Source organism: Callospermophilus lateralis, unplaced genomic scaffold (genome assembly GCF_048772815.1).
Source record: "Callospermophilus lateralis isolate mCalLat2 unplaced genomic scaffold, mCalLat2.hap1 Scaffold_1062, whole genome shotgun sequence".
Lineage (NCBI taxonomy): Eukaryota > Metazoa > Chordata > Mammalia > Rodentia > Sciuridae > Callospermophilus > Callospermophilus lateralis.
The window spans coordinates 398,717-542,895 of record NW_027510832.1 but is presented as its reverse complement, the minus strand read 5'-3'; the positions used below and the strand labels follow the sequence as shown (position 1 = coordinate 542,895).

At 38.6% G+C, this 144,179-nt stretch overlaps 1 pseudogene; it reads left to right on the top strand.

The window, feature by feature from the left end:
- Window positions 1–26,264: 26,264 nt before the first annotated feature.
- Window positions 26,265–115,702, top strand: LOC143386193 (contactin-3-like; annotated as a pseudogene).
- The last annotated feature ends 28,477 nt before the right edge of the window (window positions 115,703–144,179 follow it).

Below are 144,179 nucleotides of genomic sequence, written 5' to 3'. Positions count from 1 at the left end.
AGAGTATATCCAGAGGCCCAGAAATATCCTGTTTTCAAACAGGCTCCTGTTTTCCTTTAACCATTTTATAATGGTAAATACTCTATAAAATTACAGATTGGAAATTTTAAATATTGAGCATAGACTGCTTCCCAGGTTTCATATATTGCAAATGAAATCCCAGGCTAGGTCAGGCTGGGATTGAATCATTCCTCAAAAAAAGAAACCTAAGGTGATAAATTTGCTTCATATGGTTTGTGGGTTTAACCACTTGGTGCTTCCTGACCTTTCCCAGGTGTCTTGATATGTAATATCACATCTGAGGTGTGTTCTTCTCTTCCAGTTTCTCCTCACGTTCTTCCCACAGTTCTTAATTAAATGTTGCTCATCTTTACAACTCACTAAGGCTCCTTGAAACCATCAGTCTTGGTCACTGGAGGTGGCTCCTGTCTGGTTATCTGTTTCCTCTGTAGCCTCCTCCTGCAGCAGCTGTCCACATCATCAGAACCTGCCTCATTGCTCTCTTGCCTACAACACTTGAGCAGCTGCTTATCAGAGAAAAGTCAAATACAAATTTCTTATTTGCCCATAAAGCCTAAAACAACTAGTCTCCATCTAGTGCCTGCTAGCCACTGTATAAGTAAGTTTTTGAGTTGCTGTGACTTAAATACCTCACAAGAACAACTTAGTGGAGGAGAAGTTTATTTGGGGTCCATGGTTTCTGAGTTTCAGTCCAAGGTTGGCCGGCTCCATTGCTCTAGATCTGAGATGAGGCAGAATATCATAGTAGAAGAGTGTGGGGTAGGAAAGCTTTCATTTCATGACAGCTGGGCAGCAGAGAGAGCTTGACTACAAGGTGACAGGGATAATGTAATAATTCCCCAAGGGCAGATGGCCAGTGACATACTTCTAGTTATGCTCTGCCTGCTTGTAGTTAACCCCATTAAGCCATTCAGATTAATAGTCCAACAATGGGTTAATCCACCAGTTAGGTTGCAGCTGTCATCATCTGATTATTTCACGTCTGAACATTCCTGCATTATCTCCCACATGAGCTTCCTGGGAACACCTCATATCTAAACCATAACAATGTCCTTTCTTCATTATCCCCTTCTATAGGTTACCCAGGCTCATGCCCTTTTGTTCCTTCTAGAAATCAGGCTAAGGACTCTGTGTTGGCTTTCCTTCTGCCTCAGAGATCCACCTCCTCACTCCTTGCCTTTCAGGCTTAACAGAGATGGCCCCTTCCCTGAGCATTGCATCTAAAGCACCCTCTCCTCCCAATCTCTCAGATACAGCACATCACCTGGGGTGGTTTATTTTCTTTGTAGTATTTTTCATTTTCTTTCATTTCATTGCTTATTCATTTTGAAGATGTTAAAAATTGCCATCCTTTACCACAGCAATGAGAATCTATCTCTGCTTGAGTTAGGGCTTTGCTACGTTTTTCAGCTCTGTGTCCTTAGGTATGGGAATAACACTTAGTTTATAGAAGGTGCTCAATAAAGAGATGCCAGGATCCCACTGGATTCTTGTGATGCTTTTGGCTCCCCACTTGGTTCAAGGTAATGTACTAGAGTAGGTTTTTGTCATAAAGATAAATTTCAGGTATAGTTCGTAATGTAATAGGAAAATAAAAAGGGATGCTTCTAAATAAAACAGAAGGAACATGCTCAGTTCTGAAGATTGAAACTGCTCTGGGCTCAGGTGAGATTTCATTTGGAGGGCCATTAATAGGGGAAAATAACCTGTTATTAAAGGCTCCAGCTAGATTATCAGAAACCTCACCTGTTCATGACATAGTCCCATACCCAGGCCTTGATCAGTGTTTCTGTATCTTTCGTTAAGAGGAGGAAGAGAACAACAGACCTTAGGGAATGTGGAACATACCCGCAGGACAGCAACCATAAACCTGAGTTTCCTTTGAAGCCTCCTCCCTTACTTTGAAGATTCGTACAGCTTTTGCATTTTACCCTTTAATGTCTCCACATGGTGATATGGATGCCCCAGGAAGATGTGCTGTGTGAACCCCAGGGCTCAGGTCTCCCAGGCTCTGCTCTTCGGGAGCTCACCCTCCAGTCTGAGCAACATGAAAGACCCTGGATCCTTTGCAGAATTGACTCTGAGAATGTGGGCTTTGTGCTTTAGTGTTTCCCAGCCAGAGTTACTGCCTAAAACTCAGCTTCAAATGCCTGCAGAGGTAAAAATTTGATTGCTATGGAAAGATGAGAATGGTTGGAAAAATGTCTGCTCTGGAAAAATGGCTTGCTGAGTAGCAGAGAGTTAGGGGTTTGGGGACAGGAGAGAATGGGGGACAGGAGAGGGTGGGGAAGCAGCCACACAGCTCTCCAACACCAGAGCTTCTGTCAGCACTCCTGACATCAGTTTCCCCCATCACACCAGAATGCTTAAGGCTAATGCAACAGGAGTTTAGTCACATTCCCAGACTCGGTTTACTAAGAAAAGAGTCTTGTACATTTTAGAGCAATTCTCAGTAATACTATTTTTAATGTTTATGTGGACCCTTGATTACTTAGTTTCAATAACTCTGGGTGGAGGGCCCAGGTATAGGGAGAAAGATGAATCAATGAGAATATGAGTATACAGTATGCAAATTTGAACAGAGGAGGGCTGTCTTCTAATTCTTTTCATATTGTACCCTTACTTTTATGAAAAATAGTTTAGTTACAGTAAGAATAGTTTGAAATGGCATTGAGTATGAACAATTAATATGTTTTGGTTAAAGAAACACTCATCTTGTGAGTATTTGTGTCTCAAGGGTAAATTTGAATTGGAACTTGTTAAGTCCTGGAACCCAAAAGCATTAGACCTCTCTTTGGACATTTTCATTAATTAATAACAAGTTTTTTTTTTTCCTAGAAGCCAGGCACATGTCACATATCTGTTCAGAAGCATTTCTCTACTCCAAGGTCACAGTGTCTTCCTCTTCGGTTTTTCTTCCTTCTTTTCTTACACAGGCATTAATATCTTTAATAAAACAAGTGAAAATCATGATTATGCTCTTTATTTTGAAACTCAAATACAGGGACAGTCTTGCCTTTGGTTTCTGTTTAACTGATGTTGAACACTGATTCACACATTTAAGCAAACAAAAATGCTATGGTAAATGGTCCTTTTGTGTGCAAATTAATCCATAAAGCATCCTAGTTATTGCCAGGCTCTTGTTTCCCAAGAGCAGAAATGTTCATATATGACTACATAACCCAAGGAAATTACTAGCACTAATTTACAAAGCTACATATTCAGAATTTTTATTTTCTCATTTGTAAAATTCACTTTATGCAATGTTATAGTAACCTTAATCCATAAATAATTCTATAGTACCTTAAAAGTAAACAGCTAGAGGTGTCTTGTTGCCATAGTTGCTGGGAATTGTTGATCACAAAGACACCTTTAAACCCAAGGAGCACAGTGTTTTCACCATGGCCTGTGATTTCAAGTTCATACAAAATCTGCCAAAATAAGTCTTTCTTAGGTGGAAATTTCCCACTCTGGAACGCTACAAAGGAGGCTTATTTTTCAGGCTAAAACAAATGTGTTAATGACTCGCAAGCAGATTCTAATTGAAAGAGTAATGGAAGATGGGAGACTTCTACCCTGACCCTACTGGGATGCTGCCGTTTCCTGAGAAAGCAATTTATTAGCAGCTCTGAACTTCAGTGTTCCCATCTGTTAAATGGAGATTATAATGAACACCTCCTGTTTGAAGATAAACGAATGAGGAAGTTAAAAGAAAAAGTAATTGGATCTTTGAAGAAGAAGAAAGAGCCTCCTGTTTATCTAGAGAATCTTTCCTTTGCATAAAGTTTACTGACAAATTTTAATTAGACACATCATTCAGAAATTTACTTTTAATGATTTTAAGACCCAGTTATAAATCTCCATCCAAAATTGGATCACCATTTTATTTGTAGAATACAGCCAGGCATAAGCAGATGGATCATGACTTTTTTTTTTAATCCCTTTAGCATAAGTAGTTCATTTAATTAAGCAAGCCTGACTTTACATGAATTCTGTGTTGCCATAAGGATACAATAATGGGTTAGGCCTAGCTTTGCCTTCATGTTGCTCATTGTATAGTGAGGGCCAGAGGCTTCCAGGAGATACCTCTCAGCCCCGTGATAAGTGATGGATCCAGATGTGTACAAAGGACACTGGGTGTTAACAGTTCTCACCCTTAGCTAATGTCTTCACTGCCATTCTGACTGTGGGACTTCCATTTTTAAGATAGTTTATAATACTAAAAGTAAACTAAGAACAAAATTTGAGATACTCATTTAAATAGTGTAATTGAATTAATACAGAAACAATGGGGCAAAAGTTGTATTTTTTTGAAAACCTGCATGCTGAATACTTCTTTGATCAATTTCACATTTTACCCCTGGGGGGAAAAATCATGTGGAGTAAGAAGATTGTTGATAAGGAGATCCAGTTTCACAATATTAAAATAACTTGTCAAAAGGTTGGCATTTTAATAGCTAGGAAGGCCCAGATGGCTGGACTCTAAGTTTTTAAAAAGCACTAATATAATTACCTTGCTTAGTGCTAGGTACTAAAATGAATGCTTTATTAATATATAATTATTGGAAGCTACATTCTAATCTATGTTTCTGTCTTGTGGTGGTCTTGGTGTCTCTTTGGGGTGTGCATATGTGTCCATGTGCACGCGCACACACAGCAGTAACAGGCAGCTGCTGGCTGGGTAAGGACAGCTTGATTGCTGAATCCTGCATTCTGAGCTCCTATTCCAGCACCCTTTGATGACACAGAGATAGAGTTGTTCTGGTCCAGTGAGGCTTAGGGTCTGGCAGATGATATAGAAAATAATGGAAACACTGGGCAAGGAACTAAATAAATACTCCTGGCCTATACACGCAAATTTCTAATCAGGACTTCTCAGGGCATCCAGTTAATTACATCTTTAAAATATCATTGTATCAATTTATATTATTTGATTTTGTTTTAATGTGTTGTGTATTTCATTTTCCTTGCACATTTTACATTTTCTGTATATTTATTTATGTGAAAAAAAACAAGCTTACTGTATTTGTACAATCTTCTTTTCTATGAGTTCAAAGCAATTCCATGCTCATAAAATTATTATCTTCATGGCTGCCCAACAAAGAGCAATGAAAAAAATTCATCTTCTTTTAAAATTAAGAGCCACTGATAGTCAAAAGAAGTTAGTGGTTTTCTTTTTTGTAATGGTTGTTTCAACATTTATCACAAAGGCTTTAAAACTAGCCTTTGTTTAGCTTTGTTATTTCCTCACAGGCTTCTTAAAATCCAGCAAATTTACAAAGTGGGATTAATTTTCCTTTAATATTTACAAATTTTCATTTATATTCAGAAAAATATAAATATACTTTCCTTAGTTTTTTTTGTCCTTTGTATCTTTCTTTTCATGGAAAATTCTGATGGCCGCCACCACTATCATCTTCATAATAACTTTTAACGGTTAACCACAGACAAATGGAGAATGTCACATGTCCCAATAAAGAGTGCATCCTTCATGCCATCTGAACAACAGACAGATTCTCTGCCATGATGGGATTTAAAATTAAGTATTCTACTGGATTTAAAATTAAATCTTCTATTTTTGTTTTTTCTAATAGCCTTATAACATAGTGTTTCAAAATCACATCTTTCTGTTGCTATATGCTTAATTAACATCTTGGAAGTGTTTGTATTTTACTGAGACTTACTATATAATAGTTTCAGTAATCAAATGTAGTCTTTATTTCTCCTTCAATTTTATAGCTATTAACTTACTACCCTTTGAGTTTTTGACTTAATAATTGAGAAGAACACTTTTGTCCATAAATTTAAATCTCAAAATCCCTCATCTTGTATTGGCTCATTTCTATATTAAATTGAGATGAGCATCTCCACAGACTGCTCTAATTAGATAAGTTTATTATTATCATTCTTTTAAGACTTTCCTATGAGGAATAAGCAGTTTTCTGAGGTCTCTCAGCCAAGTGTCTTGCTCTGCTGCATAATATCCCCTCTGCTTAATATCTGCATCGGCTACTTTTTTGTTATTGAGATTTTTGTAGAATGTACTCTTATGACACTCCAAGTACTCTGAGTCACAATCATTGATCTACTTTATTGCTGTTAAGTTCTCAGATGTATATCAGCTGCTGTTGTGCTTGTCATTGTTGATCCATTGATGGATGGTAAATGGTCAGATTCAACAGTAGCAAATACTGCAAATGAAACAGGAAAACCTTACACTGTCTGGCAGATTTTGAATCATGGAGCTTTTTCTGGCTTTTTCTTGCTCTCTGACCTCATGTGTAACCCTTTCCACATTTTGTACCAAGTTCCAGTCACACTGTCTCTGTTGACTCTTCCTCCCCTGGGCAGACTCTGTCCTGCCTGAGGACCTTTGTCCTAGCTGTTCCACAGCTTAGAACTCCCAGATTTTGGAGAATTTATTCTTTCTTGATAATCACATCTCCGTTTCAGTGTTACTTCTGATAACATCCCTTTGCAAATCATTAAGAAAGGGAGAGGCACACATTTTGGAAAATATGTCAAGGAAGGAACACTAAATTTAAGAGAAGGAAATCAAGCTGGGCTACATGGATTATGCCTATAATCCCAGTGGCTCCTGAGGCTGAAGCAGAAGGATCAAAGTTCAAAGCTGGCCTCAGCAATTTAGTGAGGCACTAAGCAACTTAGCAAGACCCTGTTTAAAAAAAAATGTTGGGGAGGTTGCTTAGTGGTTAAGCACTCCTGGGTTCAATCCCTGGTACCAAAAAAAAAAAGAAGAAGAAAATCAAAAGTTTTAAAAGAATGTAAGTTGATTTCTTTTTGTTTTTTTTTCCTTTTTAATTAAATTATGGAATGGCAAAGCATACAAATTTTAACTACTACAATCAGATCTGCACTGCTGGTGGGGAATACTTAGGGATGTGAGGGATGTGCATTGTGGAATACACACTGGCATTGGTTTGTGAGATGTTCTGCTGATGGTCCTACATTAGAACAAGCAAGCTTTCACATAGTTGGGTAAAGATTCATGTTTGAAGATATTCCTTTCAGTGTTTGAACTGTTGGGATTTTGGAAATAAATTTGGAGTCTACTGGTAGGATGGAGGAGAAGTCAATTGGTTGTGGTTGATGTACATAATAGATCCCAGTGATTAGAAGCCACAGATCAAAGGTACAGCCTGGCTAGATCTTCACCTGGTTTTTAAAAATCACAATAGAGCATAAGATATATAATACAATTCCAAAATACAGGAACCAAATTGCTAGGCTCTTGATCTCAGTGATGGTCTCATGGGTGCTACTATGTAAAAACCCACCACTCTGTCCATTTAACACAGAGAAATGCTAAAACTCCATTCAGAAGTTTAAAAGATGAGTCCTGTGCCAGACTACCCTGCCCAAGTCTGTTTCTGTAGACTCTTAATAGCACCGATGTCATTTGGTACATTTCGAATATAACTACGTGTGCCACTGTCCATCAACACGCCACCTCCAGATGCTGGAAGAGAGCTCCTCCGTTTTTGCTCATCTTTTGTGCGCATGCATAACTCGCACTGTGCGTGCTCTGTTTTTGTTCTGCTATACAATATCCTTTCTCCCTAAGGTCCAATCTTTTGAACTTTTGTCATTGAGATTTTTATAGACATTCTTTTAAAGGTGATCTAATGGTTTCACGGCTCCTGAACAAATGTTTGCTGGTAGAATGAAAGGAAGAAGGGAAAGGAGAGGAGGGGAGGAGAGGGAGGAGGGGGAGGAGGGGGAGGACGGGAGGAAGTGTGAGGGGACCTGAGCCTGCCCTCATCCTGCCACCTCCAATTATCAGGACCCCTCTTTGCCTAAGTGTGCCCCTTTGTCTTCGCAGAAGCACTTGACATTCAGCACTTGACCTTCCTCGAGTCTGGTTTACATGCTCTCCCATCTTTCCTTTGAGTTTTCCAACCCCCTCTGCAGCCTTCATTTCCACTTCCTCCTGATTCTTCCTTCTTTCCTTTTCCCATTCCTTTTCATCCAAGAGCCTTTCTCTGCACAAGAGTAAAGTCACGTATCAATTCTGGTAGAATTGAGACGACAGTGTCTCAATTCATGAAAATCAAAGGGAGATCAACAGAGGAAAGGGACCAGGGGTAGAAGGTGGGGAGGGAGGGGGGAAGTACTAGAGAGTGATATTGGCCAATGCATATTGTCACATCATGTGCATGTACGAATATGTTAACGGCAAATGGCATCTTTATGTAAAACTATGATGCACCAATGAACATGTGGGAAAAAAGAAAAAAATTCAATTCCCAAACTAGAAAAAAATATGAAAGTATGAAAGAATAATTATAATAATGACACTTGGCATTTATTGAGCATTTAGTACCTGCTACAGTAATACCCTTTGCATGGATTACATATTTAATGGTCACAGGGGCCCCATGATTCTTTCCATTTTACATTTGGGGAACCAGCTCAGTATTAGTACCCAGCTCCAGGTCACAGAGCTGATAAACCAGAGCCAGAGCAAAGCCCACGCTCCTGAGTAGTGCTTGTTGCTATCTCCTCACATGATAAGCAAGTATTTACAGTGTCCACATGGTCAGCCATTGTATGTCCATAGTATCTCTTATCTTCTTTAATCTGAAAAATTGGCATTTTAGGAAGGAACCATATAGGCAAAGCACAGATATTCATGTGGAGCTTATTCCCATTGAGCAAGGTGGCTAACTTCCCTATAAATCTCAAGGTGATCATAATGTTTTACTGTGCTGCCAAATTCAAAACTATTAAAACGCCTTTATTCACATTACGGGCTGTTAGGCATGTAATTCCTCTGGTGAAACACCTCTCTGGTAATTCATAGCCAGAAATGAGTTCCTTTTACACCTTGATGAATAGAGTAGTGGAAGAGAAACTAATAAATGTAAAAGAAAAGACTTTCGGAGTTACGTAATGCCTTATTAATTGTACCTTTTCACCTAAATTAACCTTCATATCATAATCCTGCTTGCCTGGTTCCATATGCCCATTCGTCTGAGCACTGCTGAATCTGACTTTTCTTGCAGTTCCATTGCCACCCTTACAATGGTGGAGTTTGTGTTGAGAAAGCTGAGTGTAAAGCAGGTATTTGACAAACTTATGGTGGGTGGATGCTGTCAGCTAGGGAGGATGTGGGGCCAGCCCCATTTGCCTGGCAGGCTGTGGCTGTTTTGCCAGCAAGATGACAAGGCACACTTCTCCAGGGAAGGAGTGCTTTCTGTCCCTGATTCTTTCTGCTTTTCTGCTTGCTCTCCGATGCCTATCTTTGAGACTGTGTTGTGGAGCTTCCAAATGGTTTATGTCTATTTCTTGATTTTTTTTCCCCCAGTACAGCTCAAAGCTTTCTGGGGTGTATAGATGGAGGAACATTGACATAGAGAACTGTGGAATTGCAGCGAATTATTCTGTCATGAAATAGGCTTTTCTTCAAAAAAAAGCAGACTCTCAGCAGAGATGAAGTATAAAATGGCATGCGGTTAGAATTGTTTAACATTCCTCTTCTGTACATATAGTCAAACCCTTTAACAAAAGCTCACATTTTGTGCCCCAGTTCCACCCCAGGTCAAGTGCTGCAGGTCTTGGGAATCCGGGTCTATTAGAGCTGGGAATCAACTGTTGGAGTCAGGCTCCTTAATGAGATTACTTGACTAATAAATGCCATTTTTGTTCTCTATAGTTCACACAATACTTTTTGAAGATCATTGCATGTAATTCCCTGTAACTTTTAACTACAATGAGAGGTGAAGGAGGCATGTGAGTAGGGGATCAATTTAAAAAAAGGACATCTAAAGAAAGGCAAAGGTTTAGTGTTGACTCCTGCAAATGATTATTGTGCATGTTCCCAGGAATCTTAATTATGTCTTTCAGGAGCTCATTATTTATTTCAGAGAGAATAAGGAAGCTTGCTTTCAATGCATTGGGTTTGGTATCAGAATATTCAGACTGTTTTTCTTTGGCATATGGAAAAGATCTTGGGTTTAAGCAAGAAAAGGAAACACAACAGCAAGACTGGGTCAGTAGGAACAGAACTGTGTAGCTGTGAAGAGCAGGACTTAGAAATCTGCCTGGGTGCAGACTTTTCTTCCCTTACTTGAATTAGTGAGGTCTTACTTACTCTTTATAGGCTCCTGTCTGTAGTATGGAGTTGACACAAAGTAGAGATATCGTACCCTGTGTCATAGGAGGCTGGGAAGTAACCTTAATAATGTAGCAGATGAACTGTGAACTGTTGCTGTACCTACTTCAACTATTATTGTTGTCATTTTTACTACTATTGAATAGTCTTCCCAGTATATGTAAAAGCAAGCATGTAAAGCACAAAAATCACATCCCTTTGCAAGTTATTTTTATTTATCATGTTAGTTTATATAAAATAATTTTTATTAGGTCTTTATACGAATCGGGCATGACCTAGCCAGGAGAAAGCAGGAACACCTGATTTCTTTCATGGAAGCAGAAAAACTTCCTGGTTATTGATCCCTGTGTTAAAATAGCTTCCAAAATTAATCCAACTTGTTAAATTTACTGATGCTATCAGCGAGATTTAATTTGATTTAGTCTTTTGACAAATGCAGAAGCAGTTTCATAAAGCTGTCTATAAATGTCTACCGAAATCTATAGTATTTGAGAGACAAGTGAGTCGTTTCTAAAAATTAAAGTTTTATTTAAAATATTAGACTCCATTTCTCCCATCAGTAATTTTCACACAAAGTCAGTTAAAGCTGCATGTTGACAGTGTGCATCCAAACTGAAAAATTAATCAGTCTTGTCGGACAAATTCCAAGAGTACACATATTGATCTCTAATACACAAAACAGCAGGAATTTGCTTCAATAATTAAAGTAAAATGTGGTAACTAATGTAGAGATAAAAAAAGGAAAGTCCAGTGAGCTGGCTGGCTGAGCCCTTATCAAATCTGAGTTCTCTGACTGTATCCAGGACAACCCACCATGTGGACCACCAGCACTTTCTTTGCTGAGATTGTAAAGGGCCAGTCAATTTTCGCTTGTCTGAGTACCTGATGGCAATTTTGTGGGATGCTCTCCAGACAAAGAAAGGACAGATTGTGTGTTCAAGGACTCTTTCTTAGCTGACCCTTGGAATCTCACCTATCCAGAAACCTTATTAAAAATAAATGTAATTGCCAGAGTTCATTTTATGTTTTAACTGCTAGTGAGGGTTTTCTTTTCTTCTTCTTCTTCTTCTTTTTAATAAGAATAAAAACATTACTCATTTCCCAGAACTATTTTATCTATATCTTAGGGTGTTTTTTCATATTGAGCAGTCATAAAAGTCTTTGAGTATTCATATGCTGTAATTTGCTTTATAGCTAGTTTTAGACTCATATTTTAAAATAGTTGGATTCTAAAATAAATGATTTGACAGCCTCTCAATTGGTATCATAAGAATTTTTTAATTAATATTTGAGGATGTTTTATGAACCCCCAAAGCATCTAACATATTAGATTCTCAGCATTTACAATGAGGACACTTATTTAAATTAATGTCCCTTTGAAATGTATCAGGGTTAACTTTGAATTCTTTTCACTGCCTGTTAGGCACCCACCTTTTGAGAAGGAGTCAGGTGATTTTGTCTGAGTGACTTTTTCAGAAGTCCTCCTGGCACTGCTATGGGCTCTGGGGTTCCACAGAGAGGCCCCATTAGACCATCCAGCCTCTACCGTTAGCCATGGGACTCCCAGGGACCCAACACCCACCTTTCCACATCTCCCATTAACCCCAGACTGAGAGTTCATCAAACAAAAGTAAAGCAAAGGACATTTCTAATTATCAGGGTCCCATTTTATACGTATGATGCCAGAATGTTAAATACAAATTAAGTCTCTTATCCTTCCTCATGCCATGTGTCATCTTCAAGGTTCAGAAGTTAAGTGGAACTGGGACCTTTTTTTCATTCTCACTGAATATCTGAATCCTACCAAAAAACAAAGAGCTCAGGGATGAGCATTTAATGAGCAGCTGTTCTGATTTCAGAGGCAAAGCCAGTGCCCCCTGTCCTCTCAGGGGTGTGACGAGGTGCTTCCACGATTTAAGATTAGAGACAGTCAACTGACATTTAGAAATGATTGCTCCCATTTGGAAATCTTTCCAAAAGCGAGTTCAAAATAGAATCCTGATCACTGCTGGGTCCACCACCGTGCAGAGAGGCAGACCCACTCCCTGCTCCCGCTCTGCCACCTGTACTGTGAACCCTGCCTGTGCTACTCACGCCACACTGTCACTCTAATTTAGCAGAAAGGATGCTGTGTTTTGTCATCCCTGCATTTTTAATATCTCTCAATATCAAAGTTCAGCCCTTTTCACTTTCTATTCAGGGTAGAGAAGATTTTTTTTTCCAGAAAAAAATCTTGGCTTCTGTTCTCCTGAGAAGAAAAATTTTAGTTCTGTTTTTCCCCCCTTGCAAAATTCTTTTATTTTGACCTATCTGTGCACATCTGTTTGGTTAGTTGTTTTGATGAAAGTCTATTCTGACAATAGCCACCTTCAGCTATTTTACATATAATCGTTGTTATGCATCCAATAGTGTTTATCTGAGTGAAACCAAAATACTGTTAGAAAACAACACCCCATGCCTCGCCCTGCTTGGTCTTGAGAGTCAGGAGTTTCCACACCTCATCACTGTGGAGCATCTCACTGCCAACAGAGCACAGAAAGCCACCTTGATGCCAGCATCCTGAAGTCCCTGGTGGTTGCCTGCCCTCTTGCCTGCAGGATCTGCTCTGGTGGGATTGGGAGGATTGGTTACTGCCCTTGTGTGTTATTCCGCCCTGCCTCCCTGCTTGTCCCACGACATCTGCAGGTGCAATGCTTGACTTCCTCTTAGGATTCTGGTTGAGGAAGTTAAACAGGACAGACACGCAAGCAAAGCCATAACCCTGGAACATCTGTTTAACACCATTTTTCTTAAGTGTGTCTGAATGGACACTGCAGGGAAAGGTAGCCCTCTGCACCCCAAAGTTCTACTTCTGGAAGAGTCAACTGACGATGGATCAGATACATTCCTAAAAAAATGTCTGTACTGAACATTGCAGGTGTTTTTGTTATTATCCCCTAAACAATGCAGACGGTCTCTGATGCACTGATGGATAGTTTCACATACAGTTTTTTGAGCCATATGCCCTCCGAAGAAACTGTCCTTCGAATTTTGAATTTTGCTATTACCTTGGATGAGTGAATGCACCTATGTAGTACAATCCTCTCTCAGTGCTGGGCAGTGGCAGCCAGGTGCAGCTCTCAGTCAGCAACTCAATCACGAGAGTAAACTACCAAGACTTGACCCTGTACCCTGTTGCTAATGTCCAGGAGGTTATCAGAATTTTGACCTATGATATTTCTAGTTGTTGATTTTTTATAGTGACATAACCCCATCTTAGGCATGGAGTACCCATATATTATTGCAATTATTTAGAAGACATTTACATTATATTAGATATCATAAATATAGATGATTTCATTTAAGGGATAGAATAGAGTATGCAAAGGTCATATGCAAATGCCACACCCTTTTATATAAGGATCTTCAGCATTTGCTCATTTTGGTATCTGCAGGGATCCTGGAAACAGTCCCTGAACATCTTGAGGGACAATCATAATGTATTATTTAATCCATACAATAAGCCAGTCTGACAGGTATTTTTACTATTATCTTGACTTTGCAAACAAGGAAACTGGAGCATAAAGTGGAAGAGACACTTGCCCTGACCTGCCCACCTAGCAGGTCCCAGAACCAAAGTTGGATTCTAGTCATGATTTTTATGATTGTTTTAAATTTTAGTTTTTATATGACCAATAGCTGTACTTTTACCATGACTCTAGAATATTTTATAAGAAGTAATACATTTAAAGTAATACATTTAAACATTTAGCCCAAAATAAGCAGGGGGAAGAATAGAAGTGCCATGGATCAGACAATGGGGAATGGAGGGAAGGAAGGGGGAAGGAAATAGGCAAAGGAAAGGCAGTGGAATGACTCCGACATAGTTTTCCCATGTACATGCATGAAAACAACACAGCGAATCCCACCATCATGTACATCCATAAGAAAGGGACTCTAACTAGAATAAGAAAGTTTCCATGCTTGTAGAATTATATCAAAGTGGATTCCGCTGGCATGTATAACTAAAAAGAACCAATAAATAAAAAATAATAAAGGAAATTGAATCTTTGAAGGAGTAGATATAGAAGATCTTAAACACCAGTTGTCACCAAACTTTCTGAATTAATGAATTCATTTGAAGTGTCAAAATTTTATTATTGTTCACATGAATGTGTGACTATGTGGAGAAATCAGCTCTGGGCAGGGTTCATGGTCTGACCCAGGCTTCCTAGGTTTAAATCCTCTACTATGTTGCATGGCCATCCACCATTATATTAGTTACCTCATTTGTGAAGTGGGGTGATAATACACGCACTTTGGTGAGTAATGTGAGTAATAAGAAGTTAATATGTATAAATTAAAAATTTTATCATCTGGATCACAATTGGTACTCAGTGCTAGTTATTTTTCTTTTTAATTTTTTTTATTGTTGCTATTGATTGACTGGGGATCAAGCTGAGTAACTCACACAGTGGAATGACTCCGACATATTAAGCATGTTTTCCCACTGAGCTAAACCCCTAGTCATGGATGTTTTGTATTTTTTCAGAGAGAACATATATGGTTTACAAAAGATATGCTGGATTTAGTACCTTTTAACTGATGGCATGGTTTTGCTATTTTTAGTACAATTCACACATTTTAAATAGCAAGTGCTCAGTGTATATTACAGGACATATGAGTGTTCCATCATTCCATCAGCTACAGCTTGTATATGGATCCTCCATACACTGGATTTCCAGTCTTTTGGCAGTTCCACAGTTCCCAGTGAATGCACACCATGCATGTTGGCCCCCAGGACTAGCTCTTCCAATCCTCTCTCTCTTTCTCACAATATTTGTACCCTCTGGATTTCTCTTACCTGGCATTATCTTTGCTGGTTTTCCTGGTTAAGTTATGGAGCACTTCCTTTTATGTCTTACAGGATCCCAAAGGAGACTTGGAGAGACGTCTCCTGTTCTTTCTCCCTGCCTCCATTCATGGTCATCTGGCCACCTCGGGTTGATGACCAAATCCTTGTTGCTGAGACTATTCCCATTACCTTTGTGCATATTTCCTCTGAAGAACAAATTGGTGCAATAACAGTTTCATTAATTTAAGTTTGAAAATCTTTCTCTGAAGAGAAGCAATACATTTATTATTGTTAGCAAAGCCCAAGCACGACATGTGTCAATGAGCATTAGAGATGATACATAGCTATGAGGTCACTAGATGAGAAACATTGTAGTCTAAATATTTAACACACTCAAGGTGAAGTTATGAAGTTCATTGCCTGCCAGATGAGGGTCAGCTAATTGAATTAATAAAATAAAGAGGTGAAAGAAATTAACTTGCTCATAAATTGCCCAGAAGATATGTTGTTGAAATAAAATACAATACAAAACCAGTGTGGCAGTTAAAATTCTCAGGGTCCTAAACAACAGGATCTGTAGAAGATGGGAAAACTCTGTAGCAGAGGATTTGAGTGTGACAGTACAACTAAAATAGAGGCAATGCTGTCACATGCTGTATACCAGCGACTGCCTGACTGTAATTGGCAAAAACAAACAAACAAACAAAAAAAACAGAGATATTTATGTCACCTGACATCATATTAAAGAAAACAATGAAAGGAAACAAGGGAAATCAGCAGAACAACTTATTTCTTATGAATTTATGGAAAAGAGAAATACAGTTTCATTAGGGAAAATATATTGAAGGTGCACTATTGAATTAGTAGTTGATGAAATGAAGTTTACTATTCCTCATGGGGAAGAGGAACAGTGAACATTTATGTCAAACTGTTCAGAATACCTAGGTAACTGATTCTTTACTTTGATCAAGGTGGAGCCCTTTGCTCTTCAACTGCAGGTCTACTTTTTTTTTTCTTGATAGAAAAACTTTGCATCTTGTTGGTTGAAAATTACTTGCATGATGGTTTTTCTTTTCATAAATGGGCCTGTTTCCTTTATTAGAATTGCCTTATAGAGAAATGTCTGAAAGAAGGAGCAGGTGGTTACATTGATTTTCTTTTCTTTGTTCTTTTTTTTTCTTTCTTTCTTTCTTCGTATTGTTTCAGGTAAATATATTTGGAGTCGACAAAAATTTTTTTAAAGAAAAGCACAGGTGTTTTTACATTCTATTTTAAGTTGTTTCTTTTTTGGGGGGGATGCAAATGACAGGAATTAATTGAATTACTAAATATAAACTACTTTAATTTAGGGTCAACTGTAAATAGAACCACAATACTTAGATTATATTAAATATTTGGGTCACTTTAAAAGGCCATTCCCTTTTTAACAATTGAGAGTTATGGCATGAATTTTGAAACCTTTTTGCCTGGGACAAAATGAGCTTAGCTGCCTATTTTAAGTTGAATTCTTTTCTTTTTATTTCTTCCTTTCTTTTTTTTTTTTAACTCTACCTACCTCAATGGACACTTGCTCTACAGTTTGCAAATCACACTGAAGCTGAAGCATTATATTTTCTTTTTCTCTTTTTCTCTTCTTCTTCTTTCTTCTTTTTTTTTTTTTTTTTTTTTTTGCATTAGAGCATGAGTCAGAATAGTTTTCTCCTTGAGAATTGAGTAGAAAGGTCACTAATCCATTAGCCGGAAAAAGTCACCTGAGATTTGTGCAATGCAGGGACCCAGCATTAGAGAATCCCATGGTCACAATGTGGCCTTATACAGAACCATGTAGTTACAATGTTGCTTGGTCACAGCAGACCTCCAAATCCCACCCATTCTTACTTATATGCCTTTATTGGCTAACACAGCATATTGGTCTGTTACTGAAAATGGCATATTAGTAAACTATAAGGGGGAATTTTGATAAATAAGAGATAAGGAAAGTCCTTTTAACTTCAAGAGTAGACACCTACTAGTAGAAATCAATTTTAGATCAGAAAAACATTAAAGAATCTCATGTGATATAAACAGCCGTCATTTTCAAGAGGCTCATAAGTAAAAGGTGTGGATAGAATAAAAGCAACATATTATTCTAGCTAAGTTTCATCTAACTGTTCCTTGTTCCTGATCAATGCAAATAGTGGAAGAGAGACTGGGTTACTCTCAATTGTTAGAAAGTAGCTCTCAGTGGTTAGAAAGGAGAATACTCTTTTAAACCAATCCAAATATTTAATTAAGTATGATGGTTCTATTTACAGTTGTCCCTGAACTATAGCAACATTTGTATTTACTAATTGAATTAATTTCTTTCATTTTTCTTTTTTCCCCAAAAGAAAATAGAAGTTGTGAGTATGCTACAAAGGTTCATTCCTTTAGTCATGAATCTTTCCTTGTCCAGAAACTATTCTTTACATTGATTATGGTGTATGATAAAGAGGGAGAGATTAATAAAAAGGCATCTAATGTAAAGTAATAGCAGTATGAGGATTTGATCAATATGCTGGTTGGTCAATGTAGTAAATGGTTGCAATCAAAGATGAGAATGAAATCATTTTTGGAGACAGAGGCACCTTCCCATGTCCATCTTTCACAAGGACCAGGATGTGGAATCCACCCTTCAACTGGTAGAGGGACCAGAAAATGTGGTATGTATACACAAAGGAATGACATTTCATCTTTAAGAAGAAGTGAATTCTGTCATTTGCAACTGAATGTTCGGAACTGGAGGACCTTATGCTAAGTGAAATAAGCCATGCACAGATAGACAAAGACTGCATGATCTCAGTAATATGTAGAATCTAAAAAATAGAAATTATAGGAGCAGAGAGTAGAATGGTGGGTTACCACGTGTGAAATAGGGGAATGGGCAGGTTGGTCGAAGGGAGAGAAGTTTCATTTCATTAGACAGAGGATTATGATTTTGAGATCTATTGCATTGTTAAAAATAAGGTATCTTATAATTCAGAGTTGCCCAAAGAGTAGATTTTAAGTGTTCTCACAATGAAATATTTAGTATATGGTACTTTTACTAATGATAACTATGATACTTATAAATTATGATAAGTATGATAGTGATCTAATAGATACCATATTCAGCTTGATTTAACCATTTCATATTATATACCTCTATGGAAAATCATGTCATATCTCATTTAAAAATATATAGTTATTGTCAACTAAAATTAAAGAGCTGAAAAGTTCGCATAAGGTTCAAACACAATACAAATAAGACATTTCTGAGAAATTTGAAATTGAGTGGTCACACACATGCACACATATCCTGTTTAACACAAGCAGCCTTTTCTTAGGGCTGAATTATTAAAACTGCAGAAACTGCTGCTGTCATTGTTTCCCAGACTTTGCAAGGAATTTCTACAGTGCAATGGTGAGATAGATATAGATCTTTCCTTATATCTCTGCATAGCAGAGACAGTGGAGGCCTAGAAACTGTTGGGGCAACGAACCAACGAGTGTGTAAGAGTACATATTTATTACTTTGCATAAGAAGCAGCGACCTTGAGGTAGCACAAATGCTGATTTTCCAACTCTGTTTTCTACCACTTTCCTCAGAGCCTGTTAAGTGCCTTCTGTATCTGACTTGAACTCGATGCTGTGTAAAATCTCCAACCTATCCTTTGAGTCCAAAGAAATTAGCATTTACAGAGCCCTCCTAAGTAGGAGGACACACAGGAATTACTTTTGATTATTGATTTATTTGGGCATCACTTTTCCTCATTTCCATGTTTATTTCAGATTCAGGCTTAATTGCTTGCCCTTTTCTAATCAAATATTAAATAGCCACTATTTCTTAAAAGTCAGGTACTTTTACACCGTTTCCATAGTGTAATTGACAATGAAACCATCACCTTTTATTTATCTAGTCATTTGGAAAATTTAGATCAGAAAAGATGGAGCTTCCTTTTAAAATGGTGCTAAATGTGCTTTGATGAAATGTTTGATGTGCAACTGATAGTGAGGGCCAGTGCTCCATGTGGGTGTATACATGGGTGTAAGCAAGACAGGAATAAAGCATAAATTTCTCCAAAGTCCTAAGGGGTCATTAATTATTCCTGGTAAGAAAACAATGTGGCAAGGTGACTTCATCTTCTGCTAATGACCTCATTTCTATTTACTGCTGAAAATGGACATTTTATTCTGCCTTTAAAAAATCAGCCACACAGCAAGAGAACAGTTGAGCCCCATGACATTTCTTAAAAAGAGTTTAAATTTTCATAAAAGAAAATGAGATCTAATGAGGAATGGACAGTTATTGTGATGCTGTTCCTTTATTCCCTAGTCCTTAATTACTTCAGTTATTTTATTGCACATTTTCCCCATCTACAGGGTTCTTTTGTATCATTTGCAGCCCTCTATAGCCCCTCTCCAGAATTAGCTTGTGAGGGTTGATGTGGGAATTATAGCCCAAAAACCACATCTGGATTCATTAAAGGGTGGGCTTCCTCTCGTTAGGTTGTTCTGAAGAAAATTTCCATTTTGCAAGGGCAGTGTAAATTTTGCATATCATTTTAATAGCAAGGCAGGTCAATCAAATTATAATTGGCTCCAATTAGCACTCCCATGAGCTGTAAGATTCTTTCTTTCTCCTGGACTCTACTTAAAAAGAAAATGTTATTTACTGTCACTGAAGTTATAAAAAGTCATCCATTGTTCACTATAAGTACAGAAGAAAGTATAGGTGCCAGCCATACAGCGCTCTAGTGAATATGTGAGATGTGCATACCAACATGCATGTCAGATGGCGCATGCCAGGTGCACCATGTGCCACCGCAGAATGCTTCATTTGAGTGTTCAGGCAGCTATTGGCAACAAAACTTCTAGTCTCCTGCATTGTGTTGGTTTGGAGCTCCTCTCAGATTGATTTAACCCATTTTTCACTGAATCTGAATTCTTTGGAAAAGGTGCATTTTCATAACAAAGGTGAGGAAGCATAGGAAAAAATACAAAGTATATTCTATGTTAAATGCCTCTATTATCATTTGGGATTCTCTTCTGAAGTCCCCTCCCTCTACACCAAGTCCATCTATGTATAGCCTGGGGATTGCGGTAATTGTTGGGTCTGTGACCTGAGGGAATTGCCAGGTCTTTATAAAGCATCACAGTAACTCTGTGTTGATCTGGTCAGCTCTCATTTTTCCCTATGAACAATTAAAGTCTCTTCTTTGTCAATTGCTATATTTCTTTGGCAGCTTCTGGAAGGAACTAAATGCCTTGCAGTGGTTTTGCTTGTCTTCCTCATTTATTCCAAGCCGTTGTTGAACATCATGCTTTGAGAGTCACTGAGTATGGCCCAAACTTCCAACACCTCATCTTGAGATCTCCTTGGAGAAAGAGGGAAGGGCAGGCTCAATCCTACCCTGGTGATTAGAAAAGGAAAGTTAATTTAAAATAAATAAATCCTTTATGAGAAAAAGAATTCATATATGCACACAAATACATAAAATGGTTTTAGATGTGCTCTCTGTGATTCCACACTAACAAATATGGAGGAAAGAGCTTCACTTGATCATCCCAAAGATGCTGCTAGATCCTTATGGGACCAGGAAAGCGATGGGTCACTTGTTAAGAGAAAAGCCTCCTGCAGGAAGCATTTAAAAGAAAGACAAGGGATGGCAGTACCTTGGAGAGTCAGAGGAGGATGGATGAGGCTGGCACCCACAGAAAACACTACAATCCTAAAAGACAAGGGTGGGACTAAAAATGGTGGTGACAGAGTGTGTCAGAATACTGCGTCCTCTACTGGATGGGTCTGTGACCTTGTAAAATGGCCCACGTGTGCTCAGTAAGGCTGTCACTAAAAAAAGAGACAGAGACTGGAGTTGTGGAGTACTCCCATGTCAGGGGACCTGCAGGAGCTCCCTGAGGGAGTCAGGACAACATGATCACCAACAAAAAGAGCTGGTATGGTAACAGAGGACAGCAAGGACATTGCCAGGCTCTAACTTGGTCTTTAGATAACACTGACCTGGAGTAAGGTCAGAAAACGTTCTTGAAAGGTCAGATAAATATTGAAAGCTTTACCCACCATGTCGTCTGTGCCGCAGCTGCTCAATTCTGCAGTCACAGCATGCAAGGAGCCACAGGCAGACCAGAGTGATTGAACGCATGTGAGTTTGCTTCAAAATGCTTTGTTTACAAAGGAGCAAGAGTCTAGTCTTGACCCCTGGCCATACCAGTGCACACCTGCCATGAGGAAGAAGGAAGAAAGGAAATCCGGTTCCTTTCATGGTTCTCTTTATTGGACACATGTCCGACTTAGAGGCAGTCCAGTTCAGAATGGATTTGGTAGCTGTTTATAGTCTGAACTAGCAACCCATTCTCTATGGTCATCTTGCCCCCAAAGTAACCATTTATGAAACAGGTTTTGAAAGGACCCCCTGGCATGTTAGCAGGCCAGCTACATTTCACCCTTCAGTATAGACGTCTTCCTGACCACTGGCCATTTGTCCTTCAAACCTTCAGTCATCTCCCATTTTCCATCATGGTGTTTTAGCTTGTTGAATATGTACTGCAACAGACCTTCTGCCCAGGAAGTGTCATCTGTAAGCACTGGAGCAGAATTCTCTTCCCAGACAAGAATCTTGACTGACATCAGGCAGACTTGCACACACTTTTAAATGTGTCTTGTTTTAAAGTAGGTCAGACTTCCCAGTTGGCACCACAGAAGATGGCCCAAGTGACTTTTACAATTTTGCCAAACTGCAATTTTGTTTGACAGAATTTCTTCTAGAAAATGCCTGGGCAAAGGATTAAATCTCCCTCATAATGGAATTTTATAATGGAACTAGAAATAAACCCTTAAGTGCCAGCAGCATGTGTATTAATATTTCTGCAGGTAAACACTAGAGTGACATATTTCATGTTAAACTGACTGGTTTTATATTTGAGTGACCTGGGTAGGAGTGTGGCCAGAGAACTGAAATCATTCATCACATATTACTTTTACAAAATAGATTGTCAGTACTTCATTTTCCTAATTTATGACTTTGATCGGTAAATCCTCTTAGCTAATAAAAAATATTTCAGATTACTAATATTCACATAGTATTGTTAATAGAGAGCCCACTGGCCATGTTGTTTTGGCATAATGTGTTTACGATTTACTCAAGAGGTTGTGAAAGGTTCTGTAAAGTCTAGCTCATTTGAGTATATAAAATTACCATTTTTATTACAGCTTTTTATTTATCATAGTACATAAAATGATTCTGAAAAACCTCCAAAGAATGCTGAAGTGATATATATTTTCCATTGCAGTATACAATTAACATTTATTGCAAATGCAGATTTTTATGATAAGTAAACTCTGATAGTATTATAACAGATACTTTTTACTTTATTCAGAATGCAATATATCACACAGTTCTCAACTGCTTTTAGAGTGAGGCCCTATATATTTTAACATTGTCATGCAGGCAATAAATGAAAAGTTATTGCAGATCTAAGACATAAAAGTTATGTTTCATTCCATCTCAAAGAGAAAGTCTATAAACAAAGGTAGGTGCTACAAATTTCTGCAGACCTCTCATGACACAAAACCATATTAAATGCAGATTTGATTCTCTTCCATGAGTCTTTAAGGGTCTGAAGTTCTGTAAAAAAATAATCACTAATTCATTTGGTTTGAGCTGCTGTAGTTTGACATCTATCTGCCTCTGCCTCTTTTTGAATACTCTGATACTCCCTCCCTGGATTACATTGATCTTGCCTGCTTCTGCGTTGGCTTTCCCAATACAGGCTTCCTCCAGTTTTTTGTCTCTGCTCATTTGTTTTCCTTTGTAACTTTTATCTAGAGCATTTAGCGTGGTATGTTGCACATTATAAATTTCCAATTGTTATTAGCTGGTCTTATTTATGTTAGTTTCCTGTCATTACTGTAACCAATTACTGTAAACTTAGTCACTTATAAAAACTCACATTTATTGTGTTACAGTTTTGGAGAACAGAGGTCCAACAGGGGTGAGTGGCCACTGACATCGAGGTGTCTCTCCTTTTGAAGATTCAGATCCTGGTCTTTTCTGGCTTCCATAGGCCACTTTCAGTTTTTCACTGGTGGCTTTTCCCATTGTCTTCAATCCCAGGTCACAACGTTTGAGATGCCTCTCTGACTCCCTTGCCTACTTCTTTCTGTACATCCTTTCTTCTTTGGCCTTAAACACCCTGCCTTTCTCTTTAAGGACCCTTAGTATCACATTTCACCTTCCCATGAAGTCCAAGACAATCTTCCCATCTCAACCTCTTTATTTTAATTTGATTTGCAATGTCCCTCTTGCCGTGCCAGGTTACAGGTTCCCCGGTTTCAGGGATAGGATGTGGACTTCTGGGGCAGTTACTGTGTTTGCCACACCAGCATTAGGCCCAAACTCTCTCTCAAACGTTTACCTCATTGTTCCCAGCACTCCAAGGACATTTACTTCTGCTTTCCTGCCTCCATCTCAGATTCGAATTTCAGCATGACTGCTTCTAGCCCCAGTGCTCCTCTCCTCTTCCTGTTTCTACTGTTTCTTCTCCTGATCTTTCCTGAAAATCACGTTAGTTTTTCATCATCCCAGCTGAGGATCTTTACTGCCTTGGTTTTCTGAGGCTGTTGCAGCGGAAGACCATTTTATTATTCAGCATCTCTTTCAAGATATGTCATAGGTTTGGGGCCTCATCATAGAGGTGAGGGCCCCATAAATGGAGAATTGTTTTCTTCTTCCTGTGGTGGAGCATCCGGACAGGGTCAGTGGATGCTACTGTGGACTGGGATGCCCATGACCCTCCCTTGTCGGGAGGGCAGGGTCTATCTGTCAGTCAGCTCAGGCTGTGCATATTTGGAGAGCCTAGGGTGTGCACAGGGGATCAATTTGGTGAAAGTGAAGAGAGGAGGTGATCCCTAGGAAAGAAAGTCATTGTAGATGGACGTTTTCTGCAGATTCAAAGGGAGGGACATTCCAAATACAGAAGAGTCTGTGACTCAATTTCAGCAACCTTTATATCCTCAGTTCCCTAAAATCAGAAGTCATAATGCAGTTAAAGGATCAGACTTGAAGAAAAAAAAATAAGATACTGGAGAAGTACCTGTGAAGGGTGAGGGCGACAGCACAGAAACAGGCTGAGTTCACAGATACTGGGTTCCCATATCTGTGTACAAAAAAAGAGGAGGAAAACCTTACAGGAAGAAAGAGTGCTGCCCAGCTCTGATAACACCATGGCCATGGTGATGGGGGTGCTCAAGCCACAGCTGCCAGTTGGAGAAAGCTCTGCGCTACCCTGGGGGGTGTAGCCAACCCCCACAGGACTGCAGGCAAAGGCTGGGGTCAACTGTGTTCTATGTGGTGGGTTCTACTAAAATGACACCTGAGTGGAACATCTCTGTCTGCCAGAGTCATCTCCTGGATTTTTTCCATATTTATGTATTCATGCACACTTAGGAAACAACTCAAAATGATTTTAATGTGATTTCTTCATTTTATTTTTCCTAACAACCATTCCTATGTCATATAGACAAAAATCATCATAATCTCTAGAATAATAGAACACTTTAACAACATTTAAATGTTACCAATATTAATTTTAGAATTAAAAGAAAGCTTATAAATATAGTCTTACATATATTGTTTTATGTTGAATATTTTCAGCTAAAATTACATTTGGGTTATTTGTTGCACAAAGCTATTGTCCCTGTATTCTCGTTGCTCTCTGATGTTCTCTTGTATGCATTTACCAGACTGTAGGTTTTTTGCTGCAGATTGTGAGTTCTCTCCATCATCTGTTCTCATTTTAACATAAATTAGTTTAATAAGTTGACTTCTTAATTCAAATGCCCAGTAAAAGTGTTGCATGTTGGGGAGCTGTAGAAGTTTCTGGCTGCCTCAGGAAAGAGAGAGGGCAGCCATATTGATTTCACATATAGAACACTTTGGAAAGAAGAGCAAAGTCCCTTGCCTCCCTTCAAGCATGGTAAGTCTGTGGGCATTGGGGATGTTACATAGGTCTGGATACTGAGAGCAGCAGAAAGACCCCAGAGGGCTATAGATAACAATAGCTGCTAGTTTTAACAGTTACAGAATAAATTCAGCCTACTCTATCAGCATTATTTGTCTTTATAGTTCATTCAGTACTGTTGTAATGGTGGTTAAATAGGAATCAGTTTAGGCATGAGAGTAACTGCTGAGACTCGCAACACATTTTATTTTCATACAACTCAGTAGACAGCTTCATATTTCACAACCTAGCGCCTGACTCATTAGACCTTCATGAAACATGCTCTACTAACATGACTGAAAAATCAGTTCAACCTTAAAACTAGATTTCTGAGCGTTCCTTTCGCGGTTCATTGGCTGATCTTGGGAGACACTGAGCATTTGTGTTTGCCTTGGGAGTGGAAGTCAGTCATCAGGCTTCATTTCCAAGTTCTTGGCAAGCTTTCTCCATTTTGGCCTTTCACATGCCCTAGGCTGTACCTGAAGTGCTTTTATTCCTTTTTTTTGCTGAGAGTTCTCTTGTCCTTCCATGTTTGTTCTTTAGTCATGCAAGACTGTCACCTGTCACTCTGCTTCGACCTATTCTAGTTCTCCTCCAAATCACACACATTGGCCCAGTCTGATCTGTATGATGGTTTCCTGTCCCTAACCCTACCACATTCAAAGATCTTTAACCATCAAAATGATACATTAAATGCCTTTGAACTTGTCACCTAGTAGTTATTTTTATTTGTACCTATTTTCCAAAAGTTCTTTCAGGAAAACATTACATTATTTAACCACTACGGTAAGGTCAATACAACTGTAAAAAAAAAAAATGAGCAGAGAAGTAGGAGTCCAGGAGCCACCCACAGCCACTGTGCTTCAATACCCACTGGCATCTGAACCATCTCAGCCAACTAGAACCAAGCAGTATGGTATTATTTAGCCCCTGTTATTGCAGAGAACAAGAGCTCTTCTGCATAAAGTTGTTTTCCATAGGCCCTGAAGTTCATGGACACACTCATAGCAGACTTTACTTACATAGTCAGTAGCATGAATTCATTCTTAATTAACAAGTGTTGATCAAGGACTTATTAAATGGCTTTGGATGCTTCAAGAACTTGGAAATGAAGCCTGATGACTGACTTCCACTCCTAATTTGAGGAGAAAGAGGAACAGTTGGAGTAAAATTAGCATTACTTGTTTATCACATGATAGGAAGACAGATAAGTAAATAGATCATGACTTCTCCGGTGATAAATGCATTCCCTGAAAGATGCCTTGGGTTGCCCTATGTAGGGGCCCAACCGAGATAAAGACCTTTAAGGAAATCTTCCTTGAGGAGTTGATTCCTGATGTTGGAGAGAAATTTTTGCAGACTCTGTGGAAGTCAGCAGAATGCGGTTTGGTGTTTGTTAATCAGGTGTCTGTCACTGTGATCAAAATATCTGACAAGAACAACTTAGAGGAGGGAAAGTTAATTTTGACTCAAAGTTCTAGAGGCTGCTCTGATCCTGAGATTGGCAGAACTTGGTGGAGAGGTACTGCTCTTTTCATGGTAGCCAGGAAGCTGAGAGAAGGCAGGGGGAAGCTACTGCAAGAAGATATACTCTTCTACAACATACCCCCAGGGACTCACCTCCTCTAGCCCTCCCCTACCTGCCTAGTGACCACCCAGTCAGTCCATCAAAAGTAAGATGGATGGTTAAGGTTGCAGCTCGGACAATCTAGTCATTTTACCTCTGAATATTTCTGCATTAAGTTAGGAGCTTTGGGAGGGCACTGCACATCCAAACAATAACAATGTTGAAAGTGAAGGAAACAAAAAGAGAGGCTTTGAGAGACTTTGAGCAGGGACTTGGCCCTGAAGGGACTCCTACTGAGTTTAAGCAATTATGCATTATTCCTAAGAAGATAGAAAGTTGTGCAAAGATTGATGTCAGAATTGCCTTGATTCTGTTGGTAATTTTGAAATAGCATAGAATGCACAGTACAAAAGTACAGGCTAAAAGGGAGGAAGACCCAGGCCAGAGGCTGTTAGGAGGCCTGTGGAGTATAGGTGGTCCTGAGAGCAATATCATGGGTCCCAGAGGGTGCTGATCAACTGTTTCCATCATAGCAGAGAAGGAATGCAGAATCATTTCATCTCTTTCTCTTCTAGAACCACAGCAAAACCACCCAGCATGCCTTTGAAGCGAAGGTAATTTTGTATATTTCAGGTCTCCTGTGAGAAACTGACTTTAATCATGGAATTTATTTCTCTCTCCCCAACTTTTGTTAGAACTATCCTATGCTTGGATCTTCAATGAATATCCATCATTTGTTGAAGAAGATAGTCAGAGATTTGTCTCTCAAGAGACAGGGCACCTCTACATTGCCAAGGTGGAGCCATCTGATGTGGGGAATTACACCTGCATAGTGACAAATATGGTGACACATGCCAGAGTGCTGGGCTCCCCCACTCCCCTGATGCTGCACTCTGATGGTAGGAAATGTTTCGGTGTCCTCTGACTGCAAATAGGGTCCTGACTACAGGCAGAAGCGAGCTAGGAAAAGTGAGAAATATATCTGGAAAAATTATCACTCAGAGGGGCAAAGATTATTGATGAGTAGGTGACAGAATTAATTACATAAACCCTAGGTCCTTTACATAATCCTTACTCAGGACCTCCTCCATAGCTTTCATAGACCACTTTCAAATGGAACAGGGGTTCCTCATTTAAAGATCATGAAGAATTTCAAGATGGCAGCAGGGGAGCACTGAAGCAGGCCTGAGGACCCAGAGCTGGGACCCAGGTTTTGTTCCCATCAAGCCCAGGAAGTCACCTGCTCTGACTTGCCCGCTGGAGATTCCTAAAGTGCTGAGTATTTTGTTAGAGATTAAAAGGCATCACTGAAAAACAAAATTAAAAATCTGCTTCATCAACACCTCCATGGCTGCTGTTTTAAGAGTCTGTGAAGCAGCAGTGGGAACAGATTTGCTGCCCCTTAGCTAGGGACCCATTTTAACTAAGTCACATCTAATAGGGCACAATGCCAGAACACACAGTATGGAAACACCTTCCAGGCCCTTAAAATTGAGTTTGACCTCTCCTGTTTATTAAGTCACCATTTCTTGACTCCAGGGAGCCATTTAATAAGTTTAAGGTTGGTGTCTATGCTACTGGGGTATCATGAAGTAAATTTTCCACTATAATTTTGGTTCCTAAGGAAGTTTCAGTAAGTCTCAATGCATTCATTGTTTATTTCAGTTTGACTACAAATGTCCACATTGAATACAGAGTGACAGAAGCCTCCCATTTTCTACAGTATAAAATGTACGGTGTTCCCTGTAGTGGGACAACTTGTAAATACTTATGAATCTGAGAATTCCAAGTTCTTAAGTGCTTATTAATGTTGCATGTTTGAGCCAGGTTAGCACCAGTGAGTAACTTAAATCACTGCAAAAAGTTAGTTCCCCATGGAGCAAAATAAAGTTTTATTTAAGAAAAAAAGGCAATTTCAAAGGCAGGACTATCAACTTAATATTCTGCATTCACAGGTGTGATGGGTGAATAGGAGCTCAAAATTGAAGTTCAGTTTCCGGAAACTCTCCCGGCAGCTAAAGGTTCAACTGTGAAATTGGAATGTTTTGCCCTTGGAAAGTAAATTTTGTTATGTTCATTCTGTGTGCTCTTCCACTGGGTTGCTGTAAGAGATTGGGGTGGATTGTGACAGGCTACCCTTTACTTCTAAAATTTACTTACATTTAGAAGGAAGGAAATAATGCAGGAGAAAAATATGCATATATAGTATACATATATAATGTAATTTGAAATTTTCAAGATGATTTGGAGAAAATTACTATGCCTGTCTAATTTCATGAACTAAAATGGTGTTCTTTCTCATGTCCGTTTGTTGTATTATATATTTTAGGCTTTATTTTTTTGTTTTTCCTGTAAATCATGAATTTAGTCAAGAAAACTGCAGTTTATTTTTGTTAAAATATCAACTTCAAGGGTTAAATCTTTTGGCCTCATGTGTGTAAGTGAAAACTGGAATGTTATACATTTGAAACCCACCACTTTGGATCTATCTTAACCAAAGCTTTCTTTTTTCAAGTCCAAAAGGCTTCCAGACAATAGCAAACCAATTGATGGTTTTCTTCTTAGCCCTGTACCCCAGATTAAGTGGAGAAGAAGTGATGGGATGCCTTTCCCCAGCAAAATCAAATTGAGGAAGTTCAATGGTGTGCTTGAAATCCCTACCTTCCAGCAGGAAGATGCAGGCTCCTATGAATGCATCGCTGAGAATTCACGAGGAAAGAATGTGGCCAGAGGGCGTCTCACCTACTATGGTGAGCATCCCTGGCTTTGGCAAATTGGATTTGCAAATTGTGGGGAGATTGTAGCAGAATCTCCTTTTTTAACTTGTTCTGCATTTTATTCTTTCTTATTCTGCTCAGTGAGGATGGACATCTGTCATAGCAGGAAGGAATTAAAAAGAAATAAAAATATGCAATAGGTTGGATATTTATTTCCTTTGCATTTTAAAATAAATCATATGGTAATGAAGTATTTTATACTTTTTTAAGAATGACCTTTTATACCCTTAATACATTAGAGAGAGATCTCCTTTCTGTCTGCTCTCTTCTCTATGAAAGGAGGTTTTATATCTTTCTTTCTTGTCTTTTTCTAAGCAGAAAAAATTGCCTACTGGGAAGAATTACAATTACTGTGTCAAAGAATCCAAATAAACTCAGAATCTTGTTGAGTTTATCAGTATTATTTGGTCCTGTACAATAAAGTATTTGTACTCTATTTGCTGCCTTTAATTTGTAATCACATTTATTTGATGTACTGCTCAATTTGGATAAGGAAAGAATAATAATGTTACCCTTATTTAGAGTCTCTTTGGAGGAAAATTAGATTGTCTTTTTCTTTTCAAAATTCATTTCCAATTTCCTTTTGTTTTAAAAAAATTCAAGCCCCTTGGTTTTGATGAAAATATGATTTAGAAAGTATAAATACATGGTTTTACAAATTGCATCTGTAAAATACATATAAATGTAAGCTCATTGAATACAAATTTGCAATTTAATCATTAGAGACATTGTAAAAACTAGTGTGCATTCACCAATTTTGTGAAAGGCAAATTGGATAATGGTCTATTTGTTTTGGAAACTGAGAACTGAAGCAGTGTGCAGTGCCCACCTGGTTAGCACACGGGGATGTTACAGGGACAAGCGGGGTACACAGACAGTTACTGAAATGGTAGGACTTCTCAGGTCCCCATCAAAAATCTGAAGTCTGTGAAAGCAAAAGCTCTGACAAGATCCATACTTGTTATGTTACCTTGAGCTTTTATGATCTGTCAGAGATGAAACACAGACCTGAACTAGTAGCGCAAGTCCTTCTGTCTTCTGATTGTCTCTTCTTTGACATAAGGAGTTGGGTATGGAGGGAAGCATCTTGGGTGTCCAGGTCTCAGTTGGTGGGACAATGTGGAAATGGTGGAAGTGGTGAGAAGATGAGCACTTAACTTACATGGCTGTACAGCTCAAAGCCCCCACAAAGGAAGTCACCTTTGTTCCTACGTAGGCTAGTGTCTTTTTTTGCTCCCTCCCAGGAAAACAAGTGACCGTGGAGAGAGTGCACAGCAAAGTCCAGCTGTCTTCATGTTTCAGCAGTGTCTTTACCTCTCTGTAGCAGAATCCCTGCCTCAATCATAAAGCACTATATGTCTCAGATGATGGGAAACAGGAATTTGTTATCAGACTGTGGCTCAGTCTCTTATTTTTACTTTTCTTTCCTCATTTGTCCTTTTCCTTTTTCCACAAGTTGGCATCTGCTATAATCCAAAATGGCCACAAACAGTGAGGAGCAGACCAGGGGCAGGAGGGATGAGGTGTCTAGCCACCTGCTCCTCAGATCTCTTTGGCTGCATGTTTACCCATAAAACAACCACTGTAACGGAAACTGAATTAGACAATGTAAGATCCTCCTTCTGGAACACAGTGAAAGGTGAAGTTTCCTTGGGGTTTATGGGAAAGGTGAGCAGAGAGAGAATGAAAACACGAGGTTATTTTAGAAATAAGAAAAAGAAGAAAACAATTCACAATAGAAAACCAATATCATCTGCTGTACTTCATAAAGAAGGTAGACTCTTGCTTTAGTCTGTTTTATAGATAATATGATATGTACCTAAGAAATAAATCAGAAATTAAATACATAGAGTTTCACGGAAGTTTCCATTTTAGAAGACTAAGATTGTGCATTCAATAAATGCCATGTAGTTCTCTGTCTGTTCTAATATTTCATGTAAAACGTGATCTGATAAAATATTTGGATCTCATGTGATGGATAAAGGAGGAAACTGTGATTAATGTGACAGTTATAATCCCAGGGTTGGCTTGGTCCAGCAAATGATCCTCCCATTTGGAGAAGAAGAATACTAATATGTACATTGCTTGGAAATTTTTGCTGGCAACTCAAATCTCCGTCAAAATCTTACCCATGAGTTTATTTGAGATCTCATTCCATTTCAGCATGGTAATTCCTGAAAAAGGAAAACGTGTTGTAATATAAAGTGGAGAGCAGTGATTTTGGACTGAACTATACTTCATATTGGGCAAGTAGTTTTATATAAAACAGATAAAAAACAAAAACAAAACAACAAAAAATAAACAAGAAAAAACTTAGGGTGGTACATTTTTGGTAAAAGCTAAATAGCCTGAGTTTCATTTCAATTTCATTTACAAAAAAGCAATTTTATGAGATAGAAATGGAGAGACAAATCTTCCCATGGTCGCAATTAAATAGAAATAGATAAACTGTTCCTCCATATGGGGAATGCAAATACGACTCCACAGTTCACATCGCATGCATAATGCAACGTGAAACCAGTAAGACATCTCACCTCCCAGTTTGGGATCTAGATTGCAAGCTGAGACTTGGCGGAATACACTGTGTATATTGAGTGGCTTCCATGGCAAGTGGCACATTGCTTTTATCTGTAAAAAGAATTTCCAAATACCTTGTAAAACATAAATGGAAATGATTAATCTACTCGATCCAACTGATTTGCATACATAATTTAAAGTTGCATCAGTTTCTTCTCTTTCCGGTAAAAATATCATATGATTCAAGTGAAACCAATTTATCCATCTTTTGCTGTTTCATTTTAATTCACTCAGAGGTTCCTGAGACGTTCACTGGTTTGTATTTAATTATGAGTTATTTGTAACTTGATGGAAATTGTTTTACTCAGTTATAGAAATTTCTTTCCTATGAAAATTAATATTTAGTTCCTAATGAAGACCAGCATTTTACAGTCAATCACTTATTAAGTTGTCTTCACTTGTGATCTCATGATTCAGAAATACACTTGAAAAAAATCAACTTTGTGTACCTGCATTACTCTCTATTAATAGAAGCCTGAAGAATATCATACAGATCGCAGAGTTTGGAAAACTGAATTAGAAGCTTAATGAATTTGGCTTAGGGAATGAGAGATTGCAGCATCCATCTTCAAATTTTATACGTCCACTCAGTAGATACTTAGTGGATTAAATATGATTCTGTCTTCCTGGTCACTTTAATCTGTTACCTGGAGCCTAATATTCATTTGTATTTACCTGGATAAGGCTTTTACTTTTTATTTGCTGTTTGCTTTACAGCAAAGCCTCATTTGGTTCAGCTCATAAAAGATGTGGAAATGGTTGTGGAGGAGAGTCTTTACTGGGAATGTCGGGCAAGTGGAAAGCCCAAGCCCTCCTACCAGTGGTTGAAGAATGGAGATGCCCTGGTGCTTGAGGTAAGACAGCCTGCCTGTCATTCTGCCCTCAGCCTGCTCTGTGTTACCTGAATGCTTTCTCTAGTTCCCACTACCAAAAGTGACTCGTGGTTTTCACTCTTTTCCTTTATATCTCAGGAGTGGAATGAATGGAGAATAATAACCCAGTCAAGTACCCAGTCTGCCAATGAGAAGATATTTGCAACTTTTCATATTTTCATTGGCTAAGGGTGATTTGTGGTTTTGTGAACTTAGTCTATAAAATAATACACTATGCTTTTGGTATTGAAACCAGAGAAGGTATTCTTTTATCAAATATAGAAAGTTTTTCTGTTTTTCAACTTGTATGGCCTCTGGAGAATAATTGTATCTATTACTCGGTTGCCCTGTTACCTGAGCACTGATTTTCTGATTCACCTTCACTCTCTAGCTATGTAATCTTGGCTCTTTTTTTTTTACTAAGCCAATTATGTTCCTTTGCATTTCTAGACATAATTATCCATACTTCTTTAAAAAACCCTGGTAAATATGTGTGTTTTCAAGAACACTTTTTATACAATAAATTTATAATTTTCCAACTCACACGGTTTTTAAAAACTGTAGTGAAAGTCTTTTCAGTTGATACAATGGAACATCCTTTAAAGTATGAAACTTTAACATGGGTTAAAAATAAAAGGACTTCCATATTTTACTTCTGGATTTATTATTTATTTTACTAATGTACTTTGGGGCTGTATGATGCTTATTCATATTTCCAGTGTGTCTCTCATCTTTCAAAGAAGGAAAAGGTTCAATTTCAGGTGAGCCCGCTTAATACACTGAGGAAAAGGTAGACATGTTGTGTCTGATTCAAATGGTAGTGAGTAGTGCTCATTTTTTCTTCTAAAATTTTGCTCATGCGCAAGACATTTTTGTTATTGTCTAGGAGAGAATACAGATAGAAAACAGTGCCCTTACAATATCAAACTTATATGTGACTGATTCTGGCATGTTCCAGTGTATCGCAGAAAACAAACATGGACTCGTCTATTCCAGTGCTGAACTCAAGGTTGTCGGTAAGACCAATTTTCTCTGCTCTTCATTGTTCTTGAATCCTTCCTTCTTGCCAGAAACTGAAGTATGTGCTTTACATATTGGATTCCTGCATCTAGTAACACTTAGAGTGTCAAACATGATTATTCAGGGTTTCTAACCAAAGCATGCATTTGAATGATTTCTAAGGAAAAGTAGTGATGAGGGACAAAATTAGAAACCAAAAGTTGAAGTAAATCCACAGAAGGAAGAAAGTGTTGGCCTGACCCATCTCTGTCCAGCTCCAGGTTTGTGGTGAAGGAATGCTTCTTAACGCAAAAGTGATCTTGGCCTTTCCTGCTGATGGGCCATCAAAGCAAATACCAAAATTGAAATCAATACCATTTGATTGCAAAGGGGTTGCTTTTGTCTTTATTCTCGTCCAACACTGGACATACTGAAGCCTTAATTAGCCAAGGTTTCACTAACTGAATTATGAATTCTTTTCTTCTTGTTGCACCAGATGTAAGAGGAGAAATTATATGTTTTATCATGTTTAGGGCAATTTTCCCAAAGGATACTTACATTACAAATGATGGAAAAATCAACATTTTATCCTGTTTTGGCATAGCATAAAATAGGCAAAGAAAGAAGAAAGGGAGGTAGAGGGAGGGAATGAAAGGGGGAGGAAGGAAGGAGTTCATCAGTCTATGCAATTTAAATGGAGACTGCAGATTTCAGCCTAACTTGATCTAGGGTGCAAATACCATCATGGGTATTAGGTTCCATGTGAAGTTTCCCAAGAAATTGAGTTTATTATCATAGTCAATCCATGGGGAAAAAATGATGGCTTTCTTAATAGCTTAAGCTCAAGCCATAGCCCTGCGATCAGTGGCCTCAGGTAGCCTGATTTGAGTCATTATGCATCTATCTGCTTATCACTGACCAATCCTTATGGCCAGAGGGCAATAAGGCCCTGATGGGGTAGCTCATCGGCTTTCAACAGAACACAGTCTTGCTTCAAAGTGTATTTGGAAATGCCTGCAGATAGTATTGGTGGTTGTAAGTAGGGGGAGGGATGGGGCCCTTGTGTGATATTAGCATTTGGTGGATGGAGGACAGAGAGGCTGCCAGCACTTGTACAGGGCACAAGACTGCCTCTGCACAAATGGTTATCCAAGTGCTGTGCTCTGGTAGTCAGCAGAGGTAAGTCCTAACCTGTCTTCATGGGATGAGCTTTTAAAAGTTTTCTGTACTAAGTGATCTCCTTTAGTTCAGTGAGCTATTTTAAAGCATTTACAGTCAACATTAAAAATTCCTACATAAAGTAATTGTTTCAAGATTTAGGGCCTGCCCCAAACACCATAGCACACATTTCTTTTTTAACAGTGAAACCCCATGAGTGGTGCACCATAAATCAAATAAATCTGGTGCCAACATCATGCCTGTCACCTTAAATCTAAACACGGCTGTACTGTCAACCTTTCAGATTTACAGGAAGTTAAAAACATGATCCAGTGCTCATTAAATCGATGATCTCTCATTCTCTCTCCTTTCATTCTTTTCAGCCTCTGCTCCGGATTTTTCAAAGAATCCCATGAAGAGGTTGGTTCAGGCCCAGGTGTGCAGTCTGGTGAGCCTGGATTGTAAACCCAGGTCCTCCCCCAGGGCGCTGTCTTTCTGGAAGAAGGGGGACACAGTGGTGCAAGAGCGAGAAAGGTATTCTCTTGTCCACACAAGTGGCCGCCGACTTCCTTTTCATATTCCGTAAGGTCACAGCAGGTCTTCCACATGAGCCTCAGTACCGTAGCATCTCAGTGGGCCAGGAGGTGTTCAAGAATCAGCACAGTACTAGTTTTGTTCTCTGATACTCTCATGGTGACAGTCGCATGTTGGTGGAGTCTGAAAACAGACAACCCCTCATCGAATCTCTACCCATATAGAAGCCTGTCTTGTAGCAAGGGGTTTCTTCCCCAGTCCTCTGGGGAGAACCAACCAGAATGGTAAAGGAGTGCCAGCCCCAGAAGCAAGGCAGCATCATGCAGAACAAAGAGCAGATGAAAACACAACAGCCCATGCAGAGATCTATACACACACACGCACACACACGCTGCTGGCCCCTGTGCTGAATCATACACAACACGGATGTTTCCTTTCAGCCAAGGCTTACTGGTTTGTATAATAGCATTGAAATGAAGAGGTAGAATGACCTGAGTGAAAAGCACAATTCAAGAGCCCCTGGGCCTGGCCTCGCATTTTCCTTCTGCCTTTTACTAGCTCAGTGAAGTGACCCCATCTTTCTGGGCCTCATTTGTTAGTGGAAATGATGACAGTTTATGCCTCATGTTGAGAAGATTATATGGACAAACTGCATAAATATTCATAAAGCACTGAGATCAATCCCTGGCAGAGAATAAGCATATGTCCTAGCCGTTATTACTATTTATTAAGTACTTACTATCTGCCAGATACTGTGCTCCCAGCTTGCAATATCACAGTAACAACCCCGAAGGGCCCGTATCCATAGGTTGAAACCACGTGGCTATGTTACAGCAAGTGGTAAAAGGTAAGCTTTCAGATAGAAAGATTAACTTGAGTTAGTTGTATGGGTCCAAACTCACCTGAGTCCTTAAAGGAGGAAGAGGAGGACAGAAGGATGGCCAAGGAGATTTGATGTTCAAAGATGTGATGATCCCAGACAGATGGGAGGTACAAGAAGGATCATCGTGCGTGTGGCTGGATTGTAGGTTGTAGTAGGCACCACTGGCACAGGAACAGGGCCTTGGCTTCATGACCTCCAGGGAGTGAATTCTACTAACAGTCCCAAGGAGCACAGAAGGTTCTAGAGCCTTGGGAAGGAGCTAGGCTCTGCTAACGCCTTGATATTGGCCCACTGAAAACTAGACTGGACTTCTGACCTCCAGAACATTTGAGAATACATTTGCCTGAGTGTAGGCCCCAGAGTTTTGGGTAAATCATTACACCAGCAACAGGAAGCTGAGCACACAAATTATCTCCTTGAAACATCTCTGGAGCTAAGGAGAAAACCAGAACTTAGAGGGATTGTGTGATTTGCTAAAGTGATTCTTTAGTCTTCTCTGATTGACATCTGGGCCTTTTTGACTCTAGGGTGAAACCACTGAGCCTTTTCAGCCTCACTGTTTGTACAGGATTCCAGAATCTTATAGGTGATCTGAAGTGCTGAAGCAACTCCCAGTGATTACTTTTGAAAATGAGAAGAAAAAAAAAACATGCAGTAAAACCTCAGGACAACATACTCAGACCCCTTTTCTAAAATTGCAAAGTCCTTTTGCAGGCAACCCAGTTGAACTGCTTGTAGATTATGGGCCCAGAGAGATTTTCCTGAGTCAGTACCCCACAGCATGTGCAATGCCACCATTCCTTGACAGCAAACAGCGTCCTAAAAGGCAAGCACAGGGGGACCAGGCAAAACTGGGACCCAAGTGGGTAGACCCAGTCCAGCCCAGTGTGTGCCACACAGAAGAGATTGCTGGAACAGGAAGCTAATTAGTGATTTGGAGTTTGATTTTGTAAACTGGTTTTAATAGGACAGTATAAACCAGTTCCTTTGGACTGTGCTAGAAGCTAAGTCTTCTGAACAATTGCTAACTATGTTGTGGGAACATTTTAGTAGTTTGATTGCATACATGAATTAGAGAGCGATTATTTCCCCGGGACTCTGTGGGTTACACAACAATAAAGCCACTTGTCCTCACAGTAGTATACAGAGTAGGCAGAGGTTCTAATCTTAATTTTAAAAGGGGATTTTAAAAAGATTAAGAGATTTAGCTAAAGGCATAAAGGAGAGATTCACTCCCACAATGTACAGGGATGTTGTAAGTTCTGGAGTCTAAACTGGAATTTCTGACTTGGACATGTACAATCCTTAGTTTTTTTCATCTGTTAAATATAGACAATAATTCTGAGCCTCACCTAGTTGTATAATATAAACCTTTAGCATAATGACATTGGTAGAAACATTGATCATTAAGGATGAGGTTATGCTACAAATAAAGTGTTGAAAGTAACACTGGCTGAAAAAGGAGTTTCTTGAGTGTTGTTTAGGAGTTCAGTGGTTCCTTGGTCTCTCTGAAGGTAGACATCAGGTCTGCCTCGACTCAGGTACACACACATGCACCAGCCCTCATGCTCTGCCACCATCCTCACCTCATGAACCAAGAAGACTGCCTGAGCTCCAACCTCGCACTGACATCCCAGGCAAACACAAGGAGGATGGTAGAAATAGGTATACTTTCTCCATTATAAGAGACTTCTCTGAAATCCCATATAGCATTTTCCCTTGTACCTTATTGATCATCAATTAGTAAATTAGTTCCCTGCTATACTGAATAGCAAGAGAAGCTGGGAAGTTTGGGCTTTTTTTTTCCCCCTTGGAAGGAAATGGCCCAATGAAGAACTAGGAGTACATTTTCCAGGAGATGTGCTTGCCACTGCAGTAGAGTCCCTGCTAAAGACAGATAGTTCTCTGCCCCTTCAGGCCGACTGTCCCTCCACTTAGCATTCTGTATGTCTAGCATCTCTGCTGCACATAATAAGGAGATTTTTCAGACAGGAAGGTAAAGTGAGGAGTAAGAAATGTGTTTAAGGAGACGGTCCAAAGAGCTGCAGTCCTTCCCAGAACTATGGTTTGAATTCATTTCTGTCTCTTAGACAGCAAAAGTATTGACGAGCCAGGGCCTCGATGCTCAGGGAGAAGACTGCTAGAAGCAATTATAGAACAACGTGCAGATCTGACTCTTCTCCAAGTTCAGGGGCAAGCAGAGTGGGCTGCAGCCTTCCCTTGACTTGGAAGCCCCCTGTATTTCCCTCTTGACTTGGACTGAGGCTCCAGCCAAATCAGGGGAGCTCATCAAATGCTAGATTTGCTGTGGTGGTTCAGTGTTGGGCTGCTCCAACTTATAAAGGCTGTTTCTATTCTCTTTCAGGGGACAAGTGAATTCATTGGGGGACATGTGAATTCGTGGATGCATTTGAGAATAGAAAGGAAGATAAAATTTTTGGTAAAATGTTTGAGTTATTTATAATAAGATTTGAAATTCATTTGATTTTTTTTCTCATTAGTTAATTATTTTGATAGGCAAACTTGGATTCTTCAATGAATAAGAGATATATAATCAGTGGGAAGCCATATAACTGAGTGGCTATTGAGAGAAAAATGCATTTTGAATAAGTAAACATTCTACTATCTATAGTATCATTCAAAGCCTAAGTCAGATTAAAAAAAACAAAGTTTGAATATGTCCTTTTTTTGGTGGGGGAAGTTCCTTGAAAATAGATGAGAGATAGTGGAACAGAGGTAAGGATTGAAGGAAAGGAAGGAAGGACAGGGAGGGGGGGAGAACTGCAGAAGGAATCTGATCAAACCTGGGTACACAGTGAACATACCACAGTGAGTGCTGCCTTTGTTTCTAACCATAAGGCACGAATTAAAAAAAAAAAAAACTCCAAGTAAATAGAAGAATGACCAGGATTGTAAAGGAAGGGGAACGGGGTGGGGAGGGAGGAGAGGGTAGGGAAAGGGAAGCATTGGGGTCCAATCAGAGCCACTTAATCCCATGCTTTATGATTGTGTCAGAATGAACCCCAATATTACGTAAAACTGTAATGAACTAATAAGAAAAAACCTTTAAAATTATGTCTTTTTTTAAAAAAATTTAAGCTATTTTATTTATAATCAATAAACTCTGCTTAAACATCTTTATATGCAGAAACCCACCTCACAATTGTTCCATGTCATGAGATTGACAAGAAAGGACTTTTGCAATACTCTATAAAGTGACATGAATTACTTTTTTATGAGAAATGTCCACATATCACCTTAAAAGCTAAAAAAAATAGCCACATGCATTTAAAAAGTAGAATTAGAAAAATAATTTTCAATTTTAGTATAAAAATAGATTTGAGGAAAGGAATAAAATCCCATCTATGTAGCACCATTATCTAAAAATGAAAAAAATATATGATGTAAATTCATCTTTATACCTATTTGCTAAAAATAAGGAAGAGACAACATAGTTCTTTTTGTATGTGGGAAAAGCAATACAAGAAGTTCGAATTTTTTGCCTAAAAGGTAGTGATCAGCAGAGATGAGATCAAAATTCTACATGAGCTTAAAACACTAAACACTATTCTCTTAGAAGCATTCTCTATAATATTTAATCAACATAAACGAGGAAGACTACTTTCAATTTCTTTGAATGTTATAATCATTGACCAGAATCCTGGCTTTAATATCCATACTACTTATCAGTAATACATCACACCTTTATTTTAATTACTTATTTAACATGTCTTCCCTGCCAGATGACAGGTCCTGGAAGACAGGAAAAGTGTCTGTAGAAACTGATTTATATATATATATATATATATATATATATATATATATATATATATATATATATATATATATATATATATATATTCATTTAATACATAATATATAGTATATATTGACATATTTTTATGAATTATGTAATTATATATGTACTATATATAATTAATTGTTATATAAGTCACATAATACTCCTGAGTGACTATAATCCACCTGTTTTTAAAGTTTTTATATCAGCACAACAACAGCTTTGAAATTACAAATCAGCCATAGAAATTGGATCTAAGTCAGTGAGTCACTTACTTAGCAATTCCTGAATTGCTTTGGAGAAACAAGGGTTATTGCTCTCAAGTATGGACAGGATGTGAGTTCTGTTGCAACAAGTGTTCCTATCCATCAGGTCCTGGAAATGCTGTTCTGAGTAGACACCAGGGCATATAGTGCAAACAGTGAGTCCTGAGCTCTTATAATTATGTTTCTGTGCATTCATTTGGAAATTCTTTGAGTACCTACTTCATGGACCAGGCACTAGGTATTTACTTTCTGTCAGAGAAAGCCACACCATCGTTTGCAGCTTTTCAATGTACAGCCAGGTAGCACAGGACGGTTACAGTAAAATTCAGTTTGCAAGGTTCTGGATATGCAAGGCGGAGATCTGCACAAGCATTCTGGAGAAGACTGGAAAGATCCTGGGGTTCTTGGAAGAAGAATTATCCAGGCCAAAGAAATAGCATGTGCAAAGCACAAAGGCCAGGCACAGGATAAAGTCAACAGAATAAAATAAAGGTAGCAGCAGGATTATCAAATCAAATTTATGTTGGAGAACGGGGACCAGGGCAGCAGTGGGTATATTGGAGTAGGTGCAACCCCAGTTAGCAGCCCTCCACCAGCCTGCACACGAGAGCAGAACAGACAGAGCTAACCAATGGAGGTGGGATTGGAAAGAAGTTTTTTGAAGTCTGAGAAGAGCTTAATGCTATAGGACCTACTCACTGATTAGACTTGAGAGACAGCTAAGCATGGGGGTGAATCCTGGATTTCTGACTTGGGCATCATACATTGTGGTGGACCCATTCATTGTGACAGGGAACCTCCCCAGAGATGAGGGAGTAGGGCTAAATATGCTGAGCTCCATTTGGGATTGGTTGATTTTTAAATTGCATGTTGAAAAGTGAACTGTGTGCGTCTCCATCCATCCATACACACACCTACCATATCATCACCTTTGTGCAGGGTGGGGGCTTAGTGAATGTGGAACTTGGGAGTTAGGGCTGCAGGCATCACAAACATGGAGATGGCAGTCAGTGCATGGTTGTGTTGGAAGGTAGATGTCACTAAGTGGCTTAAAGTATGCATTGTACCCCTGAAGCACTGCACACTCAGGTTTTAACTAGAGAGACCTGTTTTTTTGCAAGCTCAGTTAGTAATTGATTATTAAATAATCTGAAATTTCTAGCATTCAGGATTGAGCAAAGATCATTTTTGGATTTTTTTTTTCCTTTGTGTTTGCATCTTCCATTATTGAGTTACATTGCTGCATTTTTTTCTTCCCTGCAGGAAGCATCTTTCTGAATAAACAAAAACGTCTGGCCTCCTGAACATCTGATAATATTTCACCAGGTGTTGCTGTTTTAATGCAACTCCATTCACTTATTCACTTGAATTCATGTGTTTCAAATAAAAAAAAGAGTCAAATTAAAATTGGATATTTTGTCTCCTTTAAGGAAACGAAAATTGAAAATGACTCTTGGGAATATGAATAGGCCTGGCTTGGGAGAAGAAATAGCCAGTTGGCATATTTTAGAGAATGATTAGCTTGTCTCTGTCATTCACTGGTACTTAAAACACATTAGCCAATTATTTTTAAAAATGAGGGCTTTCATTTCAATGTTATTGCTTATAATAGTAAATATTTTATTGCAATAGCCTCAGTTCAAATGAAAGTCAAAGAATGGCCCATTACATCTAATTAAACACATTAAAATTGTTTTAGATATTCTATGCAGCATTTAATACTATAGAAATTTATGTGCTTTTTAAAGAAGTAGGAAAGATTTTTTCCCAAAAATTTGAGTAGCCATAATCTAGGTAGCATTTTCAAAACGCATTAATCAATTCTTGATGCATGTGTCTAGTTGGGAACTGGCTTTAAAATGCAGTTAGTATTTTATGCTGTTGATTCCATTTATATGAAGGTCCCAGAGAAAGCTCAGATTTCGTGACAGAGAAGAGTAATTACTGCTTGGTGGAGGCTGGGTGTGGGTGAGGAGGGAGAGTCGGGGGCAGGGGAAGCTTCCAGGGAGAGAAAGCTGTTCTAACCCTTGATTGTGATGGTATTTATGTTCGGGACTGCTTGTATTTGTAAGAACTCACAGAACTGTCCCTAAAGAGTGACTTGAACATTGTATATAAATTATGCTTAACATGCATGAAATTTTACATTCATTTCATCCTGCTTCCATGAGTAAGTCCATCTAGCAGTTTAGAAGATCAAGAGATGCTCTCCCAGATGGCCACTTGTTCATCCGAGATACCTTGAATGATTCACCAATGGAGAATCTAAACATTTTCCAGGAACCAGGATAATTGTGACAGAGCTGGGACCACTTGGCATCTCTGTCATGACCTTAAAGCTTTGGTGACGATGTGCCTGGGAGATCTGTGACTCTCCAGCAGGTAGTCAGCTGGTACCACCCCTCGACCACCATCTTGGCCAGATACTTTCTGTATCCATCCTTCCTCTTCTTTCTGGCTCCCTGGCTCCTCTAATCACAATGGAGTCCCTTTTCCTTCCTGCTCTTCAATTTGCTGGTGCCTTCCCAGGAGACTTCCAGGGCCTCTTCATCCAAGAGCCTCTGTCCCCTTCCCCTTCACCCATGTGTACCCATCAAGCGGGCAGCTCTCCAGCCCATGTGGGTGCTCAGTGAGCTTCAGTTTTTTCACTTGGCTACACCTGAGGTCCCTGTTAAGCCTGTACTCCTGAATGCTTGCCTCCAAGTTCATTTCTAACTCTTGAACTTTGAAGCACAGGGGAGGATTTTCTTTCATATGAACCATGCTGCTGCTTTAAGATACTGTACATTAGCTGATTAGTCATTGACGTTCCTGTCCTCTACTTGGAGGGAGAGTCCTCCATCTGTCCACTAGTTTGTGATATCATTATGCAGTGCTGGGGACTGTGGACCGACCCCACTGGTAATGTATAGATGAATGAGAAATACCAGGATCCCTCAAGGAGCCTACAGTGGGTGTGGAATGTGGAAAACTAAGCCAATGACCAGGATGGATAGATTTTATGATTAAGGTGACCATATAATTTGTTCTACAAATTGGGACATTTTCAAAGGGAAGATGGTACTGTTAGTACTGCCTTCAGGACAGCATGAATGAACTAGGACAGGTAGAGGACACTGGACACTGCTGTCTTGTCCATGAAGCAGCTGCTTATCCACCAGTAAGAAGCACAGAGAAGAGATTCTGTCTCAGCCCTGGGTCCTGGGAAAGCATTTCTCCAGGAGGGACCCCTCACAGGAAGTGACATGAAAGGTAGCACAGCAAAAGAGAAGGGGAAGTAGCATCTACACAGAAAGCATTGCTTAGTTAAGAAGCGAGGCCTCTTATCTATGCCCGTATTCCAGTTGTGTCAGTGGCCAAGATCATCTCTCCTGATCACAAAATCTGTAGAGCCTGACTTGAGATCTTTCCCCATAGACACCCATCCCTCTCCTTCCAAGGAGGTGAATGCTGGAGGAAGTTTAAAGGGACAATGGAGATTCCAGGGTAAATGTGTGCAAGAGTCTCAGAGTGGGGAGAAGAACCTCCTTCCCGATCTGGTTTCCCAACCTGCACCTCCACGTCACCAATGCTTTTTGTGGGGCTGCACATTATCCTCATAACTCCCATTCCCCATGAGAAGACTAGGAGCATGTGCAAGTGAAGTCATTGCTATCCAAGGGTTTGGAAGTGGGCTGGGACTCACAGAAGGCATTCTGTGAAATCACGTTCTCTCCACTGTGCCCATCCACCACCCCAGCATGTTCCTACACAGCTTCTGCATTAACTGCAGGGTAGCTAAAGTTTCAGTGCATTTGAATCATTATTTACATGAATCAGTCATACCTAACTGGTATGCATTATACTTTGTGTTAATCATCTGTGTGACATGAAGTTAAATATTAAGTTTCAATGGTTTCTTTATTTAACTTTAACAGGTACAAGGAGCAATATATCAAATGGGTCATATCTTGGGTCTGTTGCCTATCAACCTGTGTGTTTTAGACAAGTTACATAGGCCCTGAGTTTTGGTTTCCTTATGTAAAAATCCTTGACTTACAGGGATAGTAAGCCTGTTGTACCAGTTGCTTAGTATATGCTCTTGGCAATAGGTGGGCAAATGAAATTGGTTGTATCCGACAAGCGGAGAAACACATGGGTTCCTTTGGACAAATTAGGTAGTACTACCCCTGCCCCATTTCTTCCACTCAGTGGAAAGATAATAATAGTGTTTTTAAAGTCCCTAGCTTCTACATAGGTACTCAAAAATAAGTACCTGATGCCTTTGATACTATTTTTAACCTGACTTGATTTTTTTTTCGTAGTGTCAGACACCTTCAGAGTACCTGAATGGAAAGGAAAGCTTGTACCTTTCTTTATGGTGCAATAATCTCTTTTATATTATTCAAACTTTCTTCAGTAAATGAATTCCACATAAATATCATGGTAAAGACATCAGCGACAAATGGTCTCTGAAAGTGTATCAACTAAACTTTGCAGATGACCAAGTGTTTCTTAAATTGAGCTTCCAGATTTGTTTTTGATGGATTATGAAAGTTGGGAACTTTGTCAATGTTATAATTTCGGTGAGGGAAAGCTGATTAATGAATCTGAATGAGCCTGTCAGAATACACTTCAATCCAGTTTGTTGCAAGAACTGGGTAAATTAATTGATATCCATGCCCAACTCAAATGTTTTATTTGCCTGTCAGAATACACTTGAATCCAGTTTGTTGCAAGAACTGGGTAAATTAACTGGTATCCATGCCCAACTCAAATGTTTTATTTATTTGGAGGATCTTCCCATGCACATTCCTTTAGTCATACTGCATGTCTCACCCAAACCCTAAAGCCAGTGTACACTTGTCCACAGCCCAATCCATTTTCCTTATTTCTGCTCTCACTCAAAATTACATATATAATTATATGTGTGTGTATACAATTAATTAAAACAAACAAATATATTATGTTTTAATTAATTGTATAAAACCAAAATATCATTGCATACCACTTTTGCATATTTTTCTGCTAAAAAGTTTGCAATAGGAAGAAACAGGAGCTTTCCCTTAAACTAAGCATACTGACTCTTTGGTACCATCAGTATAGAAGTGGTAGAGCATACACCATTGCCTTTTCAATAACTCTTAAAGAACAAAGGAGGAGATTTCCCTTTACATTCTTCACGTATGCTCTTACAATTTCCTCTGGCTTGAGTTTATTTTCTTCTCAACCTAGGAAACTCCAACTCATGTCTCAAGGTCTGGCTTGGTCTTACCTGCCAATAGCACTCTTCCTGAAGCACAGTGGGCAGCCATAACTGCTCTTTCTGTTTTGCTATTGTGACTCCCTCATGTCTGTCATATCAGTTATCCCACCAGGGAATTGGCAGTTCCTGCAGAATGCAGCGCACTTGAATTCTGGCACAACCCTTGCCTTATCCATCCTGTGTTCCCAGCTTCTCCGACATACATCTTTGTTCATGTCAACCTTCATTCACTCCTCAAATATTCATTTAGCATCTACTGTTCCCACTAATGATTGCTGCATAACAAATAACCCCGAGGCTTAATGGTGTAATAGAACAGCCATTTTATCATCTCTCAGAGTTTCTATGGGTCACGAGTCCAGGAACACTGCAATTGGCTGGATGGTGCATGCTCAGGCTATCTCAGTCGGGGCTAGAGCAAGAGAAACCAGAATATGCTTCTCAGAGAGACCTTTCTCTCTCCTCCTGCTGTCCCAAGACCTCTCATTGTGGTCTCTATACACAGCTATTAGGGGTTTCCTCCCAAAGGGATGCCCTTTCAGGAGTCAGAATGATTCCTTGAGCATCCATAGGCATGAAAAGTGAGGATTCACAGTAGCAAGATGGAAGCCCAATCATCTAGGCCCCTGAGTTGATTTCCTGTTCTATAGCAAATGCCTGAGAGATCAACTTATAAAGAGAAAAGGTTCATTGTGTCCCACAATTTTAGAAGTTTCTGTCAATCATCACCCATTGTTTAGGGCCTTTGTTGAGGCAGCACTTTATAATGGCAGCATGTTTGAAGCAAAACCACTCTCCTTAGAGTTAGGAAGGCAAAGAGGGGAGGAAAGCTGGGTCCTCCTATCCCCTTTGAAGACCATCCTCATCTACCAAAAGACCTCCCCCAAGGCTCCCCATCCTACTGCTTCTACCAGCTCCCAATACCTGGGGACCAAGCTGATTCCACATGCCCTTTTGATAAACAATTACAATCCAAACTCCCAAGACCCAGTGCCATTTCTCTGCATTCCATTGGTTCCAAAGATCAAAGGAAGAGGAGCTGGACTCCCTTTTTTTATTCCTTCCCTGGACTTTCTTGAGTTATGCTTGACAAGTAAAGGTTGTGTATATTTAAAGAATACAAGATAATGTTTTGACACACAGTGGGAAATGACTGCTGCCATCAAGCTAATTAATATATCCATCACCCCACATAAGTACCATTTTAATGCATATGAAAGCAGTTAAGATCAACTCTCTTTCCAGATTTCAAGTGTACAGCAGAAAGTTATTAGCTGTAATCACCATGTTGCACATTAGACTTTCAGAATTTATTCATACTACATAACTGAGCCTTTATATTCTTCAACCAACATCTCCCCAGTTTTCTTACTCTCCAACCCCTGGCAAACACTGTCCTGCTCTCTGCTATTATGAGTCTGACTTTTTAAAATTCTACATGTAAGCAATGTCATGCGATATTTGTCTTTCTGTGTCAGGACTATTTCTTTCAGCAGGTCCTGCAGATTCATCCATGTTGTTGCAAATGAATGGATTTTCTTCTTTTGTAAGGCTAATGTGTTTATCTGCTGATGGACTTTCTTATGTACTAGAGATTTAACCCAGGGTCTCATGCATGCTAGGCAAGCATACCTCACTGAGTTATATCACCAGTAACCCATTTTTTAAAAATTCTGTTTTGAGACTGGGTCCCATTAATTTGCCGAGGCTGATCTAGAAATTGTGATTCTCCAGGTTTAGCCTCCCAAGTATCTGTGATTATAAGTGTGGGCTGCGGCACACAGCTACTAGTGGACTTCTTAGAGGAGCAAAAGCAAGATGGCTTGGATATGAGGTAACCCCCAAGGAATCATGGTGAAGGCTTTATCCCCAGTGCAGTGATGTTCAGAGTTGAGTGATTAGACCACAAGGATTCTGATTTTATCCATGGTTTAATCCATTAATAGCTACATGCACTATTGGAAAATGGTGGAAAGTGTAGTTAGGTGGGGCACGGTTGGAAGAAGTAGGTCACTGGGAATATGCCCATGGGAACTGTATCTTGTCCCGGGTCCCTTTTCTCTCACCTCTTTCTCTGTGCTTCCTGGCTTCAGTGTGCTAAGCAACTTTCCTCCAACATGACCAACTGCCATGATGATCTGTCCTATGAGGCCTGCCTACCATACGCAAAAATCTTTGGAAAATCATGAGCCAAAATAAACGTTTCCCCCCTTTTCCCCCCTTTTAAGTTGTTCTCAGGTATTTGTCAAATGATGAAAAGCTGACTAACACACCAGAAAATTCCATGGGTTGGAGATCATGGTATCCATGTTTGGGAAGTGCAGTCGGAAACACGGACCATGTGCTTTGCATTGTTCTGGGCTCTGAGGATAGAGGATGAATTAGAAAGACATGCCCTCTTCTTCATGGGTTTTGCATAAGGAAGAGACCAAATATAAGTAAGCTAAAAGAGATCATTTCTTTAGACATAAAAGAAATGAAAAGAATGATTATATAGTGCATTTGAAAAAGGCCTTATTAATGAAGTAATTTTTTAATAGAAAACTAATCAGGAGGAAGGGCAGTGACACTGAAGTGTCATGGGATTGGGGGGAGTAAAAAACATTAAATCCCACAGATGAACGTCGTTGAAGGCTTGGCAAAAATGTTAGATTTTATTTTAAATGGAATGTGAAATCATTTAAGCTGTGAAAGCAAGAGTAACATAATCTGATTAAAAATAACTCTGTCTGCAGTGTGGAGAGTGGTTTGAATAGAAAAAGGAGAAAAGCAATGAATCTGATTAGGAGACAACTCAGGGTAACTGGAGAATATTTAGAGTTAGATAGTAGAAATGAAGAAGAGGATATATTAGGGAGGTAGAACTGGATGATTATGTTCCTCAGATGTAAATTTTTATATGTAATAATTACACTTAATTATGCATGAATTACATGGATCCCCTTGGTCATTAGAATAGAAGTCTCTAAAGAATAGGATCTATTTCTTACTCATAGTTTTCAAAAATTTGTAGTGCTTTATAAGTACTCAACAATACTTGTTGAAGGTTTTCATCCTCTCTTGAGCAATGTGCCATGTATTAAACATATCTATAATTTTTTTAATTTAATTTGTTCAACTGTTCCTGCAAAATATGTAAAATTGATTTTAAAATAGATTTCTATCCTTGAGATCTCCTATTTAAAATATGGACAGTTCAGTTATAGTATTTTCTCCCCTTCTGGAAGCCTTTCACAGAAGAAGTGAATGGATATGTAGATGGATGATAGATGGATGGATGATGGGTGAATAAATGGTGAATGAATAGATGAGTGGATAGATGGGTGGGTGGATGAAAGTTTGGGTGTGTGGATGGATGGGTGGATAGATGGTGGACAGATGGATGGTAGATGAATGGATGAGTGGATGGGTGGGTAGGTGGATGGATGGATAGATGGATGCTCAGATGGTTGTATAAGATACAATTGCCATAGCATTTTTATACAAGGAAGTTATCAGGTAGAGTGGACAAGATGATTGCTGCCTTCCATATTCTGATGCTTCCATATTCTGATTTTTCATCTGTTATGAAATTTCTATCAAGTTAGTATACTTAGGTCAACTTTTCACTGCCTACAAAACTTTAAAAAAAATCATTTTGCTCTGTGACCTGTTTTTTACTTTGTGATCTTATTTGTGGATTTTCTAATTCTGTCCTAATGCAGATTTCATTGCTAGAGCAGTTTCTGTGGGAAGATGAGAGTATATGACTCTTTTAAAATCTAAAATCCTGGGGAAAAGTCTATATATTAAGGTAGAATATATAAAAAATTCTGTTTCTAAAAAATGAAGAGCTGATTTTCTGACCTTTTACATTTAAGTGCCAGACAAATAAATACCTTTAATTTTAGTGTGAAGATATGGTTAGGCACTGAATTTTTCACAGTATTTATTAATTGACTTAGTTGGAAAAATCATAGTACTTTCAAGTTTGACTTAAATTTATGTTTTTCTAATTTAGATAATTGGAAATTCTTATACCTCAGTATATTTATTATTTCTTTATTACTTCCCCCTGGTTTTAATCACTCTGTGTCTTCTTATTTATGTGATTACTTGTATCATGTTTCTTTCCAAAGCATTTGAGACCGTTTGTGAAAGTACACACAGACCAAACATTGAGAGGAAAATTTGGAGAGAAATATATTCCAGATTTCTAATTGACTTAAATGTGAGTTACATTAGGGTAGCAAAAATCCTTACCAGGGAATATTTATTGCTTATAGCAGAGCATGTTTCATACCACAGGTTTAGAAATGTGCTACAGAATGAACGTGTGAGGTTCATTTATAGAATATGTGCCACCATTTGTACTCCTTAGTGGAGGTCCATAATTTGGACCCAGAACTTTGTGCCAACAAATGAATGGAGAAAAATACTGCTTATTAATAAACAGTATCCATAGAATGCAATAAAACCATTTGATGAGGAGATATACAACTCTCAATAGACCAAGAAATGCATACATGTGAATCCAAATCTAATGGATACTCATGAGAACCAAGAAAGGCAAAACATCCTTAAAACAAAATTTAACCAATTAATTTTCTTCTCCCAGTCCAGAGAGAACTATCAGTTTTAAAAAAACATTCTAGGGACTGGGGACATATCTTTGTGGCAGAGCATTTGCCTAGCTTATGCAAGCTACTGGGTTCAATCACTAATGCTGCAAGAGAAAAGGCAGCTGGGGGGGAAGACTCAAGCCTCTTGAAGAGTATATGAGTCATGTTTCTTTTAGCTACTTTTGTGTGATTTTTTTTAATGTGCATATTTTTAATAAGTTCAAGTGTATGTTCAGCATCAAGAATTTGGAGATCATAGGAAGTTCTGCTGTGAAGATATAAAGTCAAATGCTTAAAAGTCAATTAGGTTAGTATTGAAGTTTCTATCCTCTTACTAAGATTGTGGTGACTCCCCAGGACCTGTGACTGAATAGGCTGTTAGTGCTTCTCTGCATGGAAGAGGATCCAGAAAGTTCAGATTGTAATTTTTGAGATTTCTCTGGGAAAACAGATTGGAACCAACTCCATAGAGTGGACAGATGTATGATTCTAGACCTGTGTATTTGAGTTATGCAACATTAGCACTCTCTTTTTGGGCAAGATGATTTATAAGGAACAAATTCTCAAATGTGCAACAGGCATCATAGGAAAAAAGTCTCTCTGTAAGGCACTTCTAGAAAGGCTAACACTGGAGGATCTAAGACAAAAATTCCAAACATACTTCTGAATCATTGGGTGAGTTGAATTGCCAGCAAAAGGTCCCAACCTGATGCCTGGAGAATTGTAGAAGATCTTCTCCATCGTCACTTGTATCAGAACTCTTGTCATGTGTGCATTTGTTCTACAGAGAGTGACCTCAAGAATCTTCAAGTGCTAAAACAAGTTTTATACCCTAGAATGGTTAGTAATGCTGAATGAATTTTCAAATGATGACTTGAATATTGATGAATATCTATAAAGGAGGATAACCTTGGAATTGGAGCATTGGGGCACAACTGTTCTGTCTTGCAAGAACTGAACAATAAGATAGGTGCTTGTTGGTTGCCCTTAATTTATAATTAAGCCTTGTCCTTCCTACATAGAAGATTGTTTCAGTACCATTTATTTTTGTTGAGAAAATAAATGTTTATGGAAAAAACAGTGTGTGCAAAATACCAATTCTTGGTAGCATGCTTCCTTTAGAAATTTATGAACTCTTTCAAAGAATTGACTGAAGGATTTTAAACAGAATGATTAGACAAGTTACAGAGCCTGACTTTGACACATAGTTTGAAGATGGATAGTCCAATGACCATAGTGCAGAATACTGCTTCTCAGAGTGTGGTCCCTACTTCAACTCCACCAGATACACTGGGGAATTATTAGAAAAGCAAATCCTTGGGTCATCTCCAGCCTAATCTGACAGTAGACCCAACAACTGCTAATTTAACAAATTGTCCAGGTAACTGGTGCGTAGTAAAGTAACTCACCAGACTTCCCTCAGCTAGGATAAGACAGGCTTCCATGATTTATAGCCCTACTAAGACTTCCCAAAGGAAGATCAGTGTTGCTTCCCCCCCAAAAAAATCAATTTGGGTCCACAAAAATAATTCAGCATCCTCTATAACCTTTGAGTTGATGAAATTCCTCCTATGCACATACCATAAGTTTTTTGCACTTCAGTGTTATTGTTGGAATTGACTTCCTTTCTAGGGTTTCTACTCTCTAAGGAGGAGGATACTCATTAGAGTATCATCTGGGTCTTTCTCCAACTTCTTCGTAGGGAATTGTCTGGCTCCTGAATTTCTGTGGAAGATCCTAGCATAATGGGTTTCCTCCCTATTCTCTATTTGGTATCTGCCAGTTGGGTGGGGGTGCATGTCCTGCTGTTCTGTTTATTACACAGTTGGGCCTACCTGTAAGGGTAGCACCACTGGTTTTTCACAAGTGCCAATGAAGTCCAGTCTACCACATTCTGAGATGAGGTATCAGGAGCCCATGGTTGCTCACTGAAGCAGTTTGCATCACTTTATCTGTAATATAAGCAATAAAGTGGATGGTTTTGATTTTCATTGATTTGAATCAGGGATCAGAGAAGAAGAGAGCCCAGGGTGGGGACCTCTGAGTCTTAATTATTATACTCTTTGAAGTTTTCTTTCAATATATAAGCCATCAAACCATCATTTATCTTATTTGTCTGGGATTTTTATTTGTTTGTATTATCATTTAATATTTGAGTATTTGTGATATTTGTGGATATTCTTTTGTTTACAGATGCAAATATTTCAAATGAATTATTGCCTGGGCCTCATGAATGAATTAAGTGCACAGTTGAATATAATCATTTAGACTGGAAATCCTCTTTAAAGGTCCTTTTTTCCCTACAGATTTGAGTCCTCTAGAGAGAAAATTTTTGTCACTTTCATATAAATTCATTTAGCTCCAGATATATTTGACCTGATAATATACATTTAGAAAGACTGAATTGAAGTGAAGCAAATGACCTTTTATTGTTAGTTCCATCCTTATCAATATGAAGGCATGTCTGTTGGTCTCAATTCAGTGTTTCCCCAGCTGCAGAGTGAAGCCAATCTCCATCTACTCTAGGACTTCAGGTGCCTGCTCCATGGAACATGTGTGTCCGGCAAAACCACAGAGCCACTTCTGATTTCACTGCTACCTTCCTCAAAGATATGATCATTAATAGTTGACTCTTTCCCCTTCCGCTTCTCTTTTCCTAGTAGATTGTCTGACTAATGATCACTAAACAAACACTGTTGGGTTTATAAGATGAAAGACCAGAAAGAATGAAAGTCTAGTATTATTTTTCTAAACACTGTCTGCAGGTGATCTTTGAACTACAGGGGGGACAGTGCTTCTGCCAAACTTGTAGGTGTGAGAGTAGCTGTAGGTGAGAAGATACCCTGTCTTTTTCTCTGGTGTTTATTTTGTCTCCGTTTCATCAATACATAGTTCCTTTCCTTGACTGTCATTATCTAGCATATGCATGGTGAGTGCTTTTCTCTTGGAACTAATTGTATGCAAACAGCCCTTAGAATACATGCTCAGAAGGCACTACCCAAAATAGCATTGTCAATTTTCTGTACAGCAGTAATCAGTTCGACTTTATGCGGTCTCATCTCTGCTGAGGTGCACTTCCTGAGTAAAGGAGGAGTGGCAGTGTGTTTGTTAAATCCAAGTTGAATAAGTTGCCATCATATTCAGAACACAGGCAAAGGGAAAGCAGTATCTTCAACACCCTGCTTTATATATGGAGCACCCCACACTTTCCATGTTCTGGAACACACTGTTATTACGGATGCTTAAATGCCATCCTAAAGCACAGGTCAGCGTTGCCTAGACAACATTATACTTTCTGAGCAAACAGTGTTTTTTAAAAGTCATAAATTCAATGCCATCACTGAATTATAGCATGGATCATTAGAGCAGCTCAGAGTAATTACGTTGACTTATCCCAAACCATCCACAGACTGCATAAAGTTAAGGGAAATAATTAACCTCTTGCTACAACAGGAAAGGCCAATAAAAATTACACATAAAGGTATATTATGAAACTGATCAAGAAGTTAAAATGCCACAGTGATTTAAATTGCCCATTACTCAAAGCAAACTGGAATACCATGTTTCTGAATGTTAATCTCAGAAATCTTTATTTAACCTTCTGTGCCAAGACTAGAGTCTCTCATTGTTATCTATATTTTCAGCTCTGTTTGCAGAAAAACCTGTTCCCAGAAAGCTTAGAAAGCAATTTCATTTTTAGTGAAGTGGTATAAAATTTTCACTTCAAATCTCTGTAGGGAAGCTTGGCTTATTGAAGGTTTTCTGTTGAGAAACAATTACTTCATCCATTTACTGAATATTGTTTATTTTTATGTTGTGCAAAATGCCATGTGGGCCTTTTAGAACTTACTGGAAGAACCAATTTAGGAAGAAAATAACCAATTAGCTCAATTTTATGATACACACAGAGTTTACATTCTTTGAGAGTCATTATGTTTGTTTTCAAGTCCTCCAGTGATTCCTAAGATGTTAGTCCTGGCCTGTGAAGTTGTGCCTCATGTCAACATGGCCATGAAGACAGATTTACCCAATTTTAACTTGAGTTAATACGATGAAGGACTTCTTGTTCTCCCAATATTCCAAATAATTTCTTATTTTTAGTGGAAATTTACTAATTCATAACATGAAGAGATAACTGGAATTACCTATCTTACTTTTGTGATATCAAGATCAGAAGCTATAAATGAAAGCTCAACATCTGATCAGTCAACAGGAGGCATTTTTTTTGTCTTTGTTTGAAAGCTTACTAATTCATCGAGTTTCCAGTTCTGTCCCCTTCCTGTCATTCAAACCAGATGAGTTTGCCTCTGCCATTTAAATGTCTTCCTAACCTTCTGATATCATTGGCCAGCTTCCTTTCTTTACATAGTTAAAGTCTCCAGCAAATCTTCATTTTCTTTTCATGGGTGACATTTGGAGAGCAGTGTTTTGGATCAAGTGATATTCTCTTTGTGTGTCATGGCCCCCAGATTTTACTGATGGGATCAGCAACTAGAATGTGCTGCAAGCAGTGTCCTTGATTACAGTTTCTCTTTCTTCCAAGGAGTTTCTCGATCGGATATCCCATCACTCTCTTTTCCTCAATTAGTTTCTCAATTTATCCTTTACCTCTCCCTCTATGTTGGCCTTTTCTTTAATAGTAATAGTAATTAGGAATTTTATCTTTGCTTTAGGTAAGTGATTTCTAGGTTTTCAGATTGAGGATATAGTCTTCTTCCTACAGTCAATGAGGTACTAGAGAGGAAAGTCTCAGCAAGGATTGGGCAGGTGGAGGGAGAGAGGCATGATTTATACTTAAGTTTACTCCCCACGGTTATCAAAATTCCTGATCTATACTTTCATTTCTTAAATTTTCATACATCTTTCTACTCTGCAGGGAATTCAGTTATTATTGCATACTAATTAAAAAAAGTCTTTGCTCTCTGGGAGACTAAGATATAAAGATATTTTTTGTAAAGTTCTTTGATTACCTTTTTGAGACAAAAATGGGCTTTTATTTTATACTAAACAAATAGTCACAGTTCATGAAGGAAATCAAATACAATGTGCTTTTCTATTGATTCCTAGAAAAATTCTTGGAATTTTTAATTTTTTTAATGAAATTTCCCCAATTTGAAATACAATATTCTTGTTCCTTGATTTTCTTAGTAGGCCAAATATCCCAAACTCTTGTTTTTAACCTACCTTGATATAGTTAAGAAAAATAACACATGACTAGCAAACATTCATGGATAGCTCTCCTCAGGATCCAGGATCATGAACAGCTCCTGTGTGCTGGTGCTAATTTTCCCTGGACCTCTTTACTTGAGAAAAGGTAGGAGTATGCAAATGAAAGTAAATCACCAGGCTATTAAAAAACCATACAAAATCAATGCTGCCTATATTATTTGATACATAAACTCTACTCACAGTGACTTTTTTTGTGACTCTGTAGTTATAAAGATGTTACACATCTAAAAATCTTGCAACAAATAAGATAATATTTAAAGCCTGAGTTGATATCCTCCATTCTATTCTAATATCCTTGTCATCTTACCTAGCTCTTCTATGGGTGGCCCAAAAAGTGGAAACATGTATTAACCATTCTGACACTGGGGCTCCAAAGCTTTTAAGAAGTTTGCCATCCATTTGCATAAATGCAACACTCATGCATTAAGAATATGAATCACAAAAGATAAAAGCCCTTCTCAGTTGTCAGTAGATAGTATAGATATAATGATTTTAGGAATTCAAAGAGAGAGAATATGATCATGAGTAGACAACTTGGGCAACAAAGGTACAAGGATCAGACGGATGAGAGATGATAATCCTATCTTGTTCTTTCTTGGTGCAAGTGACTCCCCTTCTAAGAGGACTTCTGAAACCCCCTACCTTGGAAGTTCACATAAAGTAATTCTCCTTCACCCTCTCTCTCTCCTTCAGAATACTTCTCAAATCTCTGAACTTTTCACGTTTACTTAGTGGCTTAATGTCTGCGATTCTAGTAGACTGTTATTTCCACAAAGATGGAGACTTTTTATCTATAGGCAAAAAACCCCAGGGACTTTCCGAGTGCCTGTTGCATATAAGACACTTATAATATTTTCTTGATCAATTAGTAAGATGGTAAAGCTTTAAGTATTTCAAATGGATGCTCAAAAACTTAAAAGTAATATTAATCAAAGTTTTCAGAATCTTTACAATAGCTCATAGGTGACCACACAATTTTTATTTTTTACAAAACTTGAATTTTTATTAAGTCATCTGTGACTTTCCTAGTTCATAATGAAAGACAAGCAGGTTTCTTGGTTTCCATATATTTTTTTCAAATTTAAGGGAAATGATGACATGTCTGCTTTTTATTTTCTGAAAACTTACAAGGTTACCCCATGAGTAATCTACAACAATATATATTTTTGGAAAACATTTCACACTTATTTGATAAAGGCATTTACAAATTAGGTGCAATGTTAAGTAATGCTGTTTAGTAGTGCTGCATAAAAACATCATGCAAAGTTCAATTTGGTAGAGCATCTTTTCTTATTCAACTCTGTGTATCTATGCATGTTTTCTTTTCATTTTCTTTATTCCTAAAAGGCCATGGCTTAGTTTATCAGACCTTAGCAGTATTAGCATAAGATAATAAATTCTGAAAAAAAATTGCTATTTATTTTTTGAAAAAAAAAGTTACTATTACACATTTATTGATCAAATGTACTTTTCCTTTAGATTTTCTTTTTTAAAAGATGGAGGACTCAAAATAGACAATGTGACAAAGGCTGACTCAGGAACCTATACCTGCACAGCAGACAACCAGTTTGGGAAAGCCAATGGGACAACACACTTGGTAGTCACAGGTGCGTGTGTTTCGTTAAGATGGGTTTATCAGAGATGCGTTTCATGACCTATATTATTATTATGGTTAAAGAAACTGGGCATGTGTTTTCCACAAAATGTGGTACATTGTGAAGGTAAAAAATGTGTTTGCACTTGTGTTTCTAACAAGTGATGGTCAAGAACATGACACTGTATACTTCTATAGCACAGCACAGTGGACATGGTGGGGTACTTGGCTACTACTGTGCTGGGATGATGGGAAAATGGCATATGCTGATAATCTTTTATTTTATGTTCTCCTATTGGGTCAGATCTTCTAAGTGTGTTCTCTTTTTCATTAAAATTGGTCTTTTCTGGAGATTTTCAAGCTCATCAAATAACTGTTGATATCGATAAGATTTAAGTTTTGGGTTAATTTTGTTCATTTATCCATTCAGGGGAAAAAAAAAAGAACGAGCACCTATTATGTACCCATTGTTTGAGCTGGATCAGTGAAAACATTGAAACAGAATCTGTAGTCATTCTTCTTACATTCTGCCCAAGATAGAGAAATGAAAATTAGGAAGAAGAAATAAGGAGATCATTAGAAGGAAGTATATTGCAAACAATTGAGAAAGTAAAGAGACTATATGAAGAAATATGAGTTAGAGTATGAATCAAGATAAGTGAGATGGAAATTTTGGTACAAAGACTCCAGGGAGATAAAGGAGTTTACCAGGAGATCTCTAGGGTGCAGTTATGTGGACCAATTGTAGATCTTGCTAAGACTTCAGTTTTCACTTGAATTGAAAAGTGGAACTACTGCAAGGTTTTCAGCAGAGAAATAAGATGATGTGAAAGGGTGACTCTAGCTGTTTTTCAAAGTCTCAGGAGCCCATGACTTAACCAACAGGAAGTGATGACGATCCAAGTGAGATTGGCAGCTGAGGAGCTAATGGGATGGGATAAGATTCTGCATATATTCTGAAGGATAAGGTGTTTACAAATTGTATTTGAGGTCTCAGAAAGGAGTCAGGAGGGACTGCAGGGTGTGTGGTGAACAAATGAAAAAAATGGCAGAACAGCTGAGATTGCTCAGGCTGTGGGTTTCAAAGCTTTGGGGTGAAAGAAAAGCATGAGCATAGTTTGGATGTTTAGAATATCGTTAGGATCTTTCCCTGTAAAGCAGATCAGAGATTTGCCAAAATCTTAGTGGATTAAAATAGCCTGGCTTCACTTTTTATGCATACTGCAAGTCCTCAGTGAGTCAGCTTTGCTTCCTCATTCAGGAACAAAGACCCCCAGTGTCTCCACCATCTGGGACAGTGCACGTCACCACAGAACAGGAAGGAGACACATCACATTACCTATTAGTTCCTGCAGAATTCTGCCTGTCGCTGCTACATGTAACTCTTACATACATTTCATCAGCCAAAGCATTGTACTCTGCTCTGCCTTAATTCAAAAGAGTTAAGAATTTAATCCTACAATGTACTTTATGGGAACTAATGGTGACTAACACCTAAGTGGAGACAGTGAGTAGGTGGTTGGATAGATGACCTTGGACTTGTGTAAATCAAAGATGAAGAGATACCTTTCACAGTTGTTGGCATATAGATGAGGACTTGAAGCCAAGACACCATCTTAGATCACCTTAAAAAGAATTTTAAAAAGGACTGAGCTTGACACATTCATTGTACATTAAGAAATATAGTAGCAGAAGTGAGACCTTAAAGAGAGATACAGAAAAGGAATGACCAGGACAGTAAATAATACTGCAGGAGCATGATGTCCCAAAAACCAGTTGAGGAAAGAGTACGAGGGAGAACCAGTGATCAAGTGTGACAGAGCTTAGAGGCTCAAAGAATGAGACCAAGACTTTATCATTGGGTCTCATAGCAGGGGACCTTGATGAGAACAGGTTAGTCAGGGAGACCTATGCCCAACTACTGGGTTAAAGAGGCTATTTAATCAAGAAAGTACAGACCACATATGCAAGTGACTTTTGAAGACATTTTCTGCCACATGGTGTAACATCAAGGGGAATGGCACTGGGAAAATTGGAGCAAGGAAATTTAATTCAGAAAAGATAGAAGGTTCATGGTAAGAGCAGGCAGAATGTGCCACAGACATTTCCACTAGGGAAAAAAACGACATCAGTTAACATTTTAGCAGAGTGCCCTCCCATTGCGCTTATTCTAAGCATCTCTAAGCTTATTCTGAGCTTTTCAAATCCACGTACACATCAAAGGTTTGAGTCTATTTGAATTTTGATGTTAATGTGTTTTTTAGTCATTGAAAGTTGATGAAAACACAGTAGTTTCTGTTTCTCCCACTACATTTCACAAAACCATAAAACTAAGTTGAAATGGATTTTTCAGTCTTATTATAACTCTTGCTTACTGGTGACTTTCATCTTAAACTTTTGTAACCTGTTGACTCAGATATGCTAATTATTTTCACAAAATTTGGTGGATCCCATGAAATGTATTATAGGACTGCATTAAAACATCTATTTTAACCATGGAGGCTTTTCATAGCATAGATGTGTGTGTATACCTAAGCATATAAAAGCTCACACACTATAGGGTGGATGAAGAATTTGCCTGTACAAATTGCTTTCATCACAACAGAAATGCTAAAGTTTTACTTATGAATTATCTCCCTAATAGAACCAACTAGGATAACGCTGGCGCCATCTAACATGGACGTTTCTGTGGGTGAAAGCGTCATTTTGCCCTGCCAGGCACAACACGATCCGCTGTTAGACATTATGTTCACTTGGTATTTCAATGATGCCCTCACGGATTTTAAGAAAGATGGATCTCACTTTGAGAAAGTCGGTGGGGTAAGTCATGATATTTTTGTCATCCTTTTTCCTATTGCTCAAGTCTGTAACACCTGGCCTTTAAAAAAAAAAAAATCAGGCCCATAGGTGATGCTCTAGAAATGCATATTAAATGAGTGAATCTGGTGTCTCAATTCTGTTTTGATCTAATTTTGTTTGTGTAATTACCAGAAATTGAGCACATTTACTTTAACCTGTAATTTTAATTAAAACTGATGCATGTCGCACTTATACTAAATGCTATTCTTCATGAGAGGTTGTGCTTAGTATCCCAGGACATGGAAATTACTCTCACACAGGTGTTTACTTTGAACAGGTCATATTATGATGAACTGGGGGTAAGTTACATTTGATAAGTATTTTATCTGAATGCCTCACCCCAGTGTTCCTGGTAGCTGTTCTGGACAACAGCATAAGACTCTTCATTGTACAGGTGTACAAATTGAGGACTTGAAAAGTACAAAAACTTTGTTAGAGTCCCTTATCTGGTTACTGGTGAAACTTCAAGCCCAAATCTGTGGGTCTTCTTCAGGGTTCCATTCCATTTTGCCTCCTCACTGGTGAGGGTTCCATGTTAAAAATAAATAAATGAATAAAAGTCACAGATCTCAAGGAAAAATTGACACTTGGATAATGGCTCAGTGTTGGTGAGCCTCCAAGGCTGACCATCGACTGGTTGCATGTGTGTAACTTTAGGATAGCAGGGCCAGCCAACCTGCCATCTTAGTGCCTTGACTCGGAAACTTCCTACTGTATGGAGATGTCAAGCCTGGGTTTGTCCTTATGCATTTACCGTGTAGGCATCCCCTGAAGCAGAAAGCCATATCAGGGTCAATTCAAATACATTCATGTGGCAACACCTTATTAAATATATGTATATGCCTATACAGGTATATTAACGTATCAGGATCTTACACAGTTTTAACGATGATGCTAGGAATTTGAGGGTGTCCTCTCTCATATGTTTTAAACTCCTAATGCCCAATGCCTCATAATATGACCCTTATTTGGAAATAAGAGATTATTGCAAAAATAATTTAGCAAAATCAATCTGAGGTCTTCCTGAGTAACTGGTGTCCTTATAAAAAGAAGGCTCTGTAGACAGAGGCACAGAGAGATGCAGACACACAGGGGAAAGAAGGTCATAAGAACATGGAGGAGTCAGAAGTGTAGTTATTCTGCACAGACCCAGAAGTACCTGGGGCACCAGAAGCCAGAACAGGCAAGGAAGAAATCAGAATTACAGGTTCTGGAGGGAGCAGGGCCATACCAGCACCCACATTTCAGACCTCTGGCTGCCACGACCATGAGACGACATAATCTGTTGCTTTAAGCCATCCACTTTGGGATTTTGCTAAGGCAATTCCTGGATATCAGTATTAAAAAGAGAAAATTTTTAAAAGAAAATGGAAAACTGAGATATTAGACATCTACCTAGAATTATGTACAATTGCAGTACCATTTTTGTTTTCTTTTTCTTTTTTTTTCTTTATTTGGTTTTATAAGTATTAGTTTTCTAATTGTTCTCACTGAATCAAAGCTTTGGAGAACATTCTTAATTGGTATAGTCCCTTAGCCTTTCTTTTACTATAAGTTTAAGTGCCTCCCACTTTTAAAAATTGTGACTGTTTTTTTTTATCACAACAGGAAAAGGCTTGTGCCAATATTTTCAGCTGACTTGCTGCTCCATAGAGTCTTTTGCAATTTCTCCTTCTTGGATGGAAGGTGTGGGAGGGGTAAAAAGTTCACATGTCACTCCCCTGAGGGTCCTTTACTCAGGGTGGGAAAGGCTTCTTCTCTAGCCCAGCTGTTCTCCTAACTTAATCTTAAATCAAGAATTCAGTTTGAGGGGCCAAGGGTGTGGCTCAGTGGTGGAGCCCTTGCCTGGCATATGTGAGGCCCTGGGTTTGATCCTCAGCACTGCATAAAAATAAATAAATAAAATAAAGGTATTGTGTCCATCAATAGCTAATTCTTTTTAAAAAATTCAGTTTGAAATATTAATTAATTTTGCCATATAATGTAGATGATTATGCTTTAGATTTATCAGCTGGATTCTAAGCTGTTGGTAATATTCCAACCAATATGGCACTCTCTGTCTTATTTAATGCTGAATAAATGTGTATTGCAAGACTGAATATCCCAAGCAGTTTGTCTGTAACATGCACCCCACAGCCACAAAGAGAGGCTCAAAGGCTGAACTCGATAGTTGCTCTCTAGAAGAGGAACTTGTAGTTAAGAACATTGGGGTTGATAATGTAATTTAACTCTCCTGATTTACATGGCACTGATGGGCTTTGCAGAAAGCATAAAATCATCTCTGTGAAGAGTCAAGCATCCGAAACGTGGAATTTCATAAATTAGTGCCATTGCTTGCCAATTCTGTTCCTTCTATAACATGCTAGTTCATGGCCTATGATTTTTTTTTTATAGACTTGTGCCATTAGTAACTTAATATTCTCTCATCAGTATAAAACAGTAAGCCATGCAAGATGACATTGCCCTTAAGCACAAGCAATTAAGTAAATCTGTTTTCTATTGCATGAGAAGGGAATTATATAACAGCTCTCGCCCTCTGATTCTGTATTCATTGCAGCGTGCACATTAATCCCTAGATAGTCTGCTTGCCTTTATTTCCCAGTATGTTCATAGATATATTCCTTGTTTTCCAAAATAGTAAAATGTGATCAAAGAAGCTGTTGAGTGAAGAAGTTACCTAGACAGGTGGATAGTAAGAGCCAAGTTTTTGAAATGGAGGAGTGGTTTAGGTTATAGAAAATCCCCCACTTTGAACCAATTCAGTCAGTTGTCTTTGGGACTATACTAGGTATTCATTACTTATTCATTTTTGGAAGCACATATCTTTTAGGGAAAATAATTCATAAATTCATAAAGCTCCAATAATTTAGACCAGATATATTAGTTAGGCTTGTGCTTTGTGCCAAAGGAGTTTGACAATACTGGTCACAGGTTTCTGCAAGGTCAGAATTACATATTTAGAAAAGCTTATTAAACCAAGTATCTGTAGAAAATTGGCACAAAGGAGAAGTCTATGTCCAAAGAAGTGCTTCAGACTGTGCCCATGGGACATGCTGAAGTCCTTTAATTAAATCAGCAGCCAAAGGCTTCCACTTAAGGGGGACTGTGTGCTAAGCGTGTCTTTAAAGGTGTGGTGTGGGTGATTCAAGAAGTGGGATTCGTGTTCAGAGGCACCAGAGTTCTAGAGCACTGTTGCCTACTCAAAGATGCCTGTGGGTGAGCGGATCTCCTGAGTCTATGTTTCTTATTATCTGATCTCTCTTCACATTAGTGTTTGCATTTGCCTTGCTCTCTCCTTTCTGAGATCCGGTACACACTGGTCTCTGGAATGTAACTTTCTCTCCTGTTTGTCAATATCTACATATGTCCCTATAGCATTCTCTATGCAGAGAATGTATATATTAGCACATGTGCAGTTGGTCTGCCATTTGCAAAGTGGAATAAGAGACTCAGGTCAAGCAATACGGATTTGGTGATATCCTATATTTAACCAGCCATTGTATGCACTCAGTCTGCAGGGGGTGGGGGGAGAAAAATAGATTCTGTTATTTACACCTATGTAACATCTTTCTTTTCCTACTTTAAATACAGCTTATTTTCCACAAGTAGGAAAAGGGAAATAATTGTCCAAAGTTTAAGAGAAATAGAAGAGCATCATTGGCTGGTATCTAAACACCTGGGACCTGGCAATTGAAGTCTGAATTCAGGGATATTCAAAGATATTTTTGATGTGCTTAATCAGCTAAATTCTAGGTATAAGATTCTTTTTGTGATAGGAGCTCACTGTGGGATAAAAGCATTCAAACCCAAACACACGAGGAGTTCACTGTGTATGCTCTGAGAATCCTTGGATTGTGTAGGTGCATCAGCAATGAAAAATGTCAGAATCCATGCTGTGTGCTTTTCCCAACACTTGTGGGATTGGTTCTGTGATGAATTAAAATGTGTGTGGAAAGAAGTCACTTGAAGTAGTAAGAATTTTAGCAGTGACAATCCGCCATTCACTTAACTGGCTCACTTCAATTTGATTGATTTCCACAGGCAACACAGTCTCACTCCAGTTATAGCAGCTACCCGCAAGCTTGATGCTTGAAGTATTTCCTAGCTCTCAGTTGTAGAGAAGAATATCTTTGAAGATGATAAATGGTGTGTGATAATACAATGTGGTCACTTTGGCTTGAACTGTTTGTGTGCAAGAACTTAAATTTTAAAACCAGCCATTCTTTACTATACAAAACCAGGTAAAAGATCACTTATAGATATTAAATATGCATCTGTGGCACTTTTGTGTCACTTTGAGTTTTTCAATATATCCCTTAGTCATACTGTAAGTTTTATATCTTGTCCAAGTTAAAGGTGTTAGCTGATCTAGAAAGATCGTTAAGAAAATGTTCCCAGTAATCAGCCCACAAAATTGGATTTACCAGAGATGCTGTTATTATTCATGTTACAGACACTTCCACAAAGCACATTACCTCCCATACTGCTTCTCAGGTGAAGATCAGGGTTCCCCAATTCCAGGCAGAAACAGCAAATGTAAAAAAAAACACTTCCCTATCTCAGCATTTTCTCAACCACATATGCAGAGACTCAGTCCCTGCTTTGAGTTGTTTTCCCAGGACTATGTTTCTCATGTATGGTATTTATTAACATGAATGGTCCATATCCACTCCCAGTGGAAACCCTGTAAAACAAATTTGAATTTACAACAAGATAAGCAAGAGACAAACCAAGCACTGTGTAATGTATTATACTAAGACCCATAAAAACAGCAGAGTTACAATAAAAATCAGACTATCAAGAAAAAACTGTAAATGAAGAGATGTGCAAATATTTATCAGGCAAATGCAACAAAAGAGAGAAACGAATGCTAATTTCAAACAAAGAATAAGGCATGGCAAACCTAAAGGGCAGAAAGAGAATAAATGTATTTTGAAAATATTTTTCCATACCATGAAGTTATAATAATCAGAAACCACAATGCCATAAATAATATACCATTAAAGTAGATAAGATCAAAGGGAAGAAATAATGAGAGACAATACTCTTGTGTATATTTTGAGAGCTTTTCTTTCAAACACCAGAAGATCAATTGGCCCAATGTTAAAAAAGGACAATTTGATGCTACCATTAATTGAAGCAACAGATACACATGAACAATTTTTCCTTCCAAAGGACAATGTACATTCATTTTCATTTTTTTACACCTTTGTAAAATTTAAGTAACAGAAATTAAGAAACAAATGCATGGAAAGAAGATGGAATTGATATGATCTCAAAAAGCACAAGATAACATCTTGGAAAATCAAAGAAAAATAGTAAAGTTAGGTGTGAGAAAGAGAATATAACAGACAAGAAAGAAACATTAGATCAGAGGATTTTCTGTTTTAAGTTTCATATGTGACAATCCAATTAGTTGGAGAATTTCTGGGAAAATATAAATTATCAAAATATAAATGTTTATTAAAAATTAAAATTATAATCTCCAAATTGCATTCCAGAGTAGCTGCACCAGTTTGCAATCCCACCAGCAGTGTATAAGTGTACATTTCCCCCCACGTCCTCACTAACACTTACTGTTCTTTGTGTTCTTAACAGCTGCCATTTTGACTGGAGTGAGATGAAACCTTAGAGTAGTTTTGATTTGTATTTCTCTAATTGCTAGAGATGATGAGCATTTTTTTTCATATATTTGTTGATTGATTGTATATCATCTTCTGAGAGTTGTATGTTTGGGTTCTTGGCCCATTCATTGATTGAATGATTTCGGGGTGTTTAGCTTTTTGAGTTCTTTATATACCCTAGAGATTAGTGCTCTGTCTGATGTGCAAGGGGTAAAGATTTGCTCCCAAGATGTAGGCTCTCTATTCACTTCACAAATTGTTTGTTTTGCTGAGAAGAAACTTTTTAGTTTGAATCCATCCCATTTATAAAAACTGGTAATGGAACCACCATTTGACCCAGTTATCCCTCTCCTCAGTCTATACCCAAAGGATTTAGAAACAGCATACTACAGGGACACAGCCACATCAATGTTTATAGCAACATGATTCACAATAGCTAAACTGTGGAACCAACTTATATGCCCTTCAGTAGACGAATGGATTTAAAAAAATGTGGCATATATACACTATGGAATATTACTCAGCAATAAAAGAGAATAAAATCATGGCATTTGCAGATAAATGGATGGACTTAGAGAAGATAATGCTAAGTTAGCTAATCCCCCCAAAATAAATGCTTAATGTTCTCTCTGATATAAAGAGACTGATTCATGGTGGGATAGGTAGGGGTAGCAGAGGAGGAATAGATGAACTCTAGATAGGGCAGAGGGATGAGAGGGGAAGGGAGGAGGCATGGGGTGAAAAATGATGGTGGAATGAGATGGACATCATTATCCAAAGTGCATTTATGAAGATGTGAATTGGTGTGAATATACTTTGTATACAGCCAGAGATATGAACAATTGTGCTCTATATGTGTAATATGAATTGTAATGCATTCCGCTGTCATATGTAAATAAAAAAAATAAAAAAAATTAAAAATTAAAATTACATATTCACTAGAGCTAGATAATTTTACTGATTCTTTTTTTAACTTTTAAAGAAACAGACAAATGTTTATATTGTGTACTTTTTGACAACATAAAAAAGTTAAAGTTAATTTTTTTCCATGGACTTTGTAAGGCTAGCATATTCTTGAGAACATATCCTGGGAAGATAGTAAATAAATCAGTAAATGTAAAAAATTCCATGAATATATTATGAAAACCTAAGTGAAATTTTACCGGTTCAGAAAAACATTATATTAAAGGAACAGGGCCTTCATAAGCTACTAGTTGTCCCAGGAAATATACATATGTCTATATTGATATATCTCATAAAATAGTTCATGATTTTCTTATCAGATATTCAGTAAAATTAATAACAATTACTGAGCTTTAAGTTCATGTTAAAATAGGTATAAGAAGATTCTTTTCTCTCTATTTCAAAATTATCTTTAAAGGAAAATAGTACAAATACTTTTACTTAACTCAGCAATAAAACAGGGATTTTTACAATGTCATGAATAAAGTCATTTAGAGATGTCTACATGAATTTAATAAGGTGTAAATATAAATAAAAGGTAGCCTTTGAAATAAGGAAACAAAATTACAATTATTTGAGGACATAATGATATTAGTATCATACCCAATAGTATCAAATATAACATTTAAAAAACTAATCAAAATTCAGTTATCTACCATGTTCAGTACAAAGTAACTATGCAAAATGTAATCGTTTATTTATTTATGTATCAACAGCAACCCATTAGAAAGCATAATAGGGAGGATAAAAACTTCCCTCAAAAGAGAAATAATATGACTGTTAATCATTTACACAAGAAGTTGATGAGGCCTAAATAAACTACAATACTTTCTTAATACAAGTAAATGATTAACGAGAAACAGGAAAGGAAGCATTAAAATTTCAAGATTCTTAGATTAAACAAAACAGGTATATATTGTCAGATTTCAATTTTTCTCTGATTTCTCTGTGGTTTTAAATCTGATCTCAGGTTAAGTAAATGAACCAATCTTATTTCAATTTAAATTATTCTGAGGATTTTTAGAATAAGAAATGAGGATAAAATAGTTAATAGTATTTGAAAGAAGGCTATTGACCCTTGTAGATAGTTCTGGGGTTCTGGAGGTGTCTACTCAGGGAGAGAATTGCAGGGCCAGATTAGAGTTACATGCGAATAGACTCCTTGTTAAAGACCAAAGTGGAGAGCCAGCTTTTGGAAGCTATTTCATTCTCATATATGCTATTGATCATCAATTCTGTTGGCTCAGATTTCTCATCTGTGAAACTGAGGAGATAATACTGTTTTATTCAGAGGTATATAGAAGGTTCTAAGAACAGTGCAGGTTAGCTCCTATTGTTAGGATGGTAGGACTGCTTTGAATTGTTCTCCAGAAAAGCTTCTGCAATTCCTGCTCCCATGAGTGGTGGCTCCCCAGTGTTCTTTTCTGCACAGGGGTTTTTCCTTGATTTTTCTTTTTAAAGTTTTACTAGACAGATGATTGAAAAACAACACCTTATCGCCAACTTCTCATTTCTCAGAGATCAAAAATCTCCCTAGTTGCTTTTTAGTGATTTGGATACTAGGGGAGTATTTAGCATTATAACTGAGTCCTCCAAATGCTACAGTTAATACTACCTCTAAAGAAATGCAAGATTGCTCTTTCAGACAGAAGAAAGAAAAAAATAGCTTTTTCTCCCCAAAGAGAGAGATTCACATATGTACTCTCATGTACACGCACGCACACGCACACACATACACACACAGAAAATTGCCTGATTGTATAGGTAGCTGATTTTTAAAAATCTAGAAATAGAGAATTACTTTCAAAAGTTACAAAAGCAAAATACCTATTGCATTAAAACAACCTTAGCTACACAGAAATTTATTTTGTTGGGTTTTTTTGGGGGGAGGATAAATTTTTTTGGTATGTTTTTGTTTTTCCTAAAGACCAAGTAATGAATTTTACATTTGCGTAGATCAGATTTCCATCTCATCTGTTTCAGATATCCATTGGACAGCTTTCTTTTCAGAGCACAGCAGGAAATCTTTTATTTACACACCAATTCCAATATGTACTGATCATTTCCTGGCTCACAAAATTGCCTGTTCATCCCTCTAACCCCTGGCAACTACATCATGCAGTTGGAATCATGTACTATCTAGTCTTTTCAGATTGGCATCCTTCACTTAATTACAGGCATTTAAGATTCCTCCATGCCTTGTCCTTCATGGCTTGCCAGCTCATTTCTTCTTAGTGCAAAATAATTTCCCATTCTCCAGGTGTACCCCAGTTATTTATCCACTCATCTGCTGAAGAATATCTTCATTGCTTCTGAGTTTTGGCAAATCTGAATAAAGCAGCTATAAACATCTATGTGTGGGGTTTTTTAAAGATTTATTTTTGTTCTTTAATGTTTGGTAGTGATGCAAAACAGTTGGGTTCATTTGCCATATTCATAAATGTATATAACATAGTTTTCTCCATCTCCATCCCCTGTACTCTTCCTTTACCTTGCAAGGACATAAGTTTTTAATTTATTTGGGTAAATACCAAGAAGTGCAAATGCTGGATCCTATGATAAGAATAGGTTTATAAGGAATAGGTAAAATGCCTTCCGAATGGCTGTTCCATTTTGCATTCCCATTATCAGTGATTGGGGATTCCTGCTACTGCGTGCCTTCTCCTGTATTTGGTGTTAATTTTCTGAATTGTAGTGATATTTTGCTGATGTTTCAATTCACAATTCCCTAATGAGGAATGGATATTGCACATATGCTCATATATTTGCTTGCTATTTGCATATATTTAGTGGAATGTCTGTTTAGGTCTTTTGTCCACTTTTTAATTGCATTATTCATTTTCTTATTGTTGAGTTTTCAGGGTTCTTTGTACATTTTGTATAGAGGTCCTTCATTAGAAGTGTCTTTGGTGAGACCTTTTTCCCAGTCTGTGACTTGCCTTCTCATTTTTTGACATCATGCAGAGAGCAGAAGTTTTTTTCATTTTAATGAAGCCTAGCTTGTCGGTTACTTCTTTCATGGATTGGCCTTGTGGTATTGTGTCTATAAAACCTTTACCATACCCAGGGTCATCTAGGTTTCTCCCCTGTATGACAGTCTAGGACTTTTATAATAAGATTTTCATTTTACATTTAAGAGTGCAACTCCTGTTGATTTCATTTTTGTGCAGAGTACAGAGTCTGTGTCTGGATTCACTGTTTTCATGTGAACATCCAGTTTTTCTAGGACCATATTGTGAAGAGGCTGTCATTTGCTCCTTTGTCAAATATCAGTTGACTGAATTTGTGGGTTATTTCTGGGCTCTCTCATCTGTTGCACCAATTTGTCTGTCCTTTTCACCATGACCATCCTTTCTTGATTTCTGTAGCCTTAATATTAGTATTGAATTTAGGTGTTCCCATGTTCCAGCTTTGTTTCTCTTCAGTATTGACTGGGGTGTTCTGGGTTTTTGTCTTGACATAGGAATTTTAGAACCAGGATTTCAACTATCCACAAATGTGTATATTTTTCAAGTCTTCCTATCCATGAACATAGAATCTCTCTCAGCTTATTAGGTTCTTTTGTTTCTTCCATCAGACTTGCAGTTTCCCACCTAGATTTTGCACATATTTTGTTAGATTTTAACATAAGTATTTCAGTATTTTGGGTGCTGGTGTAAATGGTAGTATGTTTTCATTTCAAATCCCATTTGTACATTGCTGGTATTTGGGAAAACAACTGGACTTTGAATATCAACCTTACCTCCTATGTTACTTGTTAGTTCTGATTTCCTTTTGATTCTTTCAGATCTCATACAGAGATGATCACATAAACAAATTTGCATTTTCTACTTCTCTGTCTGTATATTTTTTAATTTCCATTTCTTCTCTTACTTTATTAGTTAGGGCTTTCAATATGATGTTGAAAAAGAGCCAGTCTTGCTTTGTTCCTGGTCTCAGAACTTGGAGTTTTTTGTCATAAAGCATTTTAAGTTGTGGGTTGTTTGTGGACATTCTTTATCAAGGTGTAGAGATTCTCCTGTATCCCTAATTTATTGATGACTATAATCATGAATAGGTGCCAGATTTTTGTCAAACGCTTTTTCTGTTTACATCTGTTGTTTTCCTCTTCATTTCACTACTGGATGGATTACCCATAAATAGATTTTTAAATGTTAAACCAGTCTTGTGTATTTGACACAAAGTCCACTTGGTTATGGTGTACAATCTTTAAATTCATTGTTTAATTCTATTTGCTGATACTAAGGGATTTTGTATCTAAGTTCATAAAGAATATTGGTGTTATGCAGTTTTATTTTAATATGTTTGTCTGGTTGTTATTAGGGTAATTCTGACCTCCTAGAATGTGTTAGGAAGTATGTCTTCTTCCTGGATATTTTGGAAGAGATTGTAGAGAATTGCTACACTTTCTTAATTAAATGTTTGTTAAAATTTGTCAATGAACCTATTTGCACCTGACATTTTCAGTTTGGTAAGATTGTTAATTATTGATTTGATTTTGTAAATAGATGTAGACCTATTCAGATTGTATGTTTATTCCTGGGTAAATTTTGGCAGGTCACGTTTTTCAAAGAATTGGTCTATTTCATCTAAAGTATCAAATTGATAGACAAGAATTGTTTGTAATATTATTTTATTATCCTTTTATGTCCATGATGTTTTTAGTGATGGCCTCTCTTTCATACAAGATAGTAATAATTTGTGTATTTCCTCTTTTCTTTTTTTTTCATAGTTAGGCTGACTAGAGGCTTATTGATTTTATTGATCTTTTCCAAGAACCAACTTTTGGTTTTGTTGATTTTCTCCACTGACTTCCTGTTTTCAATTTCACTGGTTTTTGCTCTTATGTTTGTTTCTTTTACTCTGCTTGCTTTGGATTTAATTTGCTCTTCATTTTCTAGTTTTCTAAGGTGGAAGCTTACATTATTGATCGTAGATCTTTCTTCTTTTCTGACATACGCAGTCAGTGCTATCAATTTCCCTCAAAGCAATGTACTCACTACATCCCACAAATTTTGATAAGTTCTATTTTCTTTTGCATTTAGTTCAGAATATTTTTTAATAATTTCTCTTGAGTTTTTTTTTTTTTTACATTAACCCATTTGTTGAGTAGAAGTGTGTAATTTTATGTACAAGAATTGGGGGATCTTTCCATTATTGCTTTCTAGTTTAATTACATTATAGTCTGAAAGCAAATGTTGTCTGTTTTCTATGCTCTTAACATTAGTGGGGTATGTTTTAAGACCCAGATATAATCTTTCCTGGTGAATATTACATTTGAACTGGAGTAGAAGGTATTATCTGCTGTTGATGGGTGAGGTAGCATCTAGATGCCATTATATCCATTCAATTGGTACTACTTTGTAGTTCAACCACGTCCTTCTGAACTTCTGCCTGCTGGATCCTGTCCATATTTATCTCTTTTGCCCAAATGTTCTCTCAGTTTTTGCTACATATTTTTTGTTAGGCACACATACTTTGGGGGTTACTGTATCTGCTTACACTCTGGGCCCTTTATCATTAAGAAGTGGTCCATGTCAGCACTGATAACATTCCCTGGGCTGTCTCTTCTGCTCTGACTGAATTTACTGTAGTGACTATTTTATTCTTTCATCACCATTAACACAACATATATTTCATGATTTCCTTTTAATTTCTATGTATCTTTATATTGAAGGTATATTTCCTAGTAGAGAATATACAGTTGGGTCTAGCTTTTAGCTACTCTGAAAATCTCTGTCTTCTAATGAATGCATTTAGACTATGCTGTTCAAAGTCCTTACTCACATAGCTGAATTAATATCTACCATACTTCTCACTATTTTGTTAGTTGTTGTTCTTCTTCTTTTTTTTTTTTAGTTTTCTAGACATTATAAGAATTTCATGGTCTTAATTGAGCATTCTTTAGGATTCCACTTTCCTTATTTCTTAACATGTTGCTAAAGGGACAAATATTTGTTTTCTCCTCTGAAATTTTTGTGTTGAAACCTCTAACTCCTACAGTGGTGGTCTGGCAGGTGAGGAGGTGGTGAGATTACGGGAATAGAGCCCTCCTGAGTGGGATGAGGTTAATGCTCAAGAGACACCCCTGGTTTCTTCTACCACTGGAGGATATAGAGAGGCACCATCAAAGAATCTGAAAAAAAGCGCTCTCCAGACACCCTGTCCTTGAATTTCATAGTCTTCAGATCTTCAGAATTAAACCCAGGCAGACTAGGACCCATAACAACATATCAATTATGCTGCATCTTTTTTCTAAGTGGTAGATCTAAAGTTTGCAATGTACAGACATAACTAATCCAAGTCCATTTCCAGAGTGCTTTGAGATCATTTTCAAGTTCATTTCATAAGTAGTGCTTATAATAAAGGAACCTCATAATAAAATCTAAAAACACAAGTACCTTATGATTAAAACAAAAACTAGTATTTTCCCTTTCTTTTTCTGTGTCATTGCCATTCATTTTACTTACACAGGAGCACATATAAGCACCACTGTGTGCGTGCATGCACGCACACACACACACACACACACACACACACACACACACACATAGACACACCGAATCTAATACATGGTCTCTGTCAGTTTGTGCAAAGTATTATTTGTTAATAAATTAATAATAAGAAGAAAATAAGGGTTTGTATCGCCTCCACTGACCCCTTCTCTGGCACTCTTCCTGTCTTTTTGTACATTCAGAATTCTGACTGATATACATTTCTCCTTCCCTGTCAATAACTTCTAGCCTTTGTTGCAAGGCCAGTCTCCTGAAGCCCTATTCTCCAATTTCTTTTCAGGGGTAGGGGGTACCAGGGATTGAACTGAGGGACACTCAACCACTGAGCCACATCCCTATTTTGTATTTTATTTAGAGACAGGGTATCACTGAGTCGCTTAGTGCCTCACTGAGTTGCTGAGGTTGGCTTTGAATTCTCAATCCTCCTGCCTCAGCTTCCTGAGCCACTGGGATTGCAGGTGTGCACCACCATGCCCAGGTCTCCTTTTTTTTCTGTCCCAAGAGTCTTTGCTCCTTCATTTCTGAAGAATAATTTCACTAGCTGCAGGAGTCCTTCTGAAGAGCAGTGCTTCTCTCTCAGTGCTTTAGATAACGAGCTCTTCTCCATTTGTGGTTTCTAACATTGGGATGGGATATGCCCAGTCATACTTTGGTGTGTTTGGGTTTTTGCATTTGTCCTGCTTGGGGCTGGCCTTTACAAAGCATCTGCGATTTGGTGTCTGAAATTTATTTGAGGAAATTCTCATATCAAACACGTATTTTTTTTCTGTTCCTTCACACATTTTTCTCCTTCTGCTGTTTCCATCCCACATACTCTGCACCTGTGGTAATTGTGCCACAGTCTTTGGAAATGGTTCTGTTTCCTTTCAGTCCATTTGTGATTTTAAACTCCTATTGTCATGTCCTCGGACTTAGAGGTTTTTGCTCAGCTTGGTTTCTCCTTTGATGAGCCCATTAAAAGGTTTCTCCACTTCTGTTACAGTGTTTTAGTCTCTGGAGATTCTTTTTTTACATAATATTTATATTAGTGCATTATAGTCGCACATAATATTGGGGACCATTTCCACATAAACATTCATGTATGCAATATAATTGGCTTCATTTCAGTGCCCAGGGCTTACTCTGCCCCTCTATTCCTGCCTCCCCATTTCCCTTGCTACACTCTACAGGTCCTTCTAGTTATTTATTTATGTTTCTTAATTGGTGCTTTATAGCTATACATAGAAGTAGAAATCACTGTGCTGTATTCGTACATGCACACATCATCATTTGGTCAGTTTCATTCCACATTTCCTCCCTTTCCTATACCTCCTCCTTCTTCCCCCTCAATCTCCTTCCTCTACTCTGCTGATCTTCCCTCTGCTTTTATGAGATCCACCTTCATCTTTTTTTCCCCCTTTATTTTGCTCTTGCTTCCACACCTACAGAAAAGTATTCAAACTTTGACTTTCTGAATCTGGTTTATTTCACTTAGCATGATGTTTCTATTTTCATCCATTTACCAGGAAATGCCATAATTTCATTCTTCTTCAAGGCTAAATACAACTTCATTGTGTGTGTGTGTGTGTGTGTGTGTGTGTGTGTGTGTGTGTGTATTATATTTTCTTGACCCATTAATCTGGCTGATTCAATAACTCGGCTACTGTGAATTGTGCCACTGTGAACTTTGAAATGGCAGTATCACTGCAGTGTCTGGTTTGAGATCTTTTGGATAAACACCAAGGAGTGGAGCAGCTGGGTCACACAGTGGTTTCATTCCTCAGCAGTTGGGCCACATGGTGGTCCATTTCTAGTCTTTGGAGGAATCTCCATACTACTTTGCAAAGCGATGGCACTAACTTGCCGTTCCGCCAACAATCTGAGTGTGCTTTTCCCCTCATCCTCACCAGCTCTTGTCATTGTCTGTGTTCTCAATGATCTCATCTGGCATCTTATTCTTTCTAATTTTTTCCGGACATCTCCATTGGTTTGCTTGCAGCATTCCTGTGTTCACCTGTGGTTACTTTTTCCCCACTGGAGCACTTAGTATTTTTCATGTTTTTCAATTCCTAGTCTGATCATACCATCACTCCTACCCTGATTGTTTTGCCTGTTCAAACCTTATTTTGTTGTTTGGTTGGATTTTTGCCTTTTTATGTGCCTGTAACTTTGGTGAAAGGCACATATGATGTACTAGGAAATGGCAATGAGATCAATAGGCCTTGAATAAGAGACCGATGGACGAGGTATATGGGAGGGAGGGCTCCATCTTTTAAGTGAGCCCGCACCCCTAGACTCTAAACTTCTCTTGTTCTTTTCCATTTCCCCCCGCCCTCTTAACATGGGACAGGATGGCTGGAGGAGGTGGAGTTTGATATTTCCTCCCCCTAGTAGGTTAGGCTCTGATCAGACCAAGCTGGCTACTTGCTCCTGAAGGCAGACCTTTTAAGGGAGAGTAAAACAGTCTGGGATGTTCCTTTCCCCTGCTTCTGCCAGAACCCTGTGGAATTTTTCTCCAGTATTTTCTACAAGGACTTAGTAGACTTGGAAGTAACGCTGAGGTTGTGGGGACCCCTCTATGACTGGGTCCCCAGAGCTATCCCCTCAGCCCATCCTGCAGGTTGTCAGTAACAGCCAGGTTTCCTACTCCAGCAGAGGTTTCCAGGGAGCCTTCTACATGTGGATCTCTGCATCTGCCCAGTTACATCTCCAGTGTTGAGGGACACAGTCTGCCCTGTGACCATATTTCCTTGCTGTAGCTAAGAAGAATTAATTTTTTAATTGTGTTTAGATTTTTACCTGTTGTTAAGACAGAGTGGCAACTTCTAAATTCCTTATGTGGTGACTGGATACCAGAAGTCAGAGCAACTGGCCAATTTTCTAATCATGCTGGCTTATATTTTATGTTCTAATTTAGAAAATCATTGTACTGTATAAGATGTGATATTTAATTATACCCATTTAATTGATTAGAACATAGACATGCAAGTAAAGAATGAATAGATCAGTTGGGGTGATTTAAAAATTTAGACTCCAACACCAGAAATTTTAAGTGGTTGGTTTTTAACAACAAAAAAAATTATTATTATAGAAACACTCTGATTTTTCAATCCCTTTTTCTTATACCAACCTTAAAATTTTAGAACATGTTCTTTATCATAAAAAAAATCTATTGATAGTCACATTTAATATCAAACCTAGTCTTTCCTATTTTATCTTTTTCAATATGACTTGGAGATGAAAAATCTATACTTCTGAAATATCTGGAAAATGGCTGGAATATAATCGACTGCAATTGTAAGGAAAAAACTGTGATCTCTTTGGGAGCAACTCTCCTGGGATAGGGTATAATTTTATACTCTTTGAGCCCTTGGGAGTCCTTTATCTGGTCCATATACAGGCTTCTGACTTAAAAGAAAGGGCGTCTAGTCTAGGGTTTTGCTTTTATTTCTTTGTTGTTTTTTTCTTTTCTTTTTTTAACCTATTCTAGGTTCTTGGCACATTCAGTTCAGGCCAGCCCACAAGGGTGACTCTTGGCAAGTACATAGCCACAAGTTACAACTTTCTCTCCCTCAGATGTCCATGTGAGAGACCCCAAAGCTATAGTGGAAGGTATGGAAACCTGTTTCTGTGGTCCCTGTGGATCATCCGTCCCAAGCACTGGCTGTACGGCAGGTGTGGAAGGAACCTGTGGTGAGGCAGATTGTGTTTTCCAAAGATGGTGGCCACAGCCTGCTTTATACAATGAGTTCTCCTTATAGCATGACTTTGACAAACACCTGTCCACCTGCAATAAAGCCATTCCTCCCCTGTTGAAACCCAGAAGACCTTTGTGACTTCCCTGACTAATAAAGAACCCCAGGAACAGTGCCATCGGATTCCTGAGGCTAACTCCCCAAAACACATGCTCTTCTACCTGGTTACATTAGCACAATGGCTCTGAAACTGAGCCACTAGACTATGAGGAGGCCAAAGTAGAGTGTGCAGGGATTCACTTTAAGAGGAACCAGGGTCCCCAGCCATCAGTCCCACTGAAGTCCCAGCCAACGACCAACTCCAAGTTGCCCGTCTTGTGGATGAGCTTGCCAGTCCCCAGGTACATCTCCCCAAGAAGCTATGCAGCACTAAGGAGCTGGCTCCACTCCTCTCTGCTGTTTCCTGAGCACAATAAGTTTTTTATTTTTTATTTAAGCTACTAAATTTGGGGGTGAACGATTACATAGCAAAATGAATTGGTGCCAGAAGTAAACCCAAGGAACTCAGCAGAATTTGTTTATGTGGCCATGAGAAAATAGCTTTTTATTCCTTTGCATCAGTGGACCCTTTCTTCCACACAGCCATACCATTCTACAAGGGACAGATCTGCTTTTAGTGCACTTTGTTCATTCACTATAGGGAAAAACAAAACAGTGAGATTTGATCCCTGAGTTAATTTACTCTCCAGGATAAGCTCCTTGACTTGGAATATGCCAGAATCATCACATCCATCAACAGAAATCCTAGAGTGGTACAGGTTGAGTAATAGTAAGTTTCCATGTGCATTTATAGAAATTTATCACTGTTGAGTGACTTGGGTGACTATTTCTAAATTACAATGAGCACAGCAAACAAGGCAACATCAAGGGAGTTGGCCCCAACCTGACACACTCTGCCTGCTTCACGAACGCTAGTTTTCATGCCTCCCTCCCAGGAGGACCCTCTGTATAGGAGTGCTGTTGTCAGCCTGTGTCCAGCAATGTCCAGCCCAGCCTAATAATTATTTCATTAATTTATTTATTATAGCATTTCAGAGTTGGGGGACATCAGAGTGGTTATTGTAAGCCTTCTGTTTCCAAGAGGAATGAAGATTAGGAACGTCAAATTCCAGGAGGTTTAATGAGCTTTGCACCCTAATGGCTTATTAGAGTCACCTAGAGGGTCTCCTGTCTCCAGTTCATTCTGACTTCATTATCCTGGGATGTGGCCTAGGCTTTTCTGGTACTTTTTAAAGATTCCTCAGGTAAATTTATAGCACAACCAGCATTGAGAATGATAGGATTTAGGTCCTAGATATGCAGCTCTAAATAATAGGACATAGAAACCATCCATTTTCAATTTTTTTTCAATCATGAGTTTAAGTTCAGAATAGTGGCTAACTATAGTGTTGAATTTGTTGATAACAGTGTCTAACACTTGCCAATCTCCTTTTTAAATTAGCAGAGCAAAGGTCTCTGGCTCAGGGACTTTAACACCATTCAGCTGCTGTCCATATGCATTATCTTGGACAGTGTCCATTCATATTTTTTTCTACTCACTGTGTTCATTTCTGCCATTAACTTATTTTGGTGAGCAAACTCCCATTTAGGTCAAAAATATACATTTTCCCTATCTGTTTCCATATTAATTAAAGAAAGCTAACCAGTTTAAGAAAACATTAAGTGAATAACAGAACTTCCATTCATAGGATGTGTCATAGAAAGCTGTAAATGTAATTGTAGTGACCAAAGTGTAGAAAACACTGAGTTGAAGTCTCTGGTAAAAGCATCTTGACATCACCAACTTCTAGTGAGGCACACTAGGACTAGGACATCCCCTCCCAAAGAAAGTTGAGCAAATTCTTAGCCCAGCTCAGTGGGGCACACCTATAATCCCAGCACTTTGGAGACCCAAGGATTGTGAGTTCAAAGCCAGCCTCAGCAAAATCCCAGGCGTTAAGCAAGTCAGAAAGACCCTGTCTGTAAATAAAATACAAAATAAAGCTGGGGATGTGGCTCAGTGGTCAAGTGCCCTTGAGTTCAATCCCCAGTACCTCCCCCTGCCAAAAAAAAAGAAAGTCAAGCAAATTCTGATATTAACAGATGACATTTACCTGCCTTAAATATCACCTGTTCAGACAACCAAGTGACTGTAACCACTGTTAGTAAGAAAAATTAGCACAATGTCCCAGCTTGGTCCTGTTTCCATCTTCAGTGGCTGCCTACGTTTTCTATTCCTTGCCTGAGCAGAGTATGTGTGTAAGGAAGGTGACCCTGAGGAGGCTGTGCAGGGCGAGTGGGGGCAAGGTTTAATTTGCTTGATCATAAATGCAGAGGCGAGTCATGTCACCATCAGTTCCTTTGGGGACCTTCACAAAGAGAAGCACCAACCAGATTCCAGGAGGAACCTATAGGTCGATTGCTTTCAAGGCACCTGGGTGTGATTTACATGCGGTGTCAGGGTTTGGAAAGCAGGCCTGTGAAGGGACCGATGATTAATTTGGGTGGCTCTGCAGTCACAGACTGCATAAAGTGATAAAAAGGAGGAGGCCCGCCTAGTCAACCTTGCCTTCCAAATAGCCATCAAAATGTATTTTTTTTCCCTTATACTGGGAAATTATGCTTCTTGGCAGTCCAGTGGCAGCATTTATATCGAGAGTGCTTACTAAGGAATTAGTATTTGTGATAATCTGTTTCACTCAAAGTTGAGGCTCTGTTGGCAACATGGAAGACGCTCCCCGATTCCGAAGTTTGCACTGCACCTCGGTTCTTAGCACATGGCAGACACCACAGTGTGCTTCGAGCCCGCCTGTAATTAGTGATGATCGGCTATTCATTTACTTTCTCCTGGCATGGGTTATCACATCACATACTGCTTGCCTTTCAGTGCAGAGTGGCTTTTAAATTGCATCCCAAATTTCATTAGTGTCATCACCTCAGAAAATACAGGGGAAAAGTTAATAAGATCCTCTTCTGTTTAATTCAGCACACGCTACATTTTCCCTTAACATTCATGTCAAAGATGATTTGGCTTATAAATCTGTTTGCTTCTTGTACCTGTAGCATGTTTCAAAAATGTGTATTTTTTTTTCCTAAAAGAAATGTGTATGACTAGGTGAACAAATACTTCAATAAGAAAGTGATTCTAGGGCTTGGGCATGTGGCCCAGTGGTAGAGTGTGTGCTTAGTGTGTTTAAGGCTCTGGGTTCAATCCCCAGCATGAAAAAAGGGGTAAATGGTTCTAGCCAAACTTAGAAATTATAAAATTAGCCCAAAAAGGAAAAAAAAACATTACTGTCATTTTGATGTAACTATGCATTTGATGTTGACTATAGTGAACTTTTAATTTTGGGGGACAGATAAAGAGTTTGTAGATTAACTACATTCCTGACATCCCTATTCCTGAAACCCTTTTAGCAACCCCCCTGTTCCCCCTGGTAATGGGGATTGAACCCAGTGGTGCTGAACCACAGAATTTTGTCTGCAATGCTCCACTCCACACACAAACACTTGTTAAATTTTGAGACAAAGTTTCACTAAGTTCCTTAGGTTCTCACTGAGTCACTGAGGCTGGCCTCCAATTTATGATCCTCCTGCCTCTGCCTCCTGGGCCGCTGGGATTACAGGTGTGTGCCACTACCCTACCCTTCTTGAGTCAAACTAATTGATTGTGTCCTCAAGTGCTTTGCATGTAGATATGTGCCCGTGTAGACCACTTCACCCTTTTTTTTCAAGACTTCTGATTACATCGCATGCCTGGGCCCGTCGGTTCATTCACTGAAACCCTCGAAAATCATAGACTCTTCTGTGTTCTCTGATCTTAAGTTACACTGTAATTTGACATTGTTTTATGTCATTGTTTGATGACTGCCTCTCTCAGCTGTCAGCTCAGTGAATATAAGGACTGTTTTTTTCTCCCCTCATCATTGTATACCCAGCAACTGAAGTGTAGTAGTTGCTTAATAAATAGTTTTTGAATGAATTATCTTATTTTTTAAAAGGTAGTGCTTTTAAGAAGGAACTCAAATTTGTATCACTTAGGGATTTTTCTCCTGCTGTAAAAGTTTCTGTATGAATTATTGGAATGGACCTTGTCCACGGCCCATATCTCCTATTTTGAGTAAACCTGTGGCCTGCAGCTTAGAAAAATGGCTTGCTTTCTAGAAAACTTAGAATTGCATGGCTTGGGGGAGGTTTTTAGAGGGAGGTTTTAAAGAAAATCAGGATGAAAGAAAAAGTAAAAACTTGACCCCTTGCCCCCCATCTTGCCAATGTGGTCCAATCTATTTAAGGAGGGGGGGGGGAAGAATACTTAGGAAAATACTACAGACTAATTTAACAGAGAGGAAACACCAAGCTGTTTTTCACTCAAACAATTATTAGTGTGCCTAACAATTTATTGAAAGTTATTAGTGTTATAATCTCCTTTATTTGAATTGCTGTATACTCTAAAGAAAAATGCTTCTAAATATATCTATTATGCTATCTCATTAATAAATATATCGAGAAACCTATTTAGAGGAGACCTAAATGGTTTACTACATTTTGACAAATTTTACTTAGATTTTCCCAGGCAGTCTTGTCCCACCCACTTTATCCCAGCTACCCAATAAACAACTACATTCTCCAAGAGTGACAAACTGATGTGGAAAAGAGTTGGGTTTGCTATCAGTGAATCTTCCTTTGGGAATTTTTTTTAATGTCTGGAAATAGTTGCATCCTGATAAGAAATGATGGGATAATGTGTGCCTGCCACGTAGCCCAGTGGATTTTCACAGGAGGAACACATGGAGCATGACCTGCACTTTAGAATCCCCCATGATGCTTCAATCCAGAGTACTTATTCCTTCCCAGGTCACCACAGCTCCCTTCTCTTGGGTGGTGAGATGAGACCAATATCCTCTTTTCTCTCTGGTTGTTTAGATGCAGTTACATAGATCTATGTACATAGTTTTGTCATTTTAATGTCCCAATAGTATTTCCGTAAATGATTATACCACTTATTTATTCATGAGTTTTACTGAGACAGACATTGAGTCCTCTGGTTTTCAGCTGTGTATATCTTGTGGTCGATGCACACACACATTTCTGCAGGATAAGTCCATTCCTAGGGGTGAAATAATGGGTGATAGATGATGCTTATTTTGTGCCTTAGTGGAGACTTCTGGACAGTTCTCCAGAGGGGTTGCACCCATTCACACTCCTCCTAGCAGCAGGTTCCACACTGTCAGCAGAACTTGAAAACATTCATCTCTGTTGCTTTACAGCTCTCCACACATGGTGTGCCATGTGATGTCCTTTGACCTGAGTTGAACTTCCCAGGTTTGCAGATGGAATCTGCCTCACATGTACATTCCTTATTACCCTGGGTTGGGTTTACATCCTGGAGAACAAAGGTCATGTGTCAGGCAGGTCTTAGCCCTTGAAGGCTTAAGCAGGATTGGGTAAACCTCTGTTAAGGTGAATCTTGCTTCTATGAAGCGATGCATTAAGACAATAGATGAGTTGGAGATAGAAAGGGCCAGAAAAGTACAATATAAATACATATTACTGAACTGGCAAAAATTAAATTCTACTTTCCATTTACATATTTATCTACTTTAACAACAACATTTTGGTGCTTAAAAAAAATTGGTGGCTCCCATTTTCTACATAACTTAGTTTATTGCTTCTTTTTCCAACATTTTTTTAGATTTAATTTAATTTTATTATTGGTTCTTTTTTGTTATACATTACAGTAGAATCCATTTTGACATAATTATACAAGCATGGAATATATTTTGTTCTAATTGAGGCACCAGTATCTCTCCTTCCCCTTCCTTCTCCCCAGCCCCTTCTCTCTATTGATCTTTCTGTCATTTACCCATAGTTATTTTATGTTATTTTTAAAAATTAATTTCTTGTGGCATACATGATGGTGAGGTTCACTGTGGTACACTCGTATACTTAGAAATGGTGTGTCCTCTGAACATAAACCTACATTTCTTTAGGAAGACAGTTTGATTTCTGTGACCTGGCTGAGCGTTTCTGTCTCTCCCGCTATCAATACCTGAAGTCAATAGAAGCCACATCCTGATACCAAACTCTCCATTACTCCTTCAAGAGACAAGACCAGCAGTGTGCTGAAATGGTACATGCAGATATCTAAAAACTCAGGAGAGCCCTGTTATAATTCTCTTTTACCCAACTGTTTTCAAAGTAAGAAATAAAGGTAGGGAGAATAACAGCCTCATCCCCAATGTCTTGGTGGCATTTAACATCAACAGATTTTTGCTGAAAATTAAGATTTCTATAGAAATGATAATCACCCTCCTGTGACTATATGGAACTCAGAAAACCTGCAATGGTCAGCAAGCATTGAGGGTTTCATCCTGGGAATAAATTTCTAAATAACCCTGAGGAGAAAGAGGGAGGGAGGAAAAGAAGAAAGTTCAGAGTGTAGAAAGTAAAATCTGCAAACTTCACAGTTTCAGGATTATCTTTTAATTGTGGCCATCAATCAGCACACATCTGGTCTCTCCCAGTGCTCAAGAAGTTCCATCCAAAGCCATATGATCCAACCAACAGAGAATCTGTGGCCTATTAAGAATCCTCAGGGCATGGAGCAATATGGAAGGAAGTACCCTGTAGGTAGTTTTAGGAAATTACCTAAAAATAGGATAACAGATCCCCTTTCAACATATTCTAGGAAAACCCAAGAGGAAAGCTACGCTTTTAATTAACAAGATAAATGCTGCTGTGTCCTGTACCAGGTCAGGCATCAACTGCTAATCTTTTTCAAAGGGCTTTGCTTTTCCAAATTATTTTATTTCAATCTATATTTTTACTAATGCATGAAACCGACCTGCAGTTAGTCATTTTATGAACATGATTTTATATTCTCTTTAAATGAAGACCGTTTAAAGTTGAGCATTTAGAAATATATTTGCTCCATTAATTGGTGCTGAGGGACACCCACAAATGTCTTTATGGATAGCTGATATTTTTAAGGTTTAAAATGTTTCCATTTCTTCTTATTGAGGGGGTTCATTCTGACTGTTCCTAAAGTTCTGCAGCTGAGGAATTAAATGGCATTAGTCTTTTTGAGCTCCAATGTGTTTAGAACAGTGTTCAACTGTGGTAATCCCTGTGTCGCGCTGCATTTATTTCCCACTAGATACCTAAATGGTTTCTGCTTCTTCTCAGGCAGATAATTGCAGTGGGGTTGGAACCAGAGAAAACAGTTGAGCTGATGCTGAGTGGTGGATATAAAATAAGTGTCACCCTGGTGGAAGTAAATAGACTCTGAGACTATAATCTCTGCCCTCGTTTATTTTTGAAACCATAAATGCCCCTGGGGAAAGCTAGTCATTTATTTGTCTGCAGAAATATTTATCTGTAGTCATGTATGGTTTTTAACTTGGTGTTATTTCGGTTCATTCCCTTCTTGCATCCTCTGTCTAGTCCCACTTTAGTTTTTACTCTAAATACAGATTCCGTCGCCATGTGTTTCTGGGCCATAGTCTCCAAAATTCTTTGTGTTTTAAAAATAACGGTGTGTCCATCACCAGTTTTCCCAACAGAGTTCCTCAGGTGATCTAATGATCAGAAACATCCAGCTGACGCACAGCGGGAAGTACGTCTGCATGGTGCACACGGGAGTGGACAGTGTCTCCTCTGCCGCCAAGCTCATAGTGAGAGGTAACAGGAACGCCTCCTGGATTTTCTACCTTCACATCTTAGCTGATCATTCCTTACTGGAGGGAGAGCCGTGATGAGAGGGAATGTGAACATGCAAATTATAGTGTTGATTTGAGTCCTCCTCTTGCCAGCAAATACGACAATTCAGATGAGTGTCAATTCAGAGAAACAAGATTCTTGACTCTGCCCTTCAAATAGCTCTCACTGTGATGGGGATGGCTGCCAAGCTGATATGTTCTTGAGCATGCCATCAATCATCAATCAGTATATGGATTAAATAGGAGAGAGAATATGGGGTGTGTGTGTGTGTGTGTGTGTGTGTGTGTGCGTGCACGAGAGAGAATATGGTGTGTGTGCGCGTGCAAGTGTGTGTATGTCCTTCTAAAAGAATCAGGATTATTTATTCAGGATTCCTGAGAAAATTTGCCAACCTAAGCTACTGTCCAGAGTACTGTTGCTATTGGGATGGAAAATGACCAGAGTGAATCATGAATTAAAACATCACTAGATAACAAGCTGAGAACTACAGAGGTAAACCACTGGGTTTAAGGGAAAGTCAGTGTATCCAAAGCCAGGGGCACTGCATTTGGAAGGAACAGGAATCCTACATACAGTCACAAGGGAGCATGGGGGATTATGGCCTTCTATCCAGATTTAAGATCTAACAATGGAAATATGTGTCAGGGGATATATTACTAGGTACCTGGCCTTTGTCACTAAGCACTTTCTAAACGGGGACCTCATGGAGGTACTGAAGTGGTCACGGGACATACTCTTCACTTTGGTGGAAGTGGGTGACAGTGGTATGCGTACTCACCTTCTTAAGGTTCACCTGGACCACCAGGATATGTGAAGGTAGAAGAAATCACAGACACCACAGCCCAGCTGTCTTGGAAAGAAGGCACAGACAACCACAGTCTGATTATCTCCTACGCTATCCAAGCAAGGACACCTTTCTCTGTGGGCTGGCAAACTGTTACAACAGGTAAGGGGAGAGGCAGCCACTGTCCCTGCTTAGGAAAGGATTTCAAGGCCTTGCTGGGCACCACAGCCTCTGACAACTCTGAACTGTTCCTTTGTAGTGCCTGAGGTCATCGATGGGAAAACACACACAGCTACCGTAGTGGAGTTAAACCCCTGGGTGGAATACGAATTTCGGGTTGTAGCCAGTAACAAAATCGGAGGTGGAGAACCCAGTTTACCCTCAGAAAAAGTAAGAACTGAAGAGGCAGGTTAGTGTTTCTGTTTTCTGAGTAATGGGTGAAGAGATGTCCCTGGGTGTGCATCTCCAGTTCCCTTGGCCCTGGTCTCCAGGCCCAGTGGGGACTCCATATCCATAATGCAGTGTCACAATTATCTGACTTTTCTAATGAAATCTGCCATATGGCTTTAGTCAACCCATGTAAGTGACTCTGATGTTGTATGACATTTCCAGGAGTTCAATCCCTCCTAGACCATCATTAGTGCATGTTGAGTGAATACATTTTTGTCATTTAAGGTTATAATTACTATCTGACATTGTTACCCTGTTAGTAGGGAAGAGCTGTTTTCATTTAAAACAAACATTGACAAATTGGCAAAACAATGGCATTTGGAATTTTTGCTGCTAGGAAATCTCATTCTGTCACCGAGCTCAGTGAACACACACGAGCTCAAACAATTGATGGGTATTATATTTTGGCTTCTCAACTGTTCAATTAAGTAAGAATTATTGTTATTAATTTCCATGTAAGGTAACTATTAATATAAATGGATTTATGATCCTAAAATTATCCTAATTTTAAGACTTAGAAGTGGAATGCATACCCAGCATCACATTATTGAGACAGCTGAGGGGACGTAAACTTTCCTTTTCATAATCTGCATATTAATTAATATTAACTAATAGAATATTTAAAACAGCAAGCATGTCACTTTAGGAGCTAACTAAGTCAAGATAAAGTCCAAGGATATGTCTCCACATTTTAGTGACGCCGTTTGATTGGCACAGTGCACGTGGTACATGTGGCAGGTACTAGGAGACATGGGGGCCGGTGCCTGCCTACAGCCTGCTCATTTGTTCACACCGCACGTATTCAGGAGTGTCTACTGTGTGCTCAGCACTTTGCAGACTTTGCAGATACAGCTATGGGCATGACAAAGACCCACCTTCAAAGAATTTTTTTTTTTTTAAAGAGAGAGTGAGAGAGGAGAGAGAGAGAGAGAATTTTTTTTTTAATATTTATTTTTTAGTTATCGGCGGACACAACATCTTTGTACGTGGTGCTGAGAATCGAACCCAGGCCGCACGCATGCCAGGCGAGCACGCTACCGCTTGAGTCACATCCCCAGCCCCCTTCAAAGAATTTATATGCTAGCTGTGTCATTGAGTTTACTAAAGGAAAGTTCTCAGCAGAAGTGTGAAAGTCGATGCCTGCCTGAGGTTTATAAATACCTCCTACCAGGATGGGAGGGTCCCAGTCTGCATCCTTCCTCCATAAAGCCACTGTTGTTGTGAAACTCATGTCTCTGCTTGGAATAGCCACAGTTCAGGGTTCATGCTGGAATGGTTTCCCAGCGTCCCTGGTGAATCCATTTTCCATATTTTATTAGCCTTCACACCAGTCACAATGTCCCTTTCAAATAAGTTTCATTTGTATTACCTCTTGAGAGGTTTTAAATGTTTTATAATTTCAGGTAAAATAAAATCATCTGATGATCTCACCCCAAATATTTCATAATTTTATGCAATATACATTACATTGTTACCTAAGGCATCTGTGAATGTATACATATGGGATATATACACGCACGTGTGTGTGTGTGTGTGTGTGTGTGTGTGTGTGTGTACATTAGGTCGTTACCTAAGGCATCTGTGAATGTGTGTGTGTTTGTGTGTGTGTGTGTAATGTGTCAATGATGAAGCTCCTTCATGTATTTTAAAAGCAACAATGAGTCTTCTTTTGGATAAATATTGCTACATGCAAAGAGGGTTTCATCTCTTTCTCTCTGACCCACGCAGTTCCAGAAGTGCCTCCCTCTGAAGTCAGTGGAGGAGGCGGAAGCCGGTCGAACTGCTGATCACCTGGGATGTAAGTGTCCAGGCAGCACTTCCCTCATGAGAGTGCTCCTATTTTCATGATCCTTATGGTCTCCTGGGTGGTGTCCATGCTGTTAGTGATGCTGCAGGGCTGGTACTGATGGTGCTCCTTCTAAGGATGCTATAGTTGACGCTAGTGCTGGTAGCACTGGTGGTTCTGGTGGTAATGGTACTGGTGCTAGTCCTAGTAGTAATATTGGTGATGGTGCTGGCGATGTTGGCGATGCTGGTGATGCTGGTGACGCTGGTGATGGTGCTTATAGTGATGTTCCTGATTCGAACAGTGTACTGATACCGGTGGTGCAGATTCTGGTGCTGCTGATACTAGTAATGGTGTCAGCGCTATTGGTGGTACTGAACGTGATGTTGTTGCCATGGTAGTGCTGGTCCTTGAGCTGGTGGCACTAGTAATGCTGGAGGAATGGTCCTGGTGGTGCTGGTGCTCACGGTGCTCTTGTAATAGTACTGATGGCACTAGGGCTGGTGGCGGTCATAGCGGTGGTGCTGGTGATGCTAATGGAGATGTTGCTGGGGGAATGAACTGGGTACTGCACATTGAGTCTGTGCAGTTGCTGGGGGTGCTGGTGGTTCTGGTACTGGTTCTAGTGCTGGTACTGGATCTACCAATAACACCCGTGTTGGAGGTGGCACAGGTGGTGTTGCTTCTGGTGCTGGTGCTATGGTGATGCTGATACTGGTGGTCCTGCTATGAATGAGATAGCTTTGGCTGCTGCTGGCTCCTACCCTGCTGCTGCTGCTGGTGGGCCTGGCGCTTTTGTTGGTGCTTATGGAGGCGGTGCTGCTAATGCTGCTGAGAGTCATCGAGTTGGTGACAGTGGTGCTGGGGATGGACTGGTGATGTGGGGGCTGGTGGTGGTAGTGGTTGTAGTAGTGGTGCAATTGGTACTGGTTTTTTTGGTGGTGGGTTTTGTGGCACAGGTGCTAGTAGTGGTGCTGGGAACACAGGTATTCATGGTGTCACTGGTGTGCAGATGTAGTTATTCTGGTGTTGGTGCTGATGGTGCCGATGGTGTGTGTGCTCATTTTCATGGTGCTGGTGATACAGCAGGTGGCACAGGTGCCGCTGCTGGAGGTGTTGGTACTGGTGGTGTAGGTCATTGTTTTGGTGGTGGTACTATTGATGGAACAGGTGCTACTGGTTCTCATGTCTCCAGTGCTGGTGACACTGGTGCTGGGAATTGTGGTGCCTGTGTTGGTGGTACTGGTGGTACTATCAGTGGTGCTTGTGATGTGGGTTCTGATGCTGGCGTTGCTATTGCTGCTGATAATGGTACTGCTGTTGCCACTGCTGGTAGCACCGGTAGCAAATATTTCAGTGCTAATCACTGTTCCTGTCATTTTGCAAAAGTTTTCTTATTTCATTCTTGGAACATTTATATATTAAAACACTGAGGCACAAAGATAGTAATTTGCACATGGACACCTGGCTGCTAAACAGAGGGTGAGAGTCAACTCCTGGCTGCTGACTCTTGAGGTTCCCTCACTGCTCTCCTTGCATTCCTGGAATGTCCTGCTGATGATGTCACACATCCCCACAGGTGCTTGAGTCTATATTTCTTTCCTGACCATCTTTTATCCTTTGCTTTTGTCAAGTTAGGGGGAAAATGTAATTAACATGTATGAAATAGGGGGGGCTAGCACTAAATTTATTTATATTAATTGAATATGTTAACAAACAAATAAAGCATCATGAGCTTGTGATAAATGCCAATAGAATTTTTGGCATGAGTCCATGCATCCTTGAGTTCAGTAAGCTGTATTTACTTTCTTTTGCTTTTCTTTTTTTTTCTTTTTTTTTTCTCCTTTGTACTTAATCACTGTATCAAGGTATGATTTCTTTCCATAAAACCAACACTAGGGATTTGATAATTTTTATTTGACTTAAAATATCTAGTATGTTAGACTCAGAGTATGGGTTATTAGAAACCCAGACGTGGACTTAAAGACACTCATATGTCAAATAATCACTGAGAAGTCTAGCTCAGTACCTCGGTGCCTGGTAAGAGTATTATATGTCTCTTAAAAATCAGCTGAATTAAATGTGCCCCTGTTGTTCCTCTTCTTTTTAAAATCTCCGACTTGATACGGTGAAGGTTATTATTTGATAATTCATAGGAAACACTAAGGATGAGGACTCATCACTTTGCTATGCCCTTGTCTTTAAGAGTGACAGAATGTGCCTTTTCTTTACAGCCAGTCCCTGAAGAGCTGCAGAATGGTGAAGGTTTTGGGTATGTGGTTGCTTTCCGCCCTCTTGGGGTTACCAACTGGATCCAGACAGTGGTGACATCCCCTGACACCCCAAGATACGTCTTCAGGAACGAAAGCATCATGCCATTTTCACCCTATGAAGTCAAAGTGGGTGTCTATATTAACAGAGGTGAAGGCCCATTTAGCCCAGTGACAACAGTGTTCTCTGCAGAAGAAGGTGCGGGAAACAAGTTTGTATATCCATAAGCTAGTTGTGCTCAAACCTGACTAGAAAATTCTCTGTGGCTTTAGGGGTACTTTTTTTCCTCAAGTCAACAGTAATCAAACTTATGGTTATGTCCCCAGGGCAGGTCATAAAGATCAACCATAACTGACTTGAAGTTTAAGACTCGAGAGACAGAGAATCTAACAATTGGTTGCAACCCTGTTCTTCTTGGTTGAAGAATAAAATAGTCCCTGGAAGCTACCCTAGTTCAAAGTTCTGTTGTGGTTTCTGCAACTGAGAAACGGTCACTAGCAAGACAGAAAGCGAGGGCCAAGATGCCATCCAAGAGATGTACAATGTGAACCTTTGAGGGATATGAGTACCTGTCACTCTGGCCTCATTGCATCATTCTGCTGTGTACACACACACTTCACTAGAAAACCATTGAGTCATTCTCTCCTTTTAAATCTGCTCCACATTCTGAGACATCTCAAGATCACTCTAGAAAATGATAGCAAATCACTATTTTATAGATGACAGCAACTGAATATTGGCCACCTCATGTGGTTCCACCTAACAAAGATGTTAGGGGCCAATCTGTATTGCATTGTTGCCATCTGCCAGGAGTTACCTAATTAGAATTTTCAAATGAAAAGTCTCCCATCTACAAATTAGAAAATGAAAGCCTGATGAAAGAGATGAATAAATCTGCCAAAACTCCTGTAGTAAGAGCCAGAATTTTAACCCAGGGCCATTGGCCTTAAGCATTCTGAGCTCATGCAGTATATCCCAGTGTCTCTCCTAACCTCAGAACTGGCAGTAAATTGAAAAAAAAAAAGGTCCACAGTTATCATTCCTAAAAATAGACTCCATATTTCTGAGGACGGAGGACGGCCACCCTTATTCTTGTCTTCTCATTTCCCATTGAGTTCTGAAAAGGATAAAAACAGGTATTATAGGCATCTTTGCAAAAGAAAGAGTCTTGCATTCATAACCAGACCCCATTTCCAAGAGTTTCCAGGAATTACAAGGGCAGGTTGTGAGTCTGGGAAGTGATGGAAATTAGCCAGCAGGAGGACATCAGACACTGTCTGCCCTCAGCATCTAGGGCCTGAGAACTGGCTGTGGGAAGTAGGGAACAGACTTAGCCTTTGGCATATTCCTGTGCCCCTCACCTCCCTTCTCCTGAATCATCCTTATCACTCTGAGGATTTGGTCAAAGGGCTGTCTGTTCACACATAAGAAAGATATTTAGTTGCCTAAGAAAAAAATGAGGGGCTTGTTGGAAATACACTCAGACATTTCAGTGAATCAGAGGAAGACTTTATCATTGAGCCTTATGAGATTCCCATGAATCCCCAAGAATGTTCATTATAAGGGGGTGTTCTTACTGGAGATCACATGGGCATGTCTACCTACTCCTTCAAAAGAGTCAGTATCCAAAGTCACACCGCCCCTTGTGTGAAATTAGGCACTCAGTGCTTGCTGAGTAAATGAACTTTACTTGAACTTGACTTTGACTTTGTTTGACCCAAATAAGAAAGTAGTATAGGAGTTCCCAAGCAGCTGGTGTGGGGTGAAAGAGAGGGGAAAAAGGGGTAGAGAGAACAGAGGGAAGAAGAAAATACTGAGAAAGAGGTGCAAGAGAGGAAGGCACAGGTTGCTGTGGGCGCTGAGCAAGGAAAACCCCTGTGGCACTGTGGCCACCTCGTCCTCAGCAATAGATCAATGTCTGTGTTTTCAAGACATGGTGCTTGTTTTCAAATATTTTTATGGGATGACTATAAAAGTTTCACTTATGTTAAAATGCTTTCTCAAAAATAAGGATGTCAAAGGATTGTTTTATTCAACTGCAGAAATGATCATTGGTTTTCAATTTCTATTCCTAAACAGAGTCTACAATGGCCACAACTGAAGTCTCTGCCCATAGCCTGTCTTCTTCAGAAATTGAAGTTTTGTGGAACACCATTCCTTGGAAGTTGAGCAATGGACATTTGCTTGGCTATGAGGTAAACTAACTTGTGTTTGTATGTTACCACGCTACTTTGCTTCTTTCACTAAAACTTCTTCTGAACAATGACAACTTATATGAATTCTGTTCTGGGTTGCTCTTTTCTTACCCACACATTGTGCCATCTGATTATTAGTACATACCTAATTTAACCCTGCCAGGGGCATGAGTACCACCTTAGTTGGGGTGGAAAAGGAACAAAACAGTGAATATGAAAGGCAGTCATGGGCACTGTCAGCCAGATCTTATGATGGATTGACTGAAAACTGAGGGTGAGATTGAAAGGCTGTGGTCCTATCATTGGATGGCTATGTCAGTAGAAAGTCACCTTCCTCCAGCTATGGTCTTATGTCCTTGGTTGTGAGATTCTCTCCTGAATTCTAGAGAATTCAGCTGCCCGTAGTATAATTTGTGTTTCCAGAGACCTTGATGTATGGTGAAATAAGATGAAATATCCAAAAGAGAGGGCATCATAAGACCTAATATAATGAAGTAGGAATAGTTCACCTGAGCAAAAAGTGTTTGAGGAAGAAGGATGACCCAGATTTACAGACTTCCAGATGGTAGGAAGGTTTAACCAGGACTTTGGAGGGAAAGGAAATGAATGTAGAGGTACTGAGAACATTCCAGATTGAGCACAGCATTTTGGAGTAGTAAAGGAGTAGAGGCTGTGTACAAAACCAAGGTTACACTGAAGATGATGCCCACCGAGGCATAGGAGAGCAGGTCACAGATGACTTTGAATGTAAGAGGAACTAAGTGAACTGTACCCCATATTTCATAGGGAACAGTGGAATTAGGAAGTGGTGAGATAAACACATTTTAAGATTTATCTAGCAATGCTGTTATAGAGGTCATGGTTGTGACTTCATCCCCACCACCCACTGCTGGCTTCTTAGGAAACTGCCCTCATGTGTAATTGCTGATTCAGTGGAAGACTAACATAGCCATATTAGCATGACACAGCTACGTACCCCTCCACTCCCCAATACAGTCTCCAGTGATTGTATCCCAGTGACCATGTGACCAAAGTCAACTGGTCTGCACAGTGAGCTGACCCAGTCAGATTCTTGTGTGAGATATTTAAGTAAGGAATACAGAGGTTATAGTTAATGAGGGTCATGTGGTCATATGTCATATTTGTAGCCAAGTTCACACTTCTTAGGCCATTGGCATGTAGGAAAAAGTATGTCTGCAAAGATGAGATAGAGCAGATATCTCCCCACTTCACCCTCACAAGGAGAGAAACAAGGTCCCTACAACCTTACAAGAGTAAAATAGAAGAGCTCTTTGACAACTCTCCAATTCTCAAGTGGACTTCTTACAACCTTTTTCATAGTGCTTTGTCCTTCTTGACAGTGAACCCCCTTTCTATCTGAGCAGCTTCAAGAGAGTTTCTGTTCCCTATAGCCACATAGCATTGGCCTGAATAAATATTATCAAATGAAACAGAGACAGCACTGGAGCAGTGAGGCTCTGCATACAGGCCATTCAGGGGCAATACCTGAATTTGTAATTGAAATTGAGCTCTCAGTTGTTGGTTCTTGGCTTTGTTTCTTGAGCTTTGGGAATCTTATTAACAAAATGAATGCCTGTACACATATTGTAGAGTGTTGACTGTGTGTTTTCTTCTAGAAGTTGCAATGTTCCTGGTCTTATTCTTAAGTCTTTATTCCACTTTGAGTGGATTTTTGTGCAGGATGAGACATAGACTTCTGTATGGCAAAGGAAGTAACTAAAAACATGGAGAGGTGGGAGAAAGTCTTTGCCAGCTACTTCTCTAACATGGGATTAATAACAAGAATATATAAATAACTCAATAAACTTAACACCAGAAAAAAAAAGGAATGACCCAATCAATAAATGGGAAAATTGACTAAACAGACATTTCTCAGAAGAAATGCAAATGGCTAACAATATGAAAAATATTAAGAATGTTCAACATCTTAAGAAGCAGAGAAATGAAAATCAAAACTACATTGAGATTTCATCTCACTCCAGTTAGAGTGGCAATCATCAAGAATACAAATAATAAATGCTGGCAAGGATGTGGGGAAAAGGTACACTCATATATCATCAGTAGCACTGCAAATTACTACTAACCAATTTGGAAAGCAGTATGGAGATTTCTCAATAAACTAGGAATAGATCCATCATGTGACCCAGATATCCCACTCCTTGGTATTTATCCAAAAGAACTAAAATCAGTATACTGTAGTGATACAGCCACATTAATGTTTATAGCAGTTTGATTCATAACAGACAAGAATGGCAGCAGCCCAGGTGTCCATCAGCAAATGAATGGATAAGGAAAATGTGGAATACATATTCAATGGAGTACTCGGCCTTAAAGAAGAATGAAATTATAGCATTTTCTGGTAGATGGATGGAACTGGAGAATATCGTGCGAAGTGAAATCAGCCAGACCTAGAAAGTCAAGGGTCCAATGTGATCTCTCATGTGAAAGAGAAAAGGGAATTTAAAGAAATGAACACATGTGACTCTCCTCAGTGAAGGAGTTGGACTGAGACACAGTCCCACTATGGATAATTGCCCTGTATGAGCCATAATGGCAGAATCATATCCCCATTCTGGTTGTACCTTGTGAAATACTGGAGACAAATGAAGGAGAGGTTACATAGAAGAGAACTGTGGGCTTATAAGCATTGTAGGGGTCTTGAAAGTTGATGGTAGTTAATGGAGAGCATGAGGGCAAGGAGATGCTAATTTTTTTCTATATCAATTTAAACTGACAAGGACTCATCCAGGTAAAAATATTCTATATGAAAATGGAATGGTATCTCTTAGCCATGTCAGAAAAGAGTATTTGACTGAAGGACATCAAAGAATGCTAGTGGAAACTCATATTTTCTAGTTAAGGCTCTACCATTTTGGAATTAGACAGTTCTGCATTCAAAACTAGTAGGTTACTGTATAAGCTCCACAAGGGACAGGAACTCTGTGTGTTTGTTTAATGATATCTCCCAAGTTCACAGAGCAATATCGGGCACATGGGTGACATGCACAAACTATGTGTTGATGGAAAAAATGCAGTTTGGGCTTTGCTATCTCACTGCTGCATGTTCTTAAGCAAGTCATTAAAGCTCTCCAAGGCTCAGTTAGAATAGAGTAACAGTCGTCCATAACTCATAGCATCATTTGAGAATTGCAAGAGATAAAGCAGCCATTGTTAAAACCACCCTGAGAGACTTGCAGCTTCTGCTTTTTTTCTGTTTATATATTGGGCTTCAGGGTGAGATTTCATTGAAAGAAAAGAAAACTGAAAAGCAGCAAAGAGTAGAAGAATACTTTCTACTTTTCACAAGGAAAATACACTCCCCGAGTGACTCTCATGCCTGTTGCCACTAGGGTCAGAGGCAAAAGATGAGAAGGATATGGAGCTTTTCTTGGTATCAATTATGGGTTAAAATGCATTGCATCTTGGGGCTGGGATTGTGGCTCAGCAGTAGAGCGCTCGCCTTGCACATGGGAGACCCTGGGTTCGACCCTCAGCACCACATAAAAATATATAAGTGAAATAAAGTTATTAAGTCCAACTACAACTAAAAAATAAATGCTTTTTTTAAAAAAATGCATCATATCTTATCTATTTGTATAGAGAGTAGCAGACAAAATATTCAAATGTAACATGTATACTGTATTGAAAAGAAAAACAAGGATTAAAAATTTCTTCCCCAAGTGCTTGGTAGAATATATGAAGAGAAAGACAAGCTAAGAGAAAGATGTACTAATTAGAAAAAAATCTCAAATAATTTATGTAATTCCACCAAGTTAAAAATATGTCTTTTGTTCATTTCAGTAATGATTTAAAAATTAACCTAGAAAAATAAATGACTTAGCAGAGTATTTAATTATCAGTCCTGTGGCTAACTTTGTGGGTTGCAGTTTCCCCAGTTTGGCTTTAAAATCGTTAATATCTCCTACCTTTCTCTCATCTTGGCGTGAGTTGATCGTGTGCCTCGCAACATGCTGAGCACACATCATCATTAGCATCTAGACTAATTTTCTTTCTGATTTGACCAACCAGTAGTTGAGCTCATTTCCCTAGACTCCAATTTATTTCATCTGCTGTGCCTTTAAATTCAGGCTCAGATCTTTCCTGGTGCCCTTCTGGATAGGAATAAGAGAGGCAGACCCACAAAAGAGGATCCAGAGCCATTAAGTTCATGGAGAGTGGGCACCAAGAGGAGAGAGCGCTAGAGTTCCTGCCTGGAATATACCATGGCTTTAAAGTCCTTTTGTGCTTAGAAAAAATAAACTCTAGTTCACAATAATCTCTTCACTGTTTCTATGAAGAACTCCAAGGTTCCAAACAAAAAGAAATGATAACAAGATGGAAAAGATAATTACTCTGATTGATCTATGTGAGGTACACGCAGGCATTAGAGTATTATGCTGCACTCCCTAAATATGTACCATTACTACATGTTAATAAAAGTAAACATTAAGAAAGAATAAACCTTGGGAAGAACAAATTTAATAAGCAAATGAAACAAGTCAACATTTGCAAAATAATAAGAGTTGCATATTTGGGGGGAACCACATAGGATTATTTTTTATGTGTGGCAGAGGAACTTAAGAAATGTAATATATCAGAATGCCAAACCAAACTTTCTAGATGCCTTCCTCCAGCCTCCTGTTCCCACAACTGTATGGAATGTGCACAGGGCCTGATTTTTAATCAGAATAGAAAAAGATGTTAAATATTTGAGTACCTTTTTTTTTTCTTTTGAGGATATGAAAATTCCACTTGAAGAAAAGCTATGTGCCCGGGGTCTCATCTCCTGCTGTCTTGCAGTGAATTCAATTCACTGTGGCATGAGTTGAATGTACATAGGAAAATTGGGTACAGACAGTTGAGATATTCTTACATCAATATCAAAAAAGTAAAATGTGTTTAGGTGAATAAAAGGCAGACTTTGGGAGGGACAGAGGCTCGGTGATACAGCAGGAGTGGTTTCCAATACCATGGAGACAAGCAGAGAGGAGAGGGTCTAGTGTGTAGCAGGCTTCACTCTGTGTGGGGGATTCTGGGAATGACCCTCACTGCCTATGTGCTGCTATGTTCTTTGTTAGAAGGTCCCTACTAAACCCTGGCACAGCACTATAAATGGTGGGGAGAAAACATCCCAGTCTCTCCTGAGTCCTGCTGATTAAACCCAAAGAGAAGTCAGAGGGCAAGGACGTACACAATACGTCTCCCCGGGCTGAGAGCAGAGGAGGACAGACCTGGACTTATCTCCCTAAAAGACATTCAAATGCATTTCCCCCTCTGGCTTCTGCTGATTTAAATGTGCCCAATCTAATAGCTAAGTTAAAGTGTTCATCTCTCTAGAAATCTGTAAATACACATAAAATTATTTTAGTCTATTAAAAGAGTTTTTCCAACTTAACACCTGTTTCCTTCAAGCCTAAAAAAAGGTTCTACTTTTAAATACATTAGTTTTATAAGCTATATTTCATTATATGTTTAAATTAAATGAAAGATCTGATGCAGTGATATTAAGGAGTACTTGGAGCAGGAACATTAGTTTTGGGAATAACCAAATTACTCACAGAAACTGAAATTATATTTTTAGTTTTGACATTCTTCAAGTTTGTTTCTGTTTATTTATCCAGATAAAAATATATTGACTTGTGAACTGGTTTTATTTTTCTGAAGGAAAAAAAATACCATATTATCTCATCAGAAAATTGAATTACCAGTGTTTATAGATGCAGAAAATTTGAGAACTTGAATACTGAGTTTGGTAGATCTCCATGGTCAGAGGAAGGAAACATTTTTAAACTGTTAAGAGTGAAGCCGTTTAAGTCATTTAGTAATTCCACAATATGGAGGGTTCTATCCCTAGCCACCATTCATCCATAGGAGACATGGTCCAGGAACCCCAGTGGTTGCCTGAAACCACAAACAGTAAAGTTCAACTTGTAAATTTGGCACAATAAAGAGATTAATGGCAATAATTAATAATAAAATAGAACAATTATAACAATATACCATAATAAAGATTTTATGAAAGTAGTCTCTCAAAGTATCTTTGTGTATGTTGTTACCCTTCTTGCCTGTTTTTGAAAGAGGGCAGCTGAGACCACAGAGGGAAAACCCATGGATCAGGGGGACAGCTGTGTGTACAGGTCCGCTGTCAGCAGTAATGACCAGAACCTAGAGGCCCCTGCCCATCACGACCTGCGTTATTGCTGTCTACTCTGTCAGGAAATGAGGTCCTTCCCTCCAAGGCCCCAGCCTCACCTGTAAACCCCAACTCAGGGGCTCAGGAACGGCTCAGAGGAGCAGACTGGATCCCTTAGATTCTTAGGGATGAAGCATGGTTGAGAACCTAAGGCAGTCTTAACCAACCTCTCCTGTGCCTTTTATTGTTCCCTCACTAAATTCAGAGTTTGCACCATGAAAATGCTCATATCTTCAGCTCTGGAAAGATCTCAGCCATTTTTTCCTCTGAGCATTGCCTTTTCCTTTATCTCTCCTTTGGGAACTCTGTTTGAAACTTTGCATTCTGTTCTCAATGCCACAGCTTTGCTTTGGTAATTTTCATTTCTTTGTTCAGGCTATGTCCTGGGCTCATTAATTCACCCGTCCACTATTAGTCTATAGCTTTACTCTTATTACTGATTTCCTTAATTTTTTAATCATTGCATTTTTTCAGGTCTACAAGTCCTACTTATTGTTTTTCAAATTGGGCTGATCTTTTTTCTTTATCTCCTATTCTTACATAATAGATTCAATCTCTTGTCAAACAGACTTGGACATTAGGTATAGTTATTTTATAATCCATTACTCATCAGTGTATTTAGCTGCCCTGCCTCTAGTCGTATCTACACTGGCTTTTTTATTAACAGGGTGTGTCTTGTGTTTTATTAACAGGGTGTGTCTTGGTAATGTGTGTCTCTCTGATCATCCTTTGTAGATGCCACCTTCATATTCTGTCAACTTTATATTCACCCTTTTCTGCACAATTACATTTTCAAAGTTTGTTCCTCCAACATAGACATCTTTCCTTTCCCATCCCTGTATTGTGATTGTGCCCATAAAAATCCAAATTAGCATAGAAATATTCTCTTCTCTCAGTTGGAGTACTTTTATTATTTAAATCCAGAACACAACTGAGAGGAAAATGGGATATTTGTCTTTCTTATTTCTTTCTTCACTATTCCACCTTATTAAAAAAATGATCTAGCCCTATAGAAGTATTTTTGAACAAAATTTCTTGGAACATAATGGAATTCTTTCAGAAAATTGGCAATATTAGTGGCACGTCTCTGTTTCCTTATGTTTTAGTTACATGAATATTTATTCAGCTCTTTAAGGAAAGCTGTTTAAAAAGATTATATAATCAGTCTTCACTAACTAGTATCATGTTCAACTTTGTCACAATTTTTCTCTGTGTCTAAATGTTTCTAATACCTCTCAGCAACTAAGATCTAAAAATAAAGCTCTCCTTCTGATGTGTGGAGATTGGTTAAAGTACTTTAAAACAGGCCGCTATCAAGAACTTTCAAGTACTTTCTATAAACGGATTTACAAAAAGAGATTCCACATTACCAATTATAAATTATTTTTATGTCTTCTTTAAATCAGCCTCCTAAGAACATTTTCTTAGGCAACTTGTGTTCAACCAGTTTGATATGTCAGAAAAGGAACAACCCTGACACTGGAACCTGACAGGGGAGGGAAGCTTGGGCGGTCCTGATTTTACCACCTGAATCCTCCCTGCTGCCGTCTTACAGTCATATTTATATGCTACCCCCGTCTATGCTGTATCCCAAGCTTCAGGTTTTGTGTCTGGTACATTTTATTATAATTATTGATCTGTATCATTCTTAGTTAATAACTAGACAATGCTCTTAGGAGCAGGGAAATCTTCTTATCATTTACGGCTCATCTATACCTAACAACACACAGTGTTTTCTCTTGGTGAGTCTACCATATATAAAAGCTTTTAGTATCCATTAACAGGCTATTTGGCTATGGCATTAGAAAAGAAACCATGTATCCTTTTCAATGCTACTTGTTTGGGCTCACATCCTCCCTTTGAGATTCTTATTAAAACTAATAACCCTTCTCTGAGAGAAATTCACATAAAGGCATCCATAGATCAGCATTTTGTGTGAATATAAGGGTACATATCCTTCCATGTGCACATACATAGGGAGATTTTGATCTAGCACAATATATAATTTGCTTTCACTTATCATTTAGGGCCTTAACACTCACCCAGTGGTGTTTTAAGAGAGAATAAGTTGTAGTGTGTTTTGTACAGAGGATTGACACTTGTATTCAGCTGTGGCCCATAAGCACATTTTGTTTGATCAACACAGTATTGGTTTTGAGTCAACCCTAAATTTAGGACATTTTACATGAAAATTAGAACTCTGCTTTTTTAAAATTAATTAATTAATTAATTAAATAGAAAGTCTATCCTCCTCCAATCAGGCAAAGCTGAGTAGCTCCATTATTAAAAATCTGCTCTGTCCTATGTCCAGCTTCCCAGTCCCTTAAGCCTTCTTTCCTTTCCTTTTTCTTTCTTCTTTTTTTCCTTTTTGGCCACTGAGCTATGTTCTTAGTCTTTAAGTTTTTGTTTTTGTTTCTTGTGGTCACAAGCCTTTACCGTTTCCAACATTCTGTGCACTCAGAAGCAATTATTGCCAGTTTCATTGAGCTCAAATTGCTTTTTAGTTGTATAAGTTATAATAATTATTTCCTATTTTTATATTTTGCCTTCAACAGTAAAACATAAAGGCCAGAACAAGGTGGCCATATACTGCAATGAAGAGAGTAGAGCTAGGCGTGGTGGGCACACCTGTAGTCCCAGCAGCTCGGGAGGCTGAGGCAGGAGGATCGCCAGTTCAGAGCCAGACTTAGGGACCACAAGGCACGTGGCAACTTAGTGAGACCCGGTCTCTAAATAAAATACAAAATAGGTCTTGGGATGTGGCTCACTGGTTGAGTGTCCCTGAGTTCAATTCCCAATACCAAAAAGAAGAAGAAGAAGAAGAAGAAGAAGAAGAAGAAGAAGAAGAAGAAGAAGAAGAAGAAGAAGAAGAAGAGGAAGAAGGAGGAGGAGGAGGAGGAGGAGGAGGAGGAGGAGGAGGAGGAGGAGGAGGAGGAGAAGGAGAAGGAGAAGAAGAAAGAACGAGCGAACAGAGATTGTCTATATTTATAAAAGTAAAAAATATGCTTAAGCCCTTGTGAGAACCTAGTAGATCTGCTGTTGTGTTTACTATGTGGCCCCTGCTTTAGATCAGCAGATAGTAATACCAGGTCTTATCTACACAAAGAATATGTAAACTTTCCTAAATCATTTATTTGCATAAATTTTTGTATTTACTTTGTTTACTTATAGACAATCTGTATGTTCAAAAAAAGAAAGCACACAAAATTTTTTAGTAAAATACTTTATAATGTGAATTGTAAGTACTTAAGAATGTATTTCTATTTTATTCTCTACCTTTTTCCTCCCTTCAGCAAATATTCTCTTATATTCATATTTTTTCACCATATGTTTGTATATCTTTCTCTTAATTAATTAATTTATTTTAATCAGGTATAAATGACAGCAAAAGGCATTTTGATTCATTGTTCACAATTGCAGCACAACTTTTCATTTCTCTGGTTGTACACCATGTAGCATCACATCATATGTGCAGTCGTACATGTACCTAGGGTAATGATGTCCATCTCATTCCACCCACCATCTTTCCTGCCCCCATGCACCATCCCTACCCTCTCTCCCCTTTGCAGGACCAAAGTTCCTCCATTTTTCCCATGCCTCTCCCTCCCTGTTATGGATCAGAATCCACTTATTAGAACATTTACCCTTAGCTTTTGGGGATTGGCTTACCTCACTTAGCATGATATTCTCCAACTCCATCCAGTTACCTGCAAATGCCACAATTTTATTCTCTGTTAATGTTGTGTAATATTCCATTGGATATATATACCACAGTTTCTTTATTCATTCATATATTGAAGGGAATCTGGTTTGGTTTCACAATTTAGCTATTATGAATTGTGCTGCTATAAACATTGATATGGCTGTGTCCCTATAGTATGCTGTTTTTAAGTCCTTTGGGTATAAACCAAGGAGTGGGATAGTTGGGTCAAATGGTGGTTTCATTCCACATTTTCTAAGGAATCTCCATACTGCTTTCCAGACGGGTTGCACCAACTTGTAGTCCCACCAGCAATGTATGAGTGTGCCTTTTCCCCCACATCCTTGCCAACACTATTGTTTTCTGTATTCTTAATAGCTGCCATTCTGACTGGAGTAAGATGAAATCTTAGAGTAGTTTTGATTTGCATTTCTCTAATTACAAGACATGTTGAACATTTTTTCCTATATTTGTTGATTGAATGTATATCTTCTTCTGAGAAGTGTCTATTCAGGTCCTTAGCCCATTTATTGATTGGTTGGTTGGTTGGTGTTAAGTATTTTGAGTTCTTTATATGTCCTGGTATGTCTAAGGTCACTTTGCGTGGCCCAGGATAATGAAATATATGAAAAATATTTTAATGCCCATTCCTATTGAAAATCAGCCCTTTTAACTGCTTTTACTCCCTCTGGTGCAGCTCTGTGTGCACTGTTAGTCACCTGACAGTGGCTGGCACTGCAGGACAGTCAATCTAATAATGTTTTCCTCTGACAGTTCACTTTCTTCCAGGAAGGAACCTCAGCTGTCCATTGAGTTCATGCCTTTCTGCCAGTGTTCTGGACTTGACCTTGGGCTCAGTTGGTTAAGAGTTGAGAAGGCAGGCAGATTTCCCCTTCCTTCTCCCACTGTGATATCGTAGTCTGATCATGCTCAACACTCTAAATTTATCTGCTCTGTCTGTGTACATGTTTGTCCTCATTCTCCTCCTAGGGTTCCTTTCCTGTGTGTACACTGCTGTGCCACAGAGCCTAATGCAGCACCTGGCACACAGTAGATCCTCTGGAAGTATTTGTCAAATAAAGAAGAAAGTAAATCGCAGTCCTCATTTTAATGAAAACCACAGAATGAGGAAGGTGGTGCTGGGTCCAGCCTTCTCATCTGGTGCATCTTCCTCACCAGGTGCGGTACTGGGTCAGTGGGGAAGAGCAGGAGTCCTCAAGCAAGGTGAGAGTGGCCGGAAACGAGACCTCAGCCAGGCTCCGGGGACTGAAGAGCAACCATGCCTATTACGCGGCTGTCTGGGCATACAACAGTGCAGGCACAGGCCCCTTCAGTGCCACAGTTAACGCGACCACCAAGAAAACCCGTATGTATTTTCCCACCTTTTGAATATCTAGGAAAATAGTCTGTATTAAAAATGATGGCATCCTTCAACATTTTCAGTGGACTAGTCAGGTCATTAATCCCACTGAGTGATATAAACCTGGTCCAAACCCTTACTCAAGCCCCACATAGTCTAGTCTTCATGATAGCCCTAAATATTTAAATGGAGGCTCCATATGAAAATGAATAAGCACCTTTTGAAAAATCTTATGGTGCACTGTTCTTTTTAAATGGGATGCATTTCAATGGGTTCATTTCCATTAAATTTTAGTTCCCCCAAATCTTGGGTGTTATTGATAAGCAGAAATAAGTTTAATAGCAACGACTTGGAAGTGGTATTTTTTTTCGCTCTTTAATTTTCTTTCTCACATTATTCAAAAGATGGCAATATACTTTAACAGGTAATGCTCAGGAGATTCTGGTGCACACGTAGATATTGATACTTTGAAAACTGAAGCAGAGATAGCTGTGTCACCTTCAAAGCTGAGTTTCTGTTGACTGTGTGTTCACAGGTAAAACTCACCTGCAGTAATGAGCAGTTATGATTTAAGTAGCCAATGAGAAATCATCAGTTTACATTTTGGAGTGTCCCACGGAAATTTCAGTTGAAATGTTCTCATGATGCCCAGCTGATCGTGGTGTCTCATTGCTGCTCTATCACAGCACACCCATCTGAGTTGTGCTGTTTATTCTTTTATAGCCAAAAATGACTGAGAGCATTCATGAGCCAAGCCATCCATGTTCAGTTCCTTCTTATTTTCGTTCTACAGGTGATAAGAAAGGGGAGCGAAGAAATTAGGGGATTTTGGCACATTAATATTTTTGCTTGCAGAAAACCATTTCCTTAATTTAATTTTCAAAATTTACTCTAGTAAATTTATCTGCTTAACTGATTTTACAAAGGAGTGAGGCAGTGATTATGTTTTGTCACCAATTTCATTAGTCCACTCCTGTGTTCATATGTTATTTTCAAATTTATTTGAAAGCATACATTTACTGGCTAAAATGTCTAACAACTTTAATTACATGAAGTTGGATATAATGGGCCAGCATTGTTATTGATAGTTTAAAATATATATAAACATAATCCTACTTCTTTAGATGTTAATTGATAAGCATCAATTTTATCAGGGAAGTTTGCACATTTATCTTTGCATTATGTATAAGGGGGGAAAGAGCATGGCTGGTAGCTTACCAGCATAATGAATATCACAGAGCAAAAGTTTAGCAACAAAACATTTTAGTACCTTCACAAGCAGCAGGTCCTATGGCAGTTGAACATTATCCTTGCCTGATCATGAGGGAAGGCTAACCAATATCATGCATATCATGTGGCTGCTCGTAGAAAAAAGGAGAACATTGGCTTGGAAATACGTACACTGAAAACGTTCTGTATTCACAACTTTTTACTAAATATGTTTGTCTTTCCCAGTAACAGTTCTGAATTAGTAAAACATATACATACACCATTATTTATATATTGAAATTCTGATTGTGAAGATGTATGCAGACAGCTTTGTTGAGCTCTGTGATTACTCCTTTGGAAATATGGTCGCACAAGATGGTTTAATGTCATGATGGAATTGGTGAAAAACAGTGAATTGGGAAGACAGTTCACAAAGGAAGAGGCCGATTATAAGTTAGTGAGAATGTAACAATAACATACAATGAATGAAGTAAAATTGCAAGAAGAAGGAAAAAAACTTTTATAATTTAGATATAGCATATAAATAACCAATTTAAAGTACAAATTTGTCCATAACAGTGATAATGATAATTATACTATGAATGACTAATACTTAGTGAGCAATTTCCAGTCACAGTTCCAAGTACTTTTCCTGTATTGATTCTTAATTCTCACAGCGACTGCATGGCCTGGAAGTGGTGAGGATCCTTACTCTAGAGATGAAAGGGCTGTGGCACATAGAGCTAGATGACTTTACAGAAAAAGCAGAGAACGTGGCAGGACAGCCATACAGACCCAGAAATGCTCTTAAGCACTCCTCTAACCATATAATTAAAATATTCATGACTCCTGTGGTGCTAGTATCTATTTTGAGTTTGCTCTGTGCTTAGGAGCTGGGTAAGGTAATCACAGATAGACAGGGTTTCTGTGCTGATAGATCAGTCCTCTGATAGGAATTTCAACAACTGAATAAAATCTCTTCAAAATTATGCCCTCCTGGTGCTTCAATTTGCCTACACTCTACATGGTGACCTGCAGATGTTATTAAGGAAAAGTTTGCTACAATGTGTGGGAAATCCATAAAAGATCATTAAAACCCCTGGGCATATTAAATGGTACATTTAATTTTTAAATTTTATGTTAACAATTGTTCAAACATGTGCCAAAGTAGAATTAAAACTGACTCTTTTAAAACTATTCCTATTAATCATCCTAACCTTTGACAGGGTCCAGCTCTGAATCCTGTTTAAGAATTATAGTAATGCGCTTGTGAATATTACTAGGAAGAAAATGATCTGTATCCCTGGTGCATAAAGAACTAAGATGGCATTTGTTTTTTACGTGCTCTCTTTCTCCCCCTTCGATATGTCACCCTTGAAGGGAAAGAGTCCTTCCAAACTCACTCACCAGTCCAAACCTAGCACTCATTATCTGTGGAAAGGCTGGCTGAGTGGATGAATCCTCAAAACCTAGGTCAACCTGGAAGTACTACCATTAATCGGATGAGCTTCTTCTTGTTGGCACATTGCAAATTCGGAACACACACTGCAGCCTTTTACCACCTTGCTTCCAAGGCACGACTATCACCTACTCAGAATCCTGGAATTCTATATGCAAGGCTTATATCAGCACAGAGCATAGGTGATATTTGTGATTAACGTAAAATAACACAAGGATTCTCAAGGATAGTACTGTAGCTTCCATTAAACACTTAATTTTTTTGATATCCAAATACTTGGGCTTTTTAAAAGCATTTTTAAGTTAACATTGATTAGCCTCTTGAAGTAATCTAAGTTGTGTTTCTGTCACATGCAACCCAGAGAGTGAGCTCTTGACAACATCATCGTCAGTGAGGCTGATGAGGAATAGTGGCAGATGGCTTCAAAATGGAGAAATGTCGTTACTTTCTAAAAGGAGACTTTGTCAGTTTTACATCCAGAATTCACAAGAAAGAATCTGTAGGACCAATATTTTGCTTTGCATAACCGAAAATTCAAGAGGTAACTGTGGTTGTCAATGTGGATTAATCCAGGCCCTCGACATCCTCAAGAATTATCTAATAAGAACTCAAATTAAACATTTCTTAAATTGAGCTCTCGATTGCACTCCCAGTCATTACAAACCTGTATCTTCTACAATTTCAGCAAAAGCAACCCCCATTATTTCAGTCCCTTGGGCCAGCGGATCCCAGTCATCATTAACGCTCTTTCTCTCATACCCTACAATGGATGCAGTATCTGACTTTAAATTTGCTGAGAATCTACCACTTACTGCATTCACCCTAGAACACACTACGCCATCTCTCCCATGGATCAGGGTATTGGCCTTTACTGTCGAGATGTTCTGCCCTGGGTCAGAGTGATCCTAAAGGTGTCACACTGTTGCTCAGACCTCTCCAGTCCCTTTCCATCCACTCATTTATTTATTTTTTATTGGTTATTCAAAACTTTACAAAGATTGCCACTCTTTATATAAATCCTTAAAATACCCAAAAAGGTCTTCTACAATCTATCCCCACTTCCTGTTCCTGCTCATTTTCTCCTGAGCTGACTTGCCATTTCACTTTTCCTGTGGGGCCTTGACCTTTGCTGTCCAGATGGCCAGGAGACACTCCTACCTCTCTTAGGCCCTCCCTGCAGTATGTCCTCAGTTCCCCCTGAGTCCATATTTAATTAGCAGCCCTGCGTCTCCTGATATCCCCTTATCCCGCTATGTTCTGGGGCACCACTTAGAGCCACGTGCATACCACATCTTGCATGTGGTCATCTGATTGCTGCCCCCACTCCTTGCTGGAGTCTCATCTCTTTGAGGCATAGACATTGTCAGGTTTGATCATTATTTAACTCCTGAGTTCTCCCAAGTAACCAGAGCTGCTGCCCAATGAGTATCTGTTCAACAGTGACTCTCTCCAGGTCTGTTTCTCTTCCTGGTGGAATCGGTTTAGTTTAGTTCCCTCTTCAGGGTAGCAATATTCCTACCAGAATGTTAGGGACTGTTTTCTATCATCCGAACACTCTGGGGAGAGTGGGCATCTTAGTTTCTGAGTTTTGGATGAGTCATAAAGTAGATGTTTCTGTTTCAAAACATGGTGTCCATTTCCTGTGATCCAAAGATTTAAGTCCATTTATAATACTTTAAGTGATTCTGAAATGAATCTTTCTCCCTGTTGGACAGAAAGTAGCTTTTGATTACTTGATTTCTGCCCAGTGCCACATTTTTGGGCAGCTTGCTTACTAATGTTGATGATCATCTCAAGGGAAGTCTGTGCCGAGTGTATTTTTCAGCTACTGCTGACAGCATTCCCTTTCATGAAAGTCATCTTATTACCATCAGGTGTCCAAGAGAAGGAGCTGAGAAACATACTGAGTTTTGTATAATTAATCTCTGCAAGCATATGTTCTTGAAATCCCATTTTTAAAGGAAATGTCAGGTACAGTCACCAGTATGGAGACATTATCCCTGAAAACTCCACACAACAATGTTCTTCAGATGAACAACCTCTATTTTTTATTATATGGAGGAAAACATATTTACTATAGAAAATTTGCGGGGGGGAGGGGGAGAAAATAAAATCACCCACAATACTATCCTGTGGTGCAGAAATAAGATCATTAAAATAATTTGTCTTTTCCTCCCAGACTTGTGTTCCATGGATTATTTCTCTTACATAAAACATCTCTTGAAGGTTATGCTGTGTATTTAGTTACCTCTGTATCATAGTACTATATCTTATTCTTTTGTGATAACACCCCACAAATTATTTAGTCATTTTCCTATTGTAGGAATGTCTTATATTCCTCACTTTATTCGGTCTTAGAAATATCATAGTGGCCACTTTTTGCATGCTGAGTTTACAGAATAAGTAAATTGATAGGGCTGATATTGAGGAGTGACAGTCAACCCAGAGGGCCTAAGAAAAACCCTCCAAGATAAAACTATTTTGTTATGTAACATTTAAAAGTATCCACATAATCTTATAGCCTGCCACTCAGTGTTATTCTACAAATCTTAGGAGATGCTGCCTTTATACAAAATAAATTCATTTGTTGCCACGTTTTCTGTCTTAGCATACTGCAATAATAGAAATTGAACTGACAGAGGAAAAAATCTATAGGATATGATTGTTGATAAATAATTTCCAAAAATATTCAAAATGCAGACCACACATCAAGTTAGGCCCCAAAACATTTGAAATTGAGTCAGCCTATTCTGGGTTGTGTTTCTGCACAGAACAGTAAAATGAGAAGTCCTAGGAGAGATGCGCTGTCGAGATCCCCTGCCCATTCCCACTTCACACCTGCTCTGTGCCTTTGAAGTTCACAGTGCGCCTTCAAAGCTCTATAGCCTACTGGCCGTATCAGTCACATAGGGCCAGTTCAGTGCAGTTCCACAGGTCCCCACTCCTCAATGGCTTACAACTAAAAGAGTGTCTCTTTCCTACTAGTCACCAAATGTTGATCATGAGTGAGATTCAGACCTGATCTGTTCCATCTTTACTCCATGGCCCAGACTTTAGGAACAGCCACTCTCACTGATGTGCTGGTCTCATGGCAGAAAGAAGAAAGGCCAGTTCAGTTCCCAGCACTAAAAAAAAAAAAAAAAAAAAAAAAAAAAAAAAAAAACAGAAAGAAGAAAGGCCAGCCACGCCCTTCCATTTTTTCTTAAAACTCCCTCATTGAAACCACCTGTTTCTTATTTGCTCTTATTTCACTGGTGAAAGCATATCCAGTAATGAAGCCTGAAGTCCCCATGATGCCAAGGAGCAGGGTGGTGCGTCCTCTCCCCAGAGGGGGCAGCAGGAGCCTCACAGCCCCACCTAATGCCAGGTAGAAAAGTATAAGGTCATCAGGGTCCAGAATTAAACAGAGCTGTTTTGAATCCACATAACACCCCTTCCTAGTTAACTATCTTAGGATTGTGTTAAAATTTTTAATTGTACTGAATTATATTCATAAGTTGGAATTTACCATCTTGGCCATTTTTTAATGCACATTTGCAATAGGGTTAAAATAAGGTTAAGGGCACTGATGCAGCTGTGTGAGATGGTCAAGACCTTCTCCACTGCACAGAACTGAAGCTCTCCATCCATGAGACCAGGTCCCATTCCCCTCCCCAGCTCCAGGCAACTGCCATCCTACTTTCCATCTCTGAATTTTACTATTCCATGTTATCACATATAAACAGAATCACACAGTATTTCTTTGTATGATTGGCTTATCTCATCTAGCATAATGTCTTCCAGGTCCATCCATGTAATAGAACATGTCATGATGTCATTCCTTTTGTTTTATTTTTGTTTTTTTGGTACCAGGGATTGAACCCTGGGGCATTTAACCACTGAGCAACATCCCCAACTCTTCCTACTTTTTGTTTGTTTGTTTGTTTTTTGAGACGGGTTCTCAATAGGTTGCTTATAGCCTTGTTGAGTTGCTGAGATTGACTTTGAATCTTCTGTCCTCCTTTTTCAGCCTCTAAAACAACTGGGATTACGGGCATGGGCCACCATGCCTAGATCTTCATTCTTTTTAAAGGCATATGCATATAGCCCCCTTTTGTTTATCCATTCATGTGCTGATAGATTGTGAAAATGATTGTGTTAACCTTTTCATTGTTGTAAATGAACATGAGTGACGAGTATGCATCTTTGTTTATTAACTCTGAGTTTTTTCAAATAGGCACCGTGACAATGCAGGGAATCTTTAAAAAGAATATTCTGGAATTTCTCACACATTATGGACATTTACTATGCATTTGTTACTAGCAACAATAGAACCTTGAAAATGGAAGAAAGTTCATCTGGCCCAGAATCTCCCACATAGTGTCATTCTTCCCTGTCATAATAAGGCAGATGATTATTCATGTGATTGTAAAATTCTAAGTAAAAAATTGGTTTAATTTACTTTAAATACTATCAAACAATGTAATTAGCACATCCAGCTCATTATTATGTGAATGTTAATGTTTAGAATGTGGCTGAAATAAATGTTTATGCTTTTAAACAAGTGCGTTTTTCAAAAATAGCAAAATGATCAAAATGGAACATGTCTCTCTGGTGCTCAGGAAACACTGATATGATTTGAAAAGAGCTTTGAAACCCTCTGTTTTTCCTCTTTCATTTTTCAGATTTTTTTTCTTTTTGTCATTTCAAAGAGTATTCACTTCAGGCTGAACTCATTCAAGTCATCTATTTTGGGACTCACACAAGACAAATCCCAATTTTCAGTCCTATGTTCTGCCAGCCTGCTGTTGGGGGTCAGTGTATCTACTCAAAATTACTCAAACTTTCTATAACTTGTAAGCACCCATATTTTGGTAGGCCAAACCATGCTGAATGAAGGATGTTTTCTGAGCTCCATCAAATCAAGCTGTCCTTTTATGGCGCTGTCAGCCACAGGGAATCACAGGCGCTGGGAAAGTGTTCTAACGAGTGTGGGTTCATAGCATCTGGACTGGGCAACCAAATCTCTAGTATTTCAGTCCTAAGCAATTGCCCATATACATTCTTACAGATGTCTTATCACAGCATTGCAGTGTAGACAATCTGAGCTGATCTGTTAGTATCACATCACAAAAATTTAAAGGCAACAGAACAGTGTTAAAGAGGACACAATCAACCAAGGAACCCACCAGGAGGACAGTCTTGAATGGTGTTATTAGCCACATAACTGCACATGAGAGCTTTTTCTATCTGTAAGTCCAGCTGTATTTCCATCTTGGCGTGAGTCAATGATGTTTAGAAATTCCTCTGGAGAGGTAATTGTTTATATCACTTTCCCATTACAAATTCAGTTAACCAAATCACATTATGTGCTTAAATCCACAAGAATAAGATATTTCAGCATGTTTTGGGCAGTTGTGATGCTGTTGAAAAATGAGTAATATGTTTGCTGTTTTGCAATTGACAAGGAACTGAATCCCTAATGTCCCATCCATCCATATTAGGGAGTGCTTCTGACCACGTCCACCCGAGTCCCCCAGAACCAGTTTCCTCTCCAGGTTGCTAAGCTGTGGGTCCATGTTTATAAACCTATGAGAGTTTCATTAATCCTCTAATGGAATTCTCATTAAATTTTTAGTGTTTTGCCTTATTTTTCTCAACAATTGATTTGAACTCAGAAAAAAGACTTTAAAATATGGATTCTCTGTGGCAATTTTTCACATGTGTAGCTATTACTTCACGAGAATAAATCTAAGTAATTCTTATTTTTGATTGCCTCTCATTTTGCCCTCTCATCTTACAACACTGGCTTGAAAATCATCCACACTTCATTTCATGTGACTGTAATCTGCTCCTTTGGCAATTTCTCTCAGCCTCTCTGTGTATCAAAACAAGTCCAAATGCCTGCCTTTCCTGGTTCACCCTCAAGCATCCCTCTAGTGGTGGATAAAGGAACTTGTGTCTCCGTATTGTCAGTTTGTCTTCTGGGAGACTTGAAGTGCATTAAATCCTTAAAGTATGTGTTGAGCCAAGTGTGGTGGCACAAGCCTGTAGTCCCAGCAGCTTGGGAGGCTGCAGCAGGGGGATTGCAAGTTCAAAGTCTGAGCAACTTAGAGAGGTTCTAAGCAACTAAATGAGACTTTGTCTCAAGATAAAACATAAAATCAAGAGATGGGGATATGGCTCATTGGTGAAGCGCCCCTGGGTTCAACCCCTGGCCCCCCAAAATTAAAGTAAAATAAATTATGTGTTGAATATGATAACATGCAATTTCTCACAGTTTAATTGAAATGCCCCTTTTAAAGGAAGTTTTTCTATTCTGTTAATTTTTCTTTTTCCTGATTCCATCTACATACCATGCCTTACCAGAGAGTCCCTGCAGTCGCCTCGGTGCTCAGCATGTATCTGCTCATGTAAAACAGTACTCCATGCTCAAATCAGTTTCAATTTCTCCTTTTTGCATTGCAAGCTCCCAGTCAGCCTCCTGGGAATGTGGTTTGGAATGCTACAGACACTAAAGTGTTACTTAATTGGGAACAAGTAAAAGCAATGGAGAATGAATCAGAAGTAACAGGCTATAAAGTAAGTTGAATCATTTGCAACACTGTATTTTCCCTTTTTCACTTATACTTTGCAAATCTTTAAAAATTTTGATGATATTATTTCAGTAATCCAATTTTGACATAAACATCAAGTTTTTCATAAAAGGGTATACTACCAAACTCTCTGAATTGTTAAATACAGATTTACATGAAATAATGCTGCTCACATGGGAATTGTGGACACTATGTTTGTGCATTGTGTTAATCAGCTTTCTATATTTCTAACAAGCTCCTCCAGGGGAGAAAGCTGCTCTTCCCCACCTCCTTGATTTTGAGAGCATAATGATCCTAGTGTCTGCTAATCCATAATCCAGGACCTATGCATGGAGCTGGGAATGTGTTTTTGTATTCTGATGTGGACAGAATGACAAAATAATTTCAGAGCAATGAGAGTATGTGAAGAAAGTAAAAGAAGGTAATGTAAGAATGAAGTGTATTTGTTCGTGCATTTTAGGTATTCTATAGGACTAGCAGTCAAAATAGCGTGCAAGTGCTGAACACAAACAAAACTTCAGCTGAACTTGTGCTGCCCTTTCAAGAGGACTACATTATTGAAGTCAAGGCTACCACAGATGGAGGGGATGGCACCAGCAGTGAGCAGATCAGGATTCCAAGAATAACCAGTAAGTTGGTTGGACTCAGCTTCCCCTTGACCTGCGTCAGTGTTGTTAGCCACCAGGAGCCCATCAGCCACTGCCCCTCCCTCCACCCACCCTTTCCTCCCAGCATGCCCTTCATGTGAACACAAGGTGATTTTGCAACATGAGCAAGTAAAACCAGGAAGAAAACCTCTACAGTGGTGCAGAACAGGGAAAAATATGAGCACAGAAAGGAAAGACATGGAAAAGTAGTTTAAAACTCCATTCATTTGAATTATTTCCCTTATTTATTGCACCTATAGATTGCCTAGAATAGAATTCCCAAAGCAGTTCTCATGGGCAAGCCTGAACCCATGCCCTGTTTTTAAGACCTCTGATATTCCAATTGTATGCCTCCTAAAAACTATATATGGATCTTATCAATTCTTTCAGTAGGAAAATCAGCATTGGCAAAGTCATGAATCTTTTACACGTGGCACACAAAAAAAGATGACATTTTTAAAGAAATGTGTTCCAAGTTTCAGAGGAATTTCATGCTCTTTCCTTTTAAAATCCTAATGAAAGCTATTTCACCATTGAAAGTACACTTTTAGGGGGCTGGGGTTGTGGTTCAGTGGAAAAGAACTTGCCTGACATGTGTTGAGGCACTGGGTTCCATTCTCAGCACTGTAGATAGATAGATAGATAGATAGATAGATAGATAGATAGATAGATAGATGATAGATAGATAGATAGATAGATAGAAAGAATGAATGAATAAAGGTTCATTGACTACTAAAAATATTTTTAAAAAAATAAAGAAAGTAGACTTTTAGAGTGAAGAGGAACAAACCCCAGCATACATATTTTTATCAGTGACCATGGAAGAGAACTTGTATCTTCACTTTGAAATCCTGTGTCTGGAGTTTTCAGGCCTCAATTTAAGTAACACGGAGCCTACTCTGTCTTCATAGTCTATTCTACAATCCTCAGTGACGTAAATAACTTTGTTCCCTGTTTTCATTTATCGACTGTGGTTTAGTCTATATAGTAGCAGGTGACCAAGACTGAAGCAAGTTTCTTTAATCTTGAAAAAGAAAATGACTCAAGAAAATGGGAGAGACCAACCCTTGCAGGAATTCTCTCTTTCTATGAAATCATAACCTGCCACACTTGAACTAAAAGTAATAAGAAAATGGGGGCTACCTGTCTGTAAATAAGTATGTAAACAACTATTTCAGACTGCAGAGATTTGTACATCTGTTTGTGCTTCAGGAGACCCAAACAGGATCAGGTTGCTAACTGTTATCTGCTGAGGCTTTACAGTAGGGAATGCTCCTTGCTTCTTGGATTGTGCAGGGTGTCAGAGTTAGCATAACAGCGTGGACAGAGGGGCACTGTTCAAAGAAGCAGCTTCTGTGCTTTTGCGGGGACAGACGCCACCGTGGCATTTTCAGGCTGCTGAGTCAAGAGCAGCCTTTTCGTCTGATGTCTGTGGACTTGCTGAGCTTGCACAGACTAGTGCCTGCACAAGGCCGTCTCTGAAAATGGAGCTTTCATCGATTGCATTTTAAAAGATGATGTCTTGTATTAAGTATGATAATTCATCTGCATAAAATAGAAACAAGTAGATTTTCCAGACATTCATCCAATGACGTTTTCTTTCATTAAACCATCAAGTTATCTGAAATTGTTTGTGACCAGGTATCATTAATGGCAAAATGACTGACTTGGATTTTTTTCATTTTCAATTAAAGTTAAATAATACTAGATAAACAAAGCTTAGATTCATTTAAGAAATCCTAAACACGTCGGTATTTTTATGGATACCCTTGGTAACACCTATGTGTTACACTGATCGATAAAATAAGGACTTGTAGTCCCAGGTTAGGTTCATGCCATGATTTGATTTTGACAGGAAACCCATCACTTTTGTCTGCGTCTTAGTCCTTCAGAATGCTGTAAGAATACACCCTGGACAGGGTGTCTTATAATTACAGAAATTTAACTTTTCACAGTTCTGGAGACTGGGAACTCTTATATTAAGATGCAGCTAGTTCTGTGTCAGTTGTCAAAAGCTCATTTCCTAATGTCACAACACTGGAGCTAGGATGTCAATGTGTGATTTTCGGGAGACATATGCATGCATTCTCTACCACTCTGACTACCTGTTAATACAGTCCTCCTTTATTTTTTTTTATTTATTCTAATGAGGTCTATATGACAGCAGAATGCAATTTGATCCATTGTATACAATCGCAGCACAACTTTTCATTTCTCCAGTTGTACAGGATGTAGCATCTCACCATATGTGCAGTAATACATGTACCTAGGGTAATGATGTCCATCTCATTCTGCCATATTTCCTGCCCCCATGCACCATCCCTACCCTCCCTCCCCTTGGCCCAATCACAGTTCGACCATTTTCCCCATGCCCCCCCCCCCACTATGGATCAGCATCTACTTATCAGAGGTATAGTCCTTCTTAATGAGCTGTTTATCATCTTTGACAGATATGGATGCAAGAGGATCCACATCAGCCATCTCGAATGTTCACCCCGTGTCAAGTTATATACCTATGGTACTATTTTTCCTTGTAAATGCCCTATGGTGATATTTATTCTTTTTTATTATTTACTGGAAAGTTCATTGGTTACCATAATAAGTGCTTTCATGAAACACAGTGATTATGCATGGTTTTTTTTTAACCAACTTTGTGTTTTTAACTTTCTACTTCATTATAGGTAAAATAAGAGTATAATAAAACAACAGTAAATCCTTTTAGAGGAATCTGAAATGCCTTAATATTTACTTGATAAACCAAAGGAATTTACATGTTACATACTGCAAACTTTTGATACAAATGTTCTTAAGCTATGAGTTTAAGCACTGCCTATGGAGAAAAACCTCCGCCCCGACATACACACACACACACACACACACACACACACACACACAGAGTTTCTTATTTGCATTGGAAAACTCTTCATTTATTCCAAAAACTCTTTTCCAGTTATGAAAGCATTGTTTGAAGAGTTAATAAGTATCATTTTAAAGATTTAAATGATTTAAACCCCACGGGTTGAAAAATACATTTAAACACTTACCCTGCTGGAAGCGGGTGGTGTTTGTGGTGTTTGTGATTCAGGAGTGTTTTTGGAAAATGCTGCTCTGGAGCAGAGGAGGGTGACCTGGTTCAGTGTACTCACTACTAAATGGCTGTGAGACTCTAGAAATCACTCTGCTCTCTGTACCTCTCAATTATTCATCTACAAAATGTGGAGGTAATAATAACCATCTGATCTGCCTCTGCCCCATGAATTAATGGTTAAAAGATAAAGAAGGACCCACGAAAGGGCTTTGTCACCCCAAATGCCATGTCCCTTTGCGAAATACTGGCATGAATTTCCCTGAGCATTTGAAAGTCATTTTCTAAACTTGCATTCCAGTATGCTTTTTCCTTCAATGATAGAAAACGGAAATAAGCACATTTTATCCTTTCTCAAAATTTAACACGAAACTAGAACAGGAATTGTTTTCTTCACACCTGAGAATAAACTTACAGGCTTTATTAAAATGCAGTTGAGAAAATAAGTAGCACCCTGAATGTCAACCCAAATGTTAAACAAAATCCACACAATTCTTCCTTTCCAATGTCTGATTCCATTAAAGGACCCTCTCTCTTTTGGATGGCGGAGATTTTTTTTTTTTTTAATAAAATCTCACTGCCTATTGCAGTGAGTCAGGCAGGCATTTTAGTTCCTGAGTTAAATTGGTAATAGAACCACAGCGATGTTGCTGGCTTTGATGTGTATGACTCAGTCTTTCAGTATGTGGTTTTCAAAGCATCATTGGAGACACGGCTTCATAGCAATATGTAAAGAATATATGAAAATCAGCAGATGAGTGTTAGTCATTCAAAATCAGTTTTTTTACCTCTTTCATACCAATTTCACATTTTGCTGTAACTTGTTTGTCTTTCCATAGATATCAGAATTTGAAACCAACAAACAGTTCATCTCTCAAAAAAGATGATGAATTAGCAAAATTCTAATACCATTTTATATTTAGATTACATTTAAGATAAACTCATTATATACAAAGGAGAAAAGTATGACATTCTCTGTAGTGTCTGTATATACTGTATATATCTAGAAAAAAATCTGAATGACAAGTAGATTTCATATGACCATTGTTATTTCCAGTCAAAAAGTGGGGAAACATTCTCCAATACTTGTATTTTATTCTACATGTAATGGAGTTGTACCTTTTTATTATCTAGTAATTCCTATAATATGCTCCTATACTTTTCATTTTCAAGATGATGACTCTTGTTCCATGTTATTTCTAGCAGTATATCTCCATGAGATTTGGACATTGTTTCATATTGAAAAGGATGAAATTGATCTTTAAATTCCTGTGTGTGTATCCTATGGTTATCTGTATGTATTATTTTCTATTATTCTAATAAAATTTATAACCTTCAAGTGCTCCTGAATTATTCATTGTGGTAAAAGAAGAATAACTACCTGGAAAAGCATTTTGTTGCTGTGACCTAAAGATCTGGTAAGAACAACTTAGAGAAGGAAAAGTTTATTTTGGCTCAAGGTTTCAGAGATTTAGTCCAAGGTCGGTGGACTCCATAGGTGTTGACTGAAGTGAGGCAGAACATCATGGCAGAAGACAGTGGAAGAGGCAAGCAGCTCAGAACAACCAGGAAGCTCTATTCAAAAGGGATAAAACATAAACCCTAAGGGCATGCCCCATGACCCATCTCCTCCAGCTGTATTCTACCTATCTACAGTCACCACCCAATTAATCCATTCAAGTGGATTGATGCACTGACAAGGTTACAGCTCTCATAATCTCATCATTTCACCTCTGAACATTCTTGAATTGTCTCACATATGAGTTTTGCGGGGGACATCTTGTATCTAAACCATAAGAAACTGTAATAGCTGCACTAATGCTATCTTTTCTTGTATTTTCAACCAGCATTAACTTTTCATCTTTTAACAGGACATTGTTTAATTATTTTATACCCTACTGATTCAGTAAAATGAGCAATTTGTAACAGTGATCTCTACATTAAAGCTATTTCAGCTGTAAGGTGAAGAGAAAGAAAGAATAAAATTTACTTTATATAGTTAAGATATCTAATTTCTTTTTTTTCTTTAATGAACCAGTTTTTTCCTCAAATTGTTATCAATTCATGACACTGTTCACAGACTGTCTCTTTGGTATCAATGTTATAGTACTATAACATTGATATTAGTGCTATAAAAAAGATTTTAGTTTTTAATTAGTAAGCATTCTAAATGTTATTGTTAATATAAGGAGAATGATAACTAAAATTCTAATCCAATCATTTTCTTTCTTGAGGATTGAATTTGTGTAAAATCCAGTGAGGAAACTGTAGGGGTATGTGTGTGTGTGTGTGTGTGTGTGTGTTTAAATTTAAGGGGAGTTGCAATGGGTACATTTGTCTACCTGTTGAAGGGGAAATAATTAGAAAATATGCAGACAGGGTATCTCTAGCAGTCCTATCCAGGGCTAATGGACATGCAGAATCAAGTTCAGCCTGAGTCATGCTTCCTGGATTGTGGTAACAACTTCACCAGTCCTGATTGTGCAACCTTATTCAAGTTTCCTTGCTTCTCTGAGCTTCACTTTCCCTACATGCAGAATGGGGACCATGGTAATGTTACACTCACATGGTCATGAGATCTTTAGCCAATGAATTGAAAGCTTCCTCTTACTGGGGCTGGGAGGTAGGAAATGGAATGAGATGAGCAAGTCTGTGCATTAGAGCTCAGCTTCATTCTTCCCACCAATAGGAAATGAGCAACAAGGATGGCAGAACTTGGGTTCTCTTTTGAGCTCTCCTTCAATGTCTGTTCACCGTGAAGAGAGCTGTGATTCCAAGAATTTCTAGAGGATGAAGTAAAGCGATTCTGGGATCAGATTATTTTTTTTTTTTGTTAAGATGCAAGGTTGACAATGTTAAGTAACATAAATGTACTGTGTGTGCCAGACACAGAGCTAAGCCTTTACCTGTGCTAAGTTATCTGCCTCTGATCTCACTGGGGAGGTTCTCATAGCCCATTGTACAGAGTAAGAAACAGGCTGAGGAAGATTAAGTGAAGGTCATAGTAAAATGGGGTTCAGGGAAGATTTGGTGCAACCCATAAGCTCTTAACATGGGTAGGCTGTTAGTCCCTCTTGAAATCAAATCCATAAGCTATAGACTCTGAGTAAGAATCTTCAGGATGAATTTGTGGTGTACTTTATCTTCTATTATGGATCACAGTTCAAATTAGGAAACTTGGGTATCCTTAGTTTTCATTATACATTTAAAAAACATTTTGGAGATGGCTTCTGCTGTTTTTCAAAAATTTCTCCATTTCCAATGAAAACCAAACAGTATAACAAACATAAAGAAAATGTTAAAATGAGAGGACTGTATCAATTTTTTTTTTTAAATTTTAAATCCCCCCTGCCATTTTGTACTCTTATAATGCCAGCATTTTTATTAAAATGAATCCTAATTGGGTTCTTTTTTTCTAAAGTATTTTACCCTTTTAAAAACTGAAAATTGCCCTGTTATTATTCATTGTAATTTGGATACATTTCAGCAAATATTGGAGGTAAATCAACTCACAACAGCAATTACAAAATTAGCAATTAGTAAATTGTACCATTCTTTCAAAAGAAAATATGTAAACAGATTGGAACATCGCTCATTTAAACTGTTAGGTTTTTCTGCTGTTCAAATGTAAACCCAGTGCCCTAATTTAACATGTCTTGCTTACATGGAGGAAGTAATTACCTTGTGAACTTGCACAGAATTAATGCACTGATAAGAGAATTAAACTTGTAAGAGAAGAATGCTTCTCTTATTCGTCAGTGTTCATTCTTTACTCCCACTCTCTGCCTGTTGAAATTATCTTAGAGCCTTGATCATTAGTAAGTGGGAAAGGAAAAGAACTAGATACTGTATAATTGGGTATTACCTTGAAAATTTCAAAAGAAAAACAGGGAAAAGATAAGGATGGCAAATTAGCAGATGTACTTTGGCATCAGACAGTAGAATGTGACAGACGCCAGCTAATAAGGAGTGCATCTCATGGAAACCCCATTGCGATGTCATCACTGCATTGGCATTTCCAAAGTATCCAGGCAAAAAGGACTTTCCACCCAAGGCGACATTGGAGGATGACACCAAGATGCACTCACTAGGGTCTCTGTCTGAGGTACAGTACTCTCCTTGTACAAAGTTCATCTTCATGGGCTCAGTACCTACTTGTGGAATGAAACCAGTAAATTTCTCACCATTTCTTCTTACCCTCTCCTATTTTCTTCACTTTTTTCTTGTCTCCCTTGCTGACCCTGGAGATTATAAATGTTGATCAATTGGAGAAGAAGACTTATTATATACCATATTGGAAACAGTGGCAAACAGACCATCTGTACTGAGGAAGTTAACAGATTTGTGAAGACAGTCGATCCCAGTGGTTAATAACAATTGTTTCTAGATGTCTAGTTAGAATCCTAATCATGTCCTTCCATAAGTGTGTGACCATAAGCAAGCAGGTGAATCCCTACAAGGAAAGAATCTTCATCTCTGAAATGGCACTAATGGACAGACCTGTCTTGTAGGACTCTCACCTGAGCTGATTCATCATTGTCTCATGGGTAATCAAGAACATACTCTAGTAAGTTAATAACATCATTGTCATTATTATTAAGGCTTAAGTTCTGGATGAGTCTTTAAAGACCAACCACTGCAGTATCTCCCTTAAAGCACGTTCCATTCCATCATTAGGAACTAATGATGGAGCTCCTCTCGGGGAGCTACCTTCAGTAATAAAAGTGAAGAAGGTACTGGTGTTTGGGAAGACTGAGGTGGTGTTTCCATAGCTTCTAACACAGGGGTGGGAGCATGCCCAGAACTCAGCCTCTCCAGCTGTTGTCCTTCGTCCCTCAAGGCAGCTCCCAGATGGCCATAGCTCACGATGTGGCCACCGACAAGATTAGCAATGTGACTGACCCAGAAAAATGATGAATAGGAAACTAAAGCTTTACTTGTGCTTTAAGAGTGCCTCTGCTTTTAAGTAAATAGAGCCAACATATAACTGAGCTAAACAAGTGCCACTCGACCTGGAAGGGCTGGTCTAGTCCACAGAGAAGTCCTGTACATTAGTCCTGAAAGCCTGATGACCTGGGAGCATTAACAGTCTTGGCACAGAGGAATGAGATTGAGGAAAAGGATCTAGTCGCCTGAAGCCATTGGAGAGCACCTCACAGAGGCCCCTTTTCAGAAGAGCTTGCTATTCTTGTGTTCTTACCTGGGACAGGCTCCCTCAAACTGCTGGGACCACCCCCACAAGAGAAAGAGAAGCTCCCCCCAGGCATAGAAGCTGAAAAGGCCAATGTCTTTAGCCTCCCCCTTCAGCAATTCAACAGCTGCCTCTGTGCACCTCTGACTAGGCCCTTTTTGTGCAAAAGAAAGCCAGCCTCTCCTTGTAATTCTCCTCTTCTGTAAGGGAAAATGCTACAAAACGCATAAAGAATGGGGTTGGCGTGCAAAAATATAATTGCCTCATTCCATACTTTGAAAGATTCAATTCACTGTAATAAAGTAAATCTCAACAAGGAGAGAATAATGGGCATGAGTCAAGATTTGAACCTTCTCAAGTGAAGGATAAGGGGAGAATGAGTGGTAAGTCTACTTTCCGATGTACTAGTGACTGAAAATATGTCTCTCATTTTCAACTGACATTTACCTTTTGCAGAAGTCAAAGAGAATTTTTTTTAATGCACAGCCCCCTATGTCCACCCATGAGATTAATTAGGTACCACAGAAGGAATCCTGTTTGCAACCCCCGTGCTCTTTAAAAGCAGGTAACAGGCTACAGGTGTTGCTCAAGGTGGTGGAGTCTCCTGGGTAAGCATAGACACTGGAACTTAGCATGCTCCCATGAAGCTGCCTGGGACACACCGCAGACAGGAACTTGCCAGGCAAAGAGTTTCCAGATCTGAGCAACAGGGTTGGTAGGAAGGAAGTTATGCAGAGCTTTGAGGTCTGCAGTCTCCTCTTGGTATGATAGAAGAGAGTCTGAGAAATGATTCTGGGCTTTGGAATCAGCCAGCCAGCAAGTAAGTTCTGGAACTGTCACTCAACTGCCTGGAGCACTTAGAGTAAGTTGCCGAATTTCTTTCTTCCTTATTTCTTTCCCGTGATACAAATATTTCAGAGTGTTTTGGACTTGAATGCACAGGTAAGATAATTTGTTTTTAAAACCTACCAAGAGACTGGTGCTCCCTAACAACAAAATGAGGGTAATTTTAAAACCCTGTTTTTGGTAAATATATTTTTAACAGATAAAGCCATATATATGAATTGAATGTATTAATGAGGTAGTATGTAATGGAAACAGGTGAATATGTTAGGTAGTGTTCAAATCAGGCTAAACATATCCAGCTCTTCAAGCATGCAACTCCTTCTTTCCCGTGAAGATCTTTGTCCAATGCTTCTATTCAGCAGCTTTGTCAAAAGTCAGCCCTCTGCGGATGTGTGGTTGACTTCTGGGCTATTCCATTGCTTCCCGTCTTTGTGTCGTTTGTGCCCGTCCCCCGCTGTTTGGATCACTACATATTTAGACTATGTTTTGAAGTCAGGTATTCTGATACCTCCTGTTTCCTTCTTTGTGCTCAAAACAGCTTTGGCTATTTCACATTTTTTTTTCATGCTTCCACATAAATTTAATCACTTTACGTTTCTTTTCCTGGCATATAAAATGGAGCTGAGATGCTCCTGCCTGGGTTGGTGTGATCATTAAAAATAATTTGAGGGTTGGGCTGGGAGGTAGCCCAGGCTGCGAGGTTGCACTCAGCTTGCGCCCAGCCTGGGCTTCGATCCCCCAGCGCACGCGCAGCCCCACCCCACACCCCCCACCGAGGGAGAAAGATGCTGGAGCAGCGGGAGGAAGCCGGCTAGGGCTCCTCAGCGGCCGCCGCTGGCTGAGGAGAAAACTGCACCTCAGCCAGGTGAGTAGCCAAGGAACCTGACAGAAACGTCCTAAATGGTAAAACAAACAAACAAATAAACAAACAAACAAACAAAAAAAACACCGACGGAGGGGCCGGGGCGTGGCTCGTGGTGAGGGCTCAGTGAACGCTCGCCGGCACGTCCACCTCAGCCCCGAGAAAAATAAATAAGTAAAGGTATGGGGCCCTTTTACGACCAAAACATTAAAAATAATAATAATAAATAAATAAAAATAAGCAGAGAGGCCCAGGTGCCGGCGAGGGGCCGGAGCCAGCAGAGGAGCCAGGGCGGGCAGCGAGAGGGCAGGGGACCAGAGGCCAGCGCCTCCGACACCTCCCTGGAGCAAGGCTGAGGCGGGCCAGGGGCCTCTGGGGATGGAGCTCAGGAAAGCAGGCCCCAGGGGTCCCAGGGGGTCCCCCGGGGTGGCTCGCGGGAGCCCTCCTCAGCCCGAAAATCCAAGCCCTTCCCAGAAATCTGAGCCCTTCGCAGGTGGGAAGACGCCCTGGGGCTTGGGAGGTAGAATTTACATCTTGAAAAGGCCTCCTCAGCAAAAGCACTAGGCAGATTCCATGCAGTCCCTCCAAATAAGTGACATTCTTCACAAAACTAGGAAAAATAAAAAATAAAAAATCCTTAAGTCCATGCAGAAGTGACCCAGAATAGCCAAAGGAATCCTAACAAGTACAGAGAAGCAGTACCTGGTCTGAAATTATATTACAGACCTGTGGTTGAATGAATGAATGAATCAATCAATCAAATTAAAAATTAAAAAAGCAGCATGGTATGGTCACCAAAACAGACATGAAGACCAATGTAACAGAATAGAACACAAAACCTACACCCATCTGATACTTGACAAAGGTGCCAAAAATCTATGTGGGAGAAAAGACCTCCTATTCATCAACTGGTGTTGAGAAAAAAATTGAATAGCTATATGTAGAAAAAAATGAGACTAGATCCCTATCTCTTACCCTTCACAAAACTCAAAATGGAACAAAGTTGAGGAATTAGACCCAAAACCTTGCAACTGCTGGAAGAAAATATAGGGTTAACACTCCAACATATAGATGCAGGCACCACTTCCTTAACAAGACCCCCAGAGCACAAGAAATAAAACCAAGAATCAGTAAGTGGGATGCCATCAAACTAAAAACCTTCTGCACAGAATGACTGAGAGTGTGAACAGAGCCTGCTGAACAGGAGAAAATCTGGGTCGGCTACTCCTCTGACAGGGGACTAATATCCAGAATATACAAAGAACTCAAAAAACTGAACACCAAAAAATACATAAGTAACCCAGTCAATAAATAGGCAAAGAACTAAATACAAACTTCTCAAAGATTAAACACAAATGGCCAATAAAATTTATGAAAAAAAAAAGTCAACATCTCTAGCCCTCAGGGGAATGCAAATCAAACTACACTAAGATTTCACCTCCATTCAGAATGGCAATGATCAAGAATGCAAACAATAGCACATTCTTGGGAGAATGTGGGGGAAAATGTACAATTGTACATTGTTGGTGAGACTGTAAACTAGTATAACCACTAGGAAAGAAGTAGGGAAATTCCTCAAAAAATCGGGGTGGAACTACCATATGACAGATACCCATTAGTTGATATTTAAAAAGAAACGAAACCCTAAAATCAGTATACTAGAGCCATACAGCCACCTCACAATAGCTAAATTATGGAATCAACCCAGTTGATGTTCAATAGATGAATGGATTAAGCAAATGTGATCGAGATACACAATGGAGTTCTCATTTACCATAAAGAATGAATTTGTGGCATTTGCTTGTAAATGGATGGAAATGGAGACTACCTGGCTAGGTGAAATAACCAAACTCAGAAACTCAAAGGTCGAATGTTTTCTCTCATATAGGGAAGCTGGAGTAAAATGAAGGAAAGGAGGGGGAAGGACAGGATAGCATTAAGATACAGGGAAGATCAGTAATCTAGTAGGAGGCAGAAAGGCAGAGTGGAGGAAGGGGAAAGGGGAGGCAACATGGAATGAATTCTTAAACAACCATTTTCTGTGCATATGTAAGTAAACTTCACGTTTATAAGTAAAATGTGCCAACCAAATATAAATAAGTGGAGGAAAAGGAAGTTAACAGAGTAAAGAAAACAGGGGAGGGGAAGAGGACAGGAGGGAGAACCATGAACTGAATTCAAATTCCAGGCAGGCATGATTTTGTTGGGATGAACCCAACTACTATTATGTAACTATAAAGCTGTGATTTAAAAAAAAAATTGTCAGTATAAAAATATCACTTAACTTGCAAGACAAATGACTGTCAAATATATTCTGTAGATACACTGGGCATTGGATAGCTGTCTAGTCTAGAATCTAATTTCATCCTTAAAAATTATTGAAAATCATAGATAGTTTAGATAGTTTTCTAGAAAAGGGTAAACGTTTTGGGAATGCAAACTTCAGAACAATCTGTCAGTGGTACTTAGAAATTGATTCTAGACAATCATGGGTGAGGTTTGGGATGACAAAAAAAGCATTAATATGAAAGCTTCGTGTCTAAAATAAATAAGAATATGATATGAATTCGGGAAGCGTGAGAGGTTTACATAATGAACCCTTAATAAGATATATTTTCTTCCTTCACAGTATTATGTATTTTCCTATTTCCAAGTTAAAAAAAAATCTTTTCTGTTACGTATCCATATCCTAAGATGGGTAGTGTTTATTTTTTCAATGAAATGTGCCTTTAACATTTTGCTACTGGCTTATAAAAGCATCTGATGCTGGCTTATTTCAAAGTACTTTATTTTCTTAGAAATTGGGTATGTGTCTGAATCTTGAAAAGAGTTCCATAAATACCGTCACTTACAGGAGTTACGAGAGCTTGTTTATTATTGGTTTACTTGTCTACTCACATAACAGCCAGTGTCTCTAGGGCAGGGAATTCATTTGTTTGCTTTGGGCTTTGTGTTTTTGGCATATTATATGCAGCTTGATAATTGGTAGGCAATCAATAAATAAAAGCATTATTAAAATGAATCCGAGAATGGGAGTTCCGGATCATTTTCTTCCATCTTTCAATCAGAGGTAATCTCCTTATTCCTATTCCCTTCTAACTGACATCCATGCATGAATCATGGGAAAAGACATGAAATGTCTATTCTCTTAATTAACCAAACACTGCAGAGTTTCTCTTTTCCTCCAGTGAAAGACAGATGCTGAACTCAGAATCACAAGTGATCAGGCACAGTGGGGGTGAAATGTGCCATGCCTTCTATCATCAGCCCAGATGATTTGCTGAAGTGTTCTTGTGTCTGATGCCTATTGGGATAAAAGACACTAGATTCCCTAATATGTAAAAATGAGAATATAACCATCACAGCCACTCAATAAGGTTGTTATGAGAATGAACGGCAGGACTGAGGTCACAAGCCAAGTGCAGTGTGCATACACAGGGGTTCAATAAACAGTCGTGATTCACAGTGACTTGACCTTGTGCTGCAGGGTGCTTCAGATCAGGCTCCTATTGAATTTGGGGACAGGAAATCAGTTGTGTAAACAAAATCATTCTGTTCTTCAACTCGCCTAGACTTTCTCAACATAAATAATAGTTGTTGTTTTTTTTCCTTTCCTCTTGGATGATTGCCATATTTTCCTTACCTTGTCCATCTATATGTACTCTCCCACTAAAAATAGTATATTTAAAAGAAATGTTTAATGGGGACATGGGACGTAATGCAACATCTAGTGTTTGTGTGTGTACAATTTATGTTATGGTCTTATTCCTCTTGAGTGTGCCTCCTGTGTCCATTATATGGCTCTTCATGCTGGGGCTGGAATGTAGCCCTTTGCCAGGGAAACTATAGCTGTGTCCTCACAGAGCTTCTGTTCTGTGAGGAATAGGAGGCAGGAGGCCAGTGAGCCAAAGATGAATTGAAAACACCAGACAGGGAAGGAAACAAATGGATGTGTGGGCAATTGGAGGAAAGAAGGACTTATACCTAGCAACTTGAGAGGCTGAGGTAGGAGGATTACAAGTTCAATGCCAGCTTCAGCAACTTAGTAGGCCCTAAGTAACTTAGCAAGACTTGGTCTCTAAATAAAATATAAAAGAGAGGTGGAGATGTGGCTTAGTGGTTAAGCACTCCTGGGTTCAATCCCTAGTACCAAAAAAAAAGAGAGAGAGAGAGAGAGAGAGAGTCTCTAAACAGAAGCTGGCTTATCAACACAAAGGCTTTGAGGCAAGAATAAAGATTGGATGGGGAAAATAGACCAGATTAAATAGATGAGAATCCAGAGAGTGTCTAGGGCCTTAAAGACTGTGAGAAGGAAGTTGGGTTTTATGGCCCAATAAAATAGGAAGCAATATAACATTTTATGCAGAATTTTTTTTTTGGCACCAGGGATTGAACCCAGGGCATTTAACCATTGAGATACACCCCCAGCCTTTTTAAAAAAATGTTTTTATGTAGAGACAGGGTCTTGCTGTGTTGCTTAGGGCCTTGCTAAATTTGCTGATGCTAGCTTTGAACTCGAAATCCTCCAGCCACAACCTCCCAAGCTGCTGGAATTATAGGTGTGTGCCACTGTGCCTGACTTAATTGGCTTTTTAAAAACATTCTCCTGGCTGCCTGTCGGCACATGGATTGAGTTGGGGAGACCTGCCAGGGGTTTCTTGTGATAGTTCCAGGGGGAACCTGTTCTGGGCAGGGCTCAAGTGAAGAAACTGTGATGGACAGGAATGAAGTCACTTTCCAGAATGGGGGTTCAGTTTAGTGTTATATTGAAGAATTTGATGGAAGAAATGAGAAGATACAAATAAAGAGTGACTGTTAAAATTGTTTTCCTCTTGTTTTTGCTTAATCATCCAAAGTAAAACTCAAAGGACAACACATTTTAGATCATTCCAAAAAATTCCCTATAGAATAACCCAATTTTTTCTTTCCTTGGGTCCTTGGTCTTATTATTTGTACCACAAGTGATTAGCATATTCTCTTCAGATAAAATTAAATTTTTAAATTTTTTTAAATTGAGTTTATCTTAAAAAGGCAGTATCAAATTATTTTCAAAATCATAGCACCTTAGGAAACCCAGATGAGTTTTTAACTGTATAGTGTTTCTAAGACTGGTAGTATTTTTCAGCATACCAGTGCTTTCTGGTTATATATAAAAGGTGCATGATCCTATTGAATTTTGTAGATTTTTCAAGTTCTTCTAATTTATTAGCAGACTTTTTTTGTTGTTGTTGTTTTGGGGGAAAAAAAAGGCTCAATAAATTTATTCTAATCTTTTTTTTTTTTTTTGGCAGGGGAGTTACTGGGGATTGAACACAGGGGCACTAGACTACTGAGCCACAATCCCCAACCTTAGTTTGCACTTTATTTAGAGACAAGGTCTCACTGAGTTGCTTAGTGCTTCACTAAATGCTAAGGCTGGCTTTGAACTGGAGATCCTCCTGCCTCAGCCTGAGCTGCTGAGATTACAGGTGTGGGCCACTGTGCCTGGCTTACCCTAATCTTTCTAATAATGAAGATCCCACTCCATAGAGATAGGTTAGACATTTGCAGTCACAGAATGAGTAAAACCCAGAGGTGCTGGTTTCTGAAATTCCCTGTGTGTAGGTCCCCAATTTTCGACTAACCATCCATACCAGTTTATTTTGGCAAAGTATTGAACAGTCATTAATGTAGTGATTTAAACTAATCTTAACATTTTAGAAAGCTTACTTGGTAAGATTTCTGTCTGCGACATTGATATTTTATCAAAAGTTTTATCTGATGATGTCTGGCAAAGAGAAGGGCAGCATACTATTGAACCACATTCAGTTTTAATTTGACTAAATACCAAAGAAGTTTCACAAGTCAGCATTACATGTAGAAGTAATAGCTTACTGCCCTTTCACTTCTATATAACACTATGTCAAAAACATTATATCTGCCAATATGTGATTCCGCAAGCGACCTTTGGCATTTGGAGCATGTATTCTCAAGCATCATTAGAGATTTCATGCCAAACCCAATAACATACTTCTGTGTTGTTTTCAAATGCCTCCCAAAGCAAAAGGTTAATGATAAATAAAACACACTGAAATGGTTCTTTTTGTTGCCATAGCTCATCTATTTCTCTTTTCACTCAATCTCCACGTGCTTTTAATATTTCCTAAGCAGCTTTTGTTTTTTCACTTAATGAAGAGTAACTAATGTAGCATTTCTCTTTTTATAAAATAATACTCTCTAATAGACCTCAGCCTATGGGGATCAGTTATATCCAAGATGCCTTTCATTTGCCCTACGACAGTGGGTTAACTCACCATTTGACAATTGTGTGCCTTTAAAAATTAAAGGTCATGCATAAAATCTCCCATTTGCATGAGTTTGCACAAAATTGTAAAATTTATTTAAATACTATCTGGCTTTGAAAGCTATAGCTCTAGTTTTGGATGATAAAATGTAATATAAAGCAAAACTCAGAAAACTGTGGCCCTCACACAATGTGGCCCACCATTTACTTTTTGTAGATAAAGTTTTATTGGCACACATCCATGGCCATTTGTTTACATTTGTGCTTCAATGGCAGAACTAAATTGTTCCAACAGAGGGCTTTAAAGTTGAAAGTATTTATTTTTTTGTCCCTCACAGAAAGAAAAAAAATTGGACAGTTCCTGATCTAAGTAAAAACAGGGCCTCTGTCACTTCTGAGATTATACAGTCACAAAAATGTATACTAGTTGACATCTATATTTCATGGAAACCAAAATGTTTGAATATAAAAGTCAATTTGCAAAGCAAGTTATGCATTTTCTTTTTTAAAATGTAAATCCCATTAGTCAATGGTTGCATATACCTCAGAAATACACCCAGTACAATACATGTTTTTAGTTGAGGAGAAAGGAAGAAATTTTAGCTTTTAATTAAATAACCTATTATAGTTCTGGAATTACACCACAGTAGGCATGTGATATGTTCTAGTGTATGTGGGTATATAATTTTTTTAAAATAGATAGGTAGTTACTAACAACTCTGTCCTTTGGTAGCGCTATTACTATCTGCTGCAATATGACTAGTATTTAGTTCTATACTTCAATTAGGAATTTTCAGCATTAGTATTAAAATATTATAAAATAATTCTACTTTATAATGTGAAACATAAGACTATCACAGGCAATGTTACCTTGGGCATTTTTGCTACCCGACAAAATGAAGACAATAATTTATTCCAGACAAAATAATAATAATAATAATAATAATACTTGGAGTACACTACTTTGCAGGGATGTACAGATGAGGATGGCCATTCACCTCCTCCCTGATGTTAGAACAATTGCATAAAATATCCATCTGAGTTTGGTGCTGTTATACCTGCTTTTTTTTTTTAAGGGGGTGGGGGAGATTAGGTTGAGCTATTAGATCCTAGATAAGTAATCAGATATTTGACATTGAACACCAATGTCTGCCCTCCGCCATTACTGTGTGGTGATTCTTAATAGGTTGAGAGCTTACATTTGAGCTAGAATGGCTTGATCAGATGTATTTATTGATGTTGTGTGGATAAGGTGCTGTAACAGTTTCTGAGCCTTTGAAGAATTACACTAATCTTACTGGACACCATCCTAGATGCTATATAAGTTTTTTTAAATTCACAGGAAATTTAAAAACCATCACTTCTCTGTAATCCTAAACATCAAATAACTCTAATAATTTGTCTTGTTCCCCTCCCTATGAGAAGCATTACTTTTGTAAGTGTCCTAGTTAATTTCTGTGCATATCTATAGGCAAATGTTCCAGAATAATGAGATTGCAAGGTCAAAAGGCAGACATCTTTATTTTTATTTATTTATTTTTTGGCAGTGCTGGGGATCAAACTCAAGGCCTCACACATGCTAGGCACGTGCTTTACAACTGAGCCACATCCCCAGCCCCAACATCTTTATTTTGATAGGAATTGCTACATAGCACTCCAAAATGGTTATAACAGTATATTCTCAGTAACGTTTTACCAGGATAACCATTTCCCCAAGGTGTAGTTTTTATTGCGATATGTCTTTAATGAGAAGCATTAGCATCATTGGTTATTAATGTTCTCTCAACAGCTGGGTATGGTGACACACTCCTGTAATCCCAGTGGCTCAGGAGGCTGAGGTAGAAGCATTGTGAGTTTGAATACAGCCTCGGAAACTTAGTGAGGGCCTAAGCAATTTAGCAAAACTCTGTCTCAAAAATAATAACAACAATAGAGGGCTGAGGATGTTGCTCAGTGGTTAAGCACCCATGGGTCCCATCCTTGATACCAAAAAACAGAAATAAAAACAAAATTAGTACAGACTATGCCTACGTCTTGATTAGGAACTTAACAAAAAATTTTTCATTGTTAACTCTTAATTTTGATTTTTACAATTGTCCAATAATTTGTATTTAAACCTTTGAGAAGGCAACATACATCATAGACCTGATCTCTCTGTGGTCCCCTGCTTGAGGGAAAACTCCATTGCTATACATATGCTCGTCAACACGCTGATCAGAGCACATGCTTCATTTTTAATGGATGAAGGAAATACAGCATGTGACTCTCAGCTTTACTTTGTATGGATGAAAACATGCAAAACAGCGAACAAGGGTATTATTCAAGTTCTGATTTCTAACCTAAATGGAACATCACTGATGTTACAAATACAGAGCGGTTTCGCCAAGGTTCTTCATATTTTTCACCATACCCCAGGAAGAGTTAAAAAAATTGTTAAAAGTTCAGTTAAAAAATAGCTTCAGAGATTGCTGGATGTAGTCTTTAAGAATATATCCAAATTCTGAGTATACACAATAACTCCAGTATAAAATGTATATAACTTGACATTTTTAGAAGATATTGAATTTATATATTCTTCTCTAAGGTTATTAAGTGTTTATCATGATAGATGACTAAGTTGTTGAACCGTAACCAAGAAGTCTACCTCTCGAATTTTACTTTTTTACTTTTTTAATGTTTTCTGGACTTTTAAAAAAAGGCAATATTCCTTTGAATTTTAGCTCATTCACACAACACAATTTGACCACCTTCTATATAGGAGGTACAACTCTGAGGAGAAATCTAGGAACTAGGAAAAACAGCTGGTAAGGGAGGCAGAAGAAAGTCTGTTTAGTACTTGGGGAGTTTTGTGAGGTTTTGTTATATTATAAAGTACAGCATTTGAGTATATTAGTACTTCTTTTGCTTTGAGATACTCATACTTGATACTGTCAGAATATCTTTTCTCTTATTGTTCTGGTTAGTAATACCATCACGTCCAGAGAAATACCTTGATCCAAAATAATAAATCCACTCTTGCTGAAGATGAGTGATATTTAATCTGCATTCATCTCAGACACTTTAAGGATCTCATGTAAGCAAAATTCCTTACCCAGGAGAGAAAAATACATTTAAGTCTTGTGCACATGGATTGCACCAGTCTAAAGGCTTTCACTGGAACCAGCATGCTTGATGACTCATTAGAATTAAGGATTATATGCTATTAGATATTTATTAAGATATTTGAAAATTATCAATCCATTATATAGTATATTCATCCAGTGATTTATTGATTTATTCACCACATAGGTGATTGAATTTTAGTCTTGTTATATGATCAGTACTGTGTTGGACATTGCCATTACTCTAAAAATAATTTTATGTAATTATTTAATGTGAGTTTCATCTTAAACCAATCACTAGACCCTCTAAAATGAGGTTCAGTATTTCTGTGAAATTCAGCATCAAACATTTGTGCATTTGCCACATGTCAATCCCTTCTGGTCTTATCAGGACTTAACCAAATAAGAGAAAATTTGTTTCTTACTTTTATCAGGGCTGAAAGAACATTTGATTATGTAATTATTTAGAAACTATATTTCATACAAAGCAAGGAAAAGTCAAAATACACTGTGGAGTCACTCACGTTACCTGCCAATGTATTTTTTTCAGTGAGTTGCAAGGTAATTACATAAAAGACTACAACGGAAGCTGTTTTCCACTCACTGATTTTCTAAAACAAGTGACTCAATCCCTCTTACACCTGTCAAGTATCTGTGATAATCTGGAGCACCACCTTAAATAAGGCATATTTAAATTAACAGTTTAATTTTTCCAAGTGGCATCCGTAATTTTTAACATAATAAGCATTACCAACTTTGGTTCAGGTCTTGCTGAGACCGAGTGACACCTGAATTACAAGTAGGAGAGGATCTGTTGTGGAACGAGGCACTGATTTAAAATCAGTACACTCAAGAGATGGTTACAAATGAGATTCCAGCCCCAAAACTGCCTTCTGTGTGACTTCATTGTCACATCCGTGGCCTGCTCCTGTGCATAATTAAGTAGTGATAAGAAACACAGAACTTTCTTTCTTCATGTCACAAATGGGTTGCAACTGTAATCCAGAGAGACTGCAACATCTCAGAAACTGTCAGTTTCAGAGTCTTTTAGTCTCTAAGCTAGCAGGAAATATATGTCTCCATCTGGACCTGTCAATAAATCATTAGTTCCTAAAAATATGAAAACAAAAGCATTGATCTTCATTCAATAAAAAGGAAATATACATGAAGAAGGGGAGGCACCTGTAAGCCTAAATTTCTTCTTCAAGGGTAAATTTTAGGATGATCCACATCATCTGTAATCCTTTTCCCTTAAATTAATTTTAGCAATGCCTGCTATCAACTTTAGATTTTAACTCAACAAACAAATAGGGTAAAACGGATCCTTCTGGGTTCAGTTCTGAGCAATGTGGAAGATAAGCTAGAACCAACCCTTCTGTTGAAAAGAATAAAAAATAAACAGAAGTAAAGAAATGCATATGTAGGCCACCAAGAAAACACCAAGCTGAGGCCAATAGTAGAGTCATCGCAAGAAACAGAATAGACTGAACAGGAAGCCAGCTTTTGCCTGAGGGCATATGCAAATCACAGTTGTCCCAACTATAATTTTTTTGACATTTCTCCATATAGAGGCTAAGTATTGGGGCGGGGCAGGGGGAATTATAAAACTGAGTCAAATGGGGAAAGTCAAATCAAAGATCCTCTCATTATTGGGACTCCAACATATTATACAATCCATGTAAGGGTGAATTCAAAATAAGTATGACCCAGGGAAAACATGGAAATTCCTCCAAATTTGGTACTGCCCAAAGAAGGAAAATATTTCCCTTAAAATATGTTACCACAAGGTGACATATGAACAGGTTTCTAACATGAATTCCTACTACATGGTCAGTCTAGAAACTTCCACAGTGAGAAATGGAGATTTAAGTAGCCCTATGTTGAAGACTGCTGCTAGGACCAGTAGCAAATCTCCCTCAGACAATTCTTCCTCATCTGAAGCCTCAGAGGACTTCTGAAGGTAACTTTTACCAGTGAAATGGGCAAGAGGTAGCCAAAGCTCAGTGGCCACCTGAGTAATTAAGACATCCCAAACTAAATCCAGAAAAAAATGACAGAACAATGTAAGTCACCTGACATATAAAATGCATGAATTGTCATCATTAGGAGGAAAGTAGTAGCCCACTCCCTAAGAAAATGCTTGGCTTCCTAAGATGGCACTTATAAATAAGTTTGAGAGTAGAACCATTATCAGAGAGGCTACTATCCTCAGGGGACTATTTTTTATTTTATTTAGGTTTTGGGACTTGAAATTAGACAAAGATATGTAATCTTGCTATATACTTTCCCAAGGTTGCAATAAGTAACGTCTTTAAGCTTTGTGTGTTTGTTTGGAATTGGTCTTATGATGTCTGTATATTGAGTTGCTATGTAATTGTAGACCAAAACATGTATTTGTCACAGCTTACCATATAGCTGGGTTCCTGTTGGCTGTAGCACCCATTTCTCCTTTTCCTGACCTAGCTCCATTAAATGGGGGTAATTTACTCCTCTGTGTTTTAAGGAGGATCCACTACCCCCATCATTGTAAGTTAGTCTGATTTATCTTGTGCATTCACCTTGTATAGGGTGATGAAGAGCCAATCTCCAGGTGGGTATGTTAGGCCTTATACTTGGGCTGATAAAACTGAGTGTGTACCAGGTGTGAGAGAAATCTAAGGACTCATTTGTCAGAAAACAGAAAACAGAAGACTACCACTAAATAGAGAAGAGAGGTGGGAGGGAAAAAGAGGGAGAAGGGGAGCTGCACAGAAGATGGAAGGGGAACCTCATTCTTATACAGAATACATATATGATGTTGTGATGAGAAAAAGAAAAAAAGTGTGTCACATTAGATTGGATAGAGAGAAAGGATGGGAGAGGAAGGGAGAACTAGAGAGGATAGGAAGGCCAGCAGAATAGAATAGACAATATGATCGATGTATGTACATTCCATGTATGTATTATATGTCAAAATTCATTCTACTATCATGTATGACTAAATAAATAAATAAATAAATAAATAAATAAATAAATAAATAAAAATAAGTACAGAAGATCCAGCAAAAAGAAACTAATCTATTTGGCCAATATTCCATGAGGAGATACCCCCAATGTTTCACTGCTAAATTTGTAACCTTTTATTGGTTAATTTAGTAATAAATATCAGATATACAAGGTAATAAAAGCAGGGGTGAAGATGTAGCTCAGTGGTGGAGTACTTGCCTAGCACACACAAGGCCAGGGTTTGATCCCCAGTATTGCATCTACTGATGACAATGAGTTTGTCCCCAAAAGAACATTTTTGTACATACTGTCACTGTTTCTTTAGAGTCATTCTTCTGGTTCATTACTCCACTGTTTCCCTTATTTATTTTCTGAGTTTTAAAAAGCCTTCAACCCACTAACACTTTGCTTATTTAAACCACTTTATTTATAAATTAATTTACAGTAAAAACTCAAAAAAAAGAAGAAGAAGACAGTAGAGTGAAGTAGTCACACAGTCCTGCATGTACCCTGCTTAAGCTCAGGTACCCTCAGATGGACTGTCCTCCACATGAATGACCTGCACACCCTGGTGGGCTCCAATGTGAGTCTTCCACAGTGTGCTTAACTCTGAGATTGCTAGCAGGCCACCCTCCACGCTAACCCAGACTCACTGATGGTCCCTCCTGTGCCCCTGGTCCTCACCTGGATCCCTACCATGCCCCCTTGCACTTGAGGACTTTAGGCCTGAACTACTTCTGAAGGGGAGAGGGAGAGCTAGGCCAGGCCGTGTTAAGAGTCATGTAGGAGGTGCTGCCAATCAGTTCATTAATCTCCAGCCAAGTCGAAAGGACCTTAATGTTTGATTTAAACATTAAATTTAGAATTTAAAATTTAAAATCAGCATGCTATAGAGACACAACCACATCAATGTTCATAGCAGCACAATTCATAATAGCAAATCTATGGAACCAATGTAGATGACCTTCAATAGATGAATGGATAAAGAAAATGTGATATATATATATATATATATATATATATATATATATATATATATATATATATAAATAAATGTGAGATATATATATATAAATCTGGTGGAGTATTACTAAGCCATAAAGAAGACTAAAATTATGACATTTTTTGATAAATGAATGGAACTGGACAACATAATACTAAGTGAAATAAGCCAGACTTAGAAAACCAAAGTTTGAATGAATTTCCTCTTATGAAGAAGGTAGAGAGAAATAAGAAAGAGAGAGAGAGAGAGAGAGAGAGAGAGAGAGAGAGAGAGAGGATCCTATGAAAATAAAGGATAATCAGTAGAGCAGAGGAAGGAGTTGGAAGGGGAAGGAGGAGGGACTGGAAAAGGGAGGGACAATGGAATTAAAGTGACCAAATTCTATATGTATACATGTGACTATATGTATACATGTGACTATGCCAGAGTGAATTCCATCTTTATATCTATCTATAAAAGCAATGAAAAAAAAGAGCAATTAATATATAGGAGGACCAGTTGAGTAAAGAAAGGGGACTAGGGGGAGGGAGGGGGAGGGCAAGGAAAAATTCTGGGGACAGGAGTGGAGCCAATGATACATTTTAGTCGGCTTCTTTGCTGCTGTGACTAGAAGATCTGAGCAGCACAATTTTAAAGGAGGAAAAGTGTACTGGGGTGCTCACAGTTTCAGAGATCTCAGTCCATAGAAGGCCGGCTCCATTCCTTGGGGCTCCAGGTGAGTCAGGACATCATGGCAGGAGAGAGTGGCAGAGGGAAGCATCTCACATGGTGATCAGGAGACAGAAAGAGAAAGAGTCTACCCTCCAGATACAAAATATACCCAAAGCCACACCCCAATGCCCACCTCCTCCAGCCACACCTACCACTTCAGTTACCACTCAGTTAATCCCTATCAGGGGATTAAATCACTAATTGGGTTAAGACTCTTCCAACCCAGTCATTTCTCCTCTGAACCTTCTTGCACTGTCTCACAGGTGAGATTTGCGGGGACACCTTATCTCCAAACTGTAACATGATATTCTGTGCATGTATCCGTACATCAAAATGAACCCCACTATTATTTCAAGTATAATTCACTAATCAAAACATAAAAATAAAAGATTCCAACCATGTTAGCATGTCTGCATGTGTTTTTTCTCCCAGCATCTTCTGAGAACAACATTTTAGACTCAGTGAAATTTTCATTCATAGCCAAGGCTCTTGGATCCTGATACAGGAGGTGTTAATATCCAGGTTTCTCACTAAGTTACACCCTTCACCCCTGGATAGATGGGAAACCTTATCCAAGCCCCCTTCATAGCATGACATAACTTCATATGAAATTTCCAGTATAATTCTCCTTTTATGACCCAGCAGTTATCAAGGAAGAGCTGTGCATTAAAATAATATGCACACAGTGAGTGGCAGGATTTCTACCTGGGAACAGGTTAGACTCACACTCTGAGGTCTGTCATGTGTGTGGATAGACTAGACGTTCCTATTGGCTTGCAAATGGAAGCTAGGCTGTTAATCAGCTTTGCGGATGTACAAAGAGACTGTATTTGAATATTTCTTGATTATTCTTGGAAACATAGCTCCAGTGCTTTAATACAAGTTTTCAGCAGCATTACTATATTTTATTTGGACTCAAAAGAGAGAGAAGGTGGTGATTTTTACATTCTCATATAAATACAGTGAGAAATAGTCTGTGGGGATTTATTAGAATTGCATGGGTGATGCTTTTCCTGAATAATTTACAGTTGGAAAATGAAGTGAAGATCTGGGAGAACAGATCATTTTTAAAGACAAGTATTTTACTGCAAGTAGCTGCTGCGGCTGCTGCTGAACACGTTGATGTATTTCTCAGTAGTTGCCGTCAGTCTGGGAAAATGATTCTATATTGGGAGACCAAGCTACCTAAGTTCCACATACCAAAGGCCAGGCACTAAAGCATTTTTGGAGGTGGCTTTCAGATTTTGATTTTGGATCTTAATTCAAATCTTCAGTTCCTTCAGGGCTAAACAATTGTCATGAATTCTGTGAAATCTTATGAGATTGTGAAATTTTTGTGAAGGTAACAATGATTCTGAAAAATATCCACAGTTTTATTATGAGGGACTCTGGTTGGGGTTCATACCTCATATGCTTCAGGTATCTGAAATGATTCTCAGCAGCTGGATTAACCTTCACTTGACAATTTAAATATGCAACTATGTATTCTATATTTAATTAAACTTAGCTACTAAATGTATATTTGTTATAATTACATAATATGTATATATGTTATATTTATGAGTTTCTTTATACACACACACACACACACACACACACACACACACACACACATATATATATATATATATATATATATATATATATATATATATAATGACTGACTCTGAAAATGATTAAGAATTAAATTATATTGCACTGCAAATAATTTATTATCATAGGTGGTGAATAGTATATCTCTAGTGTGTGTGTGTGTGTGTGCGTGTGTGTGCGTGTGTGTGTCCAAGCAAAATGAGTTCTTACAATCAGAGGTTAAGGTATAAGGAAAATTATTTTCCGTAGTGGAGAAACATGTTCTTTAGCTGTGGTCAGTTCAGCAATTTACATTAACATACTCTGTTCCTAACATGATTTTGCTATGAGATTGTCCTCACCCTGAGACGAAGTAGGATCCTTCGCAGACTAGGACATACAAGGGAAAATGAGGTCTGTGTACATATACAGTATATATATATATATATATATATATATATATATATATATATATATATGGTATGTATATATATACAGATGTAGAATGATTTCTTAGCATGAAATGGATTATTTCTGGTGTTGGGTTGATAGTCTGAGAATTTTGCTTATGGGCTTTGAATTACCATGAGGTTGCTGTTTCCATAGATCGAATTTATAGCTCTGCCAATGAAATCCTTGGAGCAAACTGATTAGGTTATGACATTGCTGTAATGCTGATTGTTGCTACAATCAGAGCCATTTTTATACAGATATACTAAAAAATTATTCACTGGGATGCTAAGCAATTTGAGTAAAAAAAATATATATTCTCCAAAGCAAAATTGAGCTAGTGTTTGTTTTGATTATTGATCCTGTTGAGTTTAGCCTCCTTATCTAGCCTGCTCTCAGTCATCTGGTCAGAGCTAAATGGAAATCCATTCTGTTTATTTCTCTTGGTTTCAAGGTATAGCCCAAGACAACCATAAAACTAAGCTTATTGTGTTGGTACTCATAGATGAGAACCAGAAAATCATTTTTAAAAGGAAGTTCCAGGGCTGGACAGAAAAGTCTTTCCTCAGGGATTCCTATCTCTTTGGTCCTGTCCCCAGGACTTTGACTTGAAAGTCTAGCTGCTCTGCTCTTTCCTCTGCAGGCATCAATGACTACCATGGTTTGAAGTTCAGTCAACTTTTCTGAACCTCAGATGTAGAGAGAGAGGCTGTGTACTTCTGAGACCCGCTCTTGGCTGGTCCATGGGCATCTCCAACTGAAAACAACTTCTTGACTGTCCCTTCCCTGCTCTTGGAGTACATGATGCTCCCTTCCATACCCCTGATAGATCCCTCCATGTCAATATCCTGTGCTCATGTCACCACCAGGTTATCTTGAAATCATTGCCTTCTGGATGCCTGGCAATTCCTCCCCCCATATTTCCTCATTTACTCTCATTGTTTGAGTAAGAGTCTCCGTATGTCTGGCCTGAAATCTGGAAATGGTTCCTCATTTCCATGCCAGGTCTCTCTAATCCATTCTTCACTCTCCAACCAAAGAAAGCTTTTTGAAAACTGAACCTGTCCCTACCCCACCTAACTTGTAACTCCTTGGATCTCTTTTTTTGTCCTGAATCTTCAATAAGGTCACCAGTGCTGCTCAGGGTCCTGTCCTCTTCCTGCCCACTTGGCTCCAGCCACACAGCCTCCTCTCTCTGCAATGCACTGCTCCAAATTGAAGGCTGTCTCTCAGACTTTTCTCCTCCCTGTGTTATTCCTGACCCACTCTTAAACCCTTTCCTGAAAACCTGGATTTCCCCTCAGAATATCTGTGTTGTGATAGCCAGAATGACACTGTGTTCATTCATAGCCCTGGAACCTAGCCCTATGCCTGGTATAGTATATGTGCTTAATGAGTTGAATACATGAGAGGCCAAGGAAAGGTGAGGGTATAGGGACTTTTAGATCACTCGCTTCCAATGGAGGGAGCTTCTTATAAGGTACACCAATTGTTTCACTAAGGTCCTAAGGAGGAAAAGTGATTAAATCTCAGGTAGAGGAATTCACACATGAAGAACTTAGCCAACAGGGACATGAGAAAAAAATCTGTCGAAGATCTAAGATATTCCCCCTGGCTATCTGTATTGGTGCTGCCTTCAAACATCTTGAGAGCTAATGACTATAAAAAAACATATGGTGATGATGGATACTTGTGTGTTCATCATGATGTCGTCTGTTTACATGTGAGACAACTTACAAACCATCACTGACATCTTCATCTAGCTGAGTCTTTTAACACTTCAAGGCTGCTTTGCAAATCCTTGCATCCTTACCTCTTCATCATTTCTGCTGGCTTGCACTAAGAGAGAATAACCTGGGGGCACTCCTGCAAAGGTTGAGTTTCTGTTGCAGATTCTTTGACCCAAGTCATTTGGGCTGGGTGATTTGCGAGCCTCAAGGATTCACAGCATCTAGATTTACAGCACAGTAGAAAGATGCCATTATTGAAAGGTGCATAAACAAGCTTGCCCACTCCTTTTTTTAAGCAAAATGGATCCTTATGCTCTCTGGCCATATGCCCAGCTGCCTCCTGATATGGTGGGGTGGGGCTGAGGAGGACCAATGTATCTTGGGCAGAGGAGAGATTTGGTTCCTACTGTGGTTTGCTGTTGACAACCAAGGGAAAGCACCAATCAAAAAAGGTTCTGTAAAGTCTCCTTGCATTGGACATTTATTAATATCTGATTGTTGAATTTCTTGGTGGACTGATTGGTGCAAAGGGAATGAACTCACATGGTGCAACCACTGTTTAATAATATGCAGAAGTGTTTTTAAATAGCAACAACCAGCATAGATAAGCTTATCAGCAAAATACCAATTCTGATTCAAGCTGTTTCAAGGAATTACATTTGATCCCGTATAAGTCTCATTGGCAACGTTCTGTTGTTTGCCTTGGAAATCTTACTTTGTATTGACGATTTTGAATTTTAGTTGGAATTTCCAATTGACTTTGATCATTTGCTAATGATGAGATGGATCATCCTTTAGATGAGTGGTTCTCAAAGTGTGGTCCCCAGACCAAGGACATCCTCAGCACCTTGGACTTACTAGAAAAGCAAGTTTCCTTCTCAGAAGTATGGGGGTGGGGTCAGCGATCTGAGATTCTAGAAACCCTTCCTTATTTCTGATGTGCCCTCAGGTGCGAGAGTCGCTGTATTACATCATCAGTGTACCTGAGTTGTGTCAGAATACAGTCACTGTGACAATTTCTCAGCAATGTGACTGAGTACCTCTGTTAATGAGTGTAGGTATTTGTAAGCTCCAAAGCTGCGATCACTAGTCAGGTGACTTATTCTTGAGCTTCAACTCCCAGCAGGCAATTCAAATGTAGTCTTAAGAGTATCTGACATATGAGTATCTGTCATAGACATTGGTAGTCACTGCTAATTGTCCAAAGCATGAAATATAAGCCTGTGAATGTCAGTGGTCTACTGTATACATCTTAAGTACTCAATTTAAGATGGTGAAAACAGGTTTGAAAAGCTCAATAATTAGCAGAATCTGTGACTGCATTCATGTTGAATTTTTTTAAGTAGGTAAAATAAGTACTGCTACATTTAAAGGTGCCACAGAAGTCAGGTTATTAGTGTGTCAGGGAAGAACATGTCTATAAAAGAAATTCATGGTCATTGTACTGTCCTCAAAAAAAAAGAGCTTGGAAAATTACACATAGAAAATAAAGATTAGGTTCCAAATCATTTTCAATGGAAAAAAAAGATACAGTTTTCCTGGTTACTTCTAAGTTTATGAAATTTTTAACATCTCTTTTTTAAGAGGTCCCAATTCAAAACATCACCACATACAGCAGTGCACACCCTTAACCTTAGCTCAAATTTTGGTTCAAAATGTTTTCACTGTAAATGCATTTCTCTTCTTCAAAGGGATATACTAATTATGTGTCATCTGCTCCTTAGGTAGAAATGATAGTTTAGCATGGACAGAAAGTTCAAGGGTGAAGCTTCTAACTATTCATAGAAAAAACAAACACTGACAAAGTACAGGATGAACATTCACATTTCAAGGAATTAATCACAGTTCCAGTTATACGACAGGTATGAGAACCCCTGGATATTCACTTTAAGAGTCTTTGTTCCTCTATGCATTTTCTTTTCACTACCCAGGGGTCCACCTCCATGGTGTCACGGTTAGGTCCACTTTGGTCTCCGTTCTTTTGTCCGCACGTGGCTGCCCTATAGAGCATGCATACATGTCCCACACTCCTTGCTTTATTACTTGAAAGGTCCAGTTCTGGTTCTGCCTGCAGCCATCACTCCCTTCAGCCTTTGGAGGTAGAATGTCAAACATTGTGCTCCATGATGAAGGAAGCTGGCTGTAATTAAGATCATAGATTACATAGAAAGGTGCCTATTTAAGGTGTTTCAGAATGGTCTATGATGTGCTCTCTCGCTGCATGGTCAACTCCTACATACTCAGTGAGTCTTAAATCTGGCTAGATTTATTGAACTCCCTCAGCCCTTCTTTTTGCCAACCTATGACATTGGTGCACATCTCTAATCATAATCATGTGTTTTTGGCTCTGTCTTGCTGACTACACAATAAGCATCCTGAAAGGTGTGGGAACTGTTCCTTTTGTAGTATGCACAAGAAATAAACAGATCTTTGTTGAAGAAATATTTTATTGAATGAATGACTGAATTTCCAGTTCTAGAGGTTATCATGCTCTAGTAAACAAATGGCTAGAGAATCTATATCAATGAGTGAAGAAATAATAAACATAAAAGAAGATCAAATACTAAAATAATACCATTCCATATATAGCTCCCAGGTTAGATGAAAAAGGGTGCATGTTTTTGCATCAAAGATAAAACCATGATAGTTGTAAATTGAGCCAATGCATTAAAAGGAAGATTTCTAAGTGAAGAATTAACATATCCAATTTCATAGTGTAATATAAGAACAAGTCAAGTAAATTCATAAAATCTGAAGACTAACAAGGATAAGAAAGAAATCACTACACACAATCCAGTGTAAACTGTGCTATTCCAGCTAGATCATCTGCTCTCAGATCTAGAGCAAAGATCAGAATAAATGTTCTTCCACATGGAATTTGTATGTAAATAAGAAATAGCTAACACTTGTGAGTATTTGTGATGTGCCACGTACTATCCTAATATCATTATCGAAGCAAAACTCAAACACAGTTTGTTGTAATTAGTAATCCTGATATTACCACTAGATGTATGACTACTTGGATTGAATGTTTGTATGTGAATACCAGATTTCATGTATTTTTGAAAAATCTCATTTCAATCCATTATTTAAAATAGTAAACTATTTTACTTTTTATTCACCATACGGTCTATTCATGCATCATCTCTATATACGTAGACCCAGGATACACCTATTTTTATCCCTAAACTCTAAATGATAGGGTTTCA